At 39.7% G+C, this 144,179-nt stretch overlaps 5 protein-coding genes across 11 annotated transcripts; 1 reads left to right on the forward strand and 4 right to left on the reverse strand.

The window, feature by feature from the left end:
• Nucleotides 1-310: 310 nt before the first annotated feature.
• mcoln1b (mucolipin 1b) lies at nt 311-26,017 on the reverse strand. 2 transcript variants are annotated; one of them, XM_017720697.2, is made up of 14 exons: nt 18,473-18,602; nt 18,326-18,376; nt 17,169-17,422; nt 16,559-16,723; nt 14,553-14,709; nt 13,917-13,998; nt 12,099-12,195; nt 10,535-10,634; nt 8,118-8,224; nt 7,300-7,449; nt 6,490-6,591; nt 4,950-5,072; nt 3,787-3,993; nt 311-2,726 (listed from the first exon to the last, which is right to left on the reverse strand). In XM_017720697.2, the coding sequence occupies exons 2-14, from the start codon at nt 18,366-18,368 to the stop codon at nt 2,595-2,597; spliced, it is 1,719 nt and encodes a 572-aa protein (XP_017576186.1). In that variant the 5' UTR covers nt 18,369-18,376; nt 18,473-18,602; the 3' UTR covers nt 311-2,594. The 2 variants fall into 2 exon arrangements, with proteins under 2 accessions (XP_017576186.1, XP_037393273.1); XM_037537376.1 differs by lacking the exons at nt 18,326-18,376; nt 18,473-18,602 and adding an exon at nt 25,935-26,017.
• On the reverse strand, nt 18,895-21,777 carry LOC108441281 (trafficking protein particle complex subunit 5-like). Its single transcript, XM_017720719.2, has 3 exons — nt 21,642-21,777; nt 20,543-20,823; nt 18,895-20,208 (listed from the first exon to the last, which is right to left on the reverse strand). Exons 2-3 carry the CDS (start codon nt 20,810-20,812, stop codon nt 19,912-19,914), a joined length of 567 nt encoding a protein of 188 aa, XP_017576208.1. The 5' UTR covers nt 20,813-20,823; nt 21,642-21,777; the 3' UTR covers nt 18,895-19,911.
• On the forward strand, nt 25,268-51,088 carry ubn2b (ubinuclein 2b). Of its 5 annotated transcripts, none has more exons than XM_037537362.1 (16): nt 25,268-25,909; nt 27,229-27,345; nt 29,405-29,506; nt 29,836-30,048; nt 30,842-30,942; nt 32,240-32,726; nt 40,594-40,664; nt 42,569-42,805; nt 43,726-43,836; nt 43,958-44,101; nt 44,919-44,969; nt 45,237-45,279; nt 46,231-47,571; nt 48,232-48,427; nt 50,102-50,170; nt 50,444-51,088. In XM_037537362.1, exons 1-16 carry the CDS (start codon nt 25,577-25,579, stop codon nt 50,488-50,490), a joined length of 3,663 nt encoding a protein of 1,220 aa, XP_037393259.1. In that variant the 5' UTR covers nt 25,268-25,576; the 3' UTR covers nt 50,491-51,088. The 5 variants fall into 5 exon arrangements, with proteins under 5 accessions (XP_037393259.1, XP_017576188.1, XP_037393262.1 ...); XM_017720699.2 differs by having other exon boundaries at nt 29,836-29,967; XM_037537365.1 differs by lacking the exon at nt 50,102-50,170.
• Nucleotides 51,089-51,950: 862 nt separating this feature from the next.
• Nucleotides 51,951-54,564, reverse strand: trir (telomerase RNA component interacting RNase). Its single transcript, XM_017720701.2, has 3 exons — nt 53,716-54,564; nt 53,198-53,275; nt 51,951-52,463 (listed from the first exon to the last, which is right to left on the reverse strand). Exons 1-3 carry the CDS (start codon nt 53,980-53,982, stop codon nt 52,356-52,358), a joined length of 453 nt encoding a protein of 150 aa, XP_017576190.1. The 5' UTR covers nt 53,983-54,564; the 3' UTR covers nt 51,951-52,355.
• Nucleotides 54,565-55,208: 644 nt separating this feature from the next.
• Nucleotides 55,209-89,691, reverse strand: LOC108441272 (protein Hook homolog 2). 2 transcript variants are annotated; one of them, XM_017720703.2, is made up of 23 exons: nt 89,530-89,691; nt 87,146-87,228; nt 86,964-87,036; nt 86,164-86,214; nt 85,911-86,043; nt 84,918-84,985; nt 82,735-82,797; nt 81,862-81,942; nt 79,686-79,849; nt 77,524-77,664; nt 76,552-76,753; nt 74,030-74,140; nt 73,743-73,830; nt 72,837-72,903; nt 71,925-72,062; nt 69,308-69,395; nt 68,473-68,478; nt 66,423-66,457; nt 66,148-66,230; nt 62,963-63,066; nt 59,995-60,102; nt 58,593-58,664; nt 55,209-58,300 (listed from the first exon to the last, which is right to left on the reverse strand). In XM_017720703.2, exons 1-23 carry the CDS (start codon nt 89,572-89,574, stop codon nt 58,169-58,171), a joined length of 2,136 nt encoding a protein of 711 aa, XP_017576192.1. In that variant the 5' UTR covers nt 89,575-89,691; the 3' UTR covers nt 55,209-58,168. The 2 variants fall into 2 exon arrangements, with proteins under 2 accessions (XP_017576192.1, XP_017576193.1); XM_017720704.2 differs by lacking the exon at nt 68,473-68,478.
• Nucleotides 89,692-144,179: the final 54,488 nt, after the last annotated feature.

Genomic DNA, 144,179 nt, shown 5'->3' on the forward strand with positions numbered 1-144,179 from the left:
TACCAGTATGTCAGACAGTGTCGGAAAGTCTAATTGAGATCCCGTAAAGGGGAATTCCCCCAATTAAGTCTACATAACTAAACGTTTTAAGATGTAAACAAAGATATTCAGTGTCGTTTGATGGGGAAACATCCTAGATAAACTTACTGAATCAGAATTGTTCACAGTACAGGTGATGGGAACCGGATGTGTGAAGAGTCTCTAAAAGCTCCCTTACAGAAAGTTATTAAGTGAAATAGTTATAAAGACACTAGACATTGTTTTACAATACTTTTGAGAAAGAGGCACAACAGTAACTTATTTCTTTAGATTTACTACTTTTTCACCATAATCAACATTACATATAAAATCTCAAAAACAGAGGGTTCATTTTTGAGAGTAAATATAATGGCACTATTTTCATTTGTATTGTAGGATCCCTGGTGCCCATCTCCACCATTATGAAGATATCTGAGTTAGTTTGTCTACAATTATTCATTTCATATTAAACCACTCTGAATGACTATTTACATCTCTACGACTGAATTATGCAGAAATTCTAAAAAAAAAAAAAATTGATGGAATTACCCTTTAAGCTGCCCTATTTGACAGCATTTCATTCACATCATTCAGAAAAGCACAATTTCCACAGTTAAGTGGCTAATAATTTCCATTTGGGAAAAGTTTTATTACATTTTCGACTAGTTTCTCTTTTTTTCCAAATATCTCAATATTCATTGTATAAACTAAAATAATTAAAAGTATAGTCTTAAAATATAGACTTTGTCCACAGTATAATTAAGGACTAAACCCTGCTAACTGCTCTTGCTGTCTCTTGCTCTCTCTTCCCCCTCCTTTTCTCTCTTACCTCCTCTCCCACTATCCCTCCCCCTTTCCTTCTCTCCACCCTCCTTTCCTCTCTCTCTGCAGGGACAGTGTGGATGAAAGGCCAGCACGGTCAGAAAAGAAGCTCCAACGGCTCCAACTCCATTAAAAACACAAGGTCAGCTCCCTGGACACCACAAGAGCTCCCATAAATATTGATGCTTCAGTAAAGCTGCAGGCTACGCTATTCCTTCACACACACCAGGCAAGGGAGGAGATGAAAGACAAGAAGCAACAGAGCGGAGAGAAAGACGTGAAGAAGGCTACCGGAGATTTGTGTGTGATATTTAGTTGAAGGTCAGAAAGAAGCTTGAGCTGAAATTGTGTGCTTGGTTGCTGTAATCTGAAAATGAATGCCCTGTTTACAAACTACAGCACTGTGCAAAAGTCAGAGTCCATCCTTCATTTATTTGATTGTGTCTGAATGTATTATATGTATTTATTTAGTGTGTCCACTACCTCCTACCTTTATTACAGCTTCTCTTCTTTTCAGAAGACGTGCTTTTCTGCAGGGACAGTTTTTCACACCTCCAAAGTTCAGTCTTAGACAATGGTTGCATTTACTGCGTCTCAAGATCCAAATAATCAACAGTTGTCTCAGATGTCTCCATCTCAGTTGTCCACTTTTTTTTAATGTTCTGGCGCACACTTTCTCCTTTTCTCCGTTGTCTTCTCACAGTGAAAAGATGGACAGAAACACCTGTGGATCTTTCAGATCTGAAGTAAGAGTGGAGCTTGATTTTCTCCTCTCTCTCAAAGATGAGAGCTTTAAGTGCTGTTTATCTGATGGGGACAGTTTTGGTGGTCTACTACGTCCTGTAACTTCTCTGCCTCAGCCTCAATTTCTCTGCAGCATAATGTCAGTGAGTTCTTTAAGAACAGCTTTTGGTGGAGGACACAGCTATAACTGCTTGTTTTAAGACTGGAAGGATGGAAAAGTTAAAGTGGCAGTTGAGTGCACAAAATTAGAGAGTGGACAAATTAATTACTGACAGAAATGACATTATACTTACAGTTTTTGTGTCTATACTTAGTGGTTTTTGTGGAATTTACTGTTAAATAAATGTTTCCTGCTTTTTTTCCTAACAGTGAAACTGAGTAACTTGTACTCAGTGGGGGAAATAAACAAAACGGTGGTCTCTGACTCTGACAGTACTATATATTGATCAGACATTCATTGATTTGCAGTGATAGTAAATCCCTCTGCTGATATACAGCAACATAATTTAGCCTTGCATTGTAATTTAGCTGTCAGACACACACTGTGTGACTACTTCATTTACCAACACCAACATAAAACAAATACAAGAATAAAAATGTAATTGTGCAAATAGTGCTCAGCACATTCACTTCATAAATAAATTAATTAAAAATAATAAAGAACCAAAAGTAAAAAAAATTAAGCAAATATTATATAAAATAAACGTCCCTAAATGCCCCGAATGAATACCAACGATGACAAGAGCGCAGAGGTAACTGTCACTGCCACTAGGAGGCACTGTTTCACACAGTTTAAGTGAAGACGAGGCAAAACTCAACCAGTCCTGAAATCCATGAGAAACAAGTAAAACATTTACACGAGCTCTAACAGGCGGCTGAATGACCCTCTCTGCTTTACACACCTTTACAAAGACAAGACAAACCCTAACAGCACAAACTTACATACATACTCTCTCTCTCTCACGCATGCACACACACAAACACACACGCAGGCACACACTCTTTCCTCGCTAGTTGAAGCAGCAGAAGGGAGAGCAGGATGTGTTCTCTGGGCTGTGAAACTTTCCTGAAGTGGGCGTGTCTGTGCACTGCGCAATGAACTGATGCAGATCTGACACCTGTGGTGACTCCTGGGCTTGTTGCTGTGGATACACACACACACACACACACACACACACATTTGTTTTTACACCTCATCAGATAATAATAATAATAATAATAATAATAACAATGCTCAGAAAAACACTAATATTACAGTCAATAATAACTTATGTATCTCGCTTGTATATTGTGTACTGTCTGTAAATTGTATGTATATTGCATTTAAGTTGCATACAAATGCCTTGTGTGTCAACATACATGGCCAATCAAATAAATAATACTGCTACAATAAATAGTGATTTTACTTATATCAATGGGTTTATTTAACCATTTCCAAACCTCCACAAAGCCCAGTATTATTGTAGTTATCATCTAGTACCTAGTTGGGCTTAATCAGTACTTCAATATGTGAAATCAGATGTGATGATGATGGAATTGAACAAGTCTCTGTGATTGCTGAGGTTGCTAACGAGAAATCCGCAATCAAACTTTGTTCTTCAAACCAGCTCAATGACTTTTTTTTGACAACCGAATATTCTTGTTACTTTTACTGTGTTTGTGTTTATGTGCACTTATGCTAATGATATATGGGGATGTTACAAGCCCAAATATACTTACTGCCAAGAGAAATGATTTCAAATAATGTACTTAGGTGCCTGTGGCTTTTGCACAGTACTGTTTATGGAAGTATTGATGTGTAATAAAACTGTTCTAATCCTAACCTTAACTAAAGAAACCAAAAATGAACCAGTTTCCTCTTCAGGTTCAAAAACTGCAGCACTTTACAAAGCCACTTTGTCGGTCTGATAGGTTAGTCCTGTGTTTCTTTGGTCAGGGAAATGTGTCATTTGGCTGCCAAACTAGTACCAGTCTGGGAGCAGCAAAGGCACAACCAGACATAAACAGTTAGTTCTGGGATTTGAATCCACAACCTCCTGGTTGCTGGCTTACTGGCAATGCAATTAATGGTTTCATAAATTTGCATCATCCATCACTGCTACACTCTGACTGTAATAGTCAACCCTCCCTCTGGTGATGTCAGATCAAACAAACATCATTATTCTTGTCTCTCAGACCTCCTCCCCTCCCCCTCTGACTCACTGTGATGGTGTCGTAGGCCCCGGTGATGAGGGCAATGAAGAGTGACAGCACCATGTAGATGAAGAGAGAGATGAAAGTGTAGAGGTAGAGCTGACTGAAAAGCCACACCAGCGCCCCACTGCGCTCCACTTCCGAGAACGTGGCAAACATGTCATCTCCGTTTATTAGAGAGAACAGACACTCCGACACCGTGGACAGAGAGCGGAACTGAGACATAGAAAGAGAGAAAGAGAGATAGTAAAAGAGTTGGTATTATATGTGGTCATAAATATTTTCGTTGAATAAAAAGATTAACACTATCTATTTTTATAGATACAAGTATGTCATACAGTGCCAGAAACCACATAAACAATGCTATTTGAGATCATGTAAAGGGAAATGACACCAATTTTTTTAAATGTCTGCATAATTGAACCATTGAGATGTAAACAAAGACATTCAGAGTGGTTTGATGGGGAGATGATGCTCTGTTCTGGAGAAACTTACTGAATCAGAATCATTCACAGTGGTGGTGAAAAGAACCCGATGTTGGAAGAGTGTAAGGCCTCTAACAGTAAGTTAGTATATTAAATATTTAAAAATATGCTACATGATGCCTCAGGCATGGTTCTACAATAGTTCTGAGACAAAATGTATTTTAAAAATCTATTCATGTTGGAGTGGTACAGGCAGTGTGCTGTGAGGCAAAATTTTGACCCCAAAAATACTCAAAAAGCATTTTTCCTCCAATTTCCACTATTTTACAATCATCAACATTATCTAGAAAGATATAAAACATATAAATAAGACATAAGGCTTCTCTAGAACAGAGCATTTGCCTTCAAACTGCTCTGAATGACTTTGCTGCAACTTCAATAATTGAATTTTGCAGAGATTTAGAAAAATTGGTGGAATTCCCCTTTAACATGTGTACACTGTTTGAGACAAGTTGAGTGTGTGATGACTTAAGTGTGAAGTTTGCACTATGCTAATTGGTCAAGTATATGCTTCTGTTATTTGTTAGCTACATTAGCATTGGAGCTGTAGTACAAAAAAGGAACAAATGTCAGACAGAAAACATGTTTTGGCAGACTGACTTCATTTGTAATAATGTGACAGTTGTGTCACTTTATAGCATTGAACAGTCCCAGAGTAAAAGGCTGAGAATCTTTAGGATGTGTTACTTTAGCATGGTAGGGTCCCAGCACGATCCAGCCGCAGAAGACGTAGCCCATATAGATGGCAGCGGCGCAGCAGCAGAAGCGTATCACGTTAGGGAATGCTGCTCTCAGAGTCACTATCAGGATCTGCACAAACAACATATTACTTAAATACTTAGATATGTCCAGCAATGGTGAACTGCCTGTACCTAAAGCAGAGAATTTCTAGGGACATTCTAACAGATCAGAAATGTGTTCCAGGTTGGTCAGACTCTAGAGGGCGCTCCTGTGAGACACTAAAATGAATGGGTTCATATGGAGCTTTTGTCTGAATTTGTAGTTTGTAAATTGTTTATCCTTTTATATAGAAAAATGCACTTGTTTTCAAGTTTTCCAATATTGCTGGTGTAATTTCAGTTTCAGACTTCATGTCAATGAGTGTGAACCACTTTGCTCAGGCTAGAAGTGGAAGGATAAGCTCAATGAACAACCAGCACTCAGTAGCAGTAATGTTAGTGTACTACTTCCAAAAGCTGTTTTCTATAAAAAACGGAAAGATACTGGTAAGTTTCATTGATTTTAATGCAATACAATCTGCTGCTTTCCAAAATTAAGGTAAGTTCATTAATGAATGGAAACATTCATTTTTAATTCTCTCCCATTCATTGAGGACTTGCTCGTAGGCACTCCAGCATTTTGCAGTTGGTTTTGGTAGAATGGGAGGAACATAAATGATCAGACTCCTAATGAACCAACTCTGCCTAAAGTTTCACCTCATTCAGTTTCACCCCTAATGCAGCACTTGGGTAAGCTTTCATTCTGAGTAGGAGCTTTCATCTACTTCATCTATATCCATTTCATATGATGCTAGCCTGCAAAGTTGTAGTTATCACCAGCAACAATGACTCACTGAAAAAACGTGCTGTAAGATATTTGAATTATTTCTCATTTGTAGCTCAATGAAACAAGCAGAGAAATTGCAGACAGTGCAGATTGTAACACACACACACACACACACACACACACACACACAAAACATCAAAATAAACAGAAAAAAGCCAGAAATGTTCATTCAAACCTGTTCATGAAGAATGTAAAATGAGAGAAAATGCAATTCATTGTATACTATATAACTTATGTAATTACACAATTGAAAATATTTTGCAATGTAAATTAAATGTATACCAAAATACATAAGTCAATTATGTCATTGCTTTGTAATTAATAAGTTAACTATACAACTGAACCTAGATATTACAATGTAACTGGAAAGCAAACATATTTTATTACATAACTATTAAAAAAGTGAAAAAAAAAAACTGTCATGTAACTTAAAAATACACAAAAATATATAACTATCAGTAATCACGTAATTACTGTATATGAATGTGCAACAAATTGTCAATAATAACTCAAGACTGCCACGGCTTAAAGCTCAAACAACATCCTAGAAGTTTCAAAAATCCATTACTAATGCGACTATGTTTATGATTGCATGATTATTCATAATTGAATTAATTTATTTATTGTTTATATATTCATTCATTCATTCTGTAAGACTCACATTGTACTTCTGGAAGAAGGTGAGGTAGCGGATGACTCCCACCCACACCAGCAGAGTTGAAGTGCCCATCAGAATCCCACACACATCATAGGACGCCAGGTTCTACAACATGACACAAACAACCAATCAAACAGTCCTACAACTGACACTTGTGTAATGTGCTGCTGTTATGTGTTGCCCCATGGGCCCTGAAGAACGACAATCCTACGTATGCATTATATATTGAGGAATATCAGTAAAGACCACTTGAGGTTCATAATCAGCCTCTCCTTAACCGTCTCTTAAAAATTCAGTCTATCATCTCATAATACTGTTACACAACATCTGGGGAAGCAGACCAAGGGAAAATATTTCTTAAGACTTCTTAAGCTAAAGAATGTTAAACAGTATCATACAGTGCAAAGAGAAATTAGTACATTTCTTACATGTGTGTTTTAACTTCTGGTGTAATCCTTGCTGTAAGTGGCTTACAGCTTGTAGGATATGGGCCACTTTAACCAGCTATAAAACTAGAAATAACATGTTTTATTTGGCATTTTGAGTGAAGATGGACTAAATTTTGTTTGGTTTTGTTGTTGATGTGATGTCGAGTCGGAATCAGACAAAATTCTGCCAGGTCTGGGTTGGGTTTGGACTCAAAACTTTGATGAGGGTCGGCTTGAGCTTTGACAGAAAGTTCTCAGACTTTATTAAAGTTTGTGCTAAAACTTCAGGCCCTACTAAAGCCCAACTTCCAATGGACGTGTCCTGTAAGCTTTATTGTGTGTGTGCATGGGTGTTTGTCTCTAGTGAAGTCTGTAGAACCCAAACCTTGGTCTCAATGCCAATCTTGATGAAGGAAGCAACGATGGTCAGTATGTCGCTGATGATGAGGAGTAGATACCAGCCGTTAATGAACTCCAGCCGGTCCGCCCAACACACCTGACGACCCAGAGACTCCCTGAAGAACCGTACAAACTCCTGCACAGACACAAACAACTCAAACCAGTGGAACCTGGTCAAGCAGACCAAGCATAAATTCACCCCTGCATGACAAGAGTACATCACAAAGAACATCTTACATTGCATTTATGCACCCTTATAGCTTCCCTTTCACCCATTACTGCATAAGTCCAGCCATAAATCCAGCTATCCCTTTAGAAATATATGGAGAAGTTTCTCCATCTTCAGCCCTATTTAGACGGTATTAGTTTCACACAAAAAGATGAGGTAATGGTTATTTTTACAGACTGTGCACTCCAGCATCATTAAAGGTTCCAGTGCCTTTTACTTTTTATAAAACGATCCACAGAAATGACCTCTGGTTATTTTCTACTCCTTGCTGGAGTAAAGGCAGCGCCTAAATGGAGTATCCGCTCCCATTACTGTCATTTATATAGAGATTTCTTGTTCCATGAAAATTGGTCATTAACATTACAGATGTCCTGTGCTAAAATTACACTGCCCACAGAAAACCCACCCCATCCAAATAGTGCTGTATTGTCTCAGTGTACAACTCTATTTTAGGACATGTAGTCTATGATAATTAATAATGTATCTATGTCACTATGTAGCAATGTCTCTTCTTTCTTTCTCTCTCTCTTTCCTTTAGCCCCTCTACCCCTCAATCCCTCTCCTCTGTGTCGTACATGCTGCAGGGCGATTCCTCTGAGTATGGAGCGTCCACACAGGGCCAGAGAGAGACCACATACTATTGCCACCAAGACATCAAACGCCACCCGCCAGTAGTTCTCTTCTGAGAGGGGGGGGGGGGGGTAGATAGAAAGAGTAAGAAAGAGAAGGAGTAAGAATAAGAGAGAGAAAGAGAGAGAGAGAGAGAGAGAGAGAGAGAGAGAGAGGAGAAAGAGTGAGTAAGAGAAGACAGAGAAAGACAGATAGGATAATGAGAGTAAGAGAGAGAAAGACAGAGGAGAGAGTAAAAGAGAAAGGAACGAATAAGAAGGACAGACAGTGAGTGAGAGGAGAGAGAGAGTGAAAGAAAGAGAAGTAGAGTGAAAGTAAGAGATAGGACAGAAAATGAGAAAGATTAAGAAAGATATGGAGAAGAGAGAGAAAGAGAGAGAGAGAGAGAGAGAGAGAGAGAGAGAGAGAGAGAGAGAGAGAGAGAATGAGCAAATAAGATTATTTAAAATATTCATGTTTAATAAAAAGATGATCTGTTTTTCAGATCATGAAATCTGAAAGATTCTGTGTTCACAATAGACATTTATGGTGTCATAAAACAAAATAATTGCATAAACTCTCTTTAGTGATGATATACAAGTTTTTTACCTGGTGCACACTGTAACCACAACACTGAGCCCCTGTTCTGTACTGATAACTAACAAGCTTATCAAGCCATCTAGATTTGTTTTATTTTTAATAATAATAAAGACTGGATTCATTGCATTGCATATAAAATACACTCTGGCAGTTGAAAAAAAAAGTCTAGTGTGAACACAGCGTTATAGAACACTCTTAGGGTCAAGTCCCTTCAAAGGGCCCATACTATGAAGTCCACTTGTATCCTTATGAATCTGTACCAAAATGTTTGAATTCATTTTCACATGACGATTTCGCAGCCTGTCTTTCTGTTCTTTAGAATCACACAAGCTGGTTTTCTTACTGTTTTATGTAAAAGACATTCTAACTGGCTCCCATGTATTGCGCCTCATTCAGAAAGCAGTGGAAAGATGGAAACAGCAGAAAGGTTGGAGTGAAATTCTCAGGGAACACTGCGAAAAAATCTAGGCCCTCCTTTCACATGTACAGTACAACGTTTAGTCCTATCTACATCTACCACTCTAATAACTCAAATTCAAAAATCAGTTTCAGCAATATGGCAAAGGTTTATCATTTTCATGCAAAATTATAGGTTATATAGGTTGTAAATTATAATGGGCTTTTTGTGTATATAAGCAGTATTAAACAACTCTGACTAACTACAGGTTTCATTACAAAGTGAACATAATTTGGCCTGTTTAATTGAATTTAGTACAGTACAGTTTGTAAAATATTGAATAAAAATGCTGTAGCTGTAGCTTTATTATTAACAGTAGTATTTTTATATGTGGCTCTACAGGTTCTATTTTGTCTGTTCCAACTTATTTATTATATTATATCTCAGAAAAAGTAAATATCATGATGAATATTGTGTATATGTCTAAGTATGGTGATATAATATTTTTGCCATATCTACTGCTGCTATCTGGAGTACATATACTGTACTTTAACATTGCTTTTGTTGATTTACAGAAACAGACTTTTGTGGTAAAATACTGCATGTCAACTAAGTAATGAAACTGCTGAATTACATTAAAAGGCAGAATTTCTATATATTATGATAAGATATTAAATGACTAGTTTTAAAGATTTTTATCTTTTATCTCTTAAGAAAACATACTTTCATTGTTAAGTAAAGGGTTCTGTCTGGTACGGAAGACCAGAGTGGCCATAAGGTAGCTATAACTTTGTGAATTGTTGTCATGAGATAACGAGTTAATTATTATCAAACGTTATCTCAAAATAATTACTTATCTTGTTATTGAGATAAGTTGTTATTTTGAGATGACGAGTTAATTATCTTGTTATCTCAATATAACAAAGTTGTTATCTTGAAATAACAAGTTAGTTATCTTGTTGCCTTGAGATAAAAGTTATCTTGCAATAACCTGTTATCTCAAGATAACAACTTTGATATCTTGTTATCTCAATATAACAAAGTTGTCTTGAAATAACAAGTTAGTTATCTTGTTGGCTTGAGATAAAAGTTGTTATCTTGAGATAAGTTAATTATCGTTATCTCAATATAAGAAAGTTGTTATCTTGAAATAACAAGTTAGTTATCTTGTGATCTCAAGACAACAATCCAGAAAATTCTAGCGAGGGCTCATGGTCTCTCTGGACTTCTGTCGTCTGGCATCCTGCCAATGTATTTCTTGTCCAAACTTTATTTTAAAAAAAACAAAACAAAGAAAACTGATTTTCAGTAAATGGGCTCTTTGAAGGAATCAGAAAGTGAAGAACATTGTGTATCTGACAAAGTTTGCAGAGCGTGTTGTCTTACTGTGTCCAGACACACTGGTTGCACGGCATTCTCTAATGACGGCCTTGTTACGTAAACTGATCTTCACTTTCCCACTGTGGGCTCTGTTATCAAAGAGGATCTAAAACACACAGATCACACACAAACCCACACAAAGAGGAAAAACAATTACTTTTTTTTTTTACTTTTTAGTAAATCATACTTGGTAAACCTCTCCAGCAGGTGTGGACTATTAATACAATCAGGAAGTAACCACAGACCTTCAATGTGCAGGTGTAGAAAACTTCAGTTAGTCAGTTCAAAAGAACTATTTAGTAAAAAACAATAGTAGCAGCCACCATGAAGCTTCATTTTGAACTGAATTTTTATAGTAACAATGTCATACCATGTTATATGATAATAGTATGTTATACAGTATCATAGGCTACATAAACAAGCCTACATGAGATTACTTAACAATTTAAGATTGCTACACAGTTTAAGATTCGTCTGAGATGATTTTACTGCTTGGTGGTTCCATTACTTGTAACTACATTAGCTCCAGAGTAAAACTAAAGAAGTCAACTTTATATATCATACATGTCTCATGGCTGAGCAACTACATTTAGGGTAAGAGGAAAACTGTTTAAATTAGCTTTTTTGCCCAAACCACTGCACATTTTCTAATGAGTAAATCTTCACTTTAACCCTTTAACACCCTGGGTCTTATGACATACTAAGGCTTATTATTCATTAACTACACATACTACAGTGCAAAGTAGTTTAGTTATTCTTAGGTTATAAAAGTGTGTAGTAAAACTATGGACCCTCCCAGTGGGCCCTGGCCAATATAGGAATAAATTGACTAACCACATATCAATCTTGTTGTATTGACTTAAAAAGTTTTACTTGACATGTTCATTGGACATTATATAGATTCCAACTCTTTACTCTAATAACTGTAGGTTAAAGTAATATTTCACTCAAAATAAATTGCCCAAGAATGGACAAAAGCTAGCAATGACTACTTGGCATTTTATTTCCATTATAATAAATGGGTTTTACTACCTTTTTTCTATTAGCAAAGCATTTTTGGGTGGCATTTTCATTTAATATGAATGTGAATACTTGTAATGGATGAATGCTTGTAACGGACGTAATCTATGATTTGTGATTTATGTTTATGAACTTATTAAGCACGTAAGATAAGTCTGTATAATGTAATCTGTAAGTGATTTGTCTGGTTTATTGGTAAGGGATAAAGTATTTGTGTAAATTACTACAGATAGTCTAGATTAAAATTTAACAGACAACAAGTACATGACAGCATTACACCACAAGACACATTCAATAACAATAACAACACTCCTCATGGATATATCCATCCATGTCCATTACTTTGAGGTGGATTAGGACGGGATTACAATTACAGAGGGAGCTCCTCGTTCAGCCAAATACAGAAATCTATTCGTTCCACAATAACAGCAATTGCAGATTCGTAAAGGATTGGTTGAACAGAAGAAATCTCTTCTATTTACAGTGCCGATTAAATATTTTCTGCTAAATGTGTGTGTTCAGTTCAGGTATTTGCAGGGTCAGGGCTTACGGTAACAGAAAAGGTGTAGCAGTCAGGAATCTCGTTGTTGATGATACTCTGGATATTAATGGCCTTTAGCTTGAATTTGATGGTTACATTTATCAGCCTACAACAGAAGGTGAAAGACAGAAAGAGGAAAGGTGAGAAGCAGATGGTGAAATGGTGAAAGATGTACTCATATCTGTAATAAAGTGCATTTTGACATGTTACTGTACCCAGCAACAAAGCTCTAACAACAAATCTAATGTGTGCCTGTGTCCTATTTGCAGGATTGCAACAACTGAATATAACAAAGTAGCTAAATTAATTACAGTTCAGATTCACATCACAGCTACTGCCATAAGATTTTCACTACATGCATTACTCACAGGTTTCCAAGTGAACATTAATCATGCAGAATGTGTTTAAAACCTACATGTTGGCCCACTCCTATTTCTTATTTTTCACCCTACCCCTTGTTATTTGATTGTCACCTTGACTGATTTACAATGGGTAGTGGTTAAAATATTCCCCTATGAAATTGAACAACCCTCAAATAAAAAATAGCACTACTTCATTAAGAGGCTAGTAGAGGTGCTCTGTAGGCAACCCTGCCAGTCTGCAGTGACAGCAGAAGAGGGTAAAGTTCAGCAACTTCAACCCTATAGAAGCAGGTCACTACACTCACTTTTATGCTTTCCTACAGAACCCTTTCCATTGATTGGTCATTTATTATAAAGTTTTATTTTTATTTAGCCCTAAACAAAGACAAAAATGTGGCACCTTGCAAAACAGATGCTCACGCCCTCCAAGCCCAAAAAACTGTCTTAATCATCCTTTATTTATGTCAGAAATACTTTTGTTCACATATCCCCTGAGCAGGTAACTCTAGTGAAGTTTAAAAAAGGAAAAAAAATATATTAATTTCTACTCATTTTGAGATAAAGTTTAACGACCAGTAATTTGGGCAATTATGCTTTCATTAGCACAACAGACAGTTGCCTTGCAAAACGAAGTCGAAGATGGGTCTAACACATAATAGTTCATGTTGGAGAAACTGTGAAGCACAATTGGAAAACCATATTCACATATTTTGGCTGTTCCTTAAGTTACAGATGTTCTGGAACTAAGTATTCGTTGCTCTTAAGGAAGTGTTTCAGCAGAATATTCCACAAGATCCTAGAGCAGCAATACTGGGAGTAATACCAGATAACCTAGAGGGAAAATCTAAGAAATACCTCCTAGGAATATTATTAACAGTAGCTCTGAAATGTATTACAATTAAATGGATGAATCCAGACCCTCCCACATATAATTGATGGATCCAAAATGTATGGGATGTCTACCAAATGGAACAAATAATATGCTTATTAAGAATTCAAAAAAATGTATTTACTAAGAGATGGGGCCCTGTTAGAGATCTACTAATACAGTGAGAAATCTTGTGGGGTTTTTTTTTTAATTTAATGATCTGCCTAATACATCATTTTCATTTATTTTTATTATGTTATTGCCTACTTTTATTTTAAAGTGGATTCCCTTTGTTGCTTATTCATGAAGAATGTATAGAATACAGCTTGTACTTTTTTTCACCCCTCTTTTCTTGCAAACACTGTAACACTGTTAAAGATAAATAAAAACTTTGATTAAAAAAAAGTTAAAAAAAAAAAATAAGTGACAACAGATGATGTTTTAAAAATTGGGGGACAATAATGTTTTTTAGTACCAATTTCAGTAGACTTGATTGTCCAGTATACTGAATATTTGGAATTAGGCCCATGAAAAAATAAAATTACTGTTATTTAGTATGTCACTGTGAACATGCTTAGACTTTCCCTCTGTACTTACTTGTGGAATTTGAGTGTGAAGTTCTTATAGTCTTCAGGGATTGGAACTGAAGGGTCTGTAGGGGGATCCACTCCTATACAGTCTAGAAAAGAAACAAAAGAAATGCCATATTACATCTTACAATTAGGAGCTTGGAGTGTGGAGTCTTTAATATTAGTATCAGGAAAGCAAAGGTGGTATTGTGTCTTCTCTAGTCATAATACAGATTTGTACACTTCAAATCATCAAATTCCTGGTGTCCAAAAAAGACATACTTGAAACCCGTTGTGCAGCACATGTGGAGAAGCTACCACATCTGAATAAATAGGCTTATTTTAATGACAATACACAGTATACCATCATCCAAAAGCTCCATCTGTGAGACAAGCAATTTCCTATTTTATGGTGTAATAAAGCCACATTGCCTAGACTTCCTGTTGTGTACTGCAATTTGCCAGAATGACCACATTTATCAGAGAGGATTTGTTTTTAAATAAATAATGCTCTGGCTTTTCTGCATCCAAATACTCTGTTGCTTAATTGTTGGAGCCACACTATTCAAACAGATAACAGACTCTGTCCACAGTTGAATAGCTGCTTTATATATAATAATCCTGACTCCTTTCTGTATAGACTTGAGAATGAGAGTCCACCTACCAGTTATAATGCGAGGGTCGATATTAAAGGTGTCATTCACCGGGTCAATGCTGCCCTTCTTGTAGTAGCGCTGGCACAGAGAAAGAGCGCTACCATTTACTCCTGAACCCAGCACATATGCATACCTGCTGACGGAGTTCTTAGTGAGACCTAGATACTGAGAGAGAGAGAGGGGGAGGGAGAGAGATTGTTATCCAAAAAGAAAAAAAAAAAAAAACAGTGAACCTACTGGTGTCTTCTGAGATTTTACAAGTGAATGTTGTTTTTGTTGTTCTTGTTGTATAATTCTGACATGGTAAGTTTCTCTAGAACAGAGCATTTCACAACAAACCACTCTGAATGAGTTTAAGCATTTAATTATGCAGAAACTTTGAAAAATCCGTAGAAAAAAATTCTTCAGGAGTAGATGTACCGACTGGTACTTTTGGAGAATCTGTTTAGGATCAGGTATGGGAGGAGTTGGACTGGAGGTAAATCCCTAAGAGCCTAAGTGGTGGACGAAGCACGCAAATCATGTACTTGAGTTAAAGTAGAGATACCCAAGGTAAAATATTACTCCAGTAGTCGTAGTATAGTCGAGTAAAAAGTAAGATATTTGACTTCAAAATGTAGTGGAGTGAAAGTAAAGTCAGCCAAAATGGAAATACTTCAGTACACCACTTTCCCAAAAAGTGAATGTGATTAGTAACTTATGTTTGACCCGTATTCAGTTGAGTACAGTTCAAAAGCACAACCCTGAAGTTTAACCATATAAACATTATTGCTTTTTTTGGTTTTTGTAAATATACACCCTTTTCAAATGTGATGCCTACAACACATTCCAAAAAAGCTGGAATAGGAGCATGTTTACCACTGTGTTACATCACTTTTCCTTTCAACAATGTTTAATAATCATCTGGGGATTGAAAATACCAACTGATCAGTTTTGAAAGTGGAATTTTTTGGAATTTTATATAGTCTTCACCTGCATAACCAGCACCTTTGTAGTCACATTTTACGCTTCTTAATTCAGGAAATGCTTTCCGTTAGAGACTGCAGGAAGCCAGTCTGATTACAAATCCATGCTGTTGTAACACATGCAGAATGTGCCTTGACATTGTCATGTTGCAATAAGCATCAACGTCTCTGAAAATGACCATGTAGAGCTCATTCTTCACAGAAGCATGCAGATTTTTTATGTAGGGCCATCTGAGAGTTTTAAGGTCACTGCATTCAGTTGTGGTATCTCAGCCTTGCTTTTAGGTATTTCTGCAGTTTGCTTGAAGCTTCTAAAGACATTATGCACCATAGAGGGGAAGATATTTAAAATTCTTGCAATCATTTGAGTCTTAACCCATCCTTGCCCATAAAGAGCTAGGCCTTTCCTGGATGCTCCTTTTATACCCAAGCTAACTGCACCACTTGTATAAGTTGTTTCCTCGGACATTTAAGGGTGTTACTAGCCTTACATTGTCCCTGTCACATATTTTGGAAAGATGAGTGTATATTTACAACAAATAAGTTGATAAGGTAAAACATTAAATATCTTTTAAACATCACATTGTCTTTGTACAACTTTGTTTAAATGCAAGTCCAATCTACACATCACTGCTTTGCGTCTTTATTAACATTTTTAGTGGTAGTAAATTAGTGAATTAGTAAATTAGTAAATTAGTAAATTTAGTGGTAGTAAGATCAGCACACTAAGATTATGCAACCATGCTGTTGTAACAACCGCAAGGATTTGGTGTTGACATTCTGAAATGAGCATAGACGTCCCTAAAAAAAAGACGTTACCTAGTATGCAGCCACATGTTGCTTCAAAATTTGTGTAAATGGTGCCTTCACAGATGTGTAAGTTACCCATGCCATGGGCACTAATACACAGCCCTACCTGACAAACTCTGGCTTTTCAATTTCAATCTGGAAGGTCCTTTTTTCTTTGGCCCAGAGAATGTGCATCCATTTCTTCTATGACCATTATCACATAAGTGTATGAGTGTTTATAAGTGTGAGGTGAAGCGTACCTGCTCTATGCTATAGCTGATGTGTTCATACACTCCGCTCTGAGTGTGGACAGCCAGTCCATCAGAGTCGTCCTTGTAGTCTTTCAGAAAGAGATGCCTAAAGGAGTCTGTGTTCTCATCCTTAAACATCACCACCATCTGATTACTCAAACCAAACAACACCAGCTGAGTGAAAAAGAGAAAGAAATATTAATATTAATATAATACATAGTATTTCTACACACACACACACACACACATATATATATATATATATATATATATATATATATATATATATATATATATATATATATATATATATATATATAAATATAAAATACAATGTATTATATTAATATTAATACATATATTTTCATTTGGAAAATCATTAAAACATGTAATTTGACTGGATGCACCCATTTGTCTACTTTCTATCTATTTTTGCATTCTTTTCTTAAGTAGGGCTACAACTAGGCCTGTCACAACTAAACTGTTAAATCACAGTTATTAATATGGCAATCAATCACTGGCTTAGATTTCAGGATTGTGCCAGGTCTAGCTGCAACTAATGATTCATTCTATAATTGGGACTATAATAATAACTTTTAATACAAAATCAAAGCTCCACCTGCACTGTTACTATGACGATCTTCAGCAGCTGCAACACCAGCTTGTAGGGTTTGCGGCCCTTGGCATGGTACTTGTCACATGGGCTCATAAAGAAGTATTTCAGCTTTCTGCACAGAGCCTCTTCCTCTTCCTCATCCACCTGTTTCCATGACGATGAGCCAATGACATCCAATGAAGGATGGCTGCCATGAGTCCTGTCGTTGAGGCCGCTGGCATTGTGGTCAGTTACAGAAGTCAGTAACTTGTCCTTTTCTGTAGAAAAAATTAATAGAGCATAAAAACAACAAAAATAGATCCTTTACTTCTTTATGTTGGTTATACAGAGCACTATTTAGGTTTATATGTTATTATGTTATGCCCAGTGTATGCACAAAACAGTGAATAGTCCTACTGAGATATGGCCAATATCTCTGATACATAATCAGTAGACCTTCCATCGAATACGCATTGTATGTAGTACAGCCTCCAAAGATACACTACACACCTAAAGGTATCCAGATACACACATTTTTATAGGGTATTCAGCTACTTTAAAGGGCCCATAACTTCCATTTTTTGTTAAGGTCCACCTATGACATTTGCATGAACTATTGAAGACTGAACAGGTGGATACATGTCAGTGAGCTGTCTTTGTGTTTCTGTAATGTCTCGAGAACTGGATTGTATGGAAGTGAATAGTACATTTAAAACGTTTTACAATTTTAACCTTATTAAGAAACAGGTTGGTTTAGCAATATATGGGCCCTTTAAGGTGCACCCATGGGGTTAGAGATGTGCACACACAACTTGTATAAGCTTTGGAGCTGCTGTACATGAGCCACCATGTACAAGACCACCATGCTCACTGGAATTTCTATTTTGGTCTAGCTTTAGGCTTAATTTGGGCCTGGGAAACTGGCCCGTAGTGCATAGTCAGTCACACTGTGTTAGCTATTATCAAATAGGGCAAATCCCTACCTACTCCTGCAGCTCACTATGACAAACCTACTGAATGTAGGCTACTCAAAGATTTTAACGCTGCTGTCGATGAGCTGTAGACAACAGAACCACACTAAGAGATATTTTACAAGCACTTTGAAATGAAGGATCAGATCTCTTTTTTTCTGATGCGTGCAAATGCTGACCCCTCGTAAAACAAAGGAAGCACGAACAAACCTGCGTCCTCTTCTCGGTGATTTTTAGACAGAGAGCTCGCCATACCGATGCCTTTGGGGACGACAGGTAAAAAAATAGGACGAATAGCTCATAAATTTACAATAATTCGCTTAGAGAGCAACAGGATTAAGTAAAGCCTGTAGCTACCTGCCGTTCTTGTCTTAACTTCAGTGTCATAATACCGGAGATGTCAAAAGAGCAGAATAGAAAACACAGTAAACACACAACGCGTCCTGCAGGGTCACGTGACAGCGTCCACGTGACTCCGTGAACTCAGTGCTATGATATTGGGGATACGATATTTCCATTATAATTACCACGCAAACGTCATTCTTTCATTATTTTTAATGTGCGTGATATAATCGATGGGCGAGACTACATTTCCCAGCTATATTACTGGAGGCTTCAGTTGACGCCAATCTGTGGATTCATAGGGACAATACATGTTTTGTAAAAATATTGATTAATAAATAACTCATTTTATATAAGACATTTTATATGTACGTGAGACATTTTTCGTATTTCTGTGTGTTTTTTTTAAGCGAAAAGGTCTCTCCAGGAACTGTAAACACGTAGACAGAGACTTTTATTTTGACAGTTTTCGTTTTATTTGACAGCGCTTTTGCGGGGTGGTAGATGGGTCTCATCAGATGTTGGTAAACATTTTTGCAGGCTTCTCTTATTAGAATTGCAATTATTAACAATAAATTTCAGTCAGTTAATTCAGATGTCCACTTGGACATCTGGGTTAGGTTAGGGCTATTCACTGAAACCACTGGCACAATGCCCATTAACCCTCATACAGTTAGGACTCGTCTCTTAATTTGTGCCCTACAAGCTCTCACATTGCAGAATAATCAGTATTTGACCAGAGGCACAGCAAAGCTTTGAATCAATAACTAACATGTTCAGGCACATGTTTTCATCAGGATGTTTTTCAAAACAGCAAGGGATGCAATATTGTTAACAGTCTAATGTTCCATTATTGCCTTCATTCATTTAGTCACATTCAATCTGCTTCCATACTATAACGCTGTTTAAAATAGTCTAATAATACCATCAACGACATACAGCCGAATGCAGTCAGACATTTCATACATGTTCGCCATCTGTTGAGGTAAACTCTAAATCCCTGAGACAAAGAATGCTAATGCAACTATTCCTGGTGAAAGATCTTGGTCTTTTGGTTCAGACATGTTTTAAAACATATCCTCACCATCATAAGAAACCCTTTTAAATGTGTTTTTCCTCTCTAAAAATGTTTTTTTTTACACCAAGTTAAACCAGTGGCTACACCGTGTGAACACTTCTTTGCAAATGGAGCATTTGAATTTCTAACAATTTTAAAGTTACATAACCAGATTTCAAGAACATTTTCCTTCTTCTATAAAGTTATTTTGGAAATAGAAGATTTTTCATGACAATGATGAAACACAATGCTTTCAAGGAACAACTGGAGTAATAAGGAACTGTAACTTAAGGATATTTTTCCAAGTCAAGTCAACTGGCCCCCACAGTTCTCACCCACGCAGTTTACAAAGTTATAAAATCCAAGTGTCTCTCCTTTAATCTGCAGCTCAAAGTCTCTATCTGCCATCCAGTTGCTTTTCTCGGGCGATGACCGCTTCGTCGAACTTGATCATCAGTGTGGTGCCTTTGTGCCAGTGTGCAGTGACTTTGGCAGGGAAGCCACTGTGGGTAAGGATGGCCTCCACTATCCCGGCAGTAAAGGCAGCACAGTTCAGAGTGCTGTTCTCCTTGGGCACAGATATAAAAGCGTTCACCAGTGGCTCTTTCTCAATAATATAGTATGTTTTGTCATCATCGTTTGCTTGCTCAAGCTTGTCTGCCTCCTTGCCAAACAGAGCCTTCCAGACATTCACCTACAATATAGAAAATGAAAAAACAAAATATTCAGGCAAAAACACTCAGAACTCAGTCCAGACCTCAACATCACTGAATGTTTGGGATTATTTGGATTGTCAGAAGCAGAACTTTGGAGATGTGGAAAAATATTCCTGCTAATTTCTTTGAAAAACTGAAAGCAAGTCTCCTGAAATGAATAGAAGCTGTAATGAAGGCAAAGGCTGAATGCACTAAATACTGGAAAAAATATGCTTAGCTGTTAAGGCTGTTTAATATATCTGTTTGAATCATACTTAAATCTTTATGAGAGCAGAGACTGATGCCCCCAGACAAAACTGGACAAAGGCAGACCTTGATGAAGAGCAGGATGTTGAGTACTTTGGTCTCCCTTTTCCCGTTCTTCTCCCGGAGCACCAGGACGTCCAGCAGGCTGGCCCCCACGCTTTGGCCCATATCAGCCAGGCGCGCCTGCAGCTCAGACACTGAGTACACTCGATTCTGGCAGTATTGGACCATCTCAGAAAAGAGGAAGGCAAAGGCACTCAAGCTGACCTCTGTCTTGGGTCGTGACAATGGCCGCTCCAGGATGGCCGACTTCCCTTTAGTGAAGCTTACATCCATGTTGGTGTCAACTGAACAAAGTGAGACTTTATTTGCAACCTGGCAACTAGCAGTGTACAAAATGAGGCTGATCATAAAAATAGAGACGGAACCTTCTGCAAACATCTTTACTCAAAATGACCTTTTTGCCTTCCAACACCCTGCAAATGCCTCTCTGCCACGTATAGATAAAAAATTATGGTTTATCTGAAATGACTGTAAAACAGTAGCTCATGCATTAGACAGTGCATTTTAAACATTTCATGTAATGGCTTTATGTGAAGTAACCTAGCTAGGTTTTAAAGCTTTTAGAGTCATTACATTTCTGGTTTCTCTGGGTCCTTTCACCACTGCTGTGAACAATTCCTACTTGGTTTATCTACAATGGAGTGTTTCACACCAAAACATGAATTACTCTGTTCACATCTTAATGGCTGATGTCTACAGGACATTTGAAAAAGCGTTGAAATTCCCCTTTAACTTTTTGGCGGATGTCAAGGAAGTTAGCAAGGGCCTCTATTTACATTTATGGCATTTGGCTGACGCTCTTATCCAGAGCCACTTACAATTTGATCATTTTACACAGGAAGGCCAAGGCGGCGTTAGGAGTCTTGCCCAAGGACCTTTATTGGTATAGTGTAGGGTGTTCGCCCTGGTGGGGATTGAGCCCCTGTCTACAGTGCAGAAGGCAGAGGTGTTAACCACTACACTATCCCAGCCTCTACTCGGTCGATAACCGAGAGTATTATTCTCAACATCAGTCATTTAAATCCTTCTCTAAACACAGTTCAGTCGTTTCTATTTTCAGCAATAAAGTCACAGAAAAATCAACACGTCTCACTTTATTTACCTCCAAACAGTTCTTCTTCGTCTGTGTTGCGCAGGAAGGGTCTGAAACGTTAGCGGGAAGAGTGCGCCCTCTGCAGTAATACTGGAGAACTGCCTCCACCCGCCACCTCGTGTTACGGTGGCGACCGCTGAGTAAACGGACACAATAACTGGCAATAACCACCTACTGGACACGGTATCTGTAGCTTTTATGCAGCTGCTGCTGTACCCACTTCATTTTCAATACAACTAATAGGAGGTTACCATGTCTTTTCCATAAATCAAACAACGTGGATATCATGGATTTTCCATCCATCCATCCTCTAAGCCGCTTCTCCGTCAGGGTCGCGGGGGGGTGGGGGGCTGGGGGTGCTGTAGTCTATCCAAGCAGTCTTCAGGCGGAAGGCAGGATACACCCTAGACAGGTCGCCAGTCCATCGCAGGGCAGACACAGACAGTCACTCACACCCAGGGGCAATGTAGCATGTCCAATTGGCCTGACTGCATGTCTTTGGACTGTGGGAGGAAACCGGAGAACCCAGAGGAAACCCACGCAGACACGGGGAGAACATGCAAACTCCACACAGAGAGGAACCCAGGCCCTCCTTCCTGTGAGGCGACAGCGCTACCCACCACGCCACCGTGCCGCCCCTCTATCATGGATTTTCTAAATAAAAAATAATACTAATGATAAAATCAGTGATGGACAGTAACTAAGTGAATGTAATTCGTTACTGTACTTAAGTAGTTTTTTTGCGTATCTGTACTTTACTTAAATATTTCCATTTTGGGTGACTTTCTACTTTCACTCCACTACATTTCAAAGTCAAGTATCTTACTTTTTACTCCACTACATTTTGAGAAATCTGTCGTTCCTTTTGGTTTTTGTGCGTATAAAAACATAACATGTCAAAACGACATAAGCGCAAAGCAAAGCAAAGCGCAAGCAAAGTTGGTCATACTGACCCAGTGCTAGCACACGGTTCAACATCAGTGCAGCAGCGTAAAAGTTTGGGAGCGCATTCGTCTACCTAAATGATGGAACTAACCTAACTTTGTGTAAATAGACCACAATATACAAATATGTTTGCCTTCAGTGTTTTGTGTCTCCCAATCACATCATTTTAATAGAGATCAGTGTCAGACTAATTAATGACATTCTATCAAAAGCCTGGTTTACCAAGAGAGATGATGGAGTATTTTCACCTAAAATGAGTTTGTGAAGTGAGTCTTATTACAAAAAGGATAACATTAGAGTCATAATTAATCTTTTAGTACTTTTACTTTCAATACTTAAGTACATTTGAAGGCAAATACTTTTGCACTTTTACTGAAGTTGACGTCTAGAGTAAGGACTTGTACTTTTACAGGAGTAATACTTTATCTTGGTTATCTGTACTTTAACTCCAGGACATGATTTGTGTTCTTCGTCCACCACTAGATAAAATAAACAATGAAAGGTTTATTGTTGCCATAGGGCAACAGCGTGTAAATGCATATTGCTGTTCCACACTGACAAGAAATACATGGGCATGTTTTTCCCCTTCCTTATGAGATACATGTCGAATACATATTTCATTCCAAGATGTATTTTTGCTAATTTTCTCATTTGCTCATGTATTTCTTTTCCATGCAGGACAGGAGCACATGAATACACTTTCACTGGACACAATGGACACTGCTATTTTCCCATATGGAAAGGAAATATGTGTTAAATGCACAAATACATTTGGAATATATAACAAACAAAAAATAACCAGTATGTTTCATTTTCACAAGCTGAAATTTAGGTGTTAGGGTTTGGGACAGCCATGTGTCAATAGAAAGAAATATATAAATGATAATTCTGTACATTGTAAGCTTACAACTTTCTCAGTTAATACCTTGGGTTTACATAGATCATAACATAGTCCTTATATAGTCTGAATAAAGTATTGTTTTCACTGTGGGGCTGAAGTTTGAACTAATCCAGTACTATAGTCCATAAGATTTCCTCACAGATATTTCCTGAAAAATGAATAATTAGTACTTCATGTCTGTTTTGGTGACTGGCTTGCTTTCAAAGGCCTATTGTTAAAGGCCTATTTGTACCACTTTGACAGTGGTGAGATGTACAACTTTAACTGCGCTCAGGCTGGAGGGTCACCGTTTCTTATTTGGTGTAGAATAGTGTGAGATGTTGTGAGATGTGATTTCTGTAACATGCATTTACTTGCTTGCTTGCTGTGTGTTCTGATCCAGAGTGAGAAGATTATGGAGGAATGAGGAACCTGTGTTTGTGACATGTTATGCATGTGTTCATGCTGGCAAAACACAATCAAGCTTCTTACTGTACGTGCTTGATAAGATATACATCAATTAACATAGTAGAGTTTGAACGCATCACTCTGTTTTGGGTGTATTATGAGGATGTACTGTATCCCTGTCTAAAATGACTAGAAATTAAATGCTTACAGGTTTCTTTGTCTAATTTCCACAACACTAATAAGAAGTACACACTAAGCAAGCTCTGAAATTGGAATTAAGACGTCCATGCTGTTTTGAACACTAGCCTGTGGTGTTATATAACACTGTGACATTGTTTCAGACACACTGCTGTCTAAGTCACTGTCTACTTTTACCCTTGGCTTCCTCGTTGCTCATTCGAGTCCATTATTTGCTTTTATTTGAAATGTTTTTTATGTTTCCATGTAGATTTGTATGATTGTGGATGTTGATACAGCTCATGGTGTGTATATATGGATTAAGAGTTTAAGTTTTCAAAAAGGAAAATATAGATTGTTAGCACTTACCAACGAGGCACAAAATTATTTGAGAGAAGAGAACTAAGTGGTGTTGTGAAGCATGTCATCAATGTGGCAATAGACTACTCTGGATTATATTATATTACATGTTATCTTTTCTGGGTCAGAAGGGTGCTGGAACTTATCCCAGTGGTCACTGGGTGGACGACAGGAAACCCCCTGGACAGCTTGGACAGCCAGTCCATCACAGGGCAGACACACAGATGTATACAATCACACACACACTCACACCTCGGGGCAATTTAGAGTGTGCAATTCACCTGACCAAATGTCTTTGGACAGTTGGAGTAAACCCACGCAGCAGCATGGAGAACTTGCAAACACACAGAAAGGTCTTTGTTTGCTCAGCCGGGGAACCAAACCCAGGCCTTATTATACTATAGCACAGTTGTCTGCAAAAAAACTGTCAATGTATGGGTTTTGTTTACTTTCTAAGTGGAAATAAGTTAACACTTCACCAACAGAGAGCATAAATATGTTATTTTTCTTGCAAATTTTATTTTCTATTTATTTTCTGAGTTTAAAATATTGGGAAAAAATGAAAGACAAATTATAAAATGTGCCACAACTTTTGCGCAGGTCACATTTTTGTGGAAAAAAGACGAATAAAAATACATAACAAAAATCAAAATAACAGGTAAATACTTTAAAAAGGTAGAAGGCGCGCGTGCTGTAGATGAATGTAGAAATAAACACCAGAAGCGAAGTGAAAGAGTAAGTGGGCGGGCTCTAAGAGGCGCTCTGTCTTGTGATTGGTGGGTCTCCTCCCTCCGTGCGCTTCCTCCATTTCCGCTGGGCGCCAGCATTGCGCAGGCCCGGTGACCCGCAGCAGAGTAAACCCGTTTAGCGCTGATAAAATGGCCACCACGGATGCTGCTGGAGCCCTCAGTCTCATGGAGGCGAAGAACAACTGAGATTCGTAGCCATCTGCGTCCAGGAAAGCGACTTTGGAGGCCCCGAAGGACGCCGGATCCTCGACGGCGGGAGTTTGTGCTGTGAACTCTTCAACTTAGCTGCGTGTTGACTGGCCGGTTAGTTAGCAGCTCGGTTTAGCTTCAGCTAAAGGCTGCTGCTAGCCCGCCTGCTTAGTTACTTTAGAGAGTTTGAGGGGGGGTAACAGAGCCACCCGAGGGCAAAAGCGGTCAACCCTCCAATGGCCGACCCCAGAAAAGTCCCTTTCGTGACTCTCGCTTCGTACAGCGCGGCTCCCGAATCCAAGAAACGACGAAGGGAGGAGGAGAGCGAGGTCAGCCCTCACCATCCTCACCATCATCACCACCTCCCGAGGGATGGAGGGGCTGGGGCCGGGGCCGGGGCTGCTGGGTTATTCGGGGCTGGAAAAGCCCCAGGCGGCAGCGGCAGCGGCGGCGGAGGTGGCGGCAGTGCCTCGGGAGAACCGGAGCCAACAGTGCGGCTGAGTCTCTCCCTGTCTGAGCCGAGCGACCACGGATCTGCAGAGTTCAGCTACAGCGAGCTGATCCAGCAGGCAAGACTGGGGCACTTTCACTTACCTTGAGCTGAGCTGCAGGGCCTTTCATGTGGACACGTTGTTGCCAGATCTCTGTGAAGTTCATAGCTTCCCAGTGAGCAGGTGTTCTCACAGATTCCGCAGGTTCTGCAAGCCAACGTTGGTGCTTTTCCTGCTTTAACAGACCCGCTTTATTTCTAGAAAGGCTTTATAAGAAGCTGATTAGTTAGATCGGGTGTGTTGGCTGAGGGAAAACATCAGGAGCAGGATCGGGGACCACTAGTGGTCTAGACGCGTTATTTATAGCTCTTTGTAAGTTTACAAAGCCTATCTATAGCTTACTAATGGGCTACTCACAGCTTTAGTTCCTACTAACTGGGGTAACAGTGTCTGTGAAGGTTTTCAGCGCCTGGGTCATTGAAGTATCTAGTGCTAGTAAGTAAAGATGACTTCAGAATTAGTCATCAAAATAAAGCTGCACATCTGAATGGTTCGAGTTACTACAAGACCAGCTAGAGCAGTGTTGTGTTCTTGAAGACCACCTGCACTACATAGTCTGGTGTTTCACAAAGCAGGCCAGATCATTAGTCAAGGTAATCTGAACCAGAGGTCGAGCCTCGTTCAGTAAGAGAAAAGCTAAGGGACCTTCTTATTGGACATTTCAAACTTTTGGGCCTGCACACCCCGTCTTTCATCTGATGAAGGACTTGAGCATATGCTGATGTGATTCTGAGGCAGAAAAATACCTGGGTACCCTGATTTATCTCCTTCTTTAATGGAATTTAACAGGGGGGGGCTTAGGGGGATGGACACTCCGCAGTGCAGGTGGATCACTCAAGCGAGTCTGGGAAACAGACTTGTGGACGAGATGTTTGTAAGAAAGTTTGCTTTCATGTTGTTGGCTGGACTGCTCAGTGAAAGCCTCTCTCAGGATTGCTTTAGCACTAGGGCTACACAACATACCATGCTGCTGTTAGGTTGCTAGATGTTGCGATTGAAATCAGCATTGAATTATATTAATGTATACTATTTAATAAAACAAAACATGGTTAAAGATCTGTTTGCATTATTGACACACAACATGATTTATGCTTCGTATATTATGTGGCGGCAGTGACTCCTGCACAGTATGTGGTTAAAAAGCTAGATGTTAAAGAAAGTAGTTGTTAATGTGGTATTGCTGCATTTTGGGCACAGTTCGTATGTCTGAATTTGAAGACATTAATTTCTTTTGATCAAGATGAGCCGAAAATGGTTTGTACGTTAAGACTGTGCATCTGCTCACGTCCCCCTTTTTTGTGTTCATTCCGTCTTTTTTTTTGCTGTGTCTCCTAAAGGTCAGGAAAGTTCCTCAAGGGCTCCCCCCACCCCTGGACCCCAATGATCCATTTGCAGACGAAGATCGAGAGAGACGAGAGGTCGAAGCTCTGGCCAAGAAATTTGAGAGTAAATATGTAAGTAGCGCTTCCTTAACGTGATAACGTGTGAATAGGGCTGTACGGATGCAATATAGACAACATGCTAGTGTTGTGATGACTCTGTATTGCAATTTAGATGTGCATAGGGGAGTTATTGTGGCATGGTTAAAAATAGGGCTGCAACGATTAATCGTCAAATCTTGATCTTGCATAGATTACTAAAAATGAAAATGTCATAACGTTTGTGTTAAATCTGTAAGATTTCAGTACTCACAGTTCAAGCGATGGTGGTGGCAAAGGTAAAGGTGCATTAGCACCGTGAAAAGTTTTTGTGCGTGCGATACATGTGTGTATTCAGGGCTTCTTGGATCGTATTACAGGCAGATTTGAGATGTTATTATGAAGTGTGCCGTGATAGTGTGAACTGCAGAGTGGCTTTTCGGGAAGTCGGAGTGTCCGTGTCCGTGTTCTTTCTCGCTCTGTAATTGCTGTAGTATCACTCCATCCCATGAACCAGACAGGCCTTATTCCACGCTGACTACCTCTGTGGGACGTGAGAGATACAGCAGTGACTGCTAAAGCTTGCACACCACAGCCATTCATGCGCTGCGGAGCTGTTCAGCAGACGTATGGTTCTTACTGATCACAACACAGTAAAACAGATGTTACAGAGTTAGTCTCCTGTCAGCTGCATGAATGATGGAGATTATTCCTTCCGAAAGAAGCCTGTGTTTCACAGAATGTTAAACTACTTTTTTTTTATTTAATAAAGGCCACAAGTTTTATAATTGTGAAATGAAATGTATAATGTCTTGTCTATATGTTCAAGACATAAAATAAATATATAAATATGAGATTTGAATTATATGGAGGGGGGTTTGTCTGATGTGTGAGCAAGGAGCAAAAAAAAAAAACAAAACAAAAAAACGCTTTAAGCGAGGAGTGAAAATGTCTGCTGCCCCAACCCACTCCATTCCCACATGCTGTGGTATGAACATACCTTAAGACCCACAAAAGTCACATTCCGTGCTATGCAAAAGTGGAGGTAAGAGTTCACAGCAGCATGTCAGTGACAAACGAAATGTAAGCTCTAACTAGCCTGGTGGCTGATGTCAGCTCAGTAGTGTTAACGTCACACTACACCCCAACTGCTCCCCGGGCGCTGCGGATTGTGCTGCCCGCTGCTTCGGGCAAGTGTGCTCACTGCCCCTTAGTGTGTGTGTGCTCACTAGAGTGCATGTGGTGTTTCACTTCATGGATGGGTTAAATGCTGAGGTGAAATTTCCCCGTTGTGGGACTAATAAGGATCACTTAATCCTAATGTCGCAAAACCGAATGTCTTGTGTAAAAGATGAAAGATTCAGTGATGATCAGTACAGTGTAGTAAAATGTATTGAATACATAGTTAAATGACAGCTCTTCAAACTAACACTGCGCACCAGAAAAATGTTAAATTTTTTTTGTGGTGATGTTGGATGGATTAGCACTTAAAATCTGTAAAATATACAGTCATGAAATCACAAACATGGCTGTTTTTCTTGCCAGCCATAGTGTTTGATAAACCTTTAACCAGTGACATGCAAGATGTATGAGGGATGCCACTCAGCGTCATGTAAACAGAGACAAAAATGGGAAGTTAGTGTCTAGAATTGAGAGAACTTGAAAGTTAGTATAATAAAAATATAATAAAAAAAGAGAGTGAGTAAATTATAAATCTAAAGGCTTAAAATTAATTTTATTAACAGTTTAGAGACTGCTTAAACATTTAAAAGGTGTAAAAGAAAAAAAAAATCAGGAACATAATCATACTAGTTGATTAATCGAGGAGAACAGATTATAGAATTAGCTAGTTAAATATTGGCTTTCATTATTTTAGCCAAAGTAATTTGCTTTTGTTACATTCATGAATACCTTGATTTATCAAAATGGCCACAGAACCACTCATCTGGAGCTTTGATTGGTTAGGATGCCACAGCGTACGGAAAGACTGTGGTTGGTTAGAGAGCTTGTTTATGTATTGCAGCCCTCTATAGCGCCAGTATTGCAAAGGTATCATACGTAAAAATGTATTAACTTCATTCTGAAACTCTGACAGGGGAACGCAGGGAGAAAGAAGAAGAAGGACCGCATGCAGGACCTCATTGACATTGGTTATGGCTACGACGAGACAGATCCATTCATTGACAACTCTGAGGCTGTGAGTATGGCTCAGTTTTCAGCCATGCGAACTCCATGACTGTTCCATTCAGTTGGTCTCAAAACACTTCAGCTAGGTCAGGTAGAACAGAGACAAAAGGAACAATACATTTAGGTCTGCAGTAATTTGAGCTGATTGTTTCCCAGGTAAGAGTTGCTTGAGCACAGAAACTGTTTCACAAAGCTAGTTGATACAGCCATATGGTCCATAGCTCAGCAGAAAGAAATTGCGAGTGAAAAGCGAAGGGGAATTTGACAGTTTTGATTTGCATTAACACTTTAAATGTCTGTAACTTCCTGCTGTTTTGCTGTTGTATTTTGTCCCTACAGTATGATGAGCTTGTGCCTGCATCCCTCACCACTAAGCTCGGAGGCTTTTACATCAACACGGGTACTCTGCAGTTCAGAAATGCCTCAGAGTCTGAGGATGAGGAGGGCAACAAGGACGGAAACCACTTCAAGGTTCACACAGATCTCCCCTCTCGACCAGTGGGCTTTAAATGTCTCAGAGATCAGACTGTAAAACAGGGAATCCCATTTTCAGTGAGCTTGCACAACAGCTGTGTGTATGTTTGGATGGTGATTTGTACAGGGAACACACTTCAGTGCACATTTCTTCATAAACACTGTTTGCTGAGTTTAACCATATAAACTGCACTGAAATGTTTGGAAATATGCCACTTTTGCGTGTGTTGTCTGTAGAGGATGGTTTAACTTAGAAAATCAACAAAATGTAAAGTGGTGGGTTTGAAACTCTGTTTGACTGAACGCACATTTGTGCGTTGCCTCATCTAGCACACCTGATTTGACTCTGATTGAACTAATTAATAAGCTCCTCCTGGTATGGGTTCAGCAGGTAAAGTAGAGAAAACATAGTTCAGAACTTAATGACCTTACCGTCTCGCGTGAATGAGACAAGAAGGCTTACGTGAACTTTTAGACTGAGATTTTCTTTTATATTTTTAATTGAGTAGTTTGTTTGTTTGTTTGTTTGTCTGTCTGTCTGTTTGTGTACATTGTCATGCCTGTCCTTGCTAGATCTGTCAAAATACTACATTTTTTTTCCCATTACAAAATGCAATGAAAAAAGATTCAGGTAAAAAAATTCCAGAGGACAACAGGACTCCAAACTGAGATTGGTAACTTCTGCCGTAGAACAAAATGTGTTTTCACCTAATATTAGGTCACTTAGATTTTGAGTAAAGTGAATGAATGAATGTTGAAATGCTGCATCAACTCTAGATGTGATTTTGACAACCAATTTGTTGTTATAGACAGAAATTTTAGAGTAAGTTTCTCATTTAAGGTGCATTTCTGTTGTTGTGTTTGCGTGTAGAAACTCAAGGATGGTGAAGAGCGAGTGATTAAAAAAAGAAAGAAGAAAGATGGCTCTTTAGAGGAGAAGAAACCCAGAAAGAATCGAGTACCAAAGCCGGGGTGAGTTTGATACATGAACACACTCGTTCAGACAGATTGGTGTATTACAGGAAAGGTTAGGAGTGAAACAGCTTATACTGTTCAGTCGCTCCACAACTGTGAAATGCTTATCCCACATTCAGAACATTGAATGCTTGTGGTGAATCTCCAACTTCTGTGAGTTTTTCTCTTATAGACGTAAAAGCATATGCAGTGTAGATGGCATTATGTATTTCTGTGAAATTACCTGTGAAAGGTCATTTGCTAGTTAGATGAGCTGATTAATCATAAAAATAAATAAAACTTATAAAAAAATCATTAGTTGCAGACCTAAATGAGATTGGGCCATGGTTGAGTTTGATTTTGGCCATTGTATGCAGAGTTGGGTTGTGTCATCTGCATGACATTCAAAGCCCTATATGTTAGCTGCTTTCCTTTTATTCTTTAATTTGTTTTTGCAGTACTTGATGGTAGGGCTGTAGCTAATGATTACTTCTATGTTGACTATTGTTTCAAATAATTGACCAATCCAATGATTATATTCCTATTTCAGTGAGAAATTAATTATACATATGTTTTTTCAATTAAAATAGTTTGCATTAAAATCTACAAACAGTTGTTAAAATAAAATTTTACCCTTTATATTACTTCATTTAAAATGTTAAGTGATATATTTATCTTCCTTTATTTTCTAAATTTTAATGATAATTTTAATGATCTATTTAGCATTTTCTTCTGTTTTATGATTTTAAGTGGGCACATCTGACTCGACAGCTAAAAAAAAAATACTGGCTATTGGTTTCTGCATTAATGAGTGGCAAGTTTGTGCTTTTATCATAGCAATAGTTTGGACTATTACAATTTCTAGATAGAATTGTTGATTCATTGTGACATTTATATTACTACATTGTACCCAAGAACACTGAAACTTTTGCCTCTTCTATGAGACACTGAGTCTTTCACATGTTGACAATAGTAGGAGCTGAGGCCGGGGGGTGGGAGGAGCAAATAAAATTCACCCTTGCCATCTTGGCTCAGGTGCTTCCCATGGCTCTTGTTAGTGCTTGGGGCTCGCGCACTGGGCTCATGCTGTTTCTCCCGGAGACGCTTGGAATGTTCTCTCATGTTTTACTTATATTGTACTGTGATGGTTTCAAAGTTTAGGAAGTTCGAGATTGTCCAACAGGAATATCTATATTTTGGGAATAAGTTATGAAGCTTTGCTGAGAAGTCCAGTTTTGTGAAAGATGCCTTGCTTTCTTTGAAATCCTAAACACCTATGCTGTCCTCCCCTCCCACCTTGTCTTCCCTCTCTCAGGGTGTCTGCTCTGAACCGGCCTGAGAAGAAGAAGAGGAAGAAGTTGATGAAGGATTCACTCTCATTGGCAGCCATGATCCGCCGCTTCACCCGTGAGAAAGAGGAAATGAGGAAAAAGAACCCTGTAGTGGCCGGCCCCCTTAAAGTCCCACGTGGACCCCCGAATGCCAACAGACCCATGCTTAACTCCAACTCTGTACCCCCAGGCAACGACCTCTCTATGGCTGACCTCACCAACGACCCTGTGATGTCACTACTGGGTTCAGCCAATGACAATGAGATGCTGCAGGACCTGATGGGTGATCTGGACTTTGCGCTGCTGGACCCTACGGAGCCCTCCAGTCCAGGGCAAGGGGAGAACGGCAGTGTTGGAGCTCAGAGAGGAAGCACCCCAGGCAGGGTGCAGAGGACAGGTCTTATGCCCCCTCCTCCACTGCCGGATGGTCTGCCTGCCCCCCTCATCAAACGTATCGAGGACTTGCGAGCGGTAAGTGGAGCAATGAGTCCTGTAATTAAATTTGTTACGTAAAGTAACAAAAACGCACACAAATAATCTAGGTTGAATAATAAACTGTTCCGTGTATATTTTATGTCTTACTGTTATGCCCAAGGAACTGTTACAGATGGCATAGGAGCGTCCCTAAACCTTGACACTCATTGGGGAAGCAAAAATATGAATGTGCTTTATTATGCAAATTGTTAACAGCCGCTTGTTCACCCTACATGCAATTTCACTCTCTCAAATTTGAGTATTTATCCTGTGATCTTGCCCCAGTGCCACATCAGTGATCTGCAATAGCTGGTGGTTTGGCTTTCTTGCCAAGTAGCTTAAGCTAAAAGCTCCACACACAAAAACGCAGGTGTACCTGCTCAGTCTTTATTCTGAACTTGCATCAGGGCTGCTTTGATGAAACATAGTGAACCTGTATAGGTGTGTATATAGATTCTCGCTAAGCTGACAGTAGCTTCTAGCGAATGCAGAGCAAGTGTAGTTTAGGCTAACGGGTCCATGTGCAAGTACACAGGTTTACATGCTCAGTTTTGAGTCTTTATTCTTAAAACTTGTTGATGAGCTGGAATGAATCTGTGCTGCACTGGAACTCTTGCACTTGCTACTAGAGCATGAGGCCAGTGCCCGGGGGACCAACAAGGGATGTGGAGAGTGCTGTGAGTCCCGCGACCGACTCCCTTGTGTGTCTTTCACTTTTGACCCACAATGGGACTGAGGGTCTGGCTAGCGCTACTTTCAGCAGCCCTTGTTAGCGGTTGAGGCTCGAGGGCTGGCCTCATGCTGTCTCTCTGGCACTTCCTTTCATTAGCATATTTTACTATATTGGACCTTGAAGCTCATTCACGACGTACAAAAATAAGCGGCTTTGTAGAGCCCCATGAATCGCTTTTTTGGATATGCTGAGAAAGTGAGATGCGTTTTCAATGGAAAAATATGAGCTCTGTGCTGTAGTAACACACTTCATACAAACATTGGTCAGTATAACCATAATAAGCCATTTAAGAGGTGTTTACCCTTTTAAAATATGTTTTTGACTACAGGAGATCTGCGTTAGGCTTGTAGCTCCAGCACAAAATTAAAGTAGCAAACTTCAGATACCAATCGACTACATTGTTAGGGTGAAATTCCGTGAGCTCCCTTTTTGAGCTATTCCTTTAATATAAAGCTTGTATTTTGATATGTAACAAGCTTCCCTTCTAACTGATCATCTATTAAGTGCTCTGGCTGTGCTGTTGCTGTATTATTAGAGGAGAAAAAAAAACATCTGATCTCTACCAACTAACTACAGTGCTGTTATAAACCCATATAGTGTACGAGATGGATAAAAAGGCAGTTGCATGAGTTTTGATGCAACAATACTAAGTTTAAGTGGCTACTCTGAAGCCTGTAAAACATGCAGCCTATGGGTAAATTTTACAGTAAAGATCAGTAGGGTCATGATGGTAAGCATATGCCTTTCGATTGAAATAAGCTTTAGTCATGCTTTAAGTAGTCTTTGGTCCTGCCAAAAAATACTACAATAAGATTTAGAATTTGCTTTTTGGTTGTATATCCATCCACTGATCGCTAGATGGGAGTAGGTAGTATAACTGTGTCTTCACTTTGAGTGGGGTTTATTTTTAGTCATGCGTGATCTTTGGGCCGTGTCTCTGTGACTAATCTGAGGACACCAGCCTTTGCTAGCACAATCATCCAGTACTGGCCTGCCTAACTATGCTTATTGACATGGTTAAAGAAGGCTTAAGAGAGAGAGAGAGACTCCTGTCTGAGTTTCATTCATTTCCACTAAATGTGTCTGACCTGTTGTGGTTTCCCCTTCAGCTAAGTATCTAATTTTTCTATGCAGCAAGTTTTAGTTTAGTGACAAGTACAAGCAATTCAGGTTTAAATCAAATCATGCTACAAGCTGTATTTCAGAGGGGAAGAAATCAATCTTCGATTTACTCCACAAGTAGTCAATCAGCTAAAGTCTGCTTCTTTAGGTTTACACTGGAGCTGCAAGGCTATTCTAGCTAACAAGTAATGAAAGCTTGTGCGCTACAATTAACGTAATATTAACAGCATGACTTAATCATTAAACACTTGCTTCAAACGGTGTTGAGCTGTTAAGTCTTGCCTATGTGGTTTCTGACCACGGTATGATATGCTACTATCTCTATAAACACTGGACAAAAGGGTTTAGCTACCACAAGTCAGAAGTCTAGGTAATTCATGCCATTTTCATTAGGGATGCAATGGTACAGTGGGCCTGCGGTTTGGTATGTGCCATAGTTTTTGGGCCATGGTAATGGTACAGTTTGGGTATTTTTATATTTCAGAAAAAAACCCACCCTTTAAACAATGAACTCTATTTTGCCTATTGACAAATAAAACCCTTCCATTCAGACAAATGCCAGCAAGACTGAATAGGCCTGGTTTCCATCTGTACAGTATGAAATCAGGAATAGAAAAACATTCAAATTAAAAGTGCTTCTTAGCTTTGACCTGTAGGTGCTTTGCCTACTCTACTTTTAAATAATTGAGGAGGGCTAGACAAGGTCTAGTCATTAAGTTTTCAGTTTCTCTCTGATGTTTCAAACACTTTAGGAGTTACTTTGCTGCTGAAATGTGTGTGGAGGGGACGTCGTAAAGGCCACCGTACACCAGACGTATAGTGTAGTGCTGCTGTTGAATGCGGCCAGGGAGAGCTGATAATAGCCAGGTTAAAGTTCATTTTCACCCTCTACTCTTATAAATTCAGTGAAATAAAGCATTTCGCTTTTCCTCACATCTTCACATCTGTTTGCTACTCATCACAAACCATTTTCAAGCAGAAGATAAAAGCTGAAACGTTAGCCGAGGTTAATTAACAGTAGCATTTGTCTGTCTACCTAAAAGACTGGCTGCTGTAGTCGTGAACACTGCCACACATCTACTCCGGTGTGCGTACCTTCTTTAAAAACACAAGTTTCAAATTTTTGCACGCTGCATGATACGATGTGGTGCATCCTTAACTTCTCACTGTCTTGTTAGCACTCGCTATGGTCACATTGGAGATGATGGATTATTTGTTTTCAGTTCCCTGTCTCTTCTCCGGCATGTATTTGCATGCAGAGCATGATAAGCTGCAGGGAAATTCTGATAAATTCTGATAGTGCAACTGAATGTACAGGGTTTATGTAACCTGCTGCGCAGTAAGACATTTTGGAAAATAGAGGAAAATAACAGGAATATCTTCATGTCATGGTGCATATTGAGGGGGAGTACCGAACGGCTCTATAATAAAATATGTACCGTTGCATCCTTAATTTCCACAGTGCTAATTGGTGTGATGTAAGCTATAAACTTCCATTATTATTACTAAAGAAAGCAGACTTATCATGACTGGTCTGCATATGGGGTGAAAATTGGGTAAATCTCAGGCCTTTCATTAGATAATCTTTTGCTCATTGGAGTTATTTTGCAAAGTTTTATGGTTTTTGACTGGGTGTAGGCAAATGCATGTAAGTAAAAGAAACTAGAAAATATATTTATTGAGACACATGTCATGTGGTCTTAGGAAAACAGCAATATGTCTAACACACGTGGCACCAATCCAATATCGGACAAAAATGCTGAATTGGATACAGTTTGGAAAAAGGTTTGAATCAAATCCAGTGTTGTCACAAATCTAGTCTGAATGTAGCACAATTGCTTGCAGCATTGCAAAGCCAAGCGAAGTAGGCCACGTGCAAACAGCAGGATTGGGGTTGTAGTTTTAGTCAGAGCGCTGCAGCAAAGAAAAAAATATAGCGTCCAACATCCTAACTGCCGCTATTCTCAGTTCAATATGTTTATCACGGCAGCAAATATCACAATCTCACAAAGATTGGCTTTACATGGTGGCATTTTCATGCAACTTGAGTGAAACTAATTGCACTTGAATTGCGTGACATAAAGCGTCCTGCACCGCATTTGAAGCTCTATCTACTCTTCTAAGCATCTCAGTTTTGTGAAGCAAGTTTCATGAAGCAGCTGCTCAAAAAAGTGATGGTAGGAGATCATAACTGTTTTCACCAGCTCAATAGGCAAAGTAAAACAAAAGGTTATTGGGTGATTTGCTGCTTTAGATTTTATGTTGGAAGGCAAATTGTTAATTGCAGATATTTAATCAGCTAAAATTCCATAATATTGACTGGGTGGTCTTATTGTGGGTGTGCACTTGGAGTTATACAGAATATACAGTGGTCTAACTGTATATGGTCTAACCCCGTTTCCAAAAAAGTTGGGATGCTCTGCAAAATGTGAATAAAACAGATGTGTAATTCATTGAAACCCTATATTTAATGCATAATAGCTGAGACAAAGACAACAATTAAAAGTTAAAGCTCTCCCATGCAAAAAAGAAACAACTTATAAACAGGATCCAAAAAGACTGCCACAATATCTTTTTTAGGGAAGACCTTGATTATTTCAGCAAGACAATGCAAAACCACCGCTGACAACATTTGATGCACTCTGAAGTGAAAAAATACAACAAAGGAGACCCTGAACTGTTAAAGCTGAAATCCTGTTTCAAACAAGAATGGGAAAACCTTTCACTTTCAGAACTACAGCAGTGTCTCCTCGGTTTACAAAAGTTAGTTTTGTTAAAAGAAGAGGTGATGAAACAAAGTGGTAAACATGCCCTGTTTTTTGGAGAGTGTTGCCTGCATAAAATTCAAAACGGATATATTAAAAAAAAAAATTCCAACATTTAATATGCTGTCTTTTTACTGTTTTAAATTAAATATAAGGTTGACTTGCGTATCATTACATCCTATTTTTATTTTCATTTTACACAGCGTCCCAACTTTTTGGAAACACTGTTGTAGGTGCTTCTGATAAAATGGCCAGTAAAAAAAAAAAAAGCATATTTCCACTGCTTTGTACAGCCTCTGTATGACCTGCCTAAAGTTAAAACCATAAGTGCAGTTTAATCTTTTTAAAGATACATTTCAGTGCATCAGTGTAAGCGTACTTGAGTTCTATGTAACACTAGCGTTAAAGGAGAGTCTCCTTATCCTGTCTTTTTAACAAAGGCAGAGGCATAATAGGTGGTATAAGTGTTCATTATCAGGCTGAGTCAGGTGTTAGTGCAGTGTGTCTAAAGGCTTTCTCCATACAGGTAAAGGCTGAAGGAGGAGGGAGTTGGAACACAGAGGAAGAAGAAAAGAATAAAGACCAGTAGAGAGGACTATGACTGAGGTAGAGAGGAAAGCAGAGTGAGGGAAAGGGGAAAATAGCAGAGAGGAAAGAGGCGAAAGATGAAAGCAGTAGAGGTCTGCACAAGGCAGGTTCACCTGTGGGTGATGTGTGAAATAATTGTTGGGTGGGATCCATTTTAAGGCACCACAAGTAAACAGCCAACAGGTTGCAAACTCATGCGATGGGGTATTAAAGCTGGCTGGGCGGGGCGCTCTTAGACAATTGTTGGCTGCATTTAGAAGCACATGAGCAAACAGCAGAAGCTGCAAATGTGCTTCAGAGAAACTTTTTTTTTTTTTTTTTTTTTTGGCCTTTAAACCCGTGTTGCGGCATGCCTCAGCATCTGTTTTAACTTTGGGCTGACTAATGCTAATGGAGAAAATATAATAATGTTGATACAGGTAAAAAGTAGCAAAGCTAAGCTGTTTTGCTGTTTGTTTAGCCTAAAAATGCACATAATATTTACTTATAATTTGCAACTTCAAACGTTTATTTTTGTGGCTGGGTGTGAAAGCTAGGCGTAACCCAGAGTAGTCGGGTGCGCCTGGTAGATGTACATGGGTGTGGGCAAAAATTCAGTTTTTGTGGGCAGGTGTAGACAAGAACGACACTAGATTTTGTGGGCACAGGCAAAAGTGATTGCGGGCCTTAATCAAGCCTGTGCAGACCTCTAGAAAGGAGAGAGAGCAGCACAAGGTTGTATAGAGTTGGGTGAGTTAGGGCAGCATTTTACAGACATGGTGCTACTCTTTGGACTTGAGTGTCTTTTTCGAGGAACTGGCAAAGATCTTATGAAAGGCTGTAAACTTTAACTTTAAGGCTGTAAAAAACAATTGCTGTCAGTTTAATGTGGGTTTTTTTTTTTTTTTTTTTTAAACCATAAACCACCCTTCAGAAAATTCATGTTTAAAATGACACTGCATGCATTACAAGCAAGTTGTTCATCATACACATGAAAAGTTTTGGAGGATTGATTTGAAAGTAAGCTCTTTTATTCTTGTTTGTTGCTTCATGAAATCCTACAGTTTAACTAGCTAACTTTTGCTATAGTAACATGATAATTCAACATTTACGTGGTAACTTAGCATTTACCTTGCAGTAAATACAACTGAGTAGTGAAGTTGGAATCATATGTATTTGTACATTCTGATTTCAGAAATCACTTAATAAGCGAAGTCCAAAAATGCTGGGATGGTATAATTTTAGTTCAGTTTTGCCTTAGGAGCTTCATAGTTTTTATTTCCAAAAAAAAAAGCTCATTGTGAATATGATGTCTGCATCAGGTTAAAAAGTTGGGATAGGAGAACGTTTAACACTGTATTACAGCACTTTTCCTTGTAGCAGCACTTAATTGTTTGTTTAGCCCTGGGTTCATGTTCTCCGTTAATTTCGTCCAATTTGTGCACGTTCTCTGAAAGCTTACAGATGAGTAAGGTGCCGTACCACCGGAAGCCGTGGGGGCAGTGTAGCCAGTAGTTCACATGAGACGCAATGGCAATTTATCTTGTTGGAAATAGAAGTGAAAAATTCTCTATACACCTCACAAAGTATTTTAATAGCCCCACAGACCACCACAGGCTACACGTGCCCCTTTCGTCGTTGGTATATTACGACCTTTTCCACCATTGCCATGTTTGTTTTATCAAACGTTGTACTCTCGTCTGGAGTGGATATACTGATTAACATCCATGCCAATGTAAAGGACGTGTGGAAGTATGTGGGCAGTGACGCTTACATTGTTGAAATGGACGTGTTGTTTTTCATACATGGAGGGAGTATAAATGAGCCTTTACACCTCCACTCTCTGATTACACAGCCATGCTTTTACAGCATGCAGAAAGTTTCTTGATGTCATGTTAAAATAAGCATGGATGTCCCTGGAAAAAGCCCAAAAGGTAGCATATTGGGCCAAAATGTGTATGTACCCTTTAGTGTTGCTGTTGCCTTCTTAGATGTGCAGGTTACCCTCTGAGACAGGTTGACTTGTCAGACCACAGTACACGTTTCCACTGTGCATCATTCCATTTCAGATGAGCTTAAGTCCAGCGAAGTCGGTGGCGTTTCTGGATGTTGTTGACATGATTTCCTCTGCACATACTACTGTCTTACTTGTATTTATAAATGTAGGGTTGAGTGATGTTTATTCATAATAAATTTGTTGGTGTTCCCAAGCCCTTATGGTTATATCCATCACAGAAATGTGCCAGTTTCTAACACTGTGCCGTCTGATCCACAAAGGTCCTTTCTTCTGTGCTGCTTTTATACCCAAGCATGATTGCACCACCTCTTGAGACACATTTTCTAAACATTTTTGCAACATTTCGTGTCTTAAATTGCCCCTGTCCCAACTTTTTGGAAAATATCGCAAGCATCAATTTTAGATTGTTTTTACATATATATGCTCAATGAAGCTGATATTATAAAACATTGAATATCTTGTGTAAAATTACCTTCTAATCTCGATTGTAATTTTTCAGTTACTGGTTAAGATAGAATAAAAAAAAAAATCATAATAAAAATAACAATAATAACGATGATGATGATTACTCTGAGAAGCGATTCCATATTTTTGAACAGTAGTGTATGTTTGTTTCAAACATTTTAAAATGATTTTGTTCATGTATGTATGTGTTTCTAGGCATCTCGACAGTTTGACATGGAGGGAAGGAAGAAGTTCTTTACGCTGGACATGAACAACATCCTCTTGGAGTGAGTTTTTTGTTTCTATCTTTTTGCTTTCTGATCTTCATCCAGTCTTGAAGTGGGGCTTCATATTTTAAATGTTACTTATGTACATTTACACATGTGCTTAGATTTTAAATGCTTATAGTTGGCTTCCATTTGAATTTTAAACAAGTGAGGCATTGAGGCAGTATCCATTACCGTTTCCCGCATTTTACCTTACAGTCTATGCATTTTATATGCAACACTAGCCACGTTTACATGCAGCTTGATAATCCGTTAATAATCCGATTTATAGATGAATCAGAATAGAATACGCCCATGTAAACACCTCAGTCGGAATAGGCTTATCCGAATGAGGCCAATCGGAATACAATTTCGATTTTTGAACGAGGTGGGTAAACCTCTAAATAATCCATTAAATAGAGGAATAATATCCGTGTAAACGCCTGAATCGATTACACTCCAATCGGTAGGTGTAAGAACGTTCTGTGCATACGTGGCGCGTCATAGCGAAAGGTTTATACCGGTCAGCATGGCGGAGCTGAAGCTGGTCTGCAGAGGAGACGAGGTTTATACTCTACATGCATGCGTGTCATTTTGCATCAGATTACTTGTAGTGCGGATATAAACGAAGATTTTCATCAGATTGTCGAGTAGTGAGCAGATAAACACCTCAGTCTGAATCTGTAATCTGATTGTATTCAATCGGATTGGCATAAATCTTTGCATGTAAACACACACTGAGAGTGAAAATACTTGTCATGTCTTAAGCATTTTTACTATCTAGTAGTTCAGGATAGAGTTGTGTGTGTGTGTGTGTGTGTGTGTGTGTGTGTGTGTGTGTGTGTGTGTGTGTGTGTGTGTGTGTGTGTGTGTGTGTGTGTGTGTGCTATGTAATTGGCCATGTAGTTGAATGTTAGGTACTTGCTCTCCATATGGGAGAGCACAGTTCACGGCCAGAGGAGGGAAACACTTGTTCAGCTTTACGCTGCGTTCATGCCAACCTAATTACATCCGTCTGGTGCTGCACATGTGGGTTTGTTTATTCTGTTTTGTCATCTCAGTCCTTAATGAAACACATGGTGCTATGATTTATCGTGCAGCCCTTGTCGTATTTAAGAACCACAAGATGTCTGGAATACTACGCCGTGAAGAACCTGTGTTTATCCGTTTCCTGCAATGTAAACAGTGACTGGCTGATGGCTACCTCACACTAGAGATCAAGCTCCATGCTACACCAAATAAGCATATATATATTCAGTATTCAAAATAGTATGTATAAAATGTGCACTTCTAATGATACTGTACTTATTAGTATCCCAGTTTATGGCTTGGGACTCAACTAGTCAAACACGTTCAACAGTCTAGCAGCTCCACTGGCTTGATGGTAGCCTTGCTGTGTTTTTCATAATCTGTTGTTTGATATTTCCTAATTAAGGTAAACTGGATGTTGTGGCTTCTTAGTCACCAGCTTCTTTCATGGCTCCTAAATGTAACTGCTGCACCATTTATGGTGGAATGGAAAATTGTGGTGAATAAGATGCCAACTCCAGCTTAATGATGTTTCATTTTTAGGGGCTTTGGCAGTTTTTGTAGCTTTTTTTTTTTTCCTTCATTTTTGTAAAATCTCATGCATTCAGGTTGTCTAAATAGACGAGGTGCTATCAAATTAATAGACTACTATGAATATTAGCTGAGGTGAAAACCGATGATTAACATTTGCCTGTTTTTTTTGTGTTTATTTTGGTGTGAATTTGTTACATACTGTGAATTTAATTCTTTTTTTTTTTTGAGTAAATGAAATTTGACTGAAAGCCCATCCCTAGCTACTACTACTATTACCACTATTATTACAACTACTCTTTATATGTAAAATAATCTTTTCTCATTCACTCCTCCTCTCTCTTTGTGTCTCTCCCTGGCTGTAGTATTGAGCTGCAAGTTCAGGAGCAGCCGGCTGAAGTGCGCTCTGCTGTGTATTCCCACCTTGAGGCCTTCGTTCCTTGTAACAAAGAGGCTCTGCTGAAGAGGCTGAAGAAGCTCAGTCTGAACGTGCAGGATGATAGGCTGAAAAAACCGCTGCTCAAACTCAAACTGGCCGTCTGCAGCGCCATGCCTGAGCAGATCGCTCGCTACAACATGGACTGCATGGCGAAAGTGGCCAAGTAAGAGCATTTTTAACTGATCACTTTCTTTCGCGGACAATACTGGTGGTGGATAAGATGGGGAGTACCTGTTGTAATGCATTACTGCAAAACGCATAAATGGACGCACAAATTGAATGCTTTAGGTTTTAGTGATTTTAGGTACAGTGTTGATTGGCTATAAGCTTCCATTACTCATTAGCAGTATCTTGTAGCTAAACAAGAGAAGAACATTATGTATGTGATTAGGGTGCAGTAGTGAGTCTGAAGGATGAATAACAATAACAAAACACCACACATCTCAGTGCTCCTTCAGGAGCTCTGTCACCCCCAAATTAATGGATGCACTTTGCTATTTTCTTTTTCTTCAAAAAAGATCTTTACTGTGATTATAACGTTAGAGGGCTAAGTTGTGGGTGATCAGTGTTGCTACAGTTGTTGCTGTGAAACTTTAACTATCACAAACATGAGCAAATGGAACAGTGCTGACCTAATGGCTCTGTAAAACAGCAAAAAAAAAAGGGTTGATGTTCAGAAATAGAGCAGCCTCCTCATTCCCTTCAATGCCTTTCAACACTCCATGAAGCTGGTGAGCTTTCTCGCCAGCTTCTTGTTCAAATTCTCCTGTTCCACTTTAAATGGTGCAGCAGATACTTTCTGCCACCTCAAGCTGGTGTAACCATTGAAAAACCGGAGCCTACACAACCGGCGCAGCTAACGGGACAAAACAGTCCTTCTGCTTTGCATTTGTTTTAATCTAATATGTAAAAAATAAATAAGTAAAAATTGCTGACTTTTTTTTTTTTCTTCGCAGTTCTTGGTCTTTTTATTTTCAGCCCCTGCCAAAGCCAAAGGCCATAAAGCTAGTGCAGTGTTTTTGTCAAACAAATGTTTGTGTCAAAATTGCAGTCACACAGTTTAATTTTCTGTGGGCATTGTAGGCAGATGTCTGAGGATGGGGAGAAGAATGGTTCAGAGGATGAAGATGAGGAGAAGCCGGGCAAACGGGTAATGGGACCACGGAAGAAGTTTGTGTGGGATGACAAACTCAGGTAAAACCATCAATCCGAAACACGGCTCACAATCACACGAATGCTTCAGTCACCTCCATCAGCACAAAGAGACAGATTAACACATCTTTAACAAAAAAAGTGTGTGTGTGTGTGTTGGAAGGGCCCTGCTGTGTAATCTGGTCCGAGTGAAGCTGGGCTGTTATGAAGCTGAAGGCCAAAATTCTCCCTCTCCTGAAGACTACCTCAAAGCCTTTATGGAGACTGAGGTGAAACCCCTCTGGCCTAAAGGCTGGATGCAGGCCAGGTTAGTGTGCATGCGTGACCCTTTGTTTTAGAAAGGTGCTCTGTCCTCTGTTTGCTGTAGTTCTGAAGTTCAGTGACTATTCGTCATGTACCTATTTGATGGCAAGTTGATCAAAAAGTTGTTTTCATTTTTAGGACAGTGGTTGAAAGACCATTTCCTCTGCTTTCCTGCACTACTTACTGTTGTTCAAACACAGCTAGCAACCTGTTTGCAGTTGCCAGATTGGCCAGAATCCCAGGTTGAACTCTATGAAAAACTCTTACAAAATATTCAAATATTAAAAAAATATTCAGTAGTATGTTCAGCAGTGGGTGTGTTTGATCATTTCAGCCCTCCAATACTATGAGTGAAATGTCATATAAGCTTGTATAATTTTAAATAGGTTTTCTCTTGTTAGTAGTCGTGTAGTTTATGGATTTGTATCCATTTATTTCTTGCGTTTTGGTGTTCATTTTTGCTCTTTAGTATATGGGTGCATATGTACATTTTTATATCGCTGCTGTTGGAAGAAAACCTTGTATCTCCAAAATAGTAACTTTACAGGAGAAGGGAAAAAACATACTTCACTTTCAATGTAAGTCAATGGAACCAGATTTTTTTCCCATGTCATTTTGGGTAATTTCTTTTAGGCCATTCATCATAAAATTTACAAACAATGTAAAGAGTAACATACTTTCAAATTATGTCAAAAACTGAAACATGCCAAAAATGGAGATGCAAGGTTTTCTTCCGACAGCAACAATATATTTATAGTTATTGCTTTGCTGTCCTGGAGTCAGGAGGTATGAAGCACACTCGCTTCCTGTTGTGTTTTCAGGATGCTGATTAAAGAGAGCCGCATGGCCCACGGACACCTCACAGGAAACACGTGAGTTTTGATTCTCCTAAAACGCACTGTTTACATGTGGTTACTCATGCAAGTTTTAAAAAAAAAAAACCAGTCTAAATCAGGAGACTCGCTCTGTCACTTCAGTTCTGATCACAACTGATTTGAATATTCTAAAGATTAACTTGTTCAGGCTACTTTGATTAAAAACTAAACTTCTTGGGCCAGTTTGTCCAGATTGTCTGTAGCTGTTCTTGTACAAAACAAAATGCTTTCAAGTCAGAAATGGTTCTTCACATTTCTTTTCAGGGTGAAGAAAAAGATGGTCCCCACTCCAAAAATGAAACCAAAAGTAAGTTGTGCGCATTTATGTGGGAGAATGTGCGAGTGCATTATAGTCCATCTTTTTGTCTTTTATATCTCAAGCAGGGAATGACTGTCATACATACAGTAGATGAGGAAATGAATAAACCTGCAGTTTAGTCAGGTGCACTAATGTTTAAGCTTGCCTACATGGTGCTCTGTTTGCATCTGATTGGTCAGAACCAAGAGCTGAATTAGTGAATCTTTCAAAAGCAGATCTTTCTTTTTAGAAACACAAGACTTTTCAAGAAGCATTGCTGGAAAATAATTGCAAATATAGTGAGAGTACTTGGAGCGATGTGAAATATTACTGTTTTCTCTCTGATTTGCTTCACCGTCTCATATTAATACATCTGTCCTGCAATATTAAAATGGCAAACTGTACTGCAAAATAATTTCATCCTGTCAGAGCGTCATGGGTGTAAATCTCTGACAGGGATTCTGATTCTTTAGTGTATAATCAAATCTCAAGTTTCTCCACAATTCAATTAAATTACTTTGGCATAATTTAAAATTTACTTTTTGAAAATGCACTGAATTAGATAATTGGACTTCAAACATTAGCGTGTGGGTTATACCCTAATGTCAGTGTCTCATTCCTATATTAATGTAGTAGAAATACTGTACAGGAACTGTTGATGCAGTGTAGCAATATTGAAAATAAAAACAATACACTTTTTTTTAGAAGTGTGTGTATGTATGTATGTAATCTCATAGTTTTTCTCATATCTCATGTTTTGAGAACAGCAGTTTTATTTTAGTTGAGAAATGACCACATACTTTTTTTTTTTATTATTATTATTATTTTTTTTTTAATATTATTGTAATTGATTAAAATTGATTCTAACATTCCAAAATCAGTGCAGTTGAATTGCCACCTTCCTGTCAATACATCACAATGCACACTTTCACACCCATTTATACTGGTGTCTCTCTCCAGCCTCAGGATGGTGGCTGGGTCCAGCAGCCAACTGCGTCCATGGAGACAGGTGTGCAGCAGCCTGGCCTTCTGCCCAAGCCGCCGTCCCCATCCGAGCCCATCTGCCTTTCGGACTCTCTGGATGAGGATTTGGGCGGAGCTCCATCTCTGGACTCCATCTCACAGGCACTGGCTCTACTCAGCAGTGCTGCTAAGGGGCTAATTCAGTCTGACAGCCCAGTGTCCCCCGAGGGCCCTAAACCCTCCAGCCCTACGGCTCCCCATACCTCCACAACTCCGCTCCCCAAAAAGACCAGCACCACTACTGCCCCGTCTGTGCCCGCTGCCACCGTGCCACTGCCCACGAGTAGCTCTCACTTTGTCTCTTCTCCGTCTCCCTCCATCTCTCGTCCTGCGTCGGTGTCCATCTCTTCTTCCCCTGCTGTTAGGAGTGAGGGATTGGCAGGGGCGAAGGTCAGCATGGGCGGTGTGTCTCAGGTGCAAAGACATTCCGTTATGACGGCCCAACGTCCTGTCGTTGCTGTTAGCAACAAGCTGAGCATGCCTGGTACGCCGTCTCCGCCGAAACCGAGGCCGCCGCCCACTGCCTCGCCGCTACTCCCTCCTCACAAAAGCTTCAGCTCACCCGTGGGAAAATCCCCCATGGTCACGTCCCCGGGCCAACACAAGTCCAGCAATAATAATGGCAGTAGAATAGGAGACATAAGCTTATCATCTCGGCCTCCTGTGCTCCCTACTTCTTGTGCACCGCCGTCTTCTTCCGCTTCTTCCTCATCCTCTTCCACGCTCCTCGCTGCCAAAACGCCACAGGCCTTACATATACCACAGTCCAAAAATGCCCCACATGAGTCCTCACGCTCAGTGCCCTCTCCCTCCCCATCTCAGCCAAAACCGCAGCATCAACAGTCCAATTTTATCACCCCAATGCATGCTACGCTCACCAAATCCCCCCACAGCTCCAACTCCCCCATCCTCAAACTCACCCCTCGAGTATCAACCCCCAGCGTGGCTACCAGCTCTCCTTCCCCCTCCCCCACCCTCAGACCGCCTACATTACCCAGCGTGCACCAGTACTCCTCTAAAAGCCCAGGGTTTCACACGGGGTTCTCAGGTGTCAGGGCCAATTATAGCTCCCCTGTAGGGCAGCAAAAGAATTCCTCTCAGGTGAACAGCGGCAACCTCACAAGCACTCCTTCCTCCATCACGAAGCCTCCAACCAGCGCCTCGCCCGTTGTAGGCTCGGCCAATCATGGACAGCGGCAAAGGCCAGCAGGCATGGCTAATCAGGGGACTAAGACGATGGTGTCGGTTTCCTCAGCATCGGCCTCTCAGCTGCCACAGGTAAGAGAGTGTGGGAAGCAGAGTGCATTCTGTTTATTGCGTTAATCAACTTCCAAAACAACTGGAAATCAGCTATAAATTGGGTAGTTTGATGAACTAAATTAGTGTGCCTGTCTGGATGCATCCTATTGCTTGACTACTGAAAGTATTACAGTGTGAAAATGCTAACATATCCAAAAAAAAAAACTAGTAGGGAATGTTAGTTTAGCCACCAGGCACATTAAGTTTTGCAAGAATTACCAAACGCACATGTATCTTTTCTTTTTAGTCATGTTCTGTGTAACGAGGGGTGGACAGAAAAATGGCACTGTCTATTAGAGCCACCAAGCCAATTATTCTTTGGGCCAAAATTAAGAAATTCTGCATCAGTGCCATAAACAGTCAGGAGTTGCTTTGTTTATCAAAAAATTCACAACAATAAGAACATCATTACTGTTGTGCTGACCATGGTGCTATGGTCATCCTCCTGTTGTACTGTTCCATGTCTGATCTAGATCATTTCAGTGTGTTCAGTGTAACGCTAGCACCACAGGGGTGACCACTGCAGTCACCACTCTGTCATGGGGGTTAACATAGTTGACTTTCCTGTTTGTTATTTGTCGCATCTTTCAGATTCCTTGTCAGAGTTTTTTTTTTCTTTTCATTCCCACCCCTCTGCAGGTTTCATCATCCAGTGGAGCTCTGCTAGGCTCAGGTGCCCCAAATTTGCCACTGGGATTCGGGATGCTGGGAGGGTTGGTGCCTGTTTCTCTGCCCTTCCAGTTCCCAGGCCTGCTCAACCTCCCAACTCCCACAGTTACTGCTGCAGCGGCCAATTCTGCTAACCCCACCAGCTCAGGATACAGTCTACCCCCCAGTGAGTGTGTCTCGCGCTCTCTCTCTCTCTCTCTCACTCTCTCACTCACTCACTCACTCACTCACTCACTCACTCACTCACTCACTCACTCACTCACTCACTCACTCACTCACTCACTCACTCACTCACTCACTCACTCACTCACAGTCGAATCAATGAAACCTCACATGAAACAGCCTGTCTCTGAGCAGTCTCGGCTATCTTTCACATAGTCTGCACACTAATGATTAGAGGAGTAACACATGAACTATTGACATCAATTTGCTATGTTTGATGGGTCCAGTTAAGAGAATCCTGTCTTATTTACTTACATTGATACCTGTGTAAATGCCTTAGTATTGCTGGTCATTTTGGAAGTCTAGATATTCCACTAGTTATCAAAGTAAACCACATGGCACTAGAGTTGTATGCAAAGGTTTGGGCAACTCTGCCCACATTACTCTGTTTAGTTCTGTTCTTAACACCAGAGGTGTCCAAACTTGAAGTGGACTGTCTCTGAGCTTAGCTTGCTAGGACTGGTTAGGCAGGTCAAGAAGTGTCATCATGAATTGCCATCTTATAATTCCATAGCCTAATACATTGAGATTGATACCTACGAAGCAGGGGAAGACTATAAAAAGATGAAGTATTGCTTCTAGCTTCCAACCCTGTTTCCATTGTCTGAAATGTCAGTAAGACATTTATGGCAGTTAAGGGGAACTGTGGAAGTCAAGGCAAGATTTGGAAGAAACTGATAGAGTTGCTTATAAGCAGGCCAGAAAGGCAAAGCAAACACCCCCATATAAAAGACAAATATCGAAAACAACTTAGAAAGAAGTATCAAAATCAAGGTGGTGATGGATATCAAAAAATATATGATACTCAGCTCAACTCTTCATAAAGGTACAATCAGGGAACAATGAAGAGGCTTTGAACGAGGCATAAGAAACATGCCTGGATCTAATCATATTGGGGCTGAAACACACATTGTGTCAAAAGTGAATCAAAGTATCGATTTGTATGTTATACTGCTTACTAATCACTTAACAAGCTCCTCCAGAGTTGAAGTAGCAGGAAACTGTTCTCTAATAGATGAGAGGAGTATCCACTGTGCTTTTTCTAACAGCTCTGGAGGTCAAACTGAATACCAGTCACATTGCACTGCTTTCTGAGGTGCAAGTGAAAATGATTGGCACTTTCAACAAACCACTGAGAGTTCATCTAATACTATACCCATAACGTTGCGTGTAACATGCTGTATATGACACCGTATGTCCTTGTCCTTGGCTTGTCTCTTGTGCTGCTGTTGGTTCATGTAGTGTTTTTGACCTGCTGCTAGCCTGTTTGTATTTCTCATCATACAACATTTTTATTCATTTTGTTTATCCATTTTTCCTTTGTGTTCATGTTCAACTTTTCTTGCTTTTTACATCCTTTTCCTTCCTTTCCTTATCACTCAATTTCCTTTCTTTGCTCTCCTGCCCACCTCTACTTTGTCATCTCTTCATTCCCTTAAACGATCTATATCTGCTCTTCTTTTTTTTTTTTTTCTGGTCCGTTTTCTCATCCCTCCACTTAATCTGTCTATCCCTGTCCTTCATCCCTTCACCTGTTTCTCTGATTTCTACCCTGTTCCTCTCTTTCCTTTCCTCTTGCTCTTTTTCTCTCTCCATCTGTCTGTCCATCCTTCCTCAGATTTGTTAAAGGGTCTCATGTCAGGTGCTCAGGCTGCTCTGCCTCCTCACTTGCAACTCGCTTTCTCAGGTAAACTGTGGCCCTCTCCTCCGTCGCTCCCTTGTTCCCTCTCTCTGTCCTCCCTCCCCCCAAAACCCCCCTTCCACTGCCTGCCTGGTGGCTGTCTTCTGTGTTCATCTGGTGGTGGTTGCATGTCTGCCCTCCTGTAGTCGTTACTAGTACCTTTCTTGGGTCTGTCCTAAGTGTTAAGTGTTGTTTTCCCCCTTCCCCCCCCCCGTCTTCTCATGAGCATGGGTTTTGCCCTTTTTTTCCCTCTGAACTGATTCTCATTTCCTGTTACAGATGTCACTCAAAGCCAGGGTGGAGACGTGAAGAGGAAGTCACTATGACCTATCACCCAGGATCTGCTGGACTCTATAGGAAAGCTCATGTGAACTGACTCTGATAATGCGTGAATCTGGGTGGCTTTCGTACTGAAATGGACATAACCAAGGGGCCCACCCACATATGCATGGACTGCTGGCTTACCCAATAAGAATGGATCAATTTTTTTTTTTTTTTTTATTAATAATATTATCATTGGAATGGATGATTTTTTTTTTTTTGGCTAATGTTTACACAGACAGACCTTAATCACTGTGGACAGGGAGGGAAAACTGTGTATATGTACACAATGAGTTGAGTGATTTGTGTGTGTTGATTGCTGAACCACTGAGTGAATTCCGGATGCTTTAATGAATGAGGTAGCTAGAGAATGAATGAGTGAGTGAATTCATCCCTCCCTCTCTCAGGTGTAGGTCAGTGTCTCTGGTGCTGTTCCCAGTGGAATTATAAGCCCCTGTTGAACAAAAATTATTTTATATCCAAATGAAAGTGGGGACTTGGGGGTGGGGGGGTGAATTTGTATTGTACTTGAATTTTCAAAATTTGTCTACTTAAGCTGAACTCCACACTAGCTAAATAAAAAGCATTAGTTAGTCCCAGCAATGCCTTTTCAGGATTGGTGATGCTTCCTCATAGCAAGAGTGGTTTCCTCTTTACTTAGTACTGACAGAATTTAAATTTGTTTTCCTGCGTTTCTACACACCAAATGACATCATGAAATGCTAGCCACCCATTTCAGTACTGGTTTTAACACGCCCTCACATGCTTGGCCTCACCATTTCCCTCAGGGGAATCCATGACTTAAATGTACTGAACTGCTTTTATCTCAAGTAAAGTTTGGTTAGTAGACGGGCCCTTAGAGGGCTCATGTCAAGGCTTATCTGATCAAGGAAAAATCATGGACAACACTATTGCAGTGCTGTCTTATAGTACTTTGTAGAAACAATGTAGTGAGGGTGACTTGACAGTTAACGAAGTGGAGATTTTCAGAACTCTTCAGTACAAGAGCTGTAAATACACAAACTGTACAGATAATTCTAATTTACACTTAGAGGGTACACTAAACAGAACAAAAAGAACCATGCCTTCCCCTGGACAACAGCTATGACCAAACTAGGTGTCTGATCTGCCAGCACCACATGCATTAAATGTGTCAGAGAGAAAAAAATATTCTTATGCAAACATTTAAGTGCCAGTCTTTTTGGGACGTTAACTCTAAATGGTAATTCGGAGGTCTGACAGGATTTGAACTTTTGGATGGCATTTAAGTATTGATGGGCAGTAAAAGCTGGCTTGGATACAGAAAGACTGAATCACCCAATCCTGTAACATGTCAGCCTCCAGACCATGCAGGCCAAAACACTGCAGACTTCAGCACACTCCCTCACATCTGATTCAGCTGACCAGCTAATTAGCAAGGCCTCTATGAACTTTTAAGCAACACTGGTGAGGCAATGGGGCAGTCTTAAAGGGCATAATCACTCAGCATTTTAATACTTTTATCTTTTAATTCAGGTGACACGGTGGGGTGGGATGGGGTGGGGAGTACAAAATAGCAAGGTGTGATGTCAGTGCAAATACAACAAACACCACAAATGATCTTACTGTTGATAATGCTCAAATTACACTTTTAAAAGGCATCTGAATCACTGTACGTAACTGCAGCTGGCACAGACTGCATACACGCTAAAATTGGAAACCTATAATCAAAATATGAGGAAAAACAAAAAGGAGAAAAAAAATGAAAACAATAACCCTTGACCAAATCACAAAGTACACCGTATGACTTTTCGTCAGCTGCATGTTCAAATGGCCTGGCAGTCTTGAGAAGGTCCGGTGGCTGCTCCTGTGGGATGCTGCTCAGTAGAGTCTATTTGACCAGTGGTCTGGTTTTGTCGTCATCTCCGCACTGGTGAGCTTTGTACTTTTTCACCTCTGCCATGTACTTTGACCATGCATCTCCTTTACCTGCCTCAGCCTGTAAAGCACACAGAAGTAACAGAGAGCTTCAGGACATAAGCCATCATTTCAAAGAAAGGTCTGTTCTTGTGATTGCTTTAAGACGAGCAAAGAAACAAGTATGCCTCAAAAGATTACACCTCAAATATTTGTAGGATACTGTAACTGAGTAAGTTGTTTAGAAGAGCGTCACATTACACAGCAGTACAAAGTGATGCCTGGATTAGAGCAAAATACAGGAACAATATTTTACCCAAAGAAAAAAAAAGCCTGTTCATTCAGCAAGCCCCATGTCTCTTACTTCAGTGTTTCTCAACCCTGGTCCTTCAGACCCACTGCCCTGCATTTCTCCCTGCTACCAACACACCTGATCCAACTAATCAGCTCATTAACAGCCAATTATTGAGTCAGAGGAGCTGTGTTAAGGGAGGGAGAACACTAAAATGTGCAGGACAGTGGGCCTCCAAGCCCAGGGCTGAGAATCGCTTACGCCACACCACTTGGCACATTTATAATATGCTTATTGGATATTATTACAGCAAGACTCAACATCCACACCATGAATATCATGCCAAGAAGAACTGAACCAAGACGTCAAAACACATTCTGGAATAGTTGTGCTGACAATTGGGAAAGACTCGGCATGGGAATACTGCTGCCAACAGATCCGTACCAACCAGCTAAGAACCCTAAGAAATCTGAACCAAAATAGTGACCATCTACAAAAGCACCGTCCCTAAAAGTCCGACTCACCTCCGAATCCAGTTTCTGCTTTTTGGCAACCACGCCAGTCTTGAGGGCCAACTTGGCGCCGCCTCTCCGCTTGCCCACCTGGGTTAGGGGAGAAGACTGAAACCGTTATACGGGCCATTTTGGGGAAGCCTGCCATTCACTTAGGACAGCATCTACAAGTAGGCTTCACCCGCCCCAACAGCGAGAGACCACCCAAAAACCGCACCATCCCCTGCTATGCCTTATCTCAATTGTCCCCCATCTTCAACAATCTTCATGGTAGGCAGGACTCATGGAACATACGATTTGGCAGGTGTGCAGCTATAATAATGTGACCTGGACACAAGCTGTGATAAACTACAAGCCAATCGCTAAACAAGCTGACCATTACTGATGGCCCTTGATAAAGGGATGAAAAAGTGTGGCCTCGTTTGTATTTCTGCACGCGGGATGTAAAGCGTTTAACAGTTTCAGCACATTTCATCATAACCCAATGTAGTGCGGCTGTAACCGGCTAGAGCAACTGCCAAACCCCTTACAAAGTTGGTCACGCTAAGCGTCTTCTTTCCCTGAGACGACTGTCCTGCCTCCGCACTGTTCTTTTCGCTCTTCCCTTCCTCCTGCAGCTCCCTTTTCCGCCGCTCCTCCTCCATCTTCTTCTTGAACAGCTCCATGAAGCTGCCGTCGTTGGCGAACGCGTTACCGCCGGTGGGAGCTCCAGGGCTGGCGGGCGATCCGGGCCCTCCGCTGGAGTCGCTGCCGCTGCTGCTCGGCTGGTTTTTGCTGCTACCATGCTTGGACTCCATGTCGACGGGAACCGCTTTTCTTTCTTTTTTTAAAGGAAAAGTCTTTTGAGGCTGACAGCAGGAGCCCTCGCTTCTCGGGTCACCTGCTCGGTCAGGCAGCTCGTTCAAACTACCTCCCGTTACTCAAGCTAAGCTAGCTTACCAACCGGCCCCAAACGAACAGACTAAATGCTCAATGTTCTCACGTTACGAGAGCAGAAGTTTAATATTAACTAAAACAAAAAAGGAGTAATTTCAGTGAGCTTTCTCTTCTAATCCAAAAAGTAAGAACCGCTGGTAACAGAAGCTCCAACCGGACCGCGCCGAGAAATCGGACTGGCTAATTAGCGAGTTACTCCGCAAAACAACGAAGGACGTATGTCACTCAGTGGGTCATCTGTTCTGCTTTCCCACCAAAACACACGTTTTAAACGGCGAAATCTCATCCAGCAGCTCAACCTAAATCGACATTTCCAGAAAAAAATCTTATATTTTGTTTTCGCTTCGTCGGCCATCAACCATCTTGATTTTCTTCTGCGGTTTGTGTGAACAATGGCGGAGTTAAGCGCTACTGTGCGTCGTGCCGCCGCCTGGTGGTGTGAAGGCGCTTTACAGCCACAGTGCTTTGACTAAGCACAGAGCTGAAGGGGGCAGTGTGAATGTTTACTTTCTGTATTTACTGTTAATCTTAATTGTATTTTTACTGCTGTACAAATACAGTAATTGGAATGTGTCAGTAAAGTTGTTGATTATACTGGCTACAGTGGGTAGCGCTGCCACCTCACAGCAAAAAGGGCCTGGGTTTGATTCCCTGGCTGGGCGACCAGGGCTCTTTGCATGCTCTCTCATCGTCTGTGTAGGTTTCCTCCTACAGTCCAAAGACATACAGTCAGGCCAGTTGGAGATACTAAATTGCCCCCTAGGTGTGAGTCTGCCCCCCGATGGACTTGCGACCTGGGTCCAGTGTGTTTCCTACTTTCCGTACAATGAGTGCTGGGGTAGCTTCCAGCACCCCCTGCGACCTAGGCGGATAAACCGATGACGATGAGACAGAGAGCTACAGTTGGCTCAGGTATGGTTCCTGGCTTCTGCACTCAAGTCTTGTCAAGTCAAGCCATGTTCAATTCCATGAAAAGCTCCTGATTTCATTTAATGAAGAACTGATTACATCTAAAGTATTGGATGGTAACTGTAAATCCAAGGAGAGCTTTGGAAATTGTAAGACTAACACAAATCAAATCACAATAGATTGTTCATTTGTATTTATTCTAATGTTAGACAATGCCAGCATCTAAAACACAACATTTGCTGGTGATCAGCGTACTGTATATCACATTATGTATCATAAAAAGTCATTTTGGACTTTTAGACTGTGTGTGACATGATGCCAAACACCCTGCCTAACAATTCCCATCCTTTAAGTGCAGCAGTGCCATATCAGCTCAGTCACTTAAACATTCCAGTGCAAATAACATGCTCCATTTTATGAGATACTTTAAATACTTGTACACGTCAAATTAATGATGCCTTTAAGTGGCCTGAAACTATGAACGCAAGAGTGTATGAGTGGACAGACAAGATTGAACACAAGATTCTCCATTCTTCACTGTTCACATGTCACTAATCACACAGCTCACATCCATCCAGCACCTACTTATAGTGATAATGTCATAGAACAGCACTGTGCCAGGTCTGTCAGCTGCGGAGAAACCCAATTCAAACCAAATTCAGTTTTTTTACTTAAAACTATATGAATCTGGACTACAGGAAAGAGAAAATAAAACAACTACAAAAAAACAAAAAACAAAACAAACCTAGCTAAACACAGCCTTACAAAATGTTCTCCCTTTGTGCTTATTCCATGTACTACATGTGCTGGCATGGAGAAATATCTGACCACTACCTAAATTAGAAGGTAAAAGGCAATAAAATGACTGTAGTGCTACCCTATGTACCCAACAGTTAAGAAGTATACGGCATAATTATACACAATGAATCACAACACCAGTCATCATGTTTTCTGGTACCAGCCTTTCCATGGTTTTTTATTGCAGTGCAAAATGTGGAACATGGACTCATTTGATCTACAGCTTGTGCTTGACCCAGTGTTGTTCACCCAACATACAGCAGAATATAACTCCACAAAAAGTACTTAAAACATGTAAATATGAACCACACAGTTCAACATCTTCACTCCAGTGTCTGACAAAATTCTTTCAAAACAAAAAAAAAAAAAAAAACACATTCATCTTCAGTCAATCTTCCAGAAAATTTAGTTCCAAACAAGTTTAACTATAACACACAAAATGTGCTCCTCTAAACACACATACACAGCAGCTGTAGGGCAAGTTAGTCAGTCACTGTTCGCAGTTTAAATGAAGACTTCACCTAAAAATGCTAATGACGCTAACAATGAATGAAACTAGTAGTAGCTGGTTTATGGAAACTGGACCATGCTAACCAGCCCTTTACTCAGAGTTAGCTCGCCATGTTAGCATTTCTTGGTGAAGTGATTGACATCCTTTGTGGTTACTGGAACCAGAAAACGGTTTGAAAAGGATTTGGATTTAGTGTCAGTGTTAGACCGCTTACAGTAGTGTCCAAAAAAAAAAAAAAAAGAAAGAAAGAAATAACAAGGCATTGAACTTTGGTAGCTCTCCTCAATTAAGGAAAAAAACACCTTCATTGCTAATGGTTAACCGCTTATGGCTTTTTCACATTGTGCAAAGAAATCAGTTTAAAGCGGATACCAGCAGATTCAAACAGAAAAGGAGCCAACCCAGCTAATTCTTTAGCCAAGCTGAACCACCATTTTCTAGCAACAGTCGCAAATATGGAGAAGAAAGCGGTTTCCTCTCAGCTAGGAAATGCTAGCATTGCTAACATTCAATCTTAAACGGTGATTAGCTCATCTTAAAATGAGGTCCCTCATTTGATTTCAGTGTGAAAGACTAAATAAAAGAAGGATAGTTCTTCATTTTGCTCACAGATCATTTTTAGTTGAAATTCATGAAACATGATCGCGAGAGAGATTGATTCCTTAATGGATTCATGTAACTGCCAAACTGGAGAGACAACTAAGAGTTCATCATTGGAAAGTGCAGTCTCCTGTTCATAACTGGACTGACCGACATTCTCAAGGTCAATTTCTTTGACCTCAGCAAGCGGGCGGCATACAAACAGCCATTGCTTAAGTCTACGAAGAGGCACTGATATGCACCATCAACCATACAGGTGTTCATTCTCACAGTGTAATAATAAGCTAATAGCTAATAAGATGACTGAAATCTGTAGTGCGTTACTGAACAAAACAAACAAATGACTAAAATCTGGGCTCAAAATGAGCTAGGCCTCATATGTCTACATGCTACTTAGAATGTTAGGTGCTAAAACATGATTTGTTAAGAAAAAAATATCCATAAAACCAGCTAAAACTACAGCAAAAAAAATCAGGTGTAAAAATAAGATCAAAACAAATACAGAGAAACTATGATTAAAACAAAACAGACATGCTTTCAAAATAAATCAGGACATGAATAGCACACAGACTCTACAATCACAGACACGAACATCACATTGTAAGAGCAGCATTCCTGCTGAAGAAGAGTGACAACTTCCACAGCCACAGCCATCAATGACTAAATGGACACCTTAGTGTTGTCTGGATGGATGAAGAAATAAAGTGAGAAGCAAATCAACAATTTAAACCCTATAATTCCCAGATTCCCGACTGGCTGTCTTTTTAGATTGACCCTGTAAATACAGTGGCAGATCAAAGCGCTTTGAAATAGAACCCTGTATCCTTACTAAAAACTAACCCTCTTGACTATCCGACTAAGAGGAAATGGAAAACAAAAAGTTCATAAAGAAGAAAACGCTGACAGTAGACAATGTTCTTCCTTCCTTTCTCCCTTGTGCATTTTTTCCTCATCCTAATGATCTTCAAATCTTAATCGTCTTCCTCTGCAGTGGTCAGACTCAACCACACACTCCAAAAGGCAAGAGAATGGAGGTGCATGTTTAGCCAGCAGCAAAAAAGACCCTTGCCCTTCAAGTGTTTGCCTGTAGGTGGCAGCAATGTGCTTCCAGTTTTCCTCAGAATTATGGACAAGTTGTTGGCAAGGAAGATACTACAGCAGGCAAGAAGAGGAGAGTTCAGAGTCAGTCAGAGTGTCTTGTACTTGCTCTCTGTACTCATGTGTGAGTGTTATCTGGGCTGGAAGCGGGCAGTTAGGCCTCTCCGTGCCTGTGTGGATTGCCTCTGCTGGGCCAGGAAAGACTGGGCCTGGCCTGGGGAACCAGTCCGCTCTCCTACCACCTTCTGATGAAGAGCCATACCCTAGAGAAAGAAAGTTAAAAGATAAATACGGATTCAAACCTTTTTCTCAGGTACTTAATATTTATGTGGATTTAAAAAAAAAGTGTGGGAAAATGTTAAATAATAACCATGGTAAATTCAAAATGGGCCGTATTTACTAATTAATTTAATTAATAAACTGTATGAACTGGGGAGTGAATGCCACGTTCTGAAACCTTAATGCTTACATAGTACATCAGATTAGGTTTTCTACAATATGGGCTCTTTAATACCACATGAGACTGTTAAGGTGGAAAACAGACATATTGCTCACCATGTTGTACCAGGCGCTGATGATAAGCTTCTCCTCTTGGTCATGTCTGGACCGGGTCTTCTCAAAGTCATGCTATACACATACAAATAGACACAAAGAATTGTCACTACTGAAACACATATTTCCTGCAATTAAGTAAACTTTTCTTTAATGAAATATATTATGATTTTATGTGTGTACAGAGTCACTGAAAGCAAAAATTATTTTAGCCTAAGTCGGTTAAAAATCCTGTGTTTTTTTTTTTTTAACTCAAACGATTCATGTACGCTTGGAAAAGTTCAGAAAACTGCACATACTTTCACACAATCTACATTTCACACGAAATTTGTACAAAGTGAGAATTTCCGGTATAATCCTGCTGTACTGTTTTGCTGGGTAAATGCTGCATGTAAAATAAACCAACATGTGCTAGGTCTATCAGTCATGGCACTGCATCACTGGTGCCATGCAATGTGAGCAAGTAAGAACACAGATGCTCTGCCTTGGTTTTATGGCTGCAAGTACTGATTCTCATAACCCACTAGGGATGCATGATCAGAATTGGAACATTTTTACTCCAAACAGGCGATAACCAATTGTCTAATTGGTTATTTTTGTTTTGGCTGATCTCCAGTGCAGTTTTAAACTGTTAATAAGGTGAGGATGATAAGTTCATTGTCCCAGAATGTTCTGTTATGCTTACATGTGACTCATTGTGTTAAACAGCCTGCTGTTTCCTCCAACACTTGATTAAATTAATTAATCATATAATCAAAATCATCAATGATCATGCATTCCTTATGGATATCCAGAAAAACAATTTTTCATTTGAGAATGTAAAATGCCAGTTTGGCCCAAGAAAGAGCAAATACTGTTATTGGCGAGTCTGTCTAACAGAAAGCACTGGAAATATGCTAATATGTTTAACATTCATTTCACCCACACAGTGAACATTTTGGGACTGGGGGAAAATTCTTTTGCAAAAAACAGCTTAAAGGGACGCACCTATTTATATGTGTGTGCATACATACATAACATACCATACATACCGTACATACCATACATATATAAAAATATAAATAGGTGTGTCCCTTTAATCCAATTAACCTATCGATTACTTGACTAATCTAACCAATATGGCTTTTTGCAGTTCCTCTCACTTTGCCCAGCCAGAATAGCATCATCAAATCTGAGTGAGAAGCCATTTCTTTCATTGAGTAATGAAACAACAGAACCCACATCACCCCTACACTTCCTGTAGTGTATACTGTATTGCAATCAGACGAAATGACTATCATATGAAAATTACGAAGCGTTATAGAACACTTGTTTTTAAATAAACAAAGAAACTTTTCCCCAAAAATCAACCACATCAACAATTCATTGACTGGTCAAAGCTGCAAAGGTTTCATGTTTGGCTCACCTCCAAATGTTGGATCTTTCGGTCTCTCTCCGATAGTTGGTTCCTCAGAGCCTGAACCTCTGGAGGAAGAGAGTGGGGCTTCTGCTTGGGGTCCAGAGTCTTAATCACCTACACACACACACACACACACAAACACAAACACAAACACAAACATGAGGGCTGTCAAAATCTACCCCGAGTTCAAATATTCATCAAATGAAAGAGAAACATTGCACATTCGAATACAGAAAGTGTTCATTTTTGAATGTATAAATGGATTGTATCAGAGGCATGACATGACAGTTATGTTAATACTGTGGTCACACCGTCAATCAATATCCACTTCTGTATTTGAAAGGCTAAGCCGCCTGACTGTGAAAAGTACTGTTGTGAAATGTTGGGGGGGTAAATGATTTACAACAATCATTTCTGAGATTTGAGAGGTCTTCTGTAGGTCACCATTTCAATGCTTCCAACACAGGCTATACTTGGGCGTAGAGCTGGGCGATATGTTAAAAAATCTAATATTGTAATACTTTATGAAATGAGATTTATTTTTTCTGACATCTAGACAGCTGCTCAGTGGTTATATAGTGATGTTATCCACAATATACTCAGTGAAGCATATTGTGACATACCATGACATAATTTATCACGATAATCCAAATATATTTTGTCCCATTTTATTAACATCTGTTGTTAAAAACAATGTCACTGATGCAAAGCATCATTCATTTTCCCCCTCTGTGGTCACTTTCATGACCTTAAAGGGGAAACCCACAGATACATTTCTGAATAATTAAATGGTTAAGATGTAAACAAGGTAATTCAGAGTGGTTTGATGTGAAATTCTGTATTCTTGAGAAACTTACTGAGTCAGTATTGTTAACTGCGTTGTTGACGGGAAGCCGACATCTGAAGAACGGAATGCTTCTTAAAGGTACCTCAAAGTTATTATATGAAATGGTTATGAATACACTGTTTGTGAGACCCTGTTTGTGTGTTTAACATACATTCATGGCAGAGAGGTGTAAGGCAAATTAGTCCCCAAAGAAAACGTTTTTTAGATTTACCATTATTTTATCATCATCGCATATAAAAACACAACGTTCACTGGTGGTTTTGGATAGTAAATTAAATGACCACATTTGTGTCATGACCCCTGGCTCCTATCAACACCACTGAAAATTGGAGTTGGGAATTTTCTCTAGATCTGAGCATTTTAAATCAAGCCACTCTTAATGATTTGCATATACCTCAATGACTCAATGGCAGAAATTGTGGAATTCTCCTTCACTTTGTGCATACCCGAAACCACCCACCACTTAAAATTAAAATATCTATATATCAATTAAAGAATATCCGAGCCCAGGTTTAGCACCTAAGGAGGTCAGAAAGCCCAACTATTCCATATAGGGGAAAGTTTTTAAAATAGCTGGTGTAGTAAAACCAGTGTGAGTGGTGCCACAGAGACGTGGGGGTGGAAAAAAAATAAAAAATAACTGTAATAATGAAACTGCACCAAAGAGTGCGTCCTGGAAACCGACAAGGACGGACTTCATGAGAAAACGGTCTTGAGCATCTGGAGGTGCCTGGATGAGAGCCGATAAAAACGCAGGAAACACAACAAAACGGCTAAATGCGGCAAGAGAACTGACACAGGCTGGGGTTGCTACACACACACACACAGCTGACCTTGCATCTACTGAGTAGTGCGGTTTACAGTAAAGCTGTGCGTGTTTGTGTGGGTGCAGAGTGAGAAGCGTTCATGCTGTGGCGTATATGTTTGCGTATCAACTCTTTTTATGTGTGTCAACAACTTTTGCATTTAGTAAGATGGAAACATTCATGCCTGCTGAATAAACACGCAGATCAGATGTCTTGTCATTTACCCCTCGCTACGTAGGTGAGGGGCCGACACGTCTGCACCTGCGATCTCAGTAACTGATTCAGCCATATATTGTGGATAAACTCATGCCGATGTACGAATTGATGCAGTGATGTCTGTATTGATATTTGCACACACACTTTTGCTGCTTTAATTTGCATGTGAAGCAGATCCTGCACTTTAAAGTATTTTTAAAGTAAGTAAATAAAGTATTTTTTTGGCATAAGTTTATGGAATAGAGGTACATGCAGGGCACTTTTTACAGATCTACCATTTTTTCACTATAAATATTAGATGTAAAAACTCTCATCACCACACACTGAAAACAAATTGTTGGCAAGTTTCTCTGGGAAGGAGCATTTCAATGACTTTATTTACAACTCCGTGAGTGGATTATGCAGATATTCTGAATAATCAATGGAATTCCCCTTTAACCTTCAGGTGTTTAAGGTGTTTTACACCTAAAAATGAAAAACTGCATTGGGAAAAAAAGTGCAGAGTGAAGTTCATTCAGCAGTTTATCATCTGCTGTTGTGTGCGAGGATGATGTAAGCATCTTTTTCTAAGTGCTATTACGACCTGTATTATCTCTGTGACCTGAACCATATCTATGAAAGTGAAGCTGACAATGGTAGTAAGCGGCTCTGTTATTTGTTTAGATTGTGGTGATTAGCACTTAGCCGTTAGCATTTTGGCTACATGTTTATAGCACTGTTTCATGTCATAGTGCTGTTAAAAAAAAACGAAACGGATGATATTACTAGAGAATCACTGATACCGATACCTTGAGCATCGGCTGACAGAGTACGGATACTATGTAACCTAATCTAATCAGACCAATAGCTTAGGAAGAATTCCATCTGAATTCTTGGAAAATTCTCGCACCTCGGAAATCACTTTGTGGTATAGGTCATTGGTATCCGCATCTTTATTGCCGGTACCAATGCTGGTGCTCCTCTGTTACTGCGCAGTGAACTGTGAACTGTGGAATTATTGTTTTTATTGTTTGCATTGTGAGACGTGTTGTGTTGTGAAGCTTCTGATATTATCCAGCCCTACCTGTGTATGGAATGGATAGATTGCGTGAGTATGTGTGCTTACTGTCCTAGCCTTCTCCACATAACGTTTGTATCTTTCCTCCATCTGCTTCATGTCTTCGTCTTTCTTTCTCAGAATCGCCTGCAATTCATCAATTTTCTTTGCCACTGAGAGGGTGTGAGAGAAAGAGACAGAGAGAGAGAGAGAGACACAGACAGAGACACACACACACACACACACACACACACACACACACACACACACACACACACACACACACACCACAGTTATACAATGCAAATAAATATGGTCAGAGCCATAAAGCTTAGTGAATTCCTCTACAGACCCCAGATACAGACCCCACCCACACATAATTGTGTTTGTATCTCACACACACACAAACTAATATATATATATATATATATATATATATATATATATATATATATAATTGGCTTGTATTTTATATATATAATATATAATATGTATCTCACACACACACAAACTAATATATATATATATATATATATAATAATTGGCTTGTTCACAACAAAACAGTTTCGCTCACTGAAAAATGGTACCTTCACCGCAAAGCAAAAAGCAGTAGACTTTCTTTCAAGCATTTTCAAATACTTTTTGCATCACAGTGGGGGGGGAAAAAAAGCTGAAACACAGTTAGGAATAGTTTATGATGAGTTAGAATAGATTGATTTGGTTTTATTATAGCTGATAATAAGATTGGATAATGTGCTGGTACATGGAAAGTACATGGAAAGCATTACTGTTTAAGGAATCAATCCTAAAAACTGTTACTGTTGCAAACCATATTAGCTGGTTAATATTAGCATCACAACCTTTTTATTTTATTCTGAACATAAGTGCCTAAGCTGGCTGATAAAGCAGAGAGAGGTGTCAACCAAAGGGTCTTGGGGCTTTACAGAAGTCTGTGCATGTGTGAATTTGCAGCCTGCAGGACATAACAGGGCATCTTCAAAACACAGCTCTCACTTTCAATTCACAGACGTGGAAAGTCTTGCATTAGTAAAAAGAAAAACTGAGAAATGAAAGCATGAATTGCGGAGAATCATTGCACAATTTACATGCAAAAGCACTCTTGACCCCTGCCTCACTTCCCAGTTCCTCACCAAACATGCTTAGTTTCTATCCTGCCATACTGGAACTAGGCAATCTATGACGTTTAAGATAGCTTGATATTGTATTGAAAGGAAAAACCCTTTTTATACTAGTGCTAGCTACGACAAAAAGGTTTATTAAAGTGAATGCACTTGTTCCGTGGCGTGTGGAATAGTCAGCTGGGTAATGCTAAATGTTGGTGCTAGCTCATCTAGCATGCTAACAGCATTACTGATTTCAAGGTTTAATAGGGCTTGGGAATGTGATGTCACGACAGTGTTTTATAGGTTATCTGCCACTGTAGCAGGGTTAGACAGTCTAGGCTGGTTCAGAATAGTTGAATCAATCTTCCTACCTGCTTTCCTTGATTTTGACTGATCTAGAAAGTGGATCTACATGACTAGTAAGTCAAAGTTTAGAGCAGCAAGAAAAGGAAATTCTATTTGGATGTAGCTGTAGTTAAACAACACATAGGAAGAATCACAGTGAGAGCAGACAAACATCAAGCTCAATTTATACTTTATAATTGCAAATCTTTAGTGGAACAAAACTTTCAACATCATTTAATGGTTCCGTCATGTTTGGAATAAATCAAATCAAACCAATTGAAATAAGAACCTGTTGAACATGTAACCAGACAACGCCACTTCGTATGCACTGATAATAGCATTATTGATCAACAAACCTAAAACTTTATCTTTCAAAATGTGCTGTTTTGCAGCTAAAATGTATGAGGTTGAGAAAGTTATGTTGTAACTAGGCTAGTGGAATTGGATGCATTAGCTACAGTATCAGACGATTAGCATTTGTCTGTTTCTCTTAAAGACTTTGGTTCTCTTTCTGTTTTAGGCGGAACACACTACCAGCTGACCTACATAACAGATTTCACAGCTTTTTAGTGGAATGTGTCACATACAGCTCTGCTTTGATGTCACCATATTTCTTACCATGAGACACACATAATGACACTCACTGTGCATTTAAATATCATATAGGACTATGTGCAGTTGAGACTGGAACTGGGAACCATATAACAACGCAACCCTTACTGAGACGTAAAAGGTGCTCCCACATAAAAAGTAGCAACTTCTTCATTTTTTAAATCATATAGTCATGAATGTACATCAACATGGATCTTTGGCTTTATAAGAGAAGCTGGTTTATCCACTGCTATGCGAAAGCCATATATCAACACCACCCATAAACGCCGCCGGCTTCTCTGACCCCGAGCTCATCTGAGATGGACTAACGCAAAGTGGAAAAGTGTCCTGTGGTCTGACGAGTCCACATTTCAACTTGTTTTTGAAAATCATGGACGTCGTGTCCCCCAGGCCAAAGAGGAAAAGGACTGTCCAGATTGTTATAAGTTCAAAAAGTTCAAAGTTCAAAAGCTACCCTCTCTGATGGTGTGGGGGTGTGTTAGTGCCCATGGCATGGGTAACTTGCACATCTGTGAAGGCACCATTAATGCTGAAAGATAAATACAGGTTTTGGAGCAACATATGCTGCCATCCAGGCAACGTCTTTTTCAGGGACGTCCCTGCTTATTTCAGCAAGACAATGCCAAGCCACATTCTGCACGTGTTACAACAGCGTGGCTTTGTAGTAAAAGAGTGTGGGTACTAGACTGGCCTGCCTGCAGTCCAGACCTGTCTCCCATTGAAAATGTGTGGTGCATTATGAAGCGCAAAATACGACAACGGAGACCTCGGGCTGTTGAGCAACTGAAGTTGTACATCAAGCAAGAATGGGAAAGAATTCCACCTACAAAGCTTCAACAATTAGTGTCCTCAGTTCCCAAACACTTATTGAGTGTTGTTAAAAGGAAAGGTGATGTAACACAGTGGTAAACATGCCCCTGTCCCAACTTCTTTGGAACATGTTGCAGGCATCAAATTCAAAATGAGTGAAGTTTATCCGTTTGAACATTAAATATCTTGTCTTTGTAGTGGATTCAATCGTATATAGGGGACATAATGCATCAGACTGTGATAGCCTAGTGGTAGTTCTTGAAACCAGAGCTGATCAAAAAAATTCTGGCATGTTAAATATTCCAGTGTATTAAAATATGGAATAGCAGCACATGTCTACATTATTCTAATGTGACCGCTTACTGTTGCTGTCTGCTCCAGGCTCCAGATCATCAATTACTTCTCGCTTCTTCTGCAAATCTGAGTGGGCCTCATGTAGCTTCTCCCTGCAGCGTGTACACACACACACACACACACACACACACACACACACACACACACACACACACACACACACACACACACACACAGTTTAGAACCATCCAATTTGCATCAGCCATGTTTACTCATTTAGTCAGCTTTCTTGTAATTCACTCAGGTTATACCCCCACTCCCTCTTCCCACCCACATATACTCACAGATGCTCTTCCAGTTTTTTCTGCAGGAGGGATGACTGAAAAGAAAAGAATTACGAATGCAGTCAGCATCTTACTAAGCCAAACCTTTTACATCAGTGTCAGTGTGTCAGGTCCTGGAGGGCCACAGCAGTGCATATCTCAGTATTCTAACACAGTCAGTGATGAACATTAATGGACAGAAAATGAACAGTAATGTTCATGCCTGTTTTTATGAAGCAGGATTTCTTGCTTAGCAGATTTTAAGTTTGGTTCGATATTATACCTAGGGAGCACGTTTTACTGCACAACACTACCCTGGCAACTTGCACTACATGCCTAACCTACTCCAGGTCAGGTTACAGATTTCAGATAATTAACAACTTGGACCAATCAGGGCCAAGCTTTTGACCAACAAAGTACAGCCCTCTAATGGAGGTGGACCCTCTGGTGATTTTCAGGTGACTTCTTTTCTTTGTTATGTTTGTGAAGTCACAAACATAGTTACAATAGCTTTGAAACAAATGTTAAACATTAGTCTTGTAGCTTTTGTGTTCAATATTAAAAATGTCCATAATAAATACAGAAGAATTGCTAACAGCCTTGATGTTGACTGACATGACTGCCTGAAGTGGTGAAGTTTTGTTCATTTTTCTGGCTCACAGTAAGTCATATTGTGCTGCAAACTACATCAGGAAGTCTGTGCAACCTTATTGAAGACCTGGTTATGGTTTGAGAGAAATTTTGGGCATATATTTTACAGAAACAATTTGGGCTATTTGGGTCACTACTGATTTTCAGTGTTTGTTACCCTCCTAGCTTCGGTTCTAAAATGCAAAGTTCTCAGAAACAAAACCATATGAGTAAATCTGGGGTAAGCAGAAAACTGGGCATACTTGACAGTTTGCAGAACTATTACTTTAACTGTGGTTGCATGTGTTAGATTTTGTGAAACTTACGAATGTGAAATCTGAAAAGCCACACTTCAACTGTGAAGTACAGTACACAATTATCTCAAAGCACCAGGCTGGATTTTTGCCCATATTTTTGTTTTGACTGTGCTCGAGTTGTGGCTGCTAAGCAAATACAATAAACACACTAATATTTTAGATAGAGTTGGATGTTAATGCCAAGTGTAAATAAGGCCAGGAAAAACTTCTGCACTGCTATGAACCTCCTAGACTGGAATCTCGCACTACTGCTTTACATACAAAAGAAACACATGGCAGCTGTGTCACGAATGGCATCATATTTCATAATAACAACTGAAACACTGATTTGTCCAGTTTGACCTGCATTCTTAAAAAAAACAGCATGTATTATCAGTATGTATCATCAACTTCATTTTTTATAAAGATATGCTCATTCTGAAACTGATGGAAGCAACATGTTCCAAAAAAGTTGGCACAACATTTAAGACTAGAAATGTTGTGCAATGTCCATCAAACAGATGATAAAGTCATGCATGGGCATAAAAAGAACATCACGGAATAACCTAGTCCTTTATGAGCAAGAATGAGTTGAGAACTGCCATTACACACAATAAATAAATAAATACAGCAGCAAACAAACAGTTTACAAAAGGTTCCTCAATGGTTCCTCAAACTGCAATGGTTTTAAGTCACTTCAAATGCAAGGTAACACTACACTATGCACAGTGGAAGCCATGCGTGAACAATACCCAGTAACGCTGCTGACTTCTCTGTGCTCAAGTTCATCTGAAAAGGCATTGGCGCACAGTGGAAACATGTATCGATGTCTGACGAATCAACCTTTCAGACTGTTTATGGAAACAATGAACTTGTTTTCCCAAGCCAAAGAAGAAATGTATTGCAGGCATATATAATTTATTATTATTATTATTTTTTTTTTACAAAAAATAAAGTTCATAAAATACAAATATTGTGAATTTTTCTAGAATTGAATAACACTTATGTTTTATTAGCATTTCATAAACTTACATTTAATCTACATTCATATACTACTTTGTGTAATATCTGTCATTTGCGACACTTCTGCCTCCATTTTATTTACACTTTTAGTCAGAAACCAGGCACAGATGGTCTGTACTTACGATAGCCTAATAGGCAGATGATTGGTCGATTGGGAGAGGTGGGCGGAGAGAGAGAATCAGGCATGTGTTAATTTATAATTCACCACAGCAAAGGGTTAAAATTCACACACACGAGAGAGAGAAAGAGATAAAGAAAGAGATAAAGAGATGTGAGGGACAGAGAGAGAGAGAGACAGACAGAGAGACAGACAGAGAGACAGACAGAGAGACAGAGACAGAGAGAGAGAGAGAGAGAGACAGAGAGAGAGACAGAGAGAGAGACAGAGACAGAGAGAGAGACAGAGACAGAGAGAGAGACAGAGACAGAGAGAGAGACAGAGACAGAGAGAGAGACAGAGAGAGAGACAGAGAGACAGAGAGAGAGAGAGAGAGAGAGAGAGAGAGAGAGAGAGAGAGAGAGAGAGAGAGAGAGAGAGAGAGAGAGACAGAGACAGAGACAGAGACAGAGAGAGAGAGAGAGAGAGAGAGAGAGAGAGAGAGAGAGAGAGAGAGAGAGAGAGAGAGAGAGAGAGAGAGAGAGAGAGACAGAGAGACCTGGGGCTGCTAGATTGAGTTTCATCAACATTTCAAGCACTAAATCAAGAATTTTATATCCACACCAAATCTTAAACCACACAACAAAGCATGTATTGTAATACATAACAGTATCTGCAAGAGCTTTTTCCTCAGTGTGCATTTAGGTGATCAGTGCCATGACGTTTCACAATCACGAAAAGCTGTGAGACTAACTGTAGCTGGATTTGTCTTTACTGCTCTACAAATACAGGGTGTAAGTGTGTGCACAGGTGTGTGTCCATGCATGCTAATTCACAGAGTGTACATGTGTAAAACTCACATCCTCAGCTTTGCTGTCCTGCTCCTGCAAAGCTTTCTGCAAATCCTCCACTTGAGAGCACAACTGTGTTATCTGCTGCTGGCTCAACCTGAGAGAACAGAGTTGGGAGGGTTACTGACGAAATAATAAAAAAAACGCTGCAAATGCCCCTTAGACAGTTTAAAGGGCCCATGTACTTGTTTTTTTTACATAAATGCTTGGAGTGCTATGTAAAAAGTGTTAAAAGCTTTAAAAACTTGCTATTCACAGCCCAAATATGGAAAATAAGCTGCATTTTAAATGAATTTGATTGTCACAGCCATGACTACAGCGGGCTTTTTCGAAATGAACTGTGCCTGGCCTTGGCAGTTAGCGAGAGCAGCCAGCTGCAGCTGTTGGAGGGACTGAGAAGGGACCTGACAAGCTGGACTGTTTACCAGCTGCACTCTATGTGAGCCGATAGCCCTAGCATCTGTCAAATTTCAGAAGCAACATTTCTTTCAAGAACACAGAGTTTCATATAATAACCACAAACACTACACAATGCAACTGACTGCGTCTACATGGTTGTTAACTTGGCTTCTCTGCCAATGAGGATCAGGCTCTCCCTATCTCAGGGAACTGCAGCCCTGTGAGATTATAAAACTGTACACGTCGTTCCACAATGGGTAGCACTGACCCAAGTCGGACAAAAAGTTAGAGTATCTGGCGTATGTGGGGAAACTTTAAATGTTGTGCTGTTACAGGCTGTCAGAAAGCAGACAGATCATTGCAGCTATCCGAAGGATCTCCACACCTAAAACCAGCGGCTGAAAGTTTTTTTTTTTTTGCTTGTTTGCTTTGATGTACCTGAGGATTTCAATTTGAACTTTGCACATCCCAGCCCACACTGCTTTCTGAATGAGGCACAAGAATAAGGCAGCTAATTAAAAATACATATATTTTTTGCCTCACAGCAGTATAGAACATATGGGAGCAGGTAGCTATTTAAAGTGTTGCCATGGTGACAAGATTAGTTGTGGAAAATAGATGATCAGATGGGAGCTTAAAAAAAGGTGTTGATCATTTATGGTGGATAAAGGGAAGAAGATGCTGTGTACTCTTAATATATGTTGTGTAATACTGGGTGTGCCTGGACTTCAACACTAGCTATGCATCGATGGGTCAATTTTTGGTTTATTAAGGTACAAACAATGTAAATATACCCGCAAAAGGTACAACAGTGAGTTTTAGGTCAAATTGTGTACCTTAAATATTTTGTTTCTAGTGGAAAAGTACATACTAAGTACATACTCTTTATTACCAACTTTTTAAAAACAGAACAATAAAACAAAAAGCCTGGAGACGAGACGGGTTGCGTAGAGTCAATACAACTTAGAAGATATAACTTCGGTGGATTATGGTACAATTATATTCCCTGGCTAAAGGTACTGAGATGTACCCTTGAGGGTACCACCCCAGTGACAAGAGGGGTAACTGCCTCGGAATCAGTTTCATACCTTTTTTCCCCTGTTAGTGTATGTTACAACTTGTGTACATTTGGCCTCCCTGACTTCCCCATAACCTACTGACGTGGACATTTCTTATTTAATTTCTTTGGTCTTATTTATTATTTATTTTTCCATCAGAACAACACAAGAGAGCTCATTTCTCTGCCAAATAGGGCTATTTGAACATTTTCCTTTCATAAAGGCTGTAGCTTTTCTCTTCCTCAGTGCAACTCTACTTCTCTGCCATGCTGTTCGTGATTGCTTTTGTTTCTTTTTTTAAGGCATGTGATGGAAATCGGTCACATCAGACTAATTCTTTTTGGTTTCTGATGAAAGGAAACCCTTTTTTTCCCTGCTAAAGCTGAATTTACAAAAGTGTTGTTGGCATTCATGAAATATTACCACCCATTTCTGTTTCCATGGCCTACACAGACAAACATTTCAAAACGGTAAAACGTTTTTTGTAAAAACTTCTCTGAATGGAAACTTTGCTAAAGAGACATCCATGGCTCAAAAAAGGTCTGGCTTATTCCACTCCCACAGCTGACGGCAAAAGTTAGGAAAAATGTAACTCTGGATGGAACATTCCGAGTGCCAAGGAACGCCAACACCACTTCTGCTGAAAAAGGCAGAATTTTCTGCTCGATTGAAAACAATGAAATATCAGGGTTACCATTGACTATGCAAATACTGCATTAAAGGCAGAGCACAGAAACAGCCTGTTTATATAAATAAGGTAAAGGAGACTAGAAAATGTCACTAAAAAATTAATTATGACTGTTTGATACATAAAACAACAAAAATGCTATAAGCGGATCTTCAGAAAAATTTGAATAAAAAACAAAATGTTAAATAAGGACCCTTCAACATGTCTGACAAGTACTTTAAATGTGGAACAAAAACAGATGCAGATCATACTTAGGAGAACAAAAATGCTGCTCACACACCACTTTGAACACTACTGTACCACAGGCTTTGCAAATAATTATCAACAGCTTGTTAATAGAATCAACACCACCACATACTCTTTGTCATACATACTGAAATATTGTGAAAAGCACAAAGCAAAGCTTTAGATAACAAATAACTTTAACAATGGAACTGGAACTCTTCCAAAAATCTAAACACACACACACACACACACACACCTGTTCTGTGTCTCAAGTGTGTTCTGGCTGCGCTGTGCCTCCTCCAGATGGGCCTGCACCTCCCCAAGTCTCTGCCTGTACGACTCCTCCTGAGCACACAACATCTTATTCTCACTCTGCAGACGCACCACCGTCTCCCTGAGAAAGAGAAAGAAAGAGAGAGAGGTGGGGATGCAGACAGAGTGAGAAAAAGACAGCAAGAGAGAAAGACACAGAGAGAGAGAGGGGGAGAGAGACAGAGGCACAGACACAGTAGTAGCTGGTTACAATTGTAGGAGCTATGAAGAGACTCATTAAGTCTGAGAGCTTTACAGGATCATCATCAACATCATTGATATGGGAACTGTGGGCCAGTGGTGAAATCTGATATTATGCTGATCTGATAAACATCTAAAAATATTAAATGTAGAAAATAAGTATTACAGCATTACAAAGAAATGAGGACTGAACTACACATGAACATCTATAAGAAGCCCAGTGCCACCTAAACATTCTGCTCTTCTGTATTTAAACACACGGTCAAATTTTGGTTTAAAATATTGGTTTAAATCTAAACTGCCCAATGGTGATTTTTTAATCTAGTTATCCTCTAGTACTTATATAACTGAAATATCATCCATACATCCATTAAAAATAAATAAATAAATAACTAAATAATCACCATCATAACAACATAGCTTTATATACACTAATAAAAACACCTCATAGCATACAGCAGGAATCCTTCACGGCTCAATATCATCATACAGGTCAGACAGGAAGGGAAGTTAGAGCCTTCCTGCTAAACCTCTTCAGCAACTCAAGAAAGAAATTGAGCCATGTGCTCTTGAAACTGAGAACACAACAGACTGGATAAAGGAAGACTGGATGTACTGCATGTGTGTGGAACATTCAAAGTGTGTGTTGGCTCACTGGAACTCTGTGGGCATGATCTCAGATGCCAGGTTACCCACTGCTCCAGAGTCAGATACCAGAGAGCCTGCAGAGGGCAACAGAGAACATTTTACCAGCAGCCACATATTTTTTAAAGCTCATAATCAGTCTTCTAAAAACTGAAAGACTGGAAAAGCCACCTTTTCTCTTATTAATGTCTGTTGGTCATCTACAATAACTAATTTAAACAGAAGCTTACACCATGTGTCATTTAGGTTTAGGACTTTACTACTTTTTCTTTTTAAGTTGTGCTTTTTAAATAAAGTTGCATGTTTAATGTATTTTATTAAAATTTTAATAGGCTAATATTTTAATGCTTCTTGCTTGAATTAAACACTATACTCATTAAATCATAAGATTTGTCATTTTAGACAGTGAAGTACTTTGCTTTTAATATATGAAAAGTGCTACATAATAAAAGTAATAATACAGCAGCAACAACTGTTTATTATTTATTTACAAACAAACTTTTTATATATATATATATATATATATATATATATATATATATATATATATATATATATATATATATATATATATATATATATATAAAATTACTATTTTTTTACAAACTGTCTTCTTCTGAACTTTCATAGATTAAAAATTCAGAGAACAGATCAGTCACTTGCACATTAGTGTTAGACTAAAATCTCTTCTCCATTTTTTATTTATTTATTTTTACATTATTTTTACATCATTAAAAAAAAAGCAAGTTGTCCTTCATTTTGTGTGAACATTTCCTGATAGAAATAGAAACACACCAAAATCACTTGAAATAAAGTCTTTCTACATTAATTTACATTTGTTTACTTAAATGTACAGCTTTAAATGGACCCTTTAGATGTTTTATTTAAGCAGTAAAAGACTGTTACAGCAACTGACCTGCTTGGCTGAAGCATTTCTGCTGGACCTGAGCACAGCGAAGCTCCTCATTGGTCTCTCGCAGGGTGTCCCGCTCTGATATCAACCTCTGTGCAGAGACGCAGAGTCAGACAGACAGACAGATTTGTTGTGTTTTTTTAGGACAGCAGTCATGGGGCACAGAGGCATTAACAGAAAACCTTCAGTACTAACAGTACCAGAATTATGCAGTCAACTGCACCTGTCCACTCACAATTGAACAAATACAAGCACACATATGGTTTGTTTCTCCACAGGTGGCATCTTACCTCCTTCTCTTTCAGCAGGGCTTCATACTTGTCATGGAGGTTTTTGTATTCAAACTGCCACTTCTCAGCCTTCATGGCTTCTGAGGAGTGTTTGGCGTGAAGCTCATGCACCTGTGCAACACAAACACAGACAGACTGAATGCATTAACATGCAATAATAACGCATTAAATTCAGTAGGACGTCCCTCAAAGCTACATAATCAATTTTCTCACTCTTTCTCTCTATAGGTGTTGTCAGTCACTGGCCATGCTTGATTTTATCCCCCATGTTACCTCCCACTAGCACCTTTTCAGAGCTAAATACAGCTCTGCTGAAGGCAGATTACATCCCAGTCTAAAAGCAGCAAATAATTACATCTTAAAGAGAGCAGCCTCAAATCCTTTTGTACTGGAGACCTACAGGTCTGCTGCAGGAGGAAGACATTTTTTAATACACTTGCACTGTATCTGAATGCTTTTTCTACACCTGTACCAAAACATCATGGTATAGTTATGGATGACTCATTGTGCTAAATAGCCAGTTGCGTCTTATCTTCATTTCATGTTGTGTTAATATACTGATTTTTTTGGTTAAGAATTTAACCTTTATGTGGTATTCAGGGCTGTGGGGCCCACTTTTAATGTTTAATAAAAGAAAAAATGATGTGATTCATTATTATTTCAACCCAACATTTATTGTGGTGCTGGACTAAACCCACAGGGAATAAGTATGGAGGTGCTGTGTCTCTTCACTCTGTTCTCATCCTATATGGTCTGCTCTGTGTGTGTGTGTGGACAACACTGACAGTCTGCTGACTGGCTACAGCTGCTAAAGGAGAACACTACACTGACCACTTGTGACATTTTAAACATCTGGTATTTTTACATAAATCATTATGGCTGCATGGATTTAAATAAATAAATAAATAAATAAATAAATAAATAAATAAATAAATAATCTGTAATGCGGTGGGTCCATCAGACCGCTGAGTAACAAAAACATGAACACCACACAAGGTTTAAATGCTAGTTTGGCCTGTTCAAGAGCAAATGAAGTTGTTTATAACTTTGGCTAACAAAAAGTACTGGAAATGTGCTAGCATGTTTTAATTTAGCTCACACACACACCGACTGTCCATTTGGTCAGCTCCACCTAGCAGAAAGGTGCACAGTTCCACAATTACAGACTGTACTCTCTTGTTTCTCTGCAAAATTTGGTATCCCACATTTACCTTGTTCATCCAGTGTCAGGACCCCTCACAGGACCACCAGCAGGTATTATGTGTGTGGTGGATCATTCTCAGTATTGTAGTGACACTGATGTGCTGGTGGTGTGCTAGTGTGTATTGCGCTGGTGCGAGTGGATCAGACAGCAGTGCTGCTGGATTTTTTGAACACCTCAATGTCACTACTGGACATAGTCTACCAACCAAAAATATCCACCCAGCACTGTCTTGTGGGCAGTGTCCTGTGACCACTGATAAAAGTGCAGCAGCAGATGAGCTATTGTCTCTGACTTGACATCTACAAGGTGAACCAACAAGGTAGGTGTGTCTAATAGAGTGGACAGTGAGTGGACAGTGAGTGTTTAAAAACTCCAGCTGCACTGCTGTTTCTGATCTACTCGTACCAGCACAACACACTAACATACCACCACCATGTCAGTATCACTGCAGAATGATCCTATAAGGTAAGTGGAGCTAATAAAACGGACAATGATTGTAGATACAATGTAGGTGTACCTAATAAAGTGCTCTGTGAGTGTATAATGGGCAAATGTTCTGTTTCACTAAAAGGGGAAAATGTAATTATCATTAAACCAATGAATCCAGATCTGGGATTTTAGCACATAACTAGAGCCGATACCTTGGCCCATTTCTGCATGAGTACCACACTGCCGCACGTGTAGTCATGCCATAATGTTTCACAGTGAAAATATAACGAGTATAAACTCTGAAAAACACTGAAGACTTTTAGTTGCACTCATCTGAAAACTCCTTATATCTTACGTTAACTACACTTCATATCTGGATTATGGCAATGAACTTGTTTCGATATGAAAAAGAGAATAACTGTCAGTTGGTACTGGATTCTGCCACAACAGGTATTCCTGCTTATCATTACTGTCCAACTTCCATAGCAGCACATCCCTAATACTTATATGTAAACGTTTGAACAGTCCTGGTCAAATTGCAGGTTCTCAAGTGAAAATAAGTTCTCTCTGCAGAGAACATACTTAAATGTGACAGTGTTATGCAAATATTAGTGGACATCTATTTATTTGGCTATTTATTAGCTATTTATTAGTTTAACATATTGGAAAAAATAAAACACAAAGTATAGAATGTACTATAATTTTTGAACAGGCCATGTTTGTTTTTCTTTCCTCCCAGTACAACAGTGCTTGTGCATTAAAATGTGCAGAATTGTGTTATCTGTTTGGGATGTTTACTTATTTTTACATAGAAAATCAACAAAATGTGTAATTTAACTGGGGGACCCAAACTGTAGCATATGACTATGTAGGGCATGTCAGGGCCCACCTGTCTCTTGTAGGAGTCCAGCTGAGTTCGTCCTGCGTTGGCTCTACGAAGCTCCTCCTCCAGCTCGCAGGTGCGCTGCATGTACACAGTGTTCCTCTCCTCCAGCAGACGCACCTGTCTGCGCAGGTCCCCCAGATCCTCCAGCTTCCGCTTATACGTGTCCACCAGCGCCTCCAGACGACTCACACGGTCTGAGGAGTGCCTGGAAGGGTCAAACCCAAACAGAAAGGCAGCTTTACCTCACTCAAATTTTTGCATGGTTCAGATTCTGATTGTCCGTTTTACAGAGCTGACCGAATGCCTATATAGTGTTTTTACAAGGGCTTGGGGTTCAGCATTAATGACTTCCAGTGCCTTCATTTGCTTTCATATCCAAAAACATCACAGGAAAAACTGTATAATCCATGTGCAGAGTTTCATTTAGCCAATCAGGCTGTCTGTTGGTAAAGGTTTATTGTGTAAGGTATCATACAAAAAATATGAAAGCAAGAGTATGAAACCAGGCAAGCGAGAAAAGATGTTTTATAATTTGGCATATCAACCAAACATTGGTTATATGGGCATCGATTTTAATGTCAGCAACTTTTTTTAAATTGCTCATATGATCGCCACTGAGCCATAATAATCATTCTGACAGACTGCAATACACTACAGGACGTATAGGGGGTGATGTGGCTTCTACACCACAATAGAAGAATTAGTTTGTTGCATAGACTGAACAGCAACAAAGGGAGGTGAACCACAAAAGCCAATATGCTTCAATAAGATGATTAACTGAATAACAGTTGGTATGTTAATCAATAACATAAAATAATATTGGTGTTAGTCAATTCAGATGAAGGGCTACTTATTTCAGGTCAGCTTACAAACATGACAACTAGTATGCATCAGCGAGAAACTACGTCTATGTGAATCCGTGTGTGTGTGTGTGTGTGTGTGTGTGTGTGTGTGTGTGTGTGTCTCGCTCTATACCGGAGGATGTCCATCTCGTCTTTGAGTGTCTGTGCCTCCTGGGCCAGGCTGGTCAGTTCCTCATTGCGATGCTGCAGGTCAGCCACCTCCCTCTCTAAAGCTTCGCTTCGGATGCGCAGATCATCACGATTGTTTTCCAGCCTGTGTAGACACAGCCAACAACTGAGCAAAATTTAGCTTTTTTGGAATTTATAGTTTTTAATGGCTACAATTCAGTGGCAATTCAAAAGCCGGACAAATCTATCAACATGAACATAATACCCCAGTAATAGAAAATAGCAGGTAACAGCAAAATCTTACTCCCTCTCCTGTGCACACACGTTAGCCACAGATTACATTCACAATTTCTATTTTTTTAATGTATTATCAATTTTTTTAAACTGAAGATATGTTTAAAAATAGAAATAAGCGGAACTGTGAATGTAATCTAGCATCCATATGTATACCTACATGACATGCACGCATACAGAGGGGAGTCTAATTCTGCAATGGGGGGGGGGGGAACAAAAAAGTTAAATTCTTCAAACACAGAGTAGAACTGGCCACTCAGAAATTGCATGGAATCTGTGTGATATCTAGAGAGATATAGCTAGGTGAGCTCTCCAACATGAGCCTGAGGAGCAGGCCTGACATGTTAAGATTACTATCAGCATAATTACAAAGTCACAGTGGAATGAACCAATGGTGTTTTGAATTCCAGCAGACAGGACCACAGGACCAGCAGACAGGACCCATTTTGTGGGGGAAAAAAAAGAACCACTCTAAGCCTCCTGAATGTCCTATACATGTCACTGACAGAATGAGTGGAAGCCTAATCAGTGGGTTGTCAGGGTTTTTGAAGAAAAATGTCCTTGAACCCTAATTAATAAAAATAAAAATAATCATTAGCTTGGAAAATATTGAAAACAGAGTTATAAAACACTAAACTGAGACAGACAGGCCTATGAGCATTTAACTGAGGCAGGCAGACTGGGACTGGAAGAGCAGGCCTAAAATTTCCATATATGGAATGGAGTGAACTCCACTCCAGACACAGAGCAGGGTATTGGAATGAAAGGAGCCTTTGTGGTAGGGAGACACCTGGAAGGTCAGAAAGAGTGAGAATCCCTGCTTTTACAGTAGAAGTTAGCTGGGAATCGGAAGGCTAGCTGATAAGGGTTGGTAAGAACCGGTCTTTGAGCCAAATTAATAAGAAAGAGTTACAAACAATGCACACAGGGAGGATAGGGAGGCCTGATAAAACAAAGCAGAGAAAACTAATTTAAAAAAAAAACAAAAAAAAAAAAACATATCTTGGTTTGGGTGAGAAATAAGGGTTACCAGACTTCTCAGGAAAATTAGACACATTGGGAATCAGAACTTGGGTCCAGGGACATTTTAAGAAAGGAGGGGCGAAGAAATTGCCAAGGAAGGGGTGATAAGGTTGCTCAGCTTTGGGTATAAGATGTGTTTGGGTTGTCTGTACATTTTGGCTTTCGGGCACCATTTTGTCACACTGGAACTAATAAATGAAGAAAGCCTTTTCTGTCCTTCGAACTGAACCTGCAGCTGAAGTTTGTTTTTTTCATATGACTTTGACTTGAGATTGATTCTTCACTTTTCTTTAACTTTTGCAAGAACACTTTTTCAATCCTTTAATTTGCTACTCATGTTTACATTAGAGAACAGATTAAATTAAAACTAGATCTTTAACTTAACTTTAATTAATTGGTAACGTTTTTCCACATCATCTGGGACTTTGGAGCGGAGAACGGGGAGATCTGGGTCCCGACAGGGTTGTCAGGAATTGAAAACAGCAGTGGCAAGTCTACAGCTGTGAACCACTGTGAAAGTTATATGCCAATACATCTGTCGCAGGCATCAAGTAAAACATGACCCGTCTAGAAGCTTCAAATGTCTGTGTTTAATCTAGAGAGAAAAAGGATCATGTGAATCACTGTTTGCTTAGTGCTAGAACCTTAAAAGGACACAAGCGGGAGTTAGCATCAGCATTTTCCTGTCATTTATGGCTTAAAATGAAGGTCTAGTTATGACAGTTGTTGTTCGCCACTGGTCGCGGTACCATGATGGCACTTCTCATTAACATCAGTTTTAATCGAGTGTTCATTGGATATGATTTTGGCAATGGGCCTCAATGTGGAGCTCCGCAAGCAGGTCCTTGCCTGTAGTTCTCCTCTTGCAGCTGCTCAATCTGGGTCTGCAGCAGCAGCAGTTTTTTGCCTGTGATGGTGGCTGAGGCGTCCTGAGGCTCACAGCGACTCAGCCTGTCCTTCAGGGACTGCAGCTCTGTCTGCATTGCGGACTTCTCCTCCATAAGCACAGACAACTGCAACCACATACACAAACATGAACAGTTACAACAGAGACAGGGCACAGGACAAGAACACTTCACAAGGTACTGGTGCCGGTCATTCTCAACATAATGCAACTGAGTTATACACAGTGTTAAAACACAGTAAATTGCTTGTTCTGTGTGTTTTTCTGTAAGTAAAATGTGCTTTTTTATTATACAGTTAATTTAAGTATAAGTAGCATGACAACAAAACTGCATGCACTGAAATTGTTGTGACAGTAGCAAATGCTGTTAGTCTTGTTTTTTATTTTCCATGTTTCAGATGTTAAAGGGCAACCACAGTTAGCTGTATACACAAGCTACTCAAATGGAACATTTGGCTTGGACATTACACTTGAGGCGTTGGTGAAACTTGTGTTGGTGTTAAGCAGGTAGAGATAAGAATAACTGAGGGAAATAAATACTCACATAGTGGACACCATGATTCCATAATGAATGAATCAGAGACCTACATTGATATTTATAGGGACAAATAGCTGACTTTAGCATTGTGGATTCTCCTTGTGAAAGTCAGAAAAGACTTTTGCCTTGTAGAAACTGATGTTCACTAATAAAGATAATTAAAATGAAAAAAAGCTCATGAAAGCGGTGACTATAATGGCAGCAACAGGTACAGCATTACTGTATACTCATCACATGTGACGCAAACATCTGTGTTTACAGAAAATACAACCCACTAGAAACTCTGCTGTAATTTTATTGCCACCTCACTGTGGAGACAGAGATTTTATTACGGGATTCCTCCTGATAAGCCAATCAGAATTACTGCTTCATTTCAACTTCACTGTGCTGCTGTACAGAGTCAAAATGACAAAAACTGGGTCAGTGCACAATTCTATTGGCTTTCCTAGAACTAGTTTAAGGCTAAATTTAGTAAAAGGGGGAACCAACCAGTAGTGCCATATTTAAAATTTTATGAAATATCTATGATTTGCACTGAATACAATTAAACTCTCCTTGCAAAGAAAGATGCAGTGTTCATGCATATGTTCTTTAAATACTCACGATATCCACAATATGCTTGGAAAAGTAGTAATGCAACGTATCTTGATGATGATAAAATATTGATGATTATCATTATATTGTCCACTCCTGTTTTGATAGTGAACATCACTGACATTATAATTTAGTCTAGTTTGGCCATATAATTTTGCCCTATACTAAAAATAAGGCTGGTTCTCTAATCTATGGGTTTTTCAGACATAGATTAAACCTAGCCTTTTTAATCCAAGGCTCTGAAAGTAGAATGTCTACTAGCAGTGTGACACAATCTAAGATTAGGCTTAAGTCTAATTAATCTAAACTCATACTGTGCCAAAGCCAGGAAACAGAAGTCACTGCCATAAGACCCTTCTAAGAGTAAAGTGAATAAATCTTTCTCTGTATCCCAGACTCCTCTTGTGACAGAGCTGTGGGGGTCTGGGGTCAGTGCCAGATTTTCCTGCTCCCAGCCAGACTTCAAGGATACATTGCCATGGTAACCCCATCCCTCATGCTTTAAATGTAATCTCTTTGAAATCGAGAAGTCTAATCTCCTTCTTAATGTCAGTTACTCAAAAGCTGAAATAGCTTTGTGATTGTGCACAGAGCCTCACATGCACTCTGAAGATACTGCAGACCCTTTATGAGCAAACACCAAGTCAGGGAGGCAAACCCAGCAGAGACAAGCAGGTCAGTATAATTACACAGCAGGACACAGCTGCATGAAATACAAACACACTGCATTCTAGGGATGCACCAATACAGAATTTTGACATTAATAAATGGTTAATCAACTCCTTGTTGAAGCCAACCAATAATTTCACCACTACCAATAATTTCACTTTACCCCCCCCCCCTCAAAATTACTGTTCCTGTTAAAAAAGTTACATAATCAGGAATTAAGAAGGTTTTATCATTCTCTTATAAAGTTGGCATTTTGGAGATATAAAGTTCTATTATGGTAATGATGAAATGGAGATTCAGTTCCATGTGTTTTCACCCACCTGCTGCTCCAACTCCCTACAACGCTGAGTCACATCGTCCTTCTCATCCAACTCTTCACTCAGGAAATAATACTTCCTTGACTAAAAGAAAGAAACAAGCAATAATAAGAGCAAAAGAGAAACAAACAACCCACACACACAAAGCAAAGAGAAACTGAGCAGCGCTGAAGCCAGTTGTGGATGTACACGGTGGGATAATATGGTCTCGCTACAGCCTACAAAACAAAGTTACTGCATTAACGTTCACACCTTGCCACACAGAGTAAAGTCAGCATGCATGGAAATACGGTTGGAAATGTTGCATCTTTTGCTTCTTTCTTTCTAGCCTACGTGTCTCCAATCGTATCAGGGAAGCAGCCGTGATTGTGTGATTTTAGCCTGTTTGTAAACACAGTGTAGGTCTGGTAGAAATATGCCACAGCAGAATGTTTAATGTAACCAGTGACTTTTTGTCCAGATGGTCTGATGAATCCCTACTCCATTCTTTCATGATTCTCAGTCCAGCAGTACCACGAAGGTGTTTAAAAAGTCCAGCAACACTGATGTGTCTGATCAACTCATATCAGTGCAACACACATTAATACATCACCACCATGTCAGTGTCACTGCAGTGCTGAGAATGACCCACCATCCAAATAATACCCGCTCTGTGGAGGCCCTGGGGGGGTCATGACTACCGCAGAGTAGGGTATAACAAAGGGATCTAACAAAGTGTACAGACAAACAGATGGACTACACACACTATTACTGCATATTATTATTATTTGTATTGCACTTTCCATTTTTGTTTCAAAATCTCAATGTGCTTTACATCAGCAAAACACTGTAGAACAAACATTATAGTTTAATCGTAGCTCAGAATAAAGCCCATACCTGGTAGTCAAAGTCTCCATATGTATCTGGGCTTCCAGACTCCACAGTCTCTTTGCTCAGCAGCTGAGAAGCAAACAAAACACACAATATTACTGAGGACACCGAGGTCTAAAAGATCATACTACTCACATGGCTGAAATCTATCTTAAGAAGAGCTCCAGCCACACAGTAACTCAGTCATGAGATGTGTAGTCTGTGAGGTGAGCAGCTATTGAGCACACAAAGAGATGCTGTAGAAAAATGAAAGGATCCTTTACGTCAACTGTAATTCTGGCATGTAGAAGATTAAGCCCTCTGTAGTCTAAAAATTACATAAGTAAGTAAGCACAGGTTTTAATATGATAACTGTCAGTTATGTGGTAACACAGGTTGAAAAGCATTCTTCCCATGTTGTTATATCTGACAACGGCACATTTTTTTTCCATCATTACTGTATCACTGCTTACAAAGAACACACAAGCAACACAACATAAGAGCTAAAGTGCTGAAACAGAACTGTATGTCCAAAAGCGTCTAGACAGCCCTTATAATTAGTGAATTCAGTTACTTCTGGCGTTCTAAATGCTGACACAGGCATTAAATTGCACAAACACAGCTTAGTTATAATCTCCATAGGAAAGCAGTGCCAACAGAATGAGGCACTCCCAGCACTGAGTTTAAATCACCATGCTCAGAGCCAAATGTCAGCTAGAAGGGTATAAAGCCCACCCAGCACTGTGGAGCTGTGGAACAGTGTTCTCTAAAGCTCAACCCAATAGCTTTTGGATGAGTTGGAATGGCGTTTGTGATCCAGAACTAATCATCCACCATTAATAGCTGGCCTCACTAATGTGGCTGAATGCAATCAAATCCTCACAGCAAATGCTCCAACATCTGGTGAAAAGCCTTTTTAGAAGAGTAGAGGCTACTGCAGCAAAGAGGGATAAGCTCCTATTTACACATTTGCAGTTTCACAGATGCAGATTAAGCCCAATGCTAGACTACAAATAATTTCCAATAGAGATCACTTTAGGCACTGATTTAGAAAAGGCATAAACCATACCCAAGAAAAAAAAAGTCCATAGTGTATTTTTGGTGGAAGAAACTATAAATATTAAAAACTTATATAAAAGCAATAGGACGCTCAAGAAAGGCTGCAAAATAAGCTGTACTGTTTTTACTGCTACTCCAATACGAGTTTCTGTAATAAACACATTGTTAAGAGCTGCGATGACAATGACATGGAACAGGGAGTTAGTTATGAGCCCAGTGAGTGCTGCTTTGCACTGAGATTGAAACCTTATCTCTTACATGAACAACAAATCAATTGGCTAACCAGCCAGTTACATAGCTCAGAAAATAGTCTAACCTGAAATATTAGCTTGTTAAAATACTTCTGTGATGACTATTCTCTCTGCGTTGAGAGAGCTGCATCACCATAAGGAGCTTTTTCAGGAATTCACTATATAGTTATTAATTGTTGTGGACCTTTTTAGAATTTATTTATACATATATAGGAGACAATTGGTCCCACTAGGCTAAAAAGACTATAAGAATTTTAAAAAGTATTGGGAAAAAAAAAGTATTCAAATCTTTTTACAACCCAATACATTAATTGGGATAGTAATAAGCTAATAATATTTATAAAATAATCACTTGTAGGATATTTTCTGTTGGAATTCTTTTTAAGAGCCTTATTTTAGGCACACCTCTGCATGACAGAGCAGGAAGTGAGACTGCTTCCCTGTCTCTCTGGCAACACGTTGAGCAGTCGGATCTCACGGTTTTGAAGTGAATGTGTGCCAAAGTCTAAAAAGCAGTTTATACCATTACGATCTGTCATGTGTGAAACATATTTTAAGCTTTTTTGTTTTGTGCAACTGTTCAAAGCTACTGGAACAGTGACAACCTAAGCACACATTTTCTGCAATTAATTAAAATTCTGGGTTTTAATAAAAAAATATTGTTTTTTCTGTGTGCACAGCTGTTTAATTGTACTCACACTGCTTTATGAGTTTGCCTATTAGAGATTATCACTTTCTCGGACAAAGAGCGTAGGCGCCAAAGTCCTGAATATCTTATTCCTCGTCATTGAAAAGGATTCAAGCCAACCTGAATCACTCTGACGAAATGCACAGAGACCCAAGGGAAACATAATGGGGCAATGAGAAAAAGAGCTGAAAGAACTGAAGAATGAGGCATACCTCTTGGATAGCTGTCATGACAACGTGCTGGACAGACTCCTCAAGGGTCATTATCTGCTGAATGTGCTCTGCAGGAGGGAGAGAGGGAGAGGAGTGTTTTTGTTACACAGTTAGGCAGAGAGTGAGAACCTTTCCTATCTGCCCTCATCTGCCCATCTCTTTTTCTTTGTGCAGTACTGTGTAAAGTCAAAGACTGCTGCTTCATTTGGCCCTTAAATACAGCCTATTATTCATTTTCAATAGATATTTCTGAGGAGATTTGAAATAAAATAATCCACTTGCATAAAGAAGGAGAGTAAAAAGAAAATAAGTGGGAAAAAAAAACAAGATTTTTTCAAAAATGCAAGACCTGGTAGACCACCAAAACATTCACCATCAACAGTACTACATGCTTTTATCTTCGAGAGAGAGGAGAAAATCTCACTCTCACTCTCACTCTCACTCTCACTCTCACTCTCACTCTCACCATCTTTCCACTGTGAGAAGACAACACTAGACTATGGCTCTGATAGGATGTGTAGCTGTCAAGAATCCATTAATGAGAAAAGTAAATGTCAGAAAATAAAATATCAGTGGCTGCTGGTGAACAATGGACTGACCAGCTCAGAGTCCAAACCTCAACATCACAATGTGTTTGGGACTGCTTGGATCATGCAAAGCACTAAGACTGATCTTTGGAGGTGTGGAAAAATCTCTGTAGATTCTGACAAAATAAACGCTATGACAAAGGCAAAGTGTGGACATTAGGGATACACTGGAATGGGCCGAGATCGGATTTGGCAGATTTTTACCCAAAACATGAAACAATGAAAACAATCACTGTTGCAATTTTATGATGTAAACAACATGAGCCAGGTTCACTCATGCAGTACTTGAATACTGCATTTTGGTACCGCTTTATCTGTGAAATCAATAAATAAAATGTATTTTTATTTCCATCTTGAATGCATGTGCACTGTGTGTGAAGGTGTCAGTGTGGGTGTTCTAGCTTACCATGCTTCTTCTCACAGCTGACTGCACAGGCCAGAACCAACTGCACCAGCCGACCCAACTCCACCACATCCCCCATCTCTCCAATCAGAGAAACATCTGGAACATGCTCGTCCTCTACATGTTGCCCTAACACCTACATATTGGGAGATTGAGTTTGGAATTTGAAGATTCTTCACTTAATGTTATGAAAACAACAGCAGTGTTTCAAGATTCATCACTAACTGTTCAGAATGTTCAGGATCATCATACTCACATCGTGGTAATACTCCATCATACTCTGCAAAATCTTCTTTAGGTTGCTGACCTGTTAACAGACACATTCAAACAAGGTCATAATGGCACATTCCCTCATTCAGTATGTGGAGGAAAAAGAAATGATTTAGACCTAAGTGGCCACATCAATGCATCAGTACTCTAGCCTATGTAATGTTATGCACTGTAGTATTTCTCTTGGTGTCTCTGGCTGTCACAAGAGTGTGGTAGGTTTAGTTAATCAACATGGCTAAGAACGGCCCACTTAAAAAGAAGTAAGAGGGCAATTCGGGTTACATGTAAAATCGGCAATCACAGATCCTTGTTTTTGTGTGATGTGCAGATTTAGATGGCAGTTAAAACAGGGCTACAACAAACAGACTGTGAAAAGTGGTTTTTAATGATTACTCTGAAATGCAACATTGGTTTCACACAAAACTAGTCACAGTATGTTAAGATGAAAACTGCTTGCTAATTTGGCCTAACTGGCATTTAGCCTGCAAAACAATTTAGCTTGATAAAACAGATAGCAGGTAGCAAACAATGTTCTGGAGATGGTCCGTGCACTTCTGTGGATGTAGTATCTGAGGCTGAGACAGTATTTCCCTGTACAAGCCACTGAATGCACTGTTGCAATTTTATATTGAACAGTGTAAATAATGTGAGCGTCCTAAAGCTTTGATGGATTAGTTAAGGGAGACAGAGTTATTGTCACTATTCCCAAATCAAATTGAGTGGAAAAGCAGCACGAAAAGTGAATTTAGCTCATCCAGCTACGAGAGAAGCAAATCTTTCGGTTACCTTGAGCCTCCAGTTGTCTCCGCTCTCCTCCTTTATCCTCCCCAGCCATGTCTCATTAAACCAGGATGAGTCTCTAAAGATAGCAGTGGACATTACACACATTATGAATAGCACTGATGGTCAAAACACAAACATTACAGGGTCCATATCCTGGAAAACAGAATTATATATATAGCTCTTACATTTTGTGCAGGACATGAGCAATGGCCACTCCGTTTGTTAAATCACGCTTGTTCGTACATGATGGCACCTGAAACATCTGCAGCTGTCAAGGCATGATAAAAAAGGAAAATAAGATGGGAATTAGACCAGCTTAACTAAATACTCGAAATGTCACAATCCAATGTGAAAGATCAACAGTGGAGCTGATGGCAGATTTTAACGCAACTGCATTAAAAAGTAAACCTGAAATCAAAATTGAATTGTTGATATTATTTATTCTTATTTATTAATTGTTGATATTAAGCATGATTCACTGTATTATCTCATTTAAAAGACAGAATTCTTGTTTTCCCATAATCCTTCAATAAAATGTAATGACTTTTTTCATCTCTCAAATGTTCAAGTTTTGATTACGTCACCATGTGTCAGCAGGCAGGGAAAATAATGAGTTAAAACATTCAGCTAGCTCAGAAATCCTCCTTAATAGTGTACAAAAGGAGAATGCATTATGATTACTGTTTCATAATGAACCAGTTCTGATCTTTTGGTAATTCTACTGCACGCTGTTAACAGCACAGTTGTGGCAACAAGACATGAGCCTAGACCTTAACAAGCTAAATAAAAAATGTCTTAGAAGTGGAAAATAGTTAAAGTGGGCCAAATTTTGAAAACGTTTTGAAATGATCAATTACATACATATACATATATATTCACTCCTTTAAATGCTCTAAACTCCAAGCTAAAGCAGAATCTCAGACTTCACCACACAGCGCTGCTGCAGAGCTCTACTGCGAGTCAGTGATTAACTTTAGCAGAACGGGCTGTTACCCAATGTCTGCAGCTTTGCAGTCACACTGGCTATGTCCATTATCCACAATGAATGCACAACCAGTTTGCAGTGTCACAGTGTCACACTTCCTGTCTTATACTCCTAGCATACCAGTGCGACAGTCACTAGCAAGGTCATTCATTGGTTTGTGCGTAAATCCAATAAAACCAGGAGTTTTAGGTCATGGACTGGAGCACAAATGCTACCTATCAAGTTCATGCTGGTTATTGGTAATGATTCATAAAAGCACTAAGTGGTCCCAGGCCTGCTTTGTCATATGAGTAATGCTGGTACTTTGGTTAAATTGTAGGCCTGTTCTCAATAAGGTGTATTCAAAAGTCTATAAAATTACCAAATAACAAACATCAGTCAGAATGTGCCACACTATACACATTACTAAAGTCTTAACTGCAACATTTTAAAGTAACTGGCATGGAAACTGGTTTTACCAACTTTAATGTACTTGAAATGTGAACTGTGTGTAGCTGCTTCATCTACAAAAACACACATGTTGAATGGGGACTTAATATTGAACTTGGATGAGGGCCATTTATAAAAAAAATGATAGGGACACTTCGCTTACTGACCCATTCAGAAAACAAAATTTTGGGGACACATCTTAGCAACAGGTAAAATATGAATCCCAACTGTTTTTCACAGTCTACAGAGAAACTGGCTGTCAGCTGGAGTGATGCCTTATTGGCACTTATAAACAAACTGCATGGCTTTGGTACAGATGATGTGGCATCTCAATGAAGTGATAAAAGACAAGGCCGAAGGTAACTGACTCCCCACCTCAGAAAGAGTCAGGGTCAGTTTGCGGTGTGAATGTGCAATGGGTTACACTATGTACAGTTAGGCTGTCAGACACTGACTTCTGTATCATAGATCCAAGGGAATGCATTCAGGCAGCATCAATGGAAAGAACTTTTAAGACCTTTGGTCGGTTACGCAATGCCTTCAACCAGCTAGCAGGAGACTTTGGCACATATTCGCACAGACATGCTGGAATCAACAATCAATCCAGCACAGCATTTACTGTTCCTGATGGGTTAATGAAATCTTACAGAACGCTTACTGTTGGTGTGGGATGACATCATAGCAATACCCGGAATACATTATACCCTTTATTGTGCTGGTAAATAAGAGGCTTGAAGTTGGCTTCTTACTCGAATTTCCCGTTCCACCTTAAATCCTCTAGCAGTTACATTCAGTTTACTGCTGCACTATTCGAACAAGAAGCCAACTTCAGCTTGGTTTGGAGAGCCTAGTGTAACTGTTAAACGGCAACCCTTGGCTCACAGATTTAAGGTCATGCTTCACATGAGAATAAAATCAAGTCATGGCTCACAAATCAGTAAAATGACTCATATCTCAATGGAAATATAATGGGGTCCTTCACAGTGTGAATAAATAGTTCCAGACATGAGCAAAATCAAGTGAAGCCTCTCAGCTGAAGGAACCGCAGGTTCCACCTGATTCCAGGCAGCAACACGGTATCAGTTGAAGCTGTTAGCGACTCCCGGAGCTAAGCTAACCGTCCCCACACCGAAATCAACCCGACACGGATCTTACCCAGATAAGCAGGGAATCACACAGCTCTGCTTTGTCCACACTCATGTGACCGTCAGCGAAACAGCTAATAGCGTCTTTACAAACAAGCCGGCCGTTTTCTGGCTCTTTGCTTCTTGCTGTTTGTTGTTCGGAGCGCTCCACACTCTCACGTCGACGTGCTACGGTCATCGCCACGACGTAAATTCTCGCGTTTTTTCATAGAATGTACGTTGTCATAGCAACGGATTAACGTCTGTTGTTATTTGCTTGCTGCTCAGCGGTAAATGAACCTTAACTTACGCCAAAACTTACTTCTGTTATAATGTTGCTCATTTCTAGATGAATGTAGGCTGGTTATGAATCCAGTATTGTTAAGCTAGTAAGCTAGTATTCAGCTGAACTCAACAGAATTTCTGTAACAGACTTATGCGTTTGGTACAATAATATATGGATTAGCAGCCAGTCTTCTTCCTTGGTTGGTGAAATGGAACTAAATTAATTAGGCTAAGTTACTTAATTACGTCATTTAGTATTATGGCTTATATTTTAGACTTATTTATTTTTGGAGATAGGTTATCTGTTATGGTGGACCTTTGCTTACTTTTTTTAAAATTAGAGGGTATTTTTTTGTATTATTGGTGTAATTTATACATCAATCATCAGCCACTGATATTTTGGTGATTCATTTTATAATGAAGACCATAAAATTTTATAAAGACCACAAAATAATTATTTGAGGCACAAGTTTACTCATATCAATTTGTGGTTTCGAAATATAAATTGTGGCCTCAATATGGTAATTTGTGGCCTTAATATATTAATTTCAGGCCTCAATGTAGTACTTTGTCTGGCCTCAATATTGTACTTGTGGCTTCAGTATAGCAATCTGTGGCTTCAATATAGTTTTTGTGGCCTCAAATCATCATTTGTAGCCTTAATATATTAATTTGTGGCCTTAATATATTTGGGGCTTCAATATAGTACTTTCTGGCCTCAGTATAGTAATTTGTGGCCTAATATATTAATTGTGGCTCAACATAGTTATATGTGACCTAAATATAGTATTTTGTGGCCCTCAATATTGTACTTTGTGGCTTCAGTATAGCAATCTGTGGCTTCAATATAGTTTTTGTGGCCTCAAAAATCGTCATTTGTAGACTTTAATATATTAATTGTGCCTCAATATAGTACTTTCTGGCCTTAGTATAGTACTTTGTGGCCTTAATATATTAATTTGTGGCTCAAACATAGTAATATGTGACCTAAATATAGTATTTTGTGGCCTCAATATAGTACTTTGTGCCTCTGTATAGCAATCTGTGGCCTCAATATAGTAATTTGTAACCTTAATATATTAATTTGTGGCCTCAATATAGTCACTGTTGCTGGCCTCAGTATAGTAATGTGTGGCCTCAAATAATTTATTTGTGGTCTCAATATAGTATTTTTGTTGCCCTCTTTATAATAAATTGTGGCCTTATATGGTTATTTGTGGCCTCAGTATAGTAACACAGCTGGAAATAGTAGATAGTCAGATAATTTCCTAGCCATATGGTTTCACTTCTTGGTAGACACACTAACCCACACAATTAAACAACACATTAAAACACCGTCATTACATACACACATTTTAATCCAGAAAAGAATCACCATGTCACCTTAGGGGCTCTGAAAGCCAGCTTTAATGTTAACTACTCAAAACAACAACAAACACAACTAGTGTTTCACAGTGATCTGTGTTGGAACTCGAACTGTATGTAAACAGTATTAAATTTGACCACTAGATGGGCCTGTTTCACAAAATATGCAGCCACCACATTCTTTAAAACTGTGAAAATATCACTGCATTGTGCAGAATGAAAGGCATAACATGAGATGTTAGCATAAAAATGATAGTGTCTCAGTCAAGAAGCCCATAATGGATTAAAATAATATATAAGACTACAATAATAACAGTAAATACAGTAAGTTTATGAAATGGTTGGTTAGTGTAGTGGGTAACACCTCTGCCTTCTTACACTGGAGACTGGGGTTCAATCCTCCACCTGGGTAAACACCCTACACTATACCAATAAGAGTCCTTGGGCAAGATTCCTAACACTGCCTTCGCCTACTTGTGTAAAATGATCAAACTGTATGTTGCTCTGGATAAGAGTGTCAGCCAAATGCCATAAATGTAAAATACTCCTGTTTAAAGGCTCATACCACAGAAAGCCAATTTTTATGCACATTTCTGAGACCAGAGTTTGATGTAGAATGAAAACATTGAAAGTAGCCTGTTTGATTTAAGAGATAAAAGAGGTTAGAAAATGGTCATGTAAAAATGTTTTATGCAAGTTTTGATATGTAACACCACACAAATTGAAGTGGAATTGAAAAACCCACAAAATACAACAAAAATGTTGAGTAATGGCCCCTTAAATTTAAAACTGGGCTTGATAATGTTGGTTTAAAGACACTTGAAGGGTGGCAGAGAAATGAAACTAAAGTGAAGGAATGAAAAATTTGACCACAGCTTTTGTAAGAGCCCATGTTTAACATTCACTTTCAGATTCAATATTCAGAGCCCAGATTATTTCTGCCCACTCCTGTCCACCCCATTCAGATTCCTGTAAGCAGCATTTGACACCCAGCTGTCGGTGATTGGCAAAGGTGACACGTCTCAGTGTTGCACGTTTGTGTGAATGACTTCCTTAGGATAACATGCAGCCGTACACGTAGGCCTCTGCCGCCTTTCCTCCTTCACTCTGCACTCTCCCTCTTGCTTCCTCTTAGATGACCCATTCAGACCAGTAACTTCCAGTTTGTGTTCTACCCGCCTAGCCCCTCTCTTTCGCTTTCACATTATCTCTCCTTCTACCTGCTCAGGAGCACGCCTTAACGTCAGTTTCACTTCCTGTCCCTCCCATCCATGCGATTACGCACTGTACCTATTACCATATTTGTCCAGAGATCTGATCTGTTGACGTCTCTTGCTGTCTGCTCCTCTCACTCACTCTGTCTTTATGCATCTTCTTTAAACACATGCATGTTTTCAGTTATTTTTGTTGTGGATCATTTTAGCTGTGGATAAATGACTGCAGTGCAAAACAAGTGGACAGTAGCATAAGAGGCCTTCATGGTCATTCTTAATGACATCAGTCATTTTCTTCATGACACATGACAAAGAGAAAAACAAGAAAAACAGACAAAAACATGAAGAGAAATGACGAATGCAATGCACACCTATGATGTGGCCTGTATAATATCATCAAAAAACAATATGAATTCAACAATTTCATGTCAATTGGTAGCTGCAGTGATGTGCAAAAGTCAGAAAAAACCCTTCATTTATTTCCTTTCCAGTCAACAGAAGCCTCAACAACTAAGTATAATAATAATGATATGATATATAAATATAATAATCATTTTCAGGTGACTTGTTTTCAGTTTGTCATAGAAATCTGCAGGGATATTTTTCACACCTTCAAAGTTCAGAGTTGGTTGCGTTTTCTGTTTATCACAATACAAGTAATCCAATAATGAGGTCTGGACTCTGGAGTGGTCAGTCCATTGTTCTGAGAAAAACAGCACCTTCTTTGCTTGATTTCTAAACTCAATGTCTGTGTTTCCTTTTCTCAGTAAGAGCTTCTTGACAGCTACATATCCTTTCAGACTCATAGTGTTTTGTCTTCTCACAGTGGAAGGATGGACAGAAACACCTGTGGAAGGGCTGTTTATCTGAAGAGGGCAGTTTCAGTGGTCTACCAGCTCTTGCACTCTTTCTCTGTATCTTTGTTTTTTGCTTATTTTCTTACATCTTTCGCCTTCTTTATGCAAGTGGATTATCTTGTATCTAATCTACTAAAACTATCTTCTGAAAAATGGATAACAGTTTCAATTGAATGTTCAATAAAAAAGTTTATAGAGTATTGTAAAGGTAAAGGTACAGTTAAAATGAATCCAACACACTAGAAACTGATAATAGAGATTCATCACAGTTTTTTATGCAGCATTCAGTGATGGGTACTTTTGGCTGGTTTGCATTCTGTTTTGAAAAAGGTGGGTAAACAGTGTAATCCTGGAAACAGAATCACAGGACATTCAGTTGTTTCACAAAAATGATTGAAATACAGAATCCTACCCAGTATACAGCTTACTGGCACGTTCCTTGGTTACCCAACCAGTATGGTCACAGATTCAGATGCAAGACATGCCAGATTGACAAAAGAAATGTAAAACACTTCCATGGAATGAAACACCATGGTCACAGATTCAGATGCGTTTCGTCATGAGGAACCTTCTTTTGCCTTTGTGAGTTTTTGTTTAGAAATACTGCAAATGGTTCCTAGAGTTGCATCACCCAAGTGATTCAGTCATGCTCAGGTGTCCTTATGCTTGTGACTTAATGACTGTAATGCAGGGATCATCAATCCTGCTCCTGGAGATGTTCCACCCTGCAGAGTAGCGCCAATCCTAATTAAACCCACCTCATCCTGGTAATGGAGGTCTTCAAGGGCATCTGCCCATTAGAGCCTGAACTCTCCAAGGTAGTAGATCTCCAGGACCAGCGCTGAGCACCCTAACCCTGCTGTATTGACTTATGTGTAAAGTCAAATGTATACATGCTAAATGCTAAAGGAGACTAAGGATAAATCTTAAAAACTCTTGACCCGAAGGCCCGCTGACGTTTTTACTCATGGATGAATTCTCTGTGGATCAGGCTTTCACTCTTTAGGAGAGCAACTCTTACAGCAGGGGGTTATAACATCCCGTCCACCCCCTCAATCACTCTTTACAGTGGACTAGAGCTGGGCAGATGTGAGGTCCTTTGCCGGGGTGGCTGTAGGTGGAAGACTTACTCACCCACCAGGGATCTGTGACTAATGTGTTTGGAGGAAGGAGGGGATGGGGATTTTGGCTGAGAGAGCAAGAATAGAGAGCAAGGCTTGCTTATGTTTTATCTCCTCCTTGCCAGTTCCCCTTTCTACTCCTTCCCAGTTTCCTTCCTTGCCCTCGTTATGTTCTGTTCTTCTCTTTTTGCCAATTCTGATGCCCAGTCTCACCCTCAGTGCTACATAAGGCATATGGGTGAAGTACCCATTATATAAAATGTATTGTGTCTTAATTACTGGACATGGTAAATTCCCTACACCTACGTTCACAGTAAAAACATCATTTATGTCTAACATTTCCATCTTACTGAGAACCTTTCAAGGAAATGGAAAAGGTTGGCAAGCTCTTATGTCATAGCCCAAAAGTTGTTCTGCAGTAAGTAAATCTACTTGTCCATTTATGAATGGACTTTGGCATCTATCTATCTAAGACCTCAGGCCACACCCACTACATGAAAAGAGTGGGCACAGTTAAGATGATAATGCCGATTAGAATTTTGTCTTGTCAGATTAGCTTTAGTACTGCTGCTAGCATTTTGTTAGTTGTCTCTGGGTCCAATTACACCTTTAGTGCCATTTAGCATTTTGGTGTATGGGAGAGGTGCTCCTGTTACATTAATATAAAATGTCTTATGTCCTAAGCACTGGGCATTGCTCAAAGGTGACCCTGATTTATGGTAAATTCCCCACACACAAGTTCACAGTAAAAGCACTATATTTGTCAAAATTTCCATCTTACTGAGGACCTTGTGGGGAAGTGGAAAAACTTGGCAAGCTCTTCTGTCCTGGCCCAAACGCTGTTTCTACTCTGGGTAAATCAAATCTGTCATAGATATTTAACAAATGGACTTCATCCATCAGTATCATTCTGGGTGCTGCAAAAATACAAGCCAACGCCTGCTACAAGACACAACTTGAAAAAGTTGGCCCAGTTATGCCACTACGCCGATTAGCATTTTCTCATCACTCGACCATTTGTCTCATCCGATTAGCTTTGCCATTCCTGCTGACATTTTGTAAACATTTTGCCATCTACTGCCTCAAAGTAGCCATAGCATCTTTGGTTAAGGAATTGTTTAGCACTAGTTAATCCTACTAAATCATAAAATCAATTTTTGACAGTACTTCTGCCAAACACTCCTGCTACAAGACATGCTTGCTGGAAAAAGCCTCTACAACAGGGCCTTTAGTGGTAGTAGCATTTTCTTAGCATTCTTTCTTTCTTTTCGCTATGTCAAATTAGCTATTGAATCAATACCTTCAGTGGCATACAGCTGTATGGGAGAGGGCCTCCTGTTACCATAGTATGAAAAGTCTTGTGTCCCAATCATTGGACATTACCCAAAAGTGACCGTAAACTATCGTAAATTCCTCACACTGTAAAAGCGCCATATTTGTCAACATTTCCATCTTACTGAGAACCTGAGGAAGTAAGGGAGTGGAAAAACTCGACAAGCTCTTCTGTCATGGCCCAGAGTTGTTTTTAACTCTGGGCAAATCCAATGTGTCACGGATATTTAATGAATGGACTTCATCCAACAGTATCCACCTGGGTCCTGCAAAAATACAGGCCACGCATGCTTTCTGGACACACCCACTTGAAAAAGTTGGCCCAGTTATGTTGCTATTCCCATTAGCATTTTATCATTATTTGACCTTTTGCCTTGTCAGATTATCTTTGTCATTCTTGCTCACAGTTTGCTAAAATTTTTCCATCTGCTGCCTCAAAGTAGCTATAGCATCTTTGGTTAAGGATTTTCTTTAGCACTAGTTAACCAGTTACCACTACATCATAAAACGGTCAGTTTTTGACAGTTCTACTGCCAGACACTCCCGCTAAAGACATGCCTGATTGAAAAAAGCAGCCCCTACAGCTGGGCTTTTAGTGATAGTTAGTATTTTCTTAGCATTCCTTGTTTCTTTGATCAAATTAGCTATACATCAATAGCCTGTGGTTTAGCCACTTTGTTCAATGATGTCAGTGTTTAGTCTGAGCAACATCCATCCATCCATTTTCTAAGCCGCTTCTCCGTCAGGGTCGCGGGGGGATGCTGGAGCCTATCCCAGCAGTCTTCGGGCGGAAGGCAGGATACACCCTGGACAGGTCGCCAGTCCATCGCAGGGCAGACAGACAGACACAGACAGTCACGTCTGAGCAACATTAATAGTTAAAATGTGAAAACTGTACAAAAAGCTTTTTACAAGAAAACTAGACCACAGTGATATTTTTCAGTTTGGCATGTCTTGCGGGTTGCAGGCAGATTCCTCTCACTTTGGAGGGAAAAAACATAATGCAGCTTTAAAACGAAGAACGCTCGCTATGCACAGCCACTCCCAAATCCGCTGGGTGCCCGGAAGCTGCTGGAATGTTGGCAGCATAGTGCACATGGTTCCAGAGGCTTCAAGCCAAATGTTTGGAAAACAACTTGACTCTGAGCAAAAATTGGAAAAAAAAGAAGGATAAGGGAATAATGAGGGACAAGGCTAGTGCTAAAGCCAGGGAGAAAATCCTGAGGTGATTTAAAGTTATAAATACTTCTGCTCTAGACATGAGATCATGTGGGCTAGGCTGGGCTACAGGTGTGCCCACTACGCAATTACAATGAGGTTAGACAAAGCTGCAGGTGTGCAGACAAACCACACGTTAACCCAAAAGACTGATGGTTCCCACCACTGCTTGGACCAAAACTCTCATGCAAGCTAGCAGGCTTGTGGGATTTATTGCTTCATCAATGGCAAGTTAGTGATAACCCCAGAGCTTGGCACGAAGAGCCAGCTGGGGCATCTGGCTACACCAGCCGCACGCAATCCCTGACCACTTTTCACTCCCCAGACACTGTTTCCTGCCCCAGGCCCACAGAGGGCATGCTTGTTAAAAACTTTATAGTATGTTAGCAGCTAAATAGCTCCTGTTGACTCAATCAGGACTCCGGCCAGTGCAGGTGCTCTTTGAGGAAGTGAACCTTAAAAAGACAAACAGACATGGGTCTCATTAGGTGCTGCATGCTTTGAGTTTGTTGTTTGTCTTATGTAACAGGAGGCGAGATGAGAGGATAAGCAGTGGTGTAGAGAGTGGAGTGACTCAGGATTTCTAATGTATAGCTGCAACCGCAAAGTCATTCCTGGGGAGATGAAAGTAAACCTTCAGTATTTAATCAAAGCCTTTAACAAACTGCGGTAAATTATGTTTGCTTTGAAACACTAATGGCAGTGGTGAGACTAAGATAAATCAACACACACAAACACACTGTTGTTCAGTACCCATATCATATATATATATATACTTTTTAAGCTAAAGTTACTAAACACATACTAAGTTAACAGAACATAAAGCACAGACTTCTGTTTTGTTAACTTGTAGTTAGATGTGAGCTCATCATTTTATTGCAATACAGTTACTCACTTTTCTAGGTTGACAGCACTTTTTCACTGTGTATTTTATAGGGCAGTAAGCATTTATTTGCTCAGAAAAACATTGTTATTAGAATAAATACAAATAATATTAATGCAAAAAGTGGTGATTTTATGCATGTGAATGTGTTCTCTTTAGCAATTCCAGATTTCTTCAAGGAAGCACAATATTGTTTGTAGTAATCATTCAATACCTGGCTTGACTAATCAACACTTCATTCAATTAAATCAGGTGTTCTGGTGATGAAGAATCTATAATATTACGCAAAAAAATGGACCAAGCCCAAAATAGCAAAATACTGAGCTTTTAATGTAGGTAAAGTAACTTAGTATGGGATAGTTTTTCTCTTTGATTTCTTTTTACGTTTAAGTTTTGTGGGTAAACTTGTACACACCCTTTAATGGAAGAAACACTCAACATTTTTCCACTCAGCACTGATAGCTTCAAACAGTTGAAAAACATTGCCAAGTTAGTTTGTGATCAATGTGAGACAAAATAATCTCTATATTTTGTCTCTGACCAGGCCAAAACCATCAGAGCCCTGTGTTTATTCATGGTGGGTGCACATGGACCACTCTATTGACATAGTTCAAACTGTATTCCTACAGTTGAAAAAAAAACCCTAACAAATTTCAACTTGGGAAAGTAACAGTTTAACTAAGTTTAATTTTTAATAAAAAACTTGACTCAATAAATATTATACAAATTTTCATTTCACTACCGTTTTAGTCCATATGCGGAGCCATGTTTTAGCCACACCCCTGTATTTTAGAGCTGAAAGCGAGACTGCATCCCTGTCCCTCATGGCCACATGGTGAGCAGTTAGATCCTATTGTTTTGAGTAATTCTGTATGTATAACTGTTCAAAGCTGTGATTGCTAGTCATGAACCGTCTAGAGCTTTTGAGTGGTGCACAAAATTAGCTAAAATTGTCACTCCTGAAACAGTCAGTACTAAAACATTTGACAAAGTTTTGGGAGTGTTGATAGACTGATCTTACAGGATATAATCTATCCCTATATGCGTTATGAAAGTCCCTGTGATATATTGAATATTACATCCTCACAGTACAGTTTTGACAGTGAAATCTTACTCTCCCACTGTTGTGCTTCCAAAGTAATAAACTTTAATACAGGCTAATAAATTATGATGAGTCAATATGGCCCACAGCTAATGATGATTCGTACTAGCCGTTATAGAGGTGCACTGTTTACCTCTACAAGCTTTTCATGTGCCTTGAAATGACCATGCTGTTACGTAGTTCAGCAGGTGTGTGAGAGAAACCAGGTGAGCTCCTTGTTTTTTGTTATGTTTGGCTTTGGTTTTGTTTGAGTGTGGTGGCAGCAGTGGGGTTGTGAGTCAACTGTACATCCCCCTTCATTCAGACACACAAGCACACACACATCCACCCACACAGTGGCAGCACATGGCCAGCAAGGGGTGACTCACTGTGGCCCACTTATAAGTGTGTGTGTGTGTGTGTGTGTGTGTGTGTGTGTATGTGAGTTTCTCTCTTCTTAGAGCATCTTACCATGTGTCCCTATCATTATGGCCTTGCTCCCCCCCCCCCCCACACCCCCCCAAGGCACCAGGTGGGCATAACCACCTGGGCAACAAGACTTACTGCCATTGTCAAGCCCACAATACAAAACAGCACACACATGGAACACTTGAAAGATTATAAGAGCAAGAAAAGTAAATGTGAAGCAACTAAATATAGTTTCAATACTTTCTGTCCAAGTGCAGGAGGACCCTTCTATTCAAGAAGCACTTCAAATCTGCCACTGTAGCTGTGGTGTGTTGAGAAACTGATGTAGGCATTTTGGAATGTTCAAAATTCAGCCACCATAACTAAAAAATACAGAAGCTTAAGTAATATATCCAGTTAGAACCCTCAGGGCCTTCTAAGTTTCGGTACCTAAGAAAATCTTACTTCATTACCAGTGGTGGACAGTAACAAAGTAAATGTAATTTGTTACACTACTTAAGTAGTTTTTTTGTGTATCTGTACTTTACTGAAGTATTTTGGGCCACTTTTCACTTTCACTCCACTACATTTCAAAGTCAATTATCTTAGTTTTTAATTGACTACATTAGGTGAAATCTGTTGTTCCTTTTGGTTTTTGTGTGTATAAAAACAGCAAGAACACCAATCGGGCCACAGCGGTCACTTTGTTTTGAGCTTGTTTTGACCAGTCATAACTGACCCTTTGCAAGCACATGGTTCAACGTCAGTGCAGCAGCATAAAATTTTGAGAGCATCTATTCAACATAAATGATGGAACTAACCTAACTTTGTGTAAATAGACCACAATATAGAAATATGTACACACATGCAGTTTTGACTGTGTCTCTTTTTTCTGAATTTATACAAACATTAGTTTTGCTAGTTGCTAGTACAGATGCACTATAGTAAAGGAAAACTCATTTGTGAATCTGAATTTAAAGCAAGTTTTTATTAAACTTCAACTTGTAACTAAGTTGCGCCTAAATCTTAAACCGAAACTTTGCTTGTTTGCAAAGATTTCAGAGCCTCTCAGAGCCTTTCAGAGCCTCTTGGTTCAACCTAATGGAAATTGTTTGCCTTCAGTGTTTTGTGCTTATGATCATTTTAAAAGACATCAGAGTCATGATTAATCGTTTAGTACTTTCATACTAAGTACTTAAGTACATTTGAAAGCAGATACTTTTGTACTTTTACTCAAGTGGAGGTCTAAAGGGAGGATTTTCTACTTTTACTGGAATATTATTTTACCTTGAGTATCTCTCACTCAAGTACATTATTTGTGTACTTCGTCCACCACTGTTCGTTACTAAGTTTTGGTTGTAAATAAAAGGGTAAAGCTCTTCAATGGAATATTTTCCCCTTTCATATGTAGGTAAACAGCCAAGTGAGCTCTACCATTGGCTATGTCTTCAGGATCTGGACAGAACGCTTCACACACTAAACTACTAATATAATTAGGATAGAGGAATTAACTAAACGCATTTTGAACTCAAGTAAGTGGGAGGAATTTTGTGAGAAAAAACAACCCTCTAGGCCTTCTGGAAGTCCTACATATGTCAATGACTGCAACTTCCAGGTGTCTTTACTGAGAGGCACAGTAAACCTGCCATACAAAAGGTAACACAGAAGTTAATGTTTCTTACAAGCTTAAGATAAAACATGGAATGTCATTTAATGTCTTTGTTTAATGTAAAATGGCCAAAAAAGTTCATGTGCACCAGCATTGGCTTAGTACTAATGTATTATAGAAACCCTTTAGAGATGTTAGAAATTAGCATTATCATAGTGTTCTTATGCTCTTTTTACTAAAGTTTGTGGACTGAGCTGAAAGCATAGCTTTAATTTATACAGTTTTCCCCTGACCCTGAATCTGATCAGCCATGTTTAATGTCTGAAGTCAGCTTTTTTTACACTGGTATAACTAAAAAAGCTAAAACAATAGCTATGAAGCTAATGTAACGAGCAAATAATAGAAACCTATAGCAATACCTAGTTTAACATTAAAGCTCAGATCATAACATATACATTGCTTATGACACATTGTTGTCTATCAAATATGGACAAGATTTATTATATAGCTAAGAAACAATTGTAGCAACCATCCTAAATGTTGTCTACATATTGTAACATGTTCAAGAACTTTACATGTTAATTTTAGGTTATTTGTTCCTCAGCTTTTATCCATGGTGTTATTATGCTATGGACTCTTATTGTGAAGGTTGGGGCTAGGTCCTCCCAGAGGGATGAGTGTGAAAAAGAGCTGGGAGAGTCAGACATGAGCTAAGTAGTGAATGAAAGTGAAGAGTGAAGAGAAAGTTTTGCTTATCTACAGCGTACCTGTGGCCAACAACAGACTGCTTTTAATAGCGGTGAATCATATGAATCATATGATATTTTGTACAGGTCCCTCATTCACGGTTCACGATTTGAATTTGTTCAGCCCCTCTTATGTAACATGAGGCGGTGGTGTTTAAAGAGGAGTGACTCAGGATTTCTAACGTACAGCCACAACCTCAAAGTCATTCCTGGCCAGATGAAATAAATTTATAGTTCAATCAAAGCCTTTAACAAACGGTGCTAATTTATTTCTGCCTTGATACACTTAGGGCAGTGGTGAGGTTCAAATAAAACAGCACATGAGACACACATGCTTGCACACAAACACACAGTCAAACACATTTTTCCATAAGATCTGGATTCCCTCAGTGATTCTGGCAATGAACTGAATCTTATTTTGTGGTTCTCAAGTAATAAAGCTCACTATGATAAATTATGATGAACAAATATGACTCATAACATAAATTTCGCATGTCTAGAAATAGTTATGCTCATGTGCAAGAGCAACTATGATTATGTTTATGTATATAATGGACGAGGGGTGGGGGGGGGTGGTGGTCCTATCTAAGCGTCCCACCAACACTCATATTCATATATCGCTGTTGTCAGAACAAAACCTTGTAACTCCAAAATCGTAACGTTACAGGAGAAGCAAAAAACATACTTTCCTTTTAATGTAAATCAGTGGAGTGGAGCCAGAGTTTTTTCCAAGTCATTTTGGATCATTTCTTTGGTCCTTTCATCATGAAATGAACAAACAGTGTAAAGTGCAACAGATATTTTCAAATGATGTCAAAAACTGAAAAATGTCAAAAAAGGAGATACAAGATTTAATGTAAGCGATATGTGTATGTATTGTGTTATGAAGTCATGAAAAAAGATTTGTAGAAGGAACATTAAGAATCCAGGAGGAGAAACTAAGGTTTTAAAGAAGTTTCATAAGACACAGAAAAAATGAAAAAGTCATGTTTATAGAATTTATTTTGCATTCTAGAACAGCTAGGCAATAGTTGACCAGCACATTTGGTAGACAACTCTTCGTCTGAGAGTTTGTGCAGTTCAAATTTTGCACACATGACCACCTAGTGGATAGGAGAACATTGTAGAGCCAATTTAAAGCAACAAAAATGAGTATAAAATGCTTCTTGTTTGCAGACACCAGGCTTTCCTTACATCACTGTTCGCACAGCCCTTGATGCAGAAAGTATAATCCAGCTATTAAGCAGCATTCACGCTACCACAGCAAAAAGTTTTTGCTTGCATTTCCACTTGTGAGGCACTGGCGCTGAAGTCTGGAAATTGTGAATTTGATCCCATAACCAGCCATAATCAGATGCCCTTCCTTTCCTCTCATTACTCAGTGTGATGCTAACAAACACAGGAGTGTGTTAGCTGGTGTAACAGAATTGGAAGTAAGCGTTCTCCTCCAAGGACGTTGGGCTGTCCAATGACCATGCATTAGGTGCAGTGTCTATTGCTACCAGTGTGTCTTGGAGTCAGGTTGACTCTTGTTCAATGACTGGAATGGAATGCGTGCTGGTCTATCAAGTTTTTTTCAGCATGTTTTATCAATGGGTCTGGCACTCTCTTGGTTAAAATTGAGTGACTCATTGTAGTCGTCTATCACTAGCGGTCGCTTGCTTAACCTGTCTCGAAAGAAGACAGCTTCCCAGATCAGCATGATTGTGAGATGGGGAGACATAGTTAGTGGCTGGGAACTGGCCACAAGAAACGTGGTTGAGAAAAGTGAAAAACAAAGACAAAAGTCTGTGAAATATCTTAAAAGATTTACAAAAGATTGTCACTTTTTATAGATGCTATGCAGTGTTTGAAACAACAAAACAAATGCATTTCATATTCATTAACAATGCAAGCATGAGTTAGACTTGCAGTTAGGACAATGCTAATTGGTGCACATACTTGTTAACTACTAAGGGTAAAACTGTAGATATCTGAAGATATTCTGAATGAACACTTTAACCATAGCCAGATCTACCCTCGGGGTGACAGCTCGCTGGGGCAGTGCAAGCCAAAGGGCCTTTAGCATGTTTGAAACAAAACATACATAGTCAACATAAATTGCGAGTCAACATAAGTTGTCACTACAACTTGCTAGAAGCTTACTTGCATCCCAGGGGCGTATCCATGGGTAGGCCCATTGATCACAGGCCTATGAAATCAAATGGGAGAAATAGATTTTTTAAGCTGCAATTTTTTAAAAGGATCGTTTGATTTGTTTTCTGCACATTTTGAAAGTCAAAATAAATATAAAAATGGCAGCTTGTGTTAAAAGAGTTGCTGCATCAGTGTCATCAGTGGTTTGCGAATTTTGTACTTAACAATGTCCTTCTACTCAAATGACTAAATAGGCTGTATTAAAAGGTCATCAAAGGTATAAATGGTCAGTAAACATTTTTCATGCCCACTATGGCAATATGCTTTAGACCAGGATGATAGTAATTTGCTGATACTGTTTTTCTTGACTTAGTTACATGCACCTCTGATATATTGTCTTCAATAAATAAATAAATAAATAAATAGGGCCTGTCATGAGTGGGCACATGCTTATAAGGAAGAATGTTGTCAGTTGGGTTAAGCCTGCATTCTCAGTATTGTTTACATAGTGTTGCTATTGTTTTGTCTCAAGTGGCTTATTACTTTATTCTTTCGCTTCTCCACATGGACTTGCCTCCAATTTTTTTATAAGTTTACCAAAGGTTAGTCAGTAGACTGTTAGTCAAACAGAGGAAACTGATTTACCAGCAGTGATTCTGCATTTATCATTTGCATAACATTTTTTGTAATACACTAATAAAAAGGGCCACTGGACAAAAATTGTCAATATGACCTGATTTTTAATCCATGATTTTACTTTAATATCTGGTTTTTAATGACTTAACAGTTACAATGGATGTTCTTTGCATTGAGAGTGTTGGTAGAGAAGTACAGAGAAGGTCAGAAGGAGCTACATTGTGTCTTTGTGGATCTAGAGAAGGCATATGATAGGGTGCCAAGACAGGAACTGTGGTACTGTATGAGGAACTCAGATGTAGCTGAAAAGTATGTTAGGGTGGTGCAGGACTATGAGGATAGTGAGACAGTGGTGAGGTGTGCAGTTGGAGTGACAAATGGTTTCAAGGTGAAGGTAGGGCTACATCAGGGATCAGCTTTGAGCCCCTTCTTGTTTGCAATGGTGATGGACAGGTTGACAGATGAGGTCAGGCAGGAGGCTCCATGGACCATGATGTTTACAGATGACATTGTAATCTGTGGTGAGAGTAGAGAGCAGGTGGAAGAGAATCTGGAGAGGTGGAGGTTTGCACTGGAGAGGAGAGGAATGAAGGTCAGTAGAGACAAGACGGAATACATGTGTCTGAATGAGAGGGAGGCAGGTGGAAAGGTGAAGATGCAAGGAGTAGAGGTTGTAAAGGTGGATGACTTCAAATATCTTGGGTCAACCATCCAGAGCAATGGACAGTGCAAAAAAGAGGTGAGGAAGCGGGTGCAGGCAGGATGGAGTGGGTGGAGACGGATGTCAGGGCTGATGCAGCAAGAGTGAAAGGGAAGGTTTACAAGACAGTAGTGCGTCCTGCTATGATGTATGGTTTGGAGACTGTGTCTCTGTCTAAAAGACAGGAGGCTGAACTGGAGGTGGCAGAGATGAAGATGCTGAGATTTTCGTTGGGAGTGACAAGGATGGAAAAGATTAGAAATGAGCAGATCAGAGGGACAGTGGAGGTGGAGCAGTTTGGAGATAAAGTCCGAGAGGCCAGGTTGAGATGGCTTGGACATGTGTTGAGGAGGAATAGTGGATATATTGGGCAAGGAATGTTGTAGATGGAGCTGCCGGGTAGAAGGAGAAGAGGTAGACCTCAGAAAAGGTTTATGGATGTAGTGAGGGTGGACATGGAGATGGTTGGTGTGAAAGTAGAGGAGGCAATGGATAGGGCAAGATGGAGGCAGATGATCTGCTGTGGCGACCCCTAAAGGGAGCAGCCGAAAGAAGAAGAAGAAGTTACGATGGATGTTCATAACATATTTGTTTGCAAATGCCTGTTGGTGGTGGCTCCAGTGGGAGTAAGGAGTTGGGAGGCCTTAGAGCAGCAACACCCAGAGGCCTGTGGGGGTCTTTATCCAGCCTTGACTTCAATCAACTCTAATGTACCACACCAGCCTCCATTGTTCACATACTCCTGAACACGTTGATTAGTTGCATCAGATGCATTAGGGTGGAAGTGTTGCATGTCTGTAGATGTTCAGCCAGTGGGTGGGGCATTTAATGAGTACACCAAAGAAAAGTGAAATATAATGATTAAACTCAAATGCAATAATTCAGAGGAACTGTAATGACAATGTTGCTAAACTGGTTTCAGATAAGCTTCCAGCTCCTCAGTGATCATATCTGGATTGATGTCTGCTTATGATTAATGACTCTATGGCTGTGTGTGTGTATGAGAGAGCGAAGCTCGGTCATATGAGGGCATGACACAGAACTGTGTGCCAAATTTACAGTCTATCTTAACCCCGGCCTACACAATGCAACTTCTACAGAACTGTTTGTCTTCAAACTTCATAAAATATTAGTGACTGTGTGTGTGAATGTGAGAGTGTGTATATGAGTTTGTGCTTACTGTAAATTAACTTTTTATTCTTTTTGTTTAATGTATGGTTTCCTATGCTCTTTAAAAGACAAGAAGGAAGAGAATAGAAGAATTTACAAACATTTGTCACTGTGTTTCCACACTGTGAAATTAGACCTCTGCATTTAACCCATCCATGCAGTGAAACAGCCACATACATGCACACTAGTGAACACACACACTAGGGGGCAGTGGGCACACTTGCCCAGAGCAGTGGGCAGCCCTATCCACTGCGCCCAGGGAGCAATTGGGGGTTAGGTGCCTTGCTCAAGGGCACTTCAGTCATGGACTGTCAGCCAAGGGGATCGAACCGGCAACCTTCTGGTCACAGGGCTGGTTCCCTAACCTCCAGCTCACGACTGCCCCCTATAATGTTCCACATCAGACTTAACGGGAGTCCAACCTGAAATGTCCGGCTCCGCAGCCAGACGCGTTAGCCATTGCACCACAAAACTGATGATGCAATATACAATAAATACTGTGCTTGTTTTATGCTTTCATTTACCCCATGTGAATAAAAGGTCATCTTCTGTATATTAATGACCAGTGCTTTCATTACTTGTCTCAGTACTAGGCCAGAAAAGGGGTACTGTGGTCTGTGGTGGATTCAGAATTTTTTACCAGATGTGGCAGAATGTTTCAGCAGGGAGGTAATGTGATTAGTTTGCACTAAAGGAGCTCAAAGTATTATAGCACCAAGCTTATGGTGGTGAATATTTATGTTTTATAGCACCTAATACAGAGATGTTTGAGGCTTGTAAAGAACATTCAAGTAACATAATCTTTACTTTGTTTGGATGTAAAGATTTAAACATAGCTTCTCTCTCTCTAAATTGTATTGGGGCCTATTAGCCTTATAGCTGTATGCCTTGCTTACTCTAGTGTGGCCAACTTGTCCACAGAAAAGAGTCTGCTGAATCAGTCAGGGTGGTGTTCATCTATGTGTAAGAGGGCAAGAAGTTGTTTATCGTTTTCATTAATTATTATTCATTGTTCATTGTATAGTTTAAATTTTTTTGTTTTAAATATGTATAGTTAAAAATGTGAGATGATGCATATTCTTGGGAATCTGTTAAAAACAGTCGTTAATATTACAACTCTGATATTTAGTCCCTATGTACTGACTTACGGGGGGGGGACCAATTAAGAGGGACACACACTCACACACGGGACGAAAACACCCCCGGGGAGAGAGAGAGAAAAGGTGTTAGCAGTTCTGTAGCTAATTGTACTGTCCATAGCCGTTCGGTGGGAAATAAAAGAGAAGTTCTACCTCAATCTTGTAACCCGACTATATTTTTCCACCCCTCTGAACAAGAGACTTGGAGTTACTTGGAACTACACGCAACTTTGAGGGTTACATATGTGACACTAAATTGCTGTTTTTGTCAGTAAGAACATCTAAGTGAAACGACAGCTGTGCTGGTGAAAGTATGAGGGCTAGATTTGCACGTTTTCTGTAAAAAGGAACAGCAGAGACTTCACATTTCACAATTTCTTGGATAGCAGATACAATGATCTATATGTGAACTGGCAGGTTTACTGTTTATTATGTCTCCTTTAACGATGCTTTGAGAAACCATATCATACAAAACATCTTACTTAGCAAACGTCTTACTTAGCATAGTTAGCAAACTAACACAATCCAGTAATTATATAATTACACACACAGACACACACAGTAAACACATGCTTACCTTCACCTCTAAACTTAGTGAAAGACAATCTGAATCCTGTAATTCTTCTCAGAAGTGGTAACCACCTCATGTGTTTTGCTGGAAATCTGTGCGTGTGTGTGCGTGTGTGTCCAGGCCTCAGGAGAGAGTTATAGTCAGCCTGCCTCTAATCCTGACTCAGCGTTTCTGCCATGTTTACTCTCCTTTTGCACTGCCCATTCCTGCTGATCTGAGGTCAGACCCACAGTCCAGTGTGCGCTATCACTAATGGCTAATGTTGGGAGTCAGGTGATAAAAACTGTTCTCAGATCAGTGGAAAGTGCAGCTGCTTCCAGAAGCCACCCTGTGTTCCCCATTAGGGACTTGGTGTTGCTTTAGGGAAAGCATCAGTGGGTTTTCCCCTTAATCTGTTGCAGGTTTTCCTTACTCAGCGATTCATTTGCTGTTTACCGTTTCAGTGTCCACTGCCAGTGCTCCATTGAGATTTAATTCCTGCTAAAGGACATAGGCTTGGCCTAACAGGAATCCGTCTGCAAAAACACAACATGTAATTTCACTCAGCAGGCATTTAATGCTTTTCAGTTAATAATGAAAAACAAAAAAGTTCATAATGAATGATGTTTTTTGACTTTAAAGATTAAGTAGGGTACTCCTCAAAGTATTTTATTCTGTATTTTATGTATTCATTTACTTAAGTTTTTTTTTTTTGAGGTACAACAGGGTACTGTTCCAGAGGTCCATGCGACATTACAGAGTTGTGTCAGCCATGACAACCCCACAACATCCAGGGCCTTTCTGGTGAATCTCATCCACCCCAGTGCATTGCCACTGAGGAGCTTGTCAACTACCTCAGTGACCACCAGGGAAATGGATTCTGACACCCCAGAAGCCTCTGGTCCTGACTCCCATGAGGGAGGTGTATCTGAATAGAGCTTGAGCGAAGCCACTCCAACTGCTTCTGAGTTGCTGGACGAATCTCATTAAAGCAAACCAAAAGTCTTTTTCCATGGCGTCTCCGAGCTCCTCCCATGTTCTGGATTTTGCTTCTGCCAACTGCTGCCGCCTATTTTGCCTGTTGGTACCTGTCTGCTAAGTCAGGAGTGCTCTGGACCAACCAGTCCCTAAAGGCCTACAGCTTGACGGACTTCTTTGCCACTGGTGTCCACCATTGGGTACATGGGTTGCCGCCCTGACAAGCACCAACAAGCTTTTGGCCACAGCTATGCCTGGCAACTTCCACAGTGGAGGTTTTTAAAAAGGGTCCATTTGGACTCCATGTCTCCTACCTCCTCCGGCTCATAAGAAAAATTCTCACAAAGATGGGAGTTAAAATCATTCTGGACACGGGTATCTGCCAGTTGTTCCCAGCACACCCCCCACTGTTCACCTGGGTCTACCAGGTCTGACCCTCAGTTTTCCCTGCCACCTGATCCAACTCACCGCCAGATGGTGATTGGATGTTAACTTAGCACCTCTCCACCCGAGTGTCCAATACATGTGGTCCAAAGTCTGAGGAAATGACAACAAAGTCAACCATTCACCTGTGAAGCACAGTGAATGTTCAAGTACACCTTGTGTTCAAACATTTCACCATTTGGGATCAGATTGGGCAGGCCACTCTTCCAGTCACTGCCAATGCAAGACTAAGGAGTCTGTAGATAGAGCCCTTTCCAGAACCCCACCCACTCATTCCAAGAAGGTTGAATATTCTGACATACAGCAGAGTTTTCCTCCCTGTGGTTTTAGTTCACATTAATTGACCCTCTCATCCACAGGGACAAACTCCAGCTGCATGGCAGCCAGCCGGGGGGATCCTGTGTAGGAGAGGGACCAACCCCTACCAAGGAGTTTGGTTCCAGAGCACTGTGAATGCAGGTGAGCCCTACTATATTTAACTGGTACCTCTCAACCTCTGGTTCCTTCTCCCCCAATGAGGTTATGTTTCATGTACCAAGATCCAGTTTCTGCATTCAGGGGGTCCATGCTTCCAAGGACCTCTTTGCCATCTCCCACTGCCTATATGACACTGCACCGGCACCCCACACTGAACCTTAAACACTGAGCCCACATGATCCCTCCACGTTGCCTTTTCAGGTTGCACCTACCAGGAGCATACTGCCCCAGACAACTTCTCGCCCTAGACCTCACAAGCCCTTCTGCCACAACAAGGCTCCAGTCCAGGAAGGGAGAGTTTTAATAATCTATGCAAATTATACAAAAGTACATAAGAGACTTTTTGGTTTTGGTGTGGTTTATATCTTATTCAGATTTCAATGTTTGACAGATTGGTAAGCTCTGTATGGGGTGGTCAGCCTCCCAGGGTGCAGTGGGTACATGCTGGACCATTGGCCTTCACACACTCACATGACTTTTCTGCATCTCTGTTTACTTGCTTTCTCTTTTTGATGGCAAAGACGTTGCCCTTTTCCCAGAAATGGTTGGGTTTGTTCTTCAGCTCATTACTGTACTGCTTCATCTTTCAGACTGCCTCATCCCTCCAACAGATGTGCTTCTTTATAGTGTTATGATGTTCCAGCTGTGGTCCAAATGCAGTGTCTGCAGTTCCAGCTGTTATTGATACTCTGCTCAGACCAGAGAGAGAGAGAGAGAGAGAGAGAGAGAGAGAGAAAGATACTTTCCTCCAGACTATAGCACATCCAGACAGACACCAGACACAGAGAAAGCCAATAAGACAAACAGAAACAAACAAATAGCAAGAGAGACAGACAGAGAGATAGAGAGAGAGAGACAGACAGGCTGAGCTACAGCTAGATAGACAAAGAGACAGTAAGATAGACAGATAAAGCCATGTGGAATAATAAGGAAGCAGCTGCAGGCTAAAGACCAAACACTGACCTATTTGGACAGACAGATTAAGAGTGGCTCAGTGAGAGCTGAGAAGAAAGGAAGGAAGGAAGAATGGTCTGGCTTAGTGTTTAGGTATGTTCAGGAGACTTGCTTTCAGTTTTTGGAAGAAATCTCCAAAGTTCAGTCTTAGGAGTTGGTTGAATTTTCTGCTTCTCACAATCCAAGTTATCCCAAACACATTCAGTAATGTTGCGTTCTGGATTCAACCTGACATGGGGTGGTTAGTCCATTGCTCTGGGAACACCAGCAGGTTTGTTTGATTTGCAAATTCTATTTATTTTTTCTCAACAAGGGGCTTCTTGACACATACACATCCTTTCAGACTCATTGTGTTGAGCTGTCTTCTAACAGCGGAAGGACGGACAGAAACACCTGTGGGCAACAGTGGAGCTTGATTTTGTCTTCTCTTTCAAAAATGAAAGTACTGTTTATCTGACGGGGACAGTTTTTTTGGTGGTCTGCCAGGCCTTGAATGGTCCATTTCTGGAAACTCCAGGCTTTCTCTTATTTTTCTTTCACTATTCTCATGCAAGTGGATTTTCTTATATCCAATCTCCTGAAAAAACTAATAGCTTGTACATAATGGCTGTTTTGACTGAAAGTTAAATGAATGGTGGTGATTTGCACAGTACTTGCTATACAGTCTATATGAGTGGGTGTAATATGTGCATGAGACAGTGGGAGGGTAATTACAGGTGTGAGCTCAGCCCAGGTGACTGTGTGTGTGTGTGTTCACACCTGCATGAGACAAACAGAGCTGTCATTATCCCTGAGAGCTAACCCTACCCTTTGACCTTTGAACATGAGCTAGAGTTCAACCTGCGGTCAACACACCCACTGCATATGCATTCCAGTATATTTCACCCTAAACACAAGCCTCTATTTCTTTCTCTCTTTCAGTCATTCAGCTCTTCCAGACTTCAGCCTTGTGCAGTGTCCTTAGCTTTGATCTTAGTTCTTTGTAAGCATGCACACTAAAGCATGTATACCCAGACATTTTACATCTTCACGTGAATTACAGCTAATAGCCACAAGCTAAATACCTCATCTATAGTATAAGTACCATTGAGACATTTCACCATTAGCAATAGCTTCTAATCTTTTTAAACTCATGAACTCATGAGTCACTTATCATGAAGCAGGCATATTATTCAGTTATTAATCTTAAGGCTTATTATTCAGAAACTACTAAAGAATATTGAATAAGAATAACTGCTATGAATTATAGCTGAATAGTTTTATGTAGTTACTGAATAATTTCTAACAGCTACTGAATAATTTATAGTAGATACTGAATAATTTATAGTAGTTACTTAATAGTTCATAGCAGTTACTGAGTAATCCATAGAAGATAGTCAATAATTAATGATAGTGGTTAGCAGTTGACAGTAGCTGCTATAAAGATCTGCTATTAATTATTGACTATCTTCTATGGATTACTCAGTAACTGCCATGAACTATTAAGTAACTTCTATAATTTATTCAGTATCTACTATAAATTATTCAGTAGCTGCTAGAAATTATCCAGTAATTACATAAAACTGTTCAGTAAACCCTACATATTATTGCTACCTAGCTTCAAATCAAGTCATACATTTTATACCTTCAGAAACACAGATTATATTGAAAAAAAGTGGTCCCTTCAGTGGTCCCAGCTCAATATAAGACTATGCTCATCTACAAACTTCCAAAACACTGTCCAGCTGATAAACATGATTACTTTTTCTGATTAACAGCTTTAGTGTTGAGTTCCTTAGAGCTATAGGCAGTTTTCCTCTGTTTTCTTCACTGGGCCAAAGGCCACGATATTTATTGGCAGTGCTCCTGGAATCCAGGCCAAACAGGAGGGAAACTCCCCAACTTTCCAGCGAAATGGCACCCATGTATGGCATCTCTCATGGGACAAAAATACTCAGAGCTTTTAGAAGTATGCTTTTGTCCCAGCAGTGGCTAAACGGATTTAATTAGAGTGAATCTCAGGCCAAGACTGAACTGCCAGAGAAGCTCCTCTAAAGGAAAAGGCTGATAGTTAGCAGCTGTTGAGGGGGTTTTTACAGTTCCCCCACTTTGCTCTTTAAAATATTCTCCTCATCAGAACTGTTAGGCTTAACCCCCTAACTCTCAGCATATGAATCAATTAATCTTAAGACGTCTGAATTGCTATGAGCTTACGTCCAAAGAACCACAAGCAATTATATTCTTATGTAGTCAAGAGTCAAATTCAAAGCCAGAGAGGTGGTTTCCTCTGACTGTTCACTCAGAATTCAAATATGTACTGCTTATGAATACAAAAAGCAAAGTATTAAATAAATCAAAGTCAAAAGCATTTAACCCCTTAAACTCGGCCTGTTGTTCAGTTATTACCGTCCTAAGTTATTAAATTCACTGCCTAGAACAAAAACATGTTTTGGAAAATTCTGTCAAAAGTGCAAGTTCTATTCTTTAAAGGCATACATTTGTGTTCATAAGTAAAAGAGGAGATATTTTGTTATGACTTGAAATTGATGGAAAGTTGGCAGGTGCCAGACCACAAAATCGCACCTCAAGGACTCAAGACTTGTACCAGAGACTCGAGACAGAACTTGGAATTGCAACTGAGAATCTCAAGACTAGGCTTGCTATTGTTCCTCAGAAATGTGGGACTTGGTTTGATATCACACTTCAAAACTTGACTCAGAATCACACCTCAGACATTCAAAACTTGACTTGGAATCACACCTTGGAAACTGGAAACTTAATTCGGAATCACACCTAAAAGACTCAAGACTTGACTTGGAATCAAACCTTAGAAACTTGAGATGTGACTTGGAATCGCACTTCAGGAACATGAGACTTGATTCAGAATCATAGACTCAAAACATAACAGCTCAACATTGCACCTCATAGACTCTAAACCAGACTTGGAATCACACCTGAGACATGAGTTGGAATCACATCGCAGACACTCGAGGCTTGATTTGGAATTGCTTAACCCCTTAAATAGCCAAGGCCCATAGACTGGCCTAAAGTTTTCTTACACAATTCTAGAATCTAAAGAACAGCTCAGCCGCTTTGCACTGAAGTCCCAGTGGTTGCTGAATAATACGCCTTAATGTATAATAAACTTGAGATTTTAAGAGGTTAAAGTGACTTGGAAACCTCTCTGGTCTATTTGCGGAAAGAAAAACATCCTCGACATTTTTTCTTTCTTTTTTTTTTGTCATTTTTTTGACTTCAGAACAGACAGAAAAGTGCCAGAAGTGCAGCCTCAAATCTGATATTTTCTACAAAAACATGTAAATACCGAATTGAACATTTGCAGTGAAATGAAAGTTTGACTTCTAAGGAAAAATCTTATTCCATAACTACCGATATGTATGTGTTGTAGTTATGAGAGTGAGAAATTGAAGTGCAGGGCTGAAGGGGTTAAATACAGAATTGCAGTGCAGTTTTGGACGTGCAACAAAGGCGGCTTTTGTCAAAAAAGCCCGGCAAAGTTCCTGAGCCACAGCGGCCCACGTTGCAAACACCCTCCACAGACCAGCCGCCCTGTCTAATTACACCCCACTCTCTCTCTCACACACACACACACACACACGCACACACACACACACACACACACACACACACACACACACACACACACACACACACACACACACACACACACACACACACTTAAAGATGAAACACTTCTACAGACAAACATTAACCCACAGCTTGACCCACACGTGAAAAGAGCGATGGGGCGTGGGGGGGCAGGGGGTGGCTGGGGTGGTGGTGTGAGCGAGTGAGAGAGAGAAAGGGCAAAAAAGGAAAACACATTCCATTTCCCGTAAGGCGGGAAGGGGGAGGGAGGGGATTTTGGGAAATTTGGTGACTCATCACTTTTTCTTTCTGGCACAACCACCCCCCCCCCCCCCCCCCCCCCCCTTCCTGAAGTTTAGATACTCCAGCAGCAGCTCTTCCTGCACAGGCTGCTGATTCTCATAGGCTCATCTTTCACACACACTATGTGTGTGTGTGTGTGTGTGTGTGTGTGTGTGGGAGTGTGTGTGTGTGTGTGTGGGTGTGTGTGGCAGTGGAAGTGATCATTAGAGCCCTCTGCACCTGCTGTGGTCCAGCTACTGTACAGCTGTACTTCAGTGTTACAGTAAGTTCACTGACACATGCAAACACAAGCACATGCAGATAGACCCCTGAGGGAGCTTGAGCCACTGCCTCTTTGCCTTCAGACTGTACAAGTGCCCTCTTAGTCTGGTTTTGTAATAATTGTTTATATATACAGCCATTCTTACAGATTAATTTCAACAAGTTTCAGCCTTTTGATTCTGATGTACTAAAGGGTGTTTCAGCAATTGCTTTTTGATTGAGGCACAAAACAGGACACCCAATCAAAGCAGAGCTAATTTACATACGCAATCAAGCATAACATTATGGCCACCTCCTTCCATTTTATCAGTTCCACTTACTATATAGGCGCACTTTGTAGTTCTACAATTACAGACTGTAGTTCAGTTTCTCTGAACACTTTGCTAGCCCCCTTTTACCCTGTTCTTCAGTGGATAGGACCCCCATGAACCCTCATAGAGCAGGTACTATTTTGGGTGGTGGATCATTCTCAGCAGTAACACTGACATGATGGTGGTATGTTATTGTGTGTTGTGCTGGTATGAATGAAGAGTTTAAAGCGCTCATTGTCCACTTTATTAGACACTCCTACCTTGTCAATACACCTTGTAGATGTAAAGTCAGAGACGATAGCTCATCTGCTGCTACACAGTTTGTGGTGGTCATCCTTTAGTCCTTCATCAATGGTCACAGGATGCTGTTGGCTGGATATTTTTGGTTGGTATACTATTCTCAGTCCAGCAGTGACATTAAGTTGTTCAAAAACTCCAGCAACACTGATGTGTCCATTCAGACCAGCACAACACACATTAACACACCACCACCACTGCCACATATATCTGCTTTAGTTCACTTTAGTAGAGCTCAGAAGCACTAAAATTAATAACTGACTCCTCACATTGATTTATCAGTCTACTCAGGCTTAAGTAGAGCTCAGTAACACTGAGATTAATAACTGATCATCACATTGATTTATCAGTCTACTCAGGCTTTAGCAGAGCTCAGTAACACTGAGATTAATAACTGATGATCACATTGATTTATCAGTCTACTCAGGCTTTAGCAGAGCTCAGCAACACTGAGATTAATAACTGATCATCACATTGATTTATCAGTCTACTCAGGCTTTAGCAGAGCTCAGCAACACTGAGATTAATAACTGATCATCACATTGATTTATCAGTCTACTCAGGCTTTAGCAGAGCTCAGTAACACTGAGATTAATAACTGATCATCACATTGATTTATCAGTCTACTCAGGCTTTAGCAGAGCTCAGCAACACTGAGATTAATAACTGATCATCACATTGATCTATCAGTCTACTCAGGCTTTAGCAGAGCTCAGTAACACTGAGATGAATAACTGATCATCACATTGATTTATCAGTCTACTCAGGCTTTAGCAGAGCTCAGTAACACTAAGATTAATAACTGATCATCACATTGATTTATCAGTCTACTCAGGCTTTAGCAGAGCTCAGTAACACTGAGATTAATAACTGATCACATTGATTTATCAGGCTACTCAAGCTTTAGCAGAGCTCAGTAACACTGAGATTAATAACTGATCATCACATTGATTTATCAGTCTACTCAGGCTTTAGCAGAGCTCAGTAACACTGAGATTAATAAGTCATCGTTACACTGGTTTATCAGTCTACTCAGACTGACAAGAATATATTTTTTTCCTAAGGACAATTTGTTATCATTCAACATGAAATAACCAAAGATGGGGCTAAGGAAATTCAGAACAGAGATAGAGAAGGCAGGCGAGTGTCAGCGATCCTTTACATAGGGTTAATGTTCATGATGAAGGGACTGATAAAACCTCATTATGTTAAATTACATTAAAAGTTAACAAGGCTTTTGTCTTCACCTGTGAAGTTACAATTTTGGAGGTTCTGTTTAAATGTGTACAGACCCTATGAACATAATGTGAAGCAAATATTTGAAGATTTTGGCACATATTTGTAAAAAGCACTGCATTCCAGTTGCTTGCCTATGTTTTTAACCTAGCAGCTCCAGTTCTCAAATAAAATAGCATATTTTGGATACCAACCATATCTTGGCTGATTGACTGCACTTGTGATAAGTGGAATTCGATTTCCAACTATACTGTGCTATAACTGCTGTGGGGAAAAAAAAAACTTGTCTTGGCTAGAGTGGTTGCAATATGCAATAAATTATGCTTTAATTGTAGCCCTGGTGTCCTTTTTTACCCTCATGCCCTCCAAAAGTCTGCACGGGCCTGCATATACCACCAGTTGAACCAGCTGCTATATTTAGCACTGACCACCCTGCGTGAGATTAAAGCATATGACTGCAGATGAACATGCTAGGGCAGCTACAGGCGGATTAAAACACACTTTTACTCAACCTTGTGGCTTTTAAAGGAGTGTCTTTATTCCCAAAGAGCATCTGCTGTGCATTGAACATTTTCTCTTGAGTTTACCGAAAACTGCAAAACCACACTAAAAAACAAAAGCCGCAGTGTTAGAGTGGCTCCTGAGGTAGCTGGGCCTATATCTGTGCCTGCCGTTTCTGGAGGCCCCTTTGTTCACCCACTGACCTCCACATTCCACTCTTTTACAGCCTTTTGTGGGGTTTACTCTTTTCGTAACAGACTTGGTTGAGTTGCTGACCACAGAAGCCACAATCTCCAATTAGAAGCCATTGAGACTCATAAAATCCAAGTGGCTGGGCCTCTATAAAGCAGGACACTTTCACACACTTACAACATACTCTCCACAAGCATGATGTCACCTCACCAACATACACACATAAAGGGTCGTGTACCCCCTCCTGTGACCGCAGAGTGATCTCATATGATTGACAGCCCTCACTGGGCTTGTTGTGTAGGCTACCAGTGGACATTACAGTTCTTTTCCAAGATTTGAATCATTTGACTCTGTTTAGAGTCATCCTCTAATTTGTTCAGAGCTTCAGGAGCGTAGAAGGGTTCTACACACTACAGTTACAACATAGCTACAGAACCACTGTTTGGGCTACATATCAAAAACTCATCCAAATGCACATATTCAAATTAGTCATTATGTTATCTACGTATGTTAGGCCAATTAATGTCGTTCTTGTAAAGTATCCAATAAATCCTTTTTCCACTCTAAAGTGAATAAGTAAATTCATGTTGGCTAAGTTAGCTTTAAATGTGTTACTCTGATAGTAATGTTAGCTTGCATTAATGAACATTATCAAAAGGTGATATACTTCCAAATTGAGATGTTTTCTCAAAAATGAGTCAAAAGTATAAACAAAATTCAGGTTTCAAGATGGCTGCTACTACTGTTTTTAGCTATTTCTCAGTTTTATGCATATGATTTTAGGACATTTTGCTGATTATTGTAGGCTACATTTACATCAGTTGAACAGAGCAAATCTTTCAAAGAGGTTAATCAATTTAGGTCTGTCTCCCAAAAGATCCAGTCAAAGATCAAACTGTTTACAACAACATATGATATGATGTAATGTTAGTCCTCATGATGGGAATGTGGGGGAAAGAAAGGAGCATTTACATTACATTTACATTTACAGCATTTAGCAGACGCTCTTATCCAGAGCGACTCACAAGAAGTGCTTTGTCTATCTAGAGAAAGTATCTTTGCTAGTTACCAATAGGTTAGAGAGAAAGACAGTCCTGAGCTCAGGTACTGCTAGAAACAAAAGTCAGTGTAGATACCCAGAAAAAAGGAACAGAGTTCAACACAGAACTCTGTGCCATTCAATGCAATGCAATGCAATAAAATACAATACAATAAACTACAATACACAGTGCAATACAATAAAATATAAGTGCAGCTTATAATTCAAGGAGCAAACTTGCCCTCAGCTACATTAGCCTCACTGAGCTAATTAGCTGGCCTTGCAAACTTTGTACTGCAAATTATTTCTTTGGGAATTATTTCTGAAATGTTGTAACAATTGCTGAGTCTGGCTGTAAGTTTCATTTTAAACTGTAGTTTAAACCCTTTCTTTTTGTTAATGCTAGCTGTTTTAGCTGTTTAGCTGTTGTTGTGGTAGCTTGCTAACTAGCAAGTAATGCCATTGTAGCAGCAGCCTGTAACAGATAGTGTATCTTTCTACATAAATAAAAGTTTGAACAGGATTTTTTTTTTGCTAAACCTGAATAGCTTTATCTTGCATTTTTGTGCTTGAAAAAAAAAAAGTGAATTGTGTCAGGTTGCAATGATTCTGAGCATTTGCTGCAGTTGAAGTTGACACTTGTTTTCACTCGATCCCTCACCCCTCTGAAGTCTCATCTAACAAAACTGAACAATTCCTGCCCAACTAACCATGAAATGGTGGCACTGCTGGCCCAAATTGAACAATTGGTCCAACACTGACTACCCAGAATCGAGCCAAACACTCTGGCCCAAATATGGATGCCAGATCTGTACAGGCTTGCATTACAAAATGCATTAAACACCACTTTTATACATTTCCTGTTTTTTTATTATATATCTTCTCAGGATGCAGAAATCAGCTAGCTACTTAGTTTAATATCTTACACCCACTGCCAGTGAAGAGTTGTAATGAGTGTGTAACTGCCCAGCTGCTACCCTGAAAGTAGACAATTCTGTGTCGATTCTGGCTTTCACTTACGAGTGTTGGTTGGCAGATGTTAGGCATGTGGGCCAGAACAGTACCAGATGTTGTACAACTGTAGCATGCTCTTATGCCTTGTGTGGGACAATTCTGGCACAGCTGTTGTGGACGAACAATGTGGTTGGACCAGATTCGGGCCACATCCATTAGTTCTACTCACTTTACATGTGTGGGCCAGATCTGGGCCAAGGAACCAGCCTTATACTGGTCCAGACAAAGCCAGACAAATTTTGGTAACTGGGTAGCCTTTAAGCTAATGTTATGTATTTTAATGACTAAAAACTACTTACTAGTTAACGTAACACTTTCCATTTAACAAAACAGTTTTCACGCACAGTTTGTTAGTTTATCTAAATATTAATTGACTTTAGCTAAATAAAATGGTAGTAGTGCTTTCTTTTCTCTGTTGCCATGGTGACGCTAGAGTTATTAGTATGAATCAAAGAGTGGGTGCAGGGCCACAGTCGTCAAGCCAGAGCTTGCACGCTGGCACTGGCCACATTTAAGTTTCTGGCTGCATCTGACACTGTGCCATCTCTGCCAACAGTTAAGTGGGAACTAGGCCAGCTGTTTTTGCTCACTGGGTGCCAGTGGGACAAAAATTCTATAATGTAGTTCAATGGTTTAATAACAATATTGAATGAAAGATTAATGCTAAATGAGGCTAAATAATGCTAAGGGTAGGGGAGGGTCTCCTTTTCACCAACCCAAAAAACCATCTTCTATTTTAGTGTCTAGTGATTTTTCTGTGAAAGCAGTTGTTTGAAATGATGCCACTGGACACAATCATGTTACCAGTTATTGGTTTCATGAAATGGTTTCAAGTGAGTTACAGGAGGAATTACATGATGCAGTTCAGGTTAAATTTAGTTCCAAAATTGCATGTAAGTTTAGCTGCATAATGCCAGCCTGAGGATGTAATAAGCATGGAATTTAAAGGGGTTTACGGACGTATCTTTAATATCTAGCTGAACAGGATCCGTCTTTCAAGGAAGCGATTCAGTTAATTTGACTCACTCAAAAGATTCGGTCACAAAGAGAATAACACATAATAATTATTGCGTGGATAGAGGTAGTCACCATGGTGATGGGCACATGAGCAAAGCATGACAATTACACATCACAGTTATTACAGTGAGCTTTTCATCCAGCGGACAATTATGCGTGCTGAAGCTCTGTCAGATCTCCACGGCTTCAACTACCAGTGAGTCTCAATGTGGAAGGCATAGGCCTCGGCTACTGAAGCGTTTGAGGGGGACGAGATAACGGCGTGGCCCACTTAGCGTCACCTGTCAAAGGTCATAGTGGTGGCTGCCAGTCGCTGTCGGTGGCGTTTTGCCCAAAACTTCTCATAAACAACACTGTCTATTCGAAACAATGCATGACTGTGCGCTCATCTTCTGACAAGAAGCTCCACTGTGCTCCACACACACCCACACTCACAGGCACATGAGCAGCCGTACACAAGAGACCAACACATCACATCAGTTAGAGTGGTGTGCAAAAGTTTGAACACCCTTGTTATTTTTTGTTGATTTTCTATGTGAAAACAAGTGAACACATCCTTTAAAGGGAACAAACTTAAATAAGGCATTTTCTGCAGATACCATCAGAGATGCTCTGACCCAGACCCTTGTGAAAGTCGCACTGGTGTTTACGCCTCTAACATCTAACATGTTAACTATGAGAGCCAACTGTTTGCCATTTAATATGTCCCGTTGTTACAAGACAATGCATTTTATGAGATAATACACAACATATTTATTTGGATAAGGTGCATTATGAATAAGAGTGAGATGGATGTTAGTGCTGTCTGTGCAGCGTTGATAATCCATAACTGGTGAGGTATGTTGCTAAAATATTGGATCTTTCTATGAGTCATTGGTATAAAATTGTGTCAGTATCTACGTAAAGGTGACAAATAAAGATTTGAGTGAATCTGGTCGCCATGGGTCCCCCTGCCTACCTAGTAGTTGCGCAACTGGGTATGATGATCCCTGCATCACTCCACTGGCCACTGGTTGCTAAGAAACAACAATGGTGGCTTTACTCTAAGCTGCAGGCAGAAGACATTTCCAGTATTAAAAATAAATATTTAACACATCGCTTAGGGCTTATTTGATTTTTTTCCGAGTCATTAATCCATTAAAAAATAGTAGAACACTCTTGGCCAAATGTTATTGTGGATATTATGGCTTCTGCAAATGACAGAAGGATATTATTTTCATTTACACACTTCCTCTCATGCTCTCATTTAGGGGCAGCACGGTGGCATAGTGGGTAGCGCTGTCGCCTCACAGCAAGAAGGGCCTGGGTTCAAGTCCCCGGCCGGGTGACCAGGGTCCTCTCTGTGTGCAGTTTGCATGTTATCCCCGTGTCTGCATGGGTCCAAAGATATGCAGTCAGGCTGTTTAGACATGCTAAATGTGAGTGCGTACGTGAACCTGTCTGTCTGCCTGATGGACTGGTTACCTGTCCAGGGTGTATCCTGCCTTTTGCCCAAAGACAGCTGGGATAGGCTCCAGCACCCTCCCTGTGTAGCCTCCACCCACCAACTTAAGCACACATACCCACAAGTGTAGAAATAGGAGTGCTGAAGAGAGCTTCGGTACTGCGTGTTATCACAGGAAAACTGGAAAATATTTTTGGGAAACTGAATATAAATATACATTGAAATTAATAATACAGAATATGTGTTATTATATTTAAAATGATTTGAAATGTGTGACAATAACAGGTGGGCAATAGAACGGTGTAATAATGATATGATATGCTTAATCATAAGAGTTAAGAGCGGTTGTAAAATGATAGAAAAGAATAATAACCATTATTACCAATAATACCATAATAACCAATAATAACCATCCAGTATGTAAACCCACACAAACATTATTAGAGGTCACTGTGGAAAAAAATATTAAAATAAAATTTAGGAAAAAACGTAGAATGTATACTCTCTAAAACTTACCTCAAAGGTTAAGAACTTTTCCTTTGGTACAAGAGTTTGTTCCAACAGAGATCCTAGATGCACACAATATGACAAATGTATGTGGACACCCTTCCTAACTACTGAGTTCTGAGACGCATAAAAATGACTTCTGAAAGCAATATCTGCACAAGAATTGTGTGCTGGAAGCTTCATGAAATGGGTCTCCATGCCTGAGCAGCTGCACATAAGCCTAAGGTCACGATACGCAATGCCAAGCGCTGGCTGGAGTGCTGTAACGCATGCTGTCATTGGACTCTAGAGCAGTAGGAATGCGTTATCTGGAGCCTAATTCCTTACTAATGCCCATGATTTGAAATTGAACATCCAAGCTCATATAGGTGTGATGGTCAAGTGTTCACACTCTTTTGGTGTAGTGTACACATAAACAGAACTCAGAGCCCATTGAAGGCCTGACTTATCCTATGTAACTATTATGTGACCTTTAGCCTACCAGTGTTAGTCTAATTGCACTTTAAGTGGGGTGAGATTCCCAGTAGCCTTGATTAGCAGCTGCAGGGTGTTTGTTTAAATGGCTTTCAAATACACAACCTCATCCCTCCCCACATGCACACACTCACTGCTTTCACTTAGGCTCAGTATTTATTAATTTAGTAAGGAAGGAATGAATTCCAGTAATGTTTCGGTATAAAATGCTTCCTGAAGTAATGATTGAAACACAACTCCTTTAAGCAGCTTCCAGGAAAATAAATTTGCTTAATAGTTTAATGATTCTGGCTGTAGATGAAGCCCCTGGTGGACACACACACACCCACACACCCACACACACTTTACAGTAAATGCAAACATCTTGCATATGTTTCTAAGAAACTCTTTTCTGTGATTTATGACAGAGTGCTGACTTCCTCTCCCCCAGCGACACACACACACACACACACACACACACACACACACACACACACACACACACACACACACAAACAAACACTCTCTCAGTGTGCTGAGGTTTTCCTACAGAGCCCTAAATGGGCCCTGACTCAGTCACTGGAGTGCTTCACTTTTCCACATCCAAATTGGACCTGTTTACACAGAGAAAGAGAGAAAGAGAGAGAGAGAGAGAGAGAGAGAGAGAGAGAGTATCTGGTATCCATCATGGTCTGGCAGTAACCGGGACTTTACAGCGGTAGCTGAATCACTAAAGACGAGGCTGAATGCTACACATGATCCGTGTTACGATGCCGGTATATGAGTGTGCACGTGTGTGTGTGTGTGTGTGTGTGTGTGTGTGTGTGTTTTACTCTTTTTTCTCTGTTTGATCCCATTATCACTTGTCCTCTCTCTTCTCTGTGATACTGTCTCTTATCGCCCAATTTCATTCCCTCATCACCACCCTGCTTCTATCCTCCATCTTTCTTCATTCTATTGAGACCCATATGAAGTTAAAAGAGCCGTCACTTAAAAATTCCCACACATTCACTCATTGACACTCGATAGCATCTCACACAGGCTAAAGGCTGCACTTCAGCTTCTCTGTAGCAGCCAGGTGGGTGGGTATGTGGGTGGGTTAAACCAGGCTGTGCTTTGTCTCACTCGTTGAAGTTGAAAAGTTAAATATAGGGTAAGTATAGTTCATCCAGCATTGCTAATTTGTTATTATAAAAATAACATTTTACATTTCATAAAATGAATACAGTTAATCTGATGGATTATTATTATTATTATTATTATTATTATTATTATTATTATATAACTATTATCATTATGCTAATCTTGCCCAAAATTGAAAAATGTATATGGATTAACCAAAAGGACATACATTTGTCTTAAATATGAGCCTGACATGAAGCAGATGCCAGAGCTGCTATGAGTCACATTCTTCTGTCCAAGAAACCCCCAAAAGCTACTCACTTGTAGTTAAGTAACAGAATTAAAAGTGTGTGATTGGTGGCTTCCGCTCACCACTGACTCAGGCTTTATACACAGTTTACACCCCAACGAAACAAATAAATTACCCCTCATCCCAGATATAATGAGCCAGTCGTGGCATTGTTGAAGTCTAAAGTACTTAGCATAGCTAAAAACAGTAGTAGCAGGCATCTTTATCCCTAAATTTTGTTTGTATAGATAACAGAATGTCATACAGAGTCAAAAACCACATAAGCAGGTCTGTTTGAAATTTAACAGTTCAACTTGGTTTGAGGCAAGTGTGTGATTATATAGGCATGCACTTTAGAGCAGTACAAACCTCCATTGCTTATTAACTACATTAGCCTCATAGCTTCAAGGCAAAACTAAAGTAGAATAAAAGCAGATATTAGACACCTAACATGCACTCCATTCTTCTCCACTCCTGTATTTATAGAAAAGCTAAAAAACCGAGGAAGCAGAAGTGCCAGACTGTGGCTGATAACACCTGCATGTCATTTGAGGGGCTGGTTGGTTGTCTACACGCAAAGATTTCCCAACAACTCTGAAATCTCAGGTTTGTTTGAAGTTCTTAAAAACTCCTGTCTCAAGCTGCCAGCGTCCCAGGTGGGGAGCCGTGTGAGTGAGGAGCTTTGGAGGGCAGATGGGTCCGGCTGGCCAGATTGGTGCTGGGCTTGAGCATGTGAGTCACGTTTATGAATCACAAGAGCAGGAGACGACTCATCAGGACGCAGAAGGAAAAGACAAACGGCGCACAAACCAGACAGCAGCGTGCAGACTGCTGAAAACACAGACACACAGAATCTCAGTTCAAAGGAACAGGACACTTTCACCGTCTCCTGTTTGTAGACATACTACGGTATGTCGTAATCTTAGCAGATTGGATTAGTTTGCAAATTATTAACATACTGAACCGTCTTATACTATCAGGAAGTGATGCATTTGCTAGGCCAACATATATCAACCTTTGTGGATACTTTGTAACTAGTTTTATTTTAGCTTTTTACTTCATTATCTGTACTTTTTGCCAGAGTTCTTTGGAATGGCAAAGTGCTGTTTTATTTACTAACCTAACCTGTACGTTGTGGCTAGCAGGGCGTAAAGAGTACTAAAAATCCTTACTCAAGTACACGTACTGCTACTGTAGTGATAATTTACTCAAGTAGAAGTAAAAGTAATAGTAATTAAAATGACTCAAATAAGAGCGAATAAGTAGTTTGTTGAAAAATCTACTTAAGTACTGAGTTACTTTTTCATACTTCAGTTGTCACAACCTGAAAATATATCCCAGTTGACTCAGCTACATCACTGGAAATAATCTGTACAGAAAAATGCTAAAGCTAAAGTTCTGAGAGCTGAGACTGATCACAGTTCGCTCTGCTAGTCACATCGACACACCTCTCTGTGAGCTGTGTAAGGAACAAGGTTTACGTTACACTGCATGCATTTCATGGTTAGATGATTATATAAGACGTCTTAGTTTATCTGAATCCAATGACGTTTTTCAGAAGCTCTGAACGGCTGTGCCGAGGCTGTTACTATTTCATTAAGTTCATTTAAGAGAAGAAAAAAAATGATGAGTAAATTCAAAATTATGAGTAAATTGCTTAATTAATACTGTCATTTTAGTGAGACCTGCTGCTCATCAGCTCCCTGGACTCTAGTGTACATTAATATGTGTGAACCTCTACAGACAGTAAACACATTCCCAACCTTCAAACTGTATATTTTCACTGATATCAGAACATTTACACCATTGAAATCAGCAGCAACATCAGCAACTTACCCAGTCTTGAATTTACTGTAATATATTTCACTAATAATCATGCTGATCACTTCATACAGAATCAGATGTTATTACTGAGAGAGGGAGAGAGAGAGAGAGCGAGAGAGAGAGAGAGAGAGAGAGGGGGCAGGGAAGTGAGGAGGGATCAGATGAGGCCAGTCAACAAAAGCGTGGCAGAATCACTGTCCACAGTTGATAACGATCCTGTATTAGACTAGACTTGGGCGACACCTGTTAAGTAAAGTAACTGACAGACACTGTAATAAAATGTATGCAACAGATTTCCAGTGTAATAAACAAAATAAAGAAAGAAGAAAATCGTAAACACGGCACCTGTTTAGCTCAGATCAGCTAACTCGGCTAATGCTGCCTCAGGCTGGAGTAGAGTTGTGAGAGCGGGTCTTGGCAGGTTTTGCGTTTAGTCGCTGATAATGATGTCGTTTTCTTTAGCTCATGTTAAATGAATACAGATGACCGTTTGGACGCGGTCTGTTCCTCCTGTGTACTCGTTCAGTTCTCCTCTATCTGGACATCTCTGTAGTGTTTTTCCTGTCAGAGCTGCTGTTTTTTGGTTGGCGAATCTTTTAAATGTAACTGCGCTTTGTTATTATTGGTTTGAGCTGATACGCCCATAATTTATCTTTACTCTGTAACATTATGAAAATTAAAGTAGCAAAGTAAACGTATTTCATTTAAAATGAACTCAAGTAAGAGTAAAAGTACTATGATTTAATTATGCTCAAAAAAGTACTGTTACAGGGAAAACTGTACTCAGTTACAGTAACGGGAATAAGTGTAATTCATTACTTACACCTCTGGTGGCTAGCTGTGAAGGTATGATGGATTTTTTTAGTATAATCAGCTTTAATCAGCTTTGTTTTTCAAAAATATATGGCCATTTTAAAATTTAATGCCCACAACACATTCCAAAAAAGTTGGGACGGGGGCAAACAAAAGGCTTGCAAAGTTATGCGATGCTGAAAAAACACCTGGTGACTGATTGACAGGTCAGTAATATGATTGGCTATAAAAAGAGTCTTTCAGAAGTAAAGATGAGGAGGAGTTCAGCACTCTGTGAAAGACAGCATGATCAAATTCAAGAATAACATTTCTCAACATAGTTTGATAGCAAAGAACTTTGGCTTTTGATCATTTATTCCTTATTATTTTGTTTTTTGTTTGACACAGTCAACATTTTAACATTTCAACTGCTTGTTTTTAAATCTTTTTTCCCCAAATGTTTGCATTGTCTTTATATCAGTTGTAGTAAGGTGATGATTATTATTATCATTCTTCTATGAGACAGACCCACCTACAGACAGACAGACAGATGCAAGCACATTTACTGCAGTGCAGCCTCTCTTAAAGCACAAATTCATAAATACCCTTGAAAGTCCCAGTTAAGCCCTCATGTAAAGCCCCCGCATGCTTGATTGACAGATAAGTGTAGGGAGCAGAGTAATGCAGGCTTTTAGAGCGCAAATGATTGACAGCTGTGTAAGGGGAAAAGAGTTCTGTTCAGCCTTCAAGTGCTGCATCGCGTGGGGAATTCTGAAGTGTACACACTTCACACACACATGTCAGTGTGTGTGTCTATGTGTGGCACTAGTAACCACAGCAACCAAAAGATCTCTATTGGGCTCTATTACTTTTTTCTAATAAAAGCTGCTTTTCTGGGTAATTTGGTAGCAATTCAGTAGAAGCTATTCCTTTTTAGTATCAGGAAAAAAGCAGAAAACATATAACAGAGTCCTCTAAACTGATAGAAACCTCAGTGAGTAAGTATAATATGATATTATTATAAGTTAGTATGTCCATCCTTTGCCTTTAGTAGAGCTTTCATTCTTTTTCGGGATGCTTGCTTTCAGTTTTTCAAAGAAATCTGCAGGGTTATTTTTCCACGCCTCCATTGCACTGCATTTTCTGCTTCTGATGATCCAAGTCATTCTAAACATCCCAACATTCAATTATGTTGAGGTCTGGACTCTGGGGTGGTCAGTCTGAGAACTGTTTCTTCTGTTTCTTACACATCTTTTCAGACTCATTGTGTTGAGTTGTCTTCTGATGGATAGAAACAGCTGTGGATTCTCTCAAAGATGAAAGCTTTAAGTACTGTTTATCTGATGGGGACAGTTCTGGTGGTCTACCAGGTCTTGCACAGATGTTAGGGGTCCCATTTTCTTATTTTGGAAATGTCCTTTTTTCACTTATTTCCTTTTACTTTTCTCTTACTTAAGCAAGTGGATCATCTTCAGAAACATCTTCGGAAACATGACTTTTGCATAGTACTTTAAATGTTTTCATCATCCTGGAGACGTTTGAGCAGCTTTATTTTTTAAAGATGGAAAAACAAATAATACTATGTCTTTACATAGAAAGTAAAGCATTTATGACAGTGAAAAGCAATGCTGTCACCACTGTGCCAGTGTTAGTGTTTACTGGAGTAATCATTGCTTTATATTCATAGTATCTATGTAGTATGATTTGTCTACTCACCTGAAAAGCATTATTTTTATTTTTTATTTATTTAATTATATTTTTAAGTATTATTTTTCAGATGATTGTTGAAAAAAAAAGTGATCCCAAAAAAATGGTTCTCCCTTTGTCAGAATGATTTCTCTGGTCAGAAACTCAGCCCTGATTGGTCAAAGAGCTATTTATGATCTGAAATACTGAACTTAACCTGCCCTGGAGTAGCAGATAAGTTGCCATGGCGATATAGTCTAAAATATAGTAAAAATGTGATCCAGGTGTGAGGCAGAAACCCAGGGCTATAGTGAACTAAGGTTAAAGTTATGAAATCTCACCACAAAGAGATAAACACACGCACACACACACACACACACACACACACACACACACACACACACACACACACACACCCCATCTGCCCATCAGGCACACCAAAACACACACTCACATACACATTTGGTGGCTCTAAATGTCAATAACATCACTGCACATGCCTGTTTTGCATAAAACATGAACTAGAAGGTGAAGGCTAGAATGATGTGGGGGGGATTTTCAGTACTCAGCTAACAACACAATTACACAGGAGGAGGGTCTCAGTATATCTCACTGGGAATGCTCTGTGTTTGCCTGTTTTTATTTGTGTCTGCTTCTGTGTGTGGCCACAGTCTGTGAGGTCATAGCCCCCTAGTGTGTGTGTGTGTGTGTGTGTGTGTATGTGTGTGACACAGAGTTTTGCTAGTGTCCTGGTGGTCCCACATCAACCTTACAGCAGCCACTTTCTCACCATCATGGTGGTCTATCAGCATGTGAGTTTATATTGGGATATTGGAGCGTGTGTGTGTGTGTGTGTGTGTGTGTGTGTGTGTGTGTGTGTGTGTGTGTGTGTGTGTGTGTGTGTGTGTGTGTATGTGAATACTGTAAGTGCTGTGTGTGTGGTGTGGGTGTGGGTGTGCAATACAAGAATGTAGGATGCTTGTGCTTGTGTGTATAAGGACCCAACTGATATGAAAATTAGTAGTTGATGTCTATTTTAGAAGTTAAAATTCTGATATCCTGTAATATCAACTGTTATAATTTACAGCCAGGTCTATAATTATTTAGATGCTGATAGTGATTGTTAGAGAGCTTGAAAAAGTACTCTACTGTTATCTCTCTTACTTCTTCTTATTCTTCTTCCACACTTTTCTATGATTAATACGCTGTGGCGCTGTGACTTGTGCTATATATTTTGGAGTCGATCGGATTGGCAGTTTTCAATAAAATGAAGTTTAAATATTAAGACATAAGAATGAATGGCGGAATGTTCAGAACTTCAAGTTCTAACTGACATTGATGATGTCACAGCAGGCCACTCAGTCTCACAGACACAGCTGATCACGCAGGAATCTGCTTTAAAATCCTTAAACTTTCACCTAGAAACTCCAGTTCAGTTTTAAATGGTAGAGACACTTGTCCTTTCTAAAAACTCAAAATATCTCAACATTTTATCAATTAGCTTTATGAGCATTTGTTTGGCACTAGGCACAGAAAAACTTCCCCATTCACTCCCATGTAAATTTCTCAAAATCAGAATCTGCTTATTTCAAGATTTTCTCTGTGTTCTTGTCATAACTCTGACATTTTCTTCTCAATACACACAACATTACAAATAAGGGGTCTGAAGGGGTCTTATCTCACACCATCTATCCGGTTAAGCAACAGAGTAAACATTTCCCGAGTTATGACTGTTCGTTCAGAGGGTGCAAATCAGACTCAAACAAGGCTTCTCCACTAAGAGCTGCATAATAACAGAGTGACAGTTCATTTGAATGACTCTCCCCTCTCCCCCTCAAACACATATATCTCTCCCTCTCACACAGACACACACACACACACACACACACACACACACACACACACACACACACACACACACACACACACCTAAGGAGGTGATTTTCACCTACACAGAAACACACACACACACACACACACACACACACACACACACACACACACACACACACACTTGCAGCTCTTTTCAAGCACTCTTGCAGTTCCTTCAGGAAATGCACATCTAGTCATTTTAGCTGTCTAACACAGCACATTGGAGTTGGAAGTAAATAATGAATTTAAGCTTTCAGCTTTAATTTGTGAGTATTTACATCCTTTTTGAGTGATGTAGGAATTACAACTGTTTTCATTCATAGCCCCCAGGGTCTCAAAAGTAATAGGACAGTTGACTGCTCAGGTGTTCCATGGCTATGTGTGTTATTCCCTCAATATTTCCCTTGGAAATGATCAGAAAACTAGGGATGAGTCTAGAGATGATTTGAAGTGTGGCATTTGCCTTCAGAATTTTGCTATGAATTTCAAAGAGCTGTCAGTGAAGAAAGCCATCATCCTAAAAAATCAAAGCAAACCTACCAGAGAAATAGCACAGCCATTAGGTGTGGCAACTTTTTGGAACATTCTTAAAAAGAACAAAACACCTCATCTGCAAAGCATGGTGGAGATAGAATGCATGGCCGCTAATAGAACTGGTTCCCTTGTATTTATTAATGATAGGACTGATGACAAAAGCAGCAGGATGAATTCTATATAGGCCACAAAATAAGGCAGTGCAGATGTATCACTCGATCACTCAGAATTCACTTGAAACATACAGTGAAAACAACCCAAAACAAGCAGCAAATGAAGATGGCTGCAGTAAAAGCCTGGCGGAGCATAACCAGGTAAGAAACCTGTGTGTGGTAATGTCAGTGGGTTCTGGAATTAAGGCAATTACTGACTATAAAGGATTTGCAACCAATTACGATTGTTAGCTCATCCAATTACTCTTGAGCTCTTAAAAATGGGGGGCTATGCATGAAAATAGTAGTAATACTTACATAACACATAAATCACTTCAGATTACAGCTGAAAGTTTGCACTTTGAGCTCATATTCATTATTTTATTTAAACTCCAATATGAAGAACATAACTATTACTTTGTTATATTCTTATATTATAATCTTATAAAATTTATCATCATGCTTGTTGAATTTAAGTTCTGCATGTGCTGCTACTCTCATTTCATTGTTAAGTTTTGGCTGAAAGCAAAAGGGTTACATTTTTGCAACATCCAACAGAAAATGATGAGGATTTTTTAAACGGTGGTATCTAGGAGGATCTAGCCAAACTAGATGAACCATTGGTGAGGCCTTCTGAAGCTGAACTGGAGGCCTTAAACATTAGATTAACCAAAAGATTTTGCTCTAGGCCTTCTTTTCTGATTGGGAACACAAGTGACAGGTTAACCAGGTTTCAGTCAGTTATTAGGAATGAACAACTGTGGCTACTCAATGCCAGGACTCTTTACTGAAGGAGTCTCTTTAAAACTGCTACACTGAGATAAAATATATGACATACGCTAGAATGATGAATGGCTCTGGGACGAGTGAGAGTGATCCAGAGCCAACATCAACTTCCAACATCAGTACCTCACTACTGCTCTTGTGAATGTGATTAAATCCTCACAGAAATGTTCCAACATCTATTGTAAAACCTGTTACTGTAGCAAAGAGGGGACACGCTGCTTATTAATGCCCTTGATTTCAGAAGAAACATTGGATAAGCCAGTGTCAACAAATATCTTATGGCATTATCTCTGTTCATCTTAAACTAGGCTTACTAAACTTGTTTAGTCATCTCTTTCTGTTTATCTCTTTTTCTGTCTGAGTTTCTCTCTCTCTCTTTGTTTCTCTCTGTCATTCTTTCTATCTTTTTCTCCCACTCTTTCTCGCTCTCTCTCCTTTTTTCTTTTTCTCTCTGTTTCTTTTTCTTTGCATTTCTCTCTCTCTCTCTCTCTCTCTCTCTCTGCCATTCCATTGTGCTTCTCAAAGTTGTTGATATTGACAAGTGACATAATTAATGCTAGTAGTGTGTAATACGCTGAATTTGGAGTGAGGTCATGAGGTCAGTGGGATGATGTGTGTGCTGCCTGTCGACATCTTTGCAGTAAATGACAGGAATGGGCAGCAGAGGAAGTAGACAGTTGGATCTTGACCAGTAGTCTGTCCATCTTTACAGACAAAAGAGGATGCAATTCAAACAAATCGCATATAAATAGACACAAATGGAATGATGTAGTTGGCAGCAAACTCACATGACTAAACACACAGCCAGGCTCTTCCTTCCTCATACAACCTCTGTTTGGAAAATGTGTATGTAGGCGTGTGTGTGTGTGTGTGTGTGTGTGTGCATGCACACTTACTTTGGTTTTCCATATGTATCTTTAAACCTGGGCAAATCTATTTTTTGCCTTCTGAGGTTAATCAGCCAATCAGCTCGGCTGAAGGAGTTGTGATGTCATCACTTCCTCAGGCTGTGGTTAAGAAGGTGATTGAGCAATATGTTTCATTGACGTACAACTTGAACTGCCTGACCCACGTTTCTCAAAAACCATGCCCTGTATGTACGTGTCTGGCAATGTGTATGTGTGTATGTGTGTGTGTGTGTGTGTGTGTGTGTGTGTGTGTAATAAGCCTCTGTGGGTCTGCGTATGGGAGAATGTGTTAGTAGGTTTATTTCCAGTACATAAATAGATTATACTGAAAATGTATTCCAGTATTGTAGTTATTTCTGGAAATAATATTGAGAACATATTACAAAATATGCCATTTTCCTTTAGGGTGAGACACTGTGCACTTTGTTTGTACTGTATGACTGTATATGTGCATGTCCAAGGCTATGGTTGTAAGCAAAAATTTGAACATCTGAGCTCAAATGGCCAGTCTTGTTCATTTTTTGAGTGAAAATAATAATATACACGGAACAAATTTGGCATTTTTTGCAAATGTGAGTGCACGACATCATAATTTTATAGTTTAAAATATTGGAAAAACAAACAAAAAAAATATGCCATAACTTTTGGACAAGCCACATTTTTATGTTTTATTTCATATTTCATGTTATAGTTTATTTATATGTTATATCCAGCAAATAAACGGTAATTTAGTATTCAAATGTGCAGTAGTGTATTGTCTGTAGATGAGGTAACTAATTTCCACTTAGAAAATCAACAATACTCAACTTTTAGCAAACGAGCAAATGACTGTATATACTATTGAAGATATATATATATATATATATATATATATATATATATATATATATATATACACACACACACACACACACACACACACACACACACATATATATATATATATATATATATATATATATATATATGTGTGTGTGTGTGTGTGTGTGTGTGTGTGTGTGTGTGTGTGTGTCTACACTCATTGTCCATTTTATCTGCTCCATAAACGTGCACTTTACAGTTCTACAATTACAGACTGAGGTCCACCTGTTTTTCTGTTAGTCCCGTTTTACCCTGTCCTTCAATGGTAAGGACCCCCACAAGACCACCACAGAGCAGGTATCATTTGGTTGGTGATTCACTCTCAGCACTGCATTGACACTAACGTGGTGGTGGTGTGTTAGTGTGTTCTGCGCTGGTGCGAGTGGGTCTAGCAGGACTTTGTTGGTCCACGTTGTAAAGTCAGAGACAATAGCTCATCTGTTACTGCAGTTTGTGTTGGTCATGCTCTAGTCCTTCATCAGTGGACACAGGATGCTGTTGCCTGGATATTTTTGGCCCATTTGGATGATTTTTAGTCCCGGAGTGACACTGAGATGTTTAAATACAGCAGCGCAACACACACTAACACACCACCACCATGTCAGTGTCACTGCAGTGCTGAGAATGATCCACCACCCAAATAACCTCTGCTCTATGGTGGTCCTGTTTGGGTTCTGACCATTTGATGAACAGGGTAAATGGGGGCTAACAGAGTAACAGATGGGGAACAGTTTGTTTCTTCATGATTAGTGGAGCTGAAAAAATGGACAATGAGTGTAGATACAAGGAGGTGTGCTTAATGAAGTGGAGGATCAGAGTGTATCATTAGTGTCGCAGCATAAGATAAGATAAGATAAGATAAGATAAGATAAGATAATCCTTTATTAGTCCCACAGTGGGGAAATTCACAGTATTACAGCAGCAGCAGAGTAACAGGAGTACTCAGCACTCAGTAGCAGAAATGGGAAACAGTATAAACCGTATCAACATTATAAATAATAAAAATTCTAAATCTCTAGACTATTTACAGGAAAATAAGGATAATAATAAATTAAAATAAAATAAAATAAGAGTTGCATAGGAATCTGCATTGCACTTAGCATATTGCACAATGAAGAATGTTCGCATTCTGAATGTAAGCGTATATTGTGTGTGTGTGGTCTACTGGGAGCAGTGCTGGTTGTACAGTCTCACAGCAGCAGGAAGGAAGGACCTGCGATACCGCTCCTTCACACGCTTGGGGTGAAGGAGCCGGTCACTGAAGGAACTGCCCAGTGCTGCCAGAGTCTCACGCATGGGGTGGGAGTCGTTCTCCAGCATGGATGCTAGCTTGTTCAGCATCCTCCTTTCTCCCACCGCCTGCACTGGGTCTAGAAGAGTCTCTAGGACCGAGCCAGCCCTCCGGATCAGTTTGTCCAGTTTCTTCCTGTGTGCAGTGGAGATGCTGCTGCCCCAGCAGACCACTCCATAGAGGATGGCTGATGCCACCACTGTGTCGAAAAAGGTCCCCAGGAGTGGCCTCTGCACTCCAAATGACCTCAGCTGTGTTGTCTGACCAGTCTAGTTTACAGTTAAGGTGCACACCCAGGTACTTATAAGAATCTACTCTTTCAGTGTCCGTTCCCTGGATGTTCACTGCTGGTGGGGGATGTGTGCGCCTGCGGAAATCCACCACCAGTTCTTTGGTCTTCAATAAATGAAATGCATCAAATAAATGTGGAATCACGTAAATGCATATGCTGGTTTGATTTGATCTGAATGTCACTTTAAGAGAGAGAGATTGTGTGTTAGGTAAATGTGCATGTGTGCTCCGTGTGTAAATGATAATTTTCCTTTTATTCCGACTTTCTACTGAATACACATTCATCTCTGTAGAGCAGGAAATCGACATTTTTGTACTCAAGTAATCTGTGGCTTTCTCTTGAAACCTACACTCTACTTCTATTAATGGACATTCTCAGAGCAATCTCATTCACCACAGGCTTCACTGGGCCTGGCTTGTAGTCTGAAGTGGAGATGTGAGAATGTGATTGAGCCACACTCTGTGATTCTAATACCAGATTGTCTTCATTCCTGCGCATGGTTGCATGATATGAGTGTTTACACAACCTATCGTCAGTTGATCACTCACTGAAGTACTATATATCAATATACTGCATGACTGTAGCTCAAATAGAGCCAAACAGTTTGTGGGAACTCTTATTTTTTTTGTCCAATTTCCTTTTTCCTTTATCATTTTGCATTGTTTAAAAACACAACCTGTCCTTTACATTATGTGAACATTTAATGATAAAAAAGACCAATAGAAATGTTGTTTTTTAGATTTTTGTGCCTGTTTGAATATGTGAAAAAATGCTGATTAACCCCTGATTAATGGCCAGTTATTTCAAACTTCTATTACCTAAGAATAGCTCAACCAGTTTGCACTGAAGTCCCTGTAGTTACTGAATAGTAAGCCGTATTATGTAATAAGTTAAATGTGACTACATCTTACAAGTAGTCAGTAAGTATGTGCAGTCCTTATGAAAGGTCACTGACCTTTATCAATGGACATATCTCTATGTTGTTTCCACAACAGGGTTGTGCAGGGTTTCAAAAGTCCCTCAGTGTTTTGTCAAATATGAATAAAACCAACGAACAGCCAGTTAATGATTGTAATAGTGGTTAATAATACTTACGCTGCACTTGTGGGGCTCTCCTGTTGCCTACACTAGTAAAATCATACTCTCTTCTGAGGAATCCTGCCTTCTGAGCTTTGGTAAGATAAGGTATTGTGGAAAAAGAGAAAGCACACCTCTGTGGGGAAAGTCTCCAAGCAAATGAGATTCTGGGAAAGCTGAAGTTTTTGCCTAGAAGCCCATTCAGTGCTGGCTGTCACCAGTACAGCTATGAGTCAAAGGCTGCTTTATGAAAGTCATTGGACGGACAAATGTACGAGAAATTTGTCCCTTCCTCTATTTTAGCATATTTATCACAGTTTCAGGTCTACAAACAAAATGTAATATGAGATGAGGGCAACATGTAGAAACACAAAATACAGTCATCCTGCATCACCCGTCTGAAAAAGTAATTGCCCCCCATGTGCAACTGCAAACAGATAACTGGAGATCAGTCTTTTACATTGCTGTGGATAAATTTTGGCCACCTCTTCTTGCCTGAAATGCTTTAATTCAGCCACACTGGAGGGCTTTCAAGCCATTCAGAGCTGGTCTTGCTCTTGTGCTTCGGATAGTCATTTTACTGCATTACCTAACTGCACTTGAGCTTCAGATCATCGACAGATAACTGGACATTCTCTAGTAGAGAGCAGCATTCATGACTTTTTTGATCACAGAATAGTGTACTGCTATTTGAGGCCTTTTAGCATTCTTCACATTGCTGGAAAGGTTCTATTTAAGATGCTTAGCTTCAACAGGGCTGGTAATCATGCCTGGGAGTGTCTAGTTTAACTGATCCTAGTTATCAAGTAAGATTTGGTGAATTGGCTGAGGGAGTAACTAAGGGGCAATGCCTTTTTACCCAGAGCCAACTGGTGTTGATTTTTTTCTCTTTCAATAAATGAAATAACTAATTCATTAAAGCTGTATCTTGTGTTAAGAGTTTGCCTTTGTTTTACATTAAGACCCAAAACAATCACATATGGCAAATATGCAAAAATAAAAGAAATCAGGAGGGTGCAAATCCTTTTTCACAGCAGTGTAAGTCTGCTTAAGATTACTTAACTTGGCATGACTTGAGCTAAGTGTGTGATGATCTAGCCATGCAGTCTGCACAATGCTAACTCAAGGGTTAAAAGCCTCCTTTACTTAATAGCTACATTAGCTTCATTGCTCCAGTGCAACAATAAAGAAGCAAACTTCAGACCTGTACATTTGGGGTAATCAGATTTTCTAAATTTGATAAAGTATCACTTTACGGCCTGTGATGACATCTGCTCTTGGACTGTGGTATTATATGGCCACATGTCAAGGGTATTGCATAATGTAACATTTGGCAATGTCCATTTGCAAAACACTGAAACATTTTTACAGAGATATAAACACACCTATCAGTGACACTGACGTGTGTAAAAAGTCCAGAAATGCTGCTACGCCCGATACACCTAACCTGCACCACACATTGATACAACACTACCACATCAGTGTCACAGCTGTACTGAGAATGGTGCACCACCCAAATAATATCTGGTCAGCACTGATAATAATGAATAATAATGAAGAATGAATAGTGTAGAGGAGGGCTGATACACTGTGTAGCAACAGAGCTACAGTAATTGTACATCTATGTAGTGGACCTATAAGGTGGGCGGAGCTCATAAGCAGTCAACTAGCGCAGATGTGAAGCAGTGGTTTCTAATGAATGCAAATGAATCACTAGAACCTCCCAGAACACACTATGTAATCTGGTATTTTACAGTTTTTGAGTGACAGTTAATATCTAATTTAGTACATATTTTAAGTTGAACAAGTGGCTGATGGTATGATTTTCATATTATGATAAAGATCATAAAAGTCATACAAGCAGGAAGCCCACTGCCATTTATAATTTAGTCACTTCCCATCATTGATATGTAGCCTCAATAAAAGCCTCAACAGTTAGACATAATATCAATTTAGCAATGAAAGTGTTCAGTGTGTCCATGCTTTGCCTGTATTACAGCCCTCATTCTCCTCTGAAGACTTTACGTCTTTCAAAGAAATTTTAAAGGGCCCTTTTTCCACACATCTAAAGTTCAGTCTTAGCAGTTGGTTGCATTTTCTGATTCTTTCGATCCGAGTAATGCCAAACACATTCAGTGATGTTAAGGTCTGGACTCTGGGGTGGCCAGTCCACTGTTCTGAGAACACCAGTAACTTTGTTTGATTTGCAAATTCTATTTCTTTTTCTCAGTAAGAGCTTCTTGGTAACTACACATCCTTTCAGACTCATAGTGCTGAGTTGTCTTCTCACAGTGGAAGGACGGAATGAAACATCTGTGGATTGTTTCAATGAAGTAAGAGTTTGATTTTCTCCTCTCTCTCAAAGATGAAATCTTTAGGTACTGAGGGGGACAGTGTTGGTGGTCTAGCAGGTGTTGCTCAATTGCTGCAAGTACCGTTTTCACCAAAACTCCAATTTGAATGATAGTATATTTTAACCTAATTTACTGTGACATTTCCCTTCTTTATTCAAGTAGATTATCTCACATCCAATCTCTTCAAAAATGTCTCCTGAAAAATGTATAAATTGTACTTCATGGCTGTGTGACATAGGTAGAAAAACCTACCCTGGCAAGGAATAAAACAAGTGCTTGTGTTGGGAGACTGAGAGAGTGTGTCGTAGTGTAAAAAGTGAAAAAAGTGTGGACGTGGTTGTGTGGGTTGGGGATCAAAGAGAGGTGAGTGAAATCTGACAGAATCAGGTTTGGTTAGGGGGAGTGTGTGTGTGTGTGACTGTGTGTGTGTATGTGTTTGTGTGGGCGTGTTGGGGGGGAGGGAAGCTGGGTGTGAATAGCAAACCTACAGCTTCTTACACAACCCTTCCAGAAACACATGCCTGACCATTTTGCTCCCTACAATCTTTATTATTGTTTATCCTTGCGCTCTATCATGTGACTGATGACAGGGAGTAATTCAGTGGCTTTTTAAAGCTTACACCGGAGTGCAAGCATCTGCATGATAAACATGTGAAGAAATGAATGTCATTTGCCTAAATAAACCTGCACTAGCCATGCAGGTCATGATAATTTTAGTGATCAAGTAATCAACTGATATTTTTCACAATTTGAGTTAAAAAAAAAAAAATCAAGTTTAATTCAAATGGTACCGTTCAAAGACACTTTAGAATTCCAAATAACAGCAAACAAACATACATACACACACATAAGCACACACAGTTCCCTAGCTGGCAGGAAGAAAAACTCCAATCAATTCCAATCTAATCCGGTCCAATCAAACTCTGCTATTATGTTGCGAAGTCCCAAGTTTGTAGCCCAATCAAACTCTACTACTGCATTGCAGAGTCCTCTGCATATGACCCAGTTAAACTTGTAAATTCCCTAGCTTTTGGCCCAATCAAACTCTGTTACACTGTTACACTGTAAAGTCCCGAGTGTGCTGCTCAATCAAACTCTGCTGTTGTTTTGGCAAAGTCCTAAATTTGTGGCCCAATCAAACTCTGTTGTTACACTGCAAAGTCTCTGGCTTACAGCCAGCGGAGGACAGTAACTAAGTGAGTGTAATTCGTTACTGTACTTAAGTAGTTTTTTTGGGTATCTGTACTTTAATTAAATATTTCCATTTTGGGTGACTTTCTACTTTCACTCCACTACATTTCAAAGTCAAATATCTTACTTTTTACTCCACTACATTTTGAGAAATCTGTCGTTCCTTTTGGTTTTTGTGCGTATAAAAACATAACATGTCAAAACGAAAGAAGTGTGAAGCAAGAACACCAATCGGGGCACAGCGGTCACTTTGTTTTGAGCTTGTTTTGACCTGTTCGTCATACTGACCCAGTGCAAGCACTCGGTTCAACGTCAGTGCAGCAGCATAAAATTTTCAATAAATGATGAACTAACCTAACTTTGTGTGAATAGACCACAATATAGAAATATGTACACACATGCAGTTGTGACTGGCATGTTTCTTTTTTCTCAATTTATACAAACACTTTCATTTTATAGTAATAAATATTTGTTTTTTCAAATATTTGTTTTTGCTAGTTTATGTTTATGTACAGAGACCTACAGATGCAGTATAGTAAAGGAAACTCATTTGTGAACCTGCGTTTAAAACAAGTTTTCATAAAACTGAAACTTGTAACTAAATTGCAAATAAATCCTAAACTGAGTCTTTGCTTATTTGCAAAAAGGTATTTCATGGACACTCGGTTCTACCTTATGGAAATTGTTTTGGTTTCAGTGTTTTGTGCTTATGATCATTTTAATAGACATCAGCGTCACTAATTAATATTAAAAGACTGGTTTACCAAGAGAGACACTGGAGTATTTTCACCTAAAATGAGTTCATGAAGCAAGAGTTTTCTTACAAAAACAGTAATAGGACTTGAGAGTCATAATTAATCTTTTGGTACTTTTACTTTCAATACTTAAGTACATTTGAAGGCAAATACTTTTGTACTTTTACTCAAGTTGAGGAATAAAGGGAGGAACTTTACTGGAGTAATATTTTACCTTGGGTATCTCTACTTTATCTCAAGTACATGATTTATGTACTTCGTCCACCACTGCTTACAGCCCAATCAAACTACCCTGTTACACAGTAAAGTCCCCAGCTCGTGGCCCAATCAAACTCTGCTGTCTGCTGCGAAGTCCCAAGTTTACAACTTAATAGATTTCACTGTTGCATTGTAACATAATAGCAGCCCAATCAAGCTCTGCATTCGTGGTGCGATGTCCCAAGATCGTGGCCTAATCAAACTCCACCGTTGCAGAGCAAAGTCCACAGCTAGTGGCTCAATGAAACTATACTGCCATACTGCAAAGTCCTGGGCCTGCTGGCCAATCAAGCTCTGCTGTCACATTGCAAAGTCATAGGCTCACTCAATGGTCCAGGTAAACTCTGCTGTCATGTTGTGAAGTCCCCAGCTTGTGGACCAATCAAACTCTGTTGTCGCAGTGTGAAACGGTCAGCTCATGGCCAAGCTAAACAACGTTTTCACATTCCAAATTTCGGAGCTCTTGGACTAAAATCTTGTTATATGAAAAATGTGTTTTTCTTCTCTATAAAGTAGCCAATTTGGGGATACATGCTTTTCTTATGATCACAACAATCTGCACTATCATCATGCCAAATAATCACTGTGGATTCATTGATTAGGTGAATTTCAATTGATTACTTATTTAGTCAAACAACCATGATGGCCTTATATTATATAACAGATATATTATATAATATTCCTTAAATTTTGCAACTGGGGGAGAGAGAGAAGGAGGTGGGAGATGTATTATAAAAGAGAGAGAGAGAGAGAGAGAGAGAGAGAGAGAGAGAGACGGGCTGAGATATAAAAGCGTAGTTGCCAAGGCTTCAGAACCAGCCTGTCATGTTTTGCGTCAGTTATGCTATTCCCAGCCACAGACGCAGGTACACACACACACACACACACACACACACACACACACACACACACACACACACACACACACACACACTTCCTTTTTTTCTTCCTCGGCAGAATGCAATTAAGTCTCATCAGCATAGCCTCGTTCTCCTGTTCTCTCCTTCTTTTTTTCCTCCGTTTGTTCTCTTTTTTCCTCTTGTCTTACCTCACAATCTCTCCCACGCTGCCCGCCTGCCCGTTTCCCTGGCAACAGCTGCTTCCTGTTTGTCCGTCTGGTCTGTTTTTTTCAGGAGGTGCTATGGGTTTCATTACTCTGATTGCTGTGAGTATGTGTGTTGAGGGGAGGGGGGATGGTGAGTGTTATGTTTGAGGGCAAATCATAGTCTGCTTTCAGGAAAATACAGTCTTACCTGAACGAACAGTCCAAATCATTACTCACCCTTCCAAGACTGTCATTTTCTTTTTACATTTTTGGAAAGAAGGCATTCTTTCAGGTGGCTGGTCTCTTTCAGATTGCTTTTGCTAAAGTGGTTTCTTTGCAGGTTTCTTTCTGGTTTGCATCCAAAATGCCTTCTGAGTCTTGGTCCCATCAACTGGTCTCATTGCGTTCAACAAGCTCACCAACACCACTTTAAGAAAAAAGCCCCAGTCTTTGTCGTTTCCACCTCTGTGCTTTCCAGAACCCTTAGAGCAGTCTGGCTGGAAAACTTCTCTATGATCAAAACACTACGATCAGTCTGATGTGCTAAAAGTTTTTTCTTCCTGAAACAAATGTCATTTTTGTTAAACATTTGATCAAGTAACCTAAAAAACTTTTGAATTTGCCAGTGATTAAGTGAATGGTTTGGTGAAAAATCAAATTAACACAATTTTCCACTTAACTCGGAGGTGGTTGTTCAGTCGTAACATGTTTGGTGTGCAATTTTGCCCCTTTAGTTTAGCACTGTAGCTAATGCTGCTAACAAACACTAGAAGTCAGTAGTCACCCACATTTTCTCTGAAAATACATCCCTAAAACTTCTATCCACTTGATAAAACCACATCAAACTCTTCATTAGGGTTGGCCAAACTTGCTGATGTGGTTTAGGATTCAGTATGCTTTACTGTGAGCTATAAAAATGAATGCAAAATGCTGGCGGCAGCCGTTTCAGACAACAGATGTTGCGCTAAAAATGTCTTTAGTTGAAAAAGGAAAGTTATTTATAAAAAGAAGCAACATAAATCCTGTAATCTGTAACATAAATATACCTGCACAACTCTGGATTTAAGCACAACACCTGTTGTCTGGAATGGTACACAGTGACATTTTCTTCAGTTCTATAGTTCACAGTAAGCCATACTATATCCTAAACCACACTGGCAAGTCTGTGCACCCTAAAGAGTGAATAAAAACCTGGATATTGTCTCAGCGAATGTTTTGAGGGTGTATATACAAAAAAGATTTGGGTGGCTATTGACTTCTAATGTTTGTTGGTAACATTAGCCTCATACCTCCAGTTTACAACTAAAGAACCACAATTTGGACCCCAAAGTTTGATCAACTACACCTGGAGTAAGTGGAAACAACTTGCATGAACTTTGTTTTTTCACAGAACCACTCATTTAAATGAGTAAAGTGTCTAAATACTTTTTTGGGTGACTGCATTTGCATACATACGTATGTGTTTATACATGAAGACAACATATATTCTCAGGATTACTGTCTCCGTGCGTAGTTTAAATGTCTATTGAACTGAACTGGATTTGGAACATGGCACACGTCAGAGCCAACCACAAAAGTCTGGCGTTGGCAGGTTCTCCTCTTTGATGTCTGTTTTTAGACGTCATGAATTCTTCAAGTAATGCAACTGCCAGTGTCAAAAGACAATTGCAATTGAATGATCTCCATTTTCAAAAGATGCCATTTGAGGTGGTAAATTACACTAGAATGACATTTATTTGCTAAGCTGAAAGTAATGAATCTTTCTGCCAGCCGTTCCACACTCAGCCACTTCACTGGTGCTACTTCTTATGGCGCGGCCTGAGAAAGAGGCGTAAAATCACACTCCAACACACTTCATCTGGACATCTGAACTCCCACTACCTGAAACGCAGCGGTGACACTGAACCACACAGAAACAAAACTATGTTATTTTATGTTTGGTTTGGCCATGTTTGGCCAAGTACAGCTTAAATGTAGCTCTAAAAACCCATCCTGACTGGTATTTGAAGAGCTCTGTTCATGCACAGGCCTGCTAGCTGAGTTAGGCTTGGGCTCAAGAAGAAGAACATTATAATGAACACAACAAGCTGGCATTGGTCCATCCCACTGCACATACATTCTGTTCA

This window comes from Pygocentrus nattereri, chromosome 1, assembly GCF_015220715.1.
Source record: "Pygocentrus nattereri isolate fPygNat1 chromosome 1, fPygNat1.pri, whole genome shotgun sequence".
NCBI classification, from domain to species: domain Eukaryota; kingdom Metazoa; phylum Chordata; class Actinopteri; order Characiformes; family Serrasalmidae; genus Pygocentrus; species Pygocentrus nattereri.

Excerpts from the sequence above, each read along its gene's own strand:
- mcoln1b (XM_017720697.2), bottom strand. The coding sequence starts at position 18,368 with ATGGCGAGCTCTCTGTCTAAAAATCACCGAGAAGAGGACGCAG. Across the intron at positions 17,423-18,325 it reads TCACCGAGAAGAGGACGCAG|AAAAGGACAAGTTACTGACT; the intron begins GTTTGTTCGTGC and ends TTTTTTCTACAG. Across the intron at positions 14,710-16,558 it reads TCAGCTATAGCATAGAGCAG|TATCTAGGTCTCACTAAGAA; the intron begins GTACGCTTCACC and ends TCTCTCTCTCAG.
- LOC108441281 (XM_017720719.2), bottom strand. The coding sequence starts at position 20,812 with ATGGATGTAAGCTTCACTAAAGGGAAGTCGGCCATCCTGGAGCGGCCA. Across the intron at positions 20,209-20,542 it reads ACATCCTGCTCTTCATCAAG|GTGAATGTCTGGAAGGCTCT; the intron begins GTCTGCCTTTGT and ends TCTATATTGTAG.
- ubn2b (XM_037537361.1), top strand. The coding sequence starts at position 25,577 with ATGGCCGACCCCAGAAAAGTCCCTTTCGTGACTCTCGCTTCGTACAGC. Across the intron at positions 40,665-42,568 it reads ATGAACAACATCCTCTTGGA|TATTGAGCTGCAAGTTCAGG; the intron begins GTGAGTTTTTTG and ends CCCTGGCTGTAG. Across the intron at positions 43,837-43,957 it reads GTGTGGGATGACAAACTCAG|GGCCCTGCTGTGTAATCTGG; the intron begins GTAAAACCATCA and ends GTGTGTTGGAAG.
- trir (XM_017720701.2), bottom strand. The coding sequence starts at position 53,982 with ATGGAGTCCAAGCATGGTAGCAGCAAAAACCAGCCGAGCAGCAGCGGC. Across the intron at positions 53,276-53,715 it reads CGCTTAGCGTGACCAACTTT|GTGGGCAAGCGGAGAGGCGG; the intron begins GTAAGGGGTTTG and ends CCCCTAACCCAG. Across the intron at positions 52,464-53,197 it reads AGCAGAAACTGGATTCGGAG|GCTGAGGCAGGTAAAGGAGA; the intron begins GTGAGTCGGACT and ends TGTGCTTTACAG.
- LOC108441272 (XM_017720703.2), bottom strand. The coding sequence starts at position 89,574 with ATGAGTGTGGACAAAGCAGAGCTGTGTGATTCCCTGCTTATCTGG. Across the intron at positions 77,665-79,685 it reads CTGCAAGAGGAGAACTACAG|GCTGGAAAACAATCGTGATG; the intron begins GCAAGGACCTGC and ends GTGTCTACACAG. Across the intron at positions 76,754-77,523 it reads GACGAGATGGACATCCTCCG|GCACTCCTCAGACCGTGTGA; the intron begins GTATAGAGCGAG and ends TGACCCTTCCAG.